This window comes from Chelon labrosus (genome assembly GCF_963514085.1).
Source record: "Chelon labrosus genome assembly, chromosome: 13".
Lineage (NCBI taxonomy): Eukaryota > Metazoa > Chordata > Actinopteri > Mugiliformes > Mugilidae > Chelon > Chelon labrosus.
This window is the reverse complement of record NC_140346.1, coordinates 3,776,483-3,920,661: the sequence shown is the minus strand read 5'-3', so window position 1 is coordinate 3,920,661 and position 144,179 is coordinate 3,776,483. Positions and strand designations below refer to the sequence as shown.

At 42.0% G+C, this 144,179-nt stretch overlaps 2 protein-coding genes across 2 annotated transcripts; both read right to left on the bottom strand.

Annotated features, from left to right (window-relative positions):
* Window positions 1–39,148: 39,148 nt before the first annotated feature.
* Window positions 39,149–100,718, bottom strand: si (sucrase-isomaltase). Its single transcript, XM_084558114.1, has 47 exons — window positions 99,825–100,718; window positions 98,445–98,536; window positions 98,133–98,253; window positions 96,771–96,880; window positions 96,371–96,522; window positions 92,947–93,118; window positions 92,601–92,700; window positions 91,847–91,959; window positions 91,582–91,707; window positions 89,267–89,398; window positions 88,898–89,017; window positions 84,592–84,705; window positions 84,036–84,120; window positions 83,249–83,366; window positions 81,203–81,374; window positions 79,809–79,925; window positions 77,301–77,455; window positions 75,825–75,909; window positions 72,445–72,501; window positions 70,250–70,374; window positions 69,873–70,066; window positions 69,627–69,676; window positions 69,027–69,209; window positions 67,171–67,320; window positions 66,870–67,076; window positions 66,548–66,702; window positions 65,140–65,308; window positions 62,863–62,959; window positions 62,283–62,395; window positions 61,889–62,014; window positions 59,643–59,771; window positions 59,357–59,473; window positions 59,186–59,248; window positions 58,903–59,019; window positions 58,697–58,787; window positions 58,440–58,578; window positions 57,620–57,753; window positions 57,455–57,489; window positions 56,710–56,826; window positions 49,556–49,704; window positions 48,676–48,760; window positions 48,460–48,516; window positions 47,501–47,625; window positions 47,016–47,104; window positions 45,241–45,290; window positions 42,146–42,313; window positions 39,149–39,567 (listed from the first exon to the last, which is right to left on the bottom strand). Exons 1-47 carry the CDS (start codon window positions 100,009–100,011, stop codon window positions 39,490–39,492), a joined length of 5,640 nt encoding a protein of 1,879 aa, XP_084414240.1. The 5' UTR covers window positions 100,012–100,718; the 3' UTR covers window positions 39,149–39,489.
* Window positions 100,719–126,591: 25,873 nt separating this feature from the next.
* On the bottom strand, window positions 126,592–129,366 carry slitrk3a (SLIT and NTRK-like family, member 3a; the record flags this gene model as incomplete). The annotated part of the gene is made up of 1 exon (XM_084558044.1): window positions 126,592–129,366. Exon 1 carries the CDS (start codon window positions 129,310–129,312, stop codon window positions 126,592–126,594), a length of 2,721 nt encoding a protein of 906 aa, XP_084414170.1. The 5' UTR covers window positions 129,313–129,366.
* Window positions 129,367–144,179: the final 14,813 nt, after the last annotated feature.

The window sequence follows — 144,179 nt, the reverse complement described above, 5'->3', positions numbered from 1 at the left end:
CGCCACAAACACACCATCCCCATCCCGAAGAACTGTGGTGGTATCATCGCGCTTTGCGTTTGCTTCTTGGCAGTAGGCCCTGGACAGCTTGAAAAGGTGGAGGGTAAAAATGAATGCAGCAAAATGTAAAGGATTCCTGGAGGACAATCTGATTGAGTCTGCAAAAAAAGAAAATATGACTTGGGAGAAGATTTATTCTCCTGCAAGACAATGACCCGAAGCATACAGCAAAATCTGCACACACATGGTTTAAAGACAATAATGCGATGTAATAATGTTCTGGAGTGGCTGAATCAAAGCCCAGAGCTCAATCCAACAGAGAATTTGGGCCTGGACCTGAAAAGGGCTGTTCATGCCCAATCCTTGTGCAATCTGACAGTTCTGCAAAGAAGAATGGAGTAAAATTGCAGTGTCCAGATGTCTGCACTTGACTGAGGCTTATCCATACAGACTCAGTGCTGTGACTGCGGCCGAAAGCGCATCTGCTAAATACTGACTAAATACTGATCACTATTTTACATTATATATTTTTAATAACTTGACTTTACTGTGTGTGTGTGTGTGTGTGTGTGTGTGCATCTGTAATACTAGCTGTAATGGCTGACATGGGAAGCACGCCTCAGTAAGCTCTGTTAGACTAAATAGAAACATGGGTGCTTAATAAGAAGTCACCTTGCTCTATACTCAGGCTCAAGGAACTGCTTGAGAGCACCATTTATAGCAACACTCCCCTCTCTCACCGTAATGCTGCATCAGTCTTGTCTGTCACACTTCTTTTTCGCTTTGCATTCTCACTCGTCCCCCTTTTAATTTTGGCACTTCCTCTCTCTCGGTCTATCGCTCAATTTCACTCCGTCCCTCTGTCTGACTCTCCCTCTCTGTCTCTCCACCTGATTTTTCCTCTTAAATATTTCAGTCCTTATCTGGCTGATTTTTTTTCCTGCCTACAGCCGAGTTTTCATTTCAGTCTAAAAAGACGCCACTGCTGCAGTTGTCGAATAATTTGTATCATTTCGCCGGTGGGTGCATGTAAAACTCATTGACTCTTTGGAAAAGAGCAGGGAACTCCAAAAGTATTGGAAAGAGTGTTATTTCCCCCCTCAGTGTAACCACAAACTACGAGCCAAAGAAAATCACGTCATTGCATCCGTCTGTTTTTCTGTTCTTTTTAACCAGTGTCACATTTTCCCTCAAACTGGACTTCCATTTCCAGTTTGTCGCAATTTTCGCTTGTGCCATATTTTGTCCGGTCAATTTATCCGACAAAGGTGAGGTGCATCCTGCTTGTGGCCACAGGATTAACGCATATATCGAGCATCCACAGCTGGTATTTATGTGTGTTCTGGGTCATCAAATCACAAGTGGGCCTCTCTGAGCATGTGCGTTCATACCTTTGTGCCTCTTGAGTGACCACTTGTGATGCTCTTTATGAAAATGTGACAGTATGTACTCATGGTAGCATCATAGAATATGTGGAACCTAATGAGCTGCGAGTTCTAACTGCTAGCCAAAAGCAAACACATGTAGTTGCCGTCCGACATCAGTTATTTGAGAGACCTCCGGAAAGCTCAGATTGTAATTTGAGTCCAAACATTGCCACGGCTTCACTGTTTGCCGCAGTAAATAAAGACACCAGTCGTTATTGAAAAAAATACACATGGACACATTGGATACATCAACATGAACACATCAGCTAATAAACCACAAGCTAATACGTCTTTTATGACTGGATTCCAAATGTTATTAACGCTTATTTAGTTTTATTCATTGGTTTAGTTAATTAAAATATTAAAAGGCTCCCACTACTAATGAAGAGTGCTGTTGCCTTTTACTGCCGATCATTCCAAGTAATGGTTGTGTGTTTTTTCTGAATGAGTGAGGCAAACCTCAACTCAATGCAAGAGGATGTCAGGTGAGTAGGCAGCCCGTCAGTGTGGCCAGGATGCAGTTTATGTTCACACCACTAAAGGAATGTGGTTAAAGTTACCCTCACTACCTCTGTGGTCTGTTTGATTGTCAAATGTGTCCTCAGTGTGTTGGAGCGTGTTCACACCGGTTCTTTGAATTGTAAACTCGAACCACTTAGGATGCATGTCAATACCAGGTCTGAAGAGGGACTTAGTTATTAGTCTTGCTTAAGCTACAGCTGCAGTTTCGTCATTTCCAGGCCTTCCATTTACTGGAAAACAAAGTCATGATGTAGCTATAGTTTATAGTCTACAGCCTCACAGACATAATGCTCTTAAGCACAATTAATGTCTGAGAGTCGAGATAAAAGACTACCTTCAATATAGGGCCTCTTTCTTGACCTACAGTATTAAAAATGGCACTTTATTCAACATCCATCTAGTGCTGCCTATTACAAAATGGAAATGACTGCATTACTGACGGCTCAGTAGTCTGAGGTGTGTGCAGGTTTGCTGTAAATAGTTGATGAGATCTCATTGTAATTGGTGTAAATATTTCATGGAGAGAAAAGACGCAGAGAAACAGGGACTGACAGCTAGGAAAGCGACCTGCTTTCTGTTCCTTCCAGGGTCGCACACACAAACAAACACACAAACCTGCTCCTGGACTGTTAAAAATATCATACGGAAATGACACTCTCGCTCTCACAGACCCTCGTATACACAGAGACGCACGTGTTTACCCCAAGGATGTGCTCTAAATACAGTTAATTAAGTAAGTTTTTGGGAGAGTGTCTGTAGTGAAGTGATGTGTCATGGGAGCTGAATGCTACTGCTATAAGTGTGGTTTAAGGAATACGTATAATAAGGTTAAGAACCCCTTTTCCACAGTCATGTCTTTAAAAAGATCACCAGTCAGGATCATCAGTCGTCTTTGTCAGATCAGATATATAAATAGGTTTAATCTGACACCGTTTTGACATGATTCCCTGGAAACCCATCGACTAGACTTTTGTATGTGAAACTCGTGGGCAAAGGTTGAACTATGAATGCATAAAAGAAAGGCAAAGTACGTCACCAAGTAACTTTGGCCCCCAGGGGCTTCGAGTCGAACAATTACAAGCAAAGGCTAGATGTCCATTGATTTCTTCCAGGTGTGTTTCAAATGCCAGTCAATAGAACATAAGTGTTTATGAAGTACAACTTCTTTTTGTTGATTTATTTAGGCTCACGTTTCCTCAAAGCAGACATTTCATAAAGTGCATCTGAGACATTAGACAGTATCAGGTGAGTCATGTGTGTGAGTCTTGTATATGCCCATCAAGGTATTCTGCTATTTTTGGAAAAACACAGTGGTGCTAAAGACCATTGGAGGTTGTCCCTTCTTTGTACAGTGATTGTGACAAGAACGGGAGAGAAAGCGAAGTGGTATAATTAGAACCACACATGGGTTTTGACATTGCCTTCACCTTTATGTGGCTATTAACATGTTCTGTGTCAATTTACACCAATGGTAGAAGTAATTCACCTCCATGCTAGTGGATGGGACTTGGGCTAAGTTAAAACAGTAAAGTACATGTCAAATAAAAATGTTCAAGGATGATTTCAGTCATTTTAGGCAATTAATATAGTATTAATGCATACACAAGTGTCCATTTTTTTTGTTTTAGTTAGGTATTTGACGCTATAGACACAGGATGTGACATCACTACAAGTTGCCATGCTAAAGCAGACCTGTGAAGCAGCCCCATAGGACCACTGGAAAAAGTTAAAAACAAATAAAATAAAAAAGTAAGTATGTGTATAATCCAACATTTCCTTGTAACTGGTGGAGGCAGAGCAGAGTGCAGTAATGATTAAATGAAAACGCGAGTGAGTCTGGAGGAAGTGTGGGCAGGTGATATCGCAAATCCACATTGCTCCTCTCTCTCTCCAAAGTCACAAGATGGCGAGACCCGTGTCCCTGGGAAGAAAGCGTGCGAGGAAGTTGGGACACATTGTCCATATTTATACAGTCTGTGGTATCAGCAGACATTCTTACAAGAATTTTCAAAGATATTTCATCTCAACTGGATAATTTTTGTGGTGTAAGTATCTAACATTAGCAAAAGAATATTTCAGTCTTTCACTCAACACAACACTTCTGCAGTGCCCTTTAGCACCACTTGTAATGCGTCCTCTTTGTGTTGGAGCATCTTTGCGCAGGTGGTCAGAAAATTCTTCAAACTGAAGATGAGTTTTTCTTTTGACTGCGGCTGTTGTATCATGGATCACATTCACAAAAGAAAAACACTGAAGACAACCTTGTACGTATTATAAGAAAACATCTTGAGCATTAGCTCTACCTACTTTGTTTTGGAGTTTTATGGTTATGTGTTTGTGCCTGTTGTGTCTCAAGGCCAATGTGCCAGTTTTGGCACATTGCGGCCAAGAAAAGTTCTCTGTGGTACTGTGGTATAGTGTGGTATAGTGTGGTATATAGAGCCACTATTAAGATTACCATTTATGGAGAGTTTGACCCTAATGTGGGGACAATGGCTTTACTGGGAAGCACCTAATGATTTCTGCTGAATTCTCTGTGACGTCCACATAACTGTAAAATGTCTGCGCACCTGAAACTGTTTTGGTTCTGTTGCAATAAAACACGCAAGATTTTTTCTCTCAGCAAGAAAAAGGAGGCGACGTGCCGGCTGACATTTGGACTCTGGCAACGCACACGTACAGCGGCCGCATATAAGAAGCTCTTTGCTTTAATATGCACTGTCTTTTGTACTCACCTCTTAATGCGGTGAGTACAAAATTCTCCACATTTAAAAAGAGTTTTAGAGCTGTTTTCAGTGTGTTTAATAGATAAACATTTGTGGGTCAGAATTTTGGCAGAAAACTGAGACACAGACAAGAGAAGGTGTTTTGTTTTAAAAGAAGCCCAGAGTCTGGAGCTTAGAGTATCAGAGTTTATGTGACATAGGTTACACAAGTGTGTCAAGGAAAAAGAGAGACTGATTGCTACTGGGTAATGAAACATGTATAACTTTGTGTTCTTGTAATTTTGTGCGTGGAGGTCACTATAGACAGTTCAAGATACTTTATCTGCAAGGACCTTCATTTAATTTCATGAGTGAGCCATATGCTTAGTCACCATTAGGTTATCTAATTTGGCGACAGACAGTGACATTCATTTAAATGAAAACCTTTAATACTGGCACTTTGTTATATGTCTACTTCATTTAGATAAAGACAGTAGTAACAGGGGGTCATGGAGGTGGACTTTCTACATGTACAAAACTAGGATTGTTCAATACTTTAGGCTGCATTTGTTTTCCAGTTCAAGTTATATTCAAGATCTGTTGGCTCTGACTCAGAAATTATACTTTGCCTTTTTCATTTATTGGGGTTAAGTCTCCTGTGGTCATTCCCCAGTTAACCATATTGATCTGTTGCAAAATGCAGCTTTTCCCTTCATTTCACAATTTGAAATCTTTTTTTTTTTCACATCCTCCAGAGATCTCTTATTTTCTGGTTTGTTTGTTATTTTAGTTAACTGTATTTTTAGCATTTGGAAACAGAATAGAGTGTGGAATTGGGCTTTTATTTTAGAATCAAGTCTTGCTCATCTTTGAAGGCTAAAAGGAGAATTGCCAGTACTACATGTATGACTCAGCTGGATCATAGTTATGGTATATACAGCATATGTATGCATGTGTTCTTGCAATGCTTACATTAGCTGGATGCTATCTATCATGGACCACTGAGGTTTGTGGGGCGGTTGTGGTTCAGTAGGTAGAGGGGGTTGTTCCAAAACCGGAGGGTTAGCAGTTCAATCCCTGAACGTGCCATACGGAGAAGTGTCCTTGAGCAAGACACTGGTGTGTGCTTGTGGCCGTTTACCATTTACTGACAGTTGCTTGGCATAAGCCCGGATCAGATGGTCTGCCTTGTTCACCTGTAGACTTTGCCACTGGTATATTTTTATTTAAATGGCCAGGCATGGAATACTTCCATCTTAACAAGGTACCTACTTCCTTTAGAAACTACTGACTAATTCTGACAGTTGTCATACTAAATATGGGGAAAAGACTTTTAAATATGCCACTCCCTCTGCCTGGAATCCATTGCAAAATCTCCTGACTTGCATGCATGCTAATCTGCTTGCATTCTTTTGACGCATTCACATTGTTCCGATTTGATCTTTCTTTTAATACATTTGGTGCATGTGCATGTGTGTTTGCAGCTCTGGTACTATATCTGTGCTGTGCCAGTCAGAGATTTTTAATCTCAGTGATATTAACCTCGGAAATTTTAAAGTAATAAAGCTCATCCAAGTGGAATACCACTTGTAGTACAGTGCTGACATCTCTCCCAAAGATGTTTCAACTTCATTCACACCTTGTATTTCCAGTAAATGGGTCATTAGAGAACATTAACCAGGCATAGACTGACATGAATAAGCTGTAGACCGACTGAACATTATGTTTCAGCTCTGTACAATGATGTGTGGCTCTTCCTACCTTCCTAGTCTCCAAGCTAACAGAGACTATTCGAGTTTCTGTTTCTGAATGCGGAATACAGATTACTGCCATCTGCTGGCATAAATCACTGGCTGGTTGTTGGCTGCAGTCTTTGTGGTACGTTCAAGTACAACTTTTTAGTCCAGACACAGGCGACTTGAGGCATTGTCATAGTCTAATATTTTTTTGCAAAACATATGTCTTGTAGCAAAAGGGGAAAAGTGTCCACTTTTTTTCCCGACTTTTTCATAGGCTTGAGGAAATAAAAACACGTTCCTGTTTCCTCACCAGACTCCAAATGAACTGTAGATTCTTCTGCATACCAGCAGCTTTAAAATTTTAACCAACCACTTGCAATTAAATTGACTGGACCGGGGCCAGATTTACATTTCTACTTTGCGTGAATGTTAAACATGCTTCTTCGGGAAAGTGGTCCATGGACGTATGGCATTCCTTAGTTTTGTTCTTAAACTCAGAATGACCCTTCTCCAGAGAAAAACTATGCAAAAAACAAAGCTTGACAGAGAAGACAGGAGAATATAAAAGAGAGAAGAAATGAACGAAGCAATGAGCGAGAGGGAGAAGAAAGGAGTCAAGAGGGACGGGAGGAAAAACAAACAAATGAAATGGTGCCACCTGCCACTAGATCTTTGAAATATACATGCAACCACTCACTCTTTACAACCACCCAGAACCCACACACACACACACATGCTCAGATTCCTGGAACACACACAACCCCAGACACATACACACCACCTGTCTGGGTGTTTGGGGAACTATTTAGGCAAGTAGAGCAACGATCTGTCTCATTCATCTCCAGCGTAAACAAGAGCAGTTGCCGACGCTTACAGGTCTGTTGGCATAGAGCTCTGGAGACTGTGTGTGTGTGTGTGATCTGTGTGTTTGCGTGTGTGTCTAATCATGCAATGAGGGACAAAGGGAGGACAGATGAGGGAGAGAGAGAAAGAAAGAAAGAGGGAAGCATAGCAGAGAATGAGCCTACTCATGACAGGTGGCTAATGAGACCAAGGGACACTCAAGCTCTCTCTCTCACACAAACATGCACCTAAAACACCTGACCACACATTCGGCACGGGGTATCTGGGTCCCTGCTATGGATTTGCAGACGCTCCTCACACAGAGGCATTTTAAACGCAGGCACACAAATCAATCCTCCGCATTCATACCGAAATCAATCCTCTGAATCAGTTTTCTCGCTGTCTCTTCCGCTCTCTCTCTCTCTCTCTCTCTCTCTCTCTCTCCCTCTCTCTCGCACACACACAAACACACAAAGGCTGACGAACACACGAACGCGTACACCTGTGCGGAGTCCCAAAAGGGATCGGGTACAGGAAACCATGAAGCCAAACTGCAGCCGAGCGTGAACAGTCAATATGGTGGAAGGTTTTCCTAAACAAAACTTGCCTTGCTGTACCAGCTGATAAATAGATTTATTTTCTTTTTTACACATTGTCTAAGGATAAGCCATCGATAAGAGCATTTGCGCAGCTAAAATATGATTTGTTTATCTGAGGTGAAAGTTAGAGTGAGGACAGTGGAGAAGCACATTTAAACCTGATGAATGGGATGCAATGTTCCATATTAAATTTCCTCTCTGGCTCCAATGACGTTTCAGTTTATCCCTTTAATCCTTACACCAGTTGACCTTTATTATTATTGATTAAAATTCAGATAGATTTTTTTATTTTTTTTTTTGCTTTCTAAAGCCTATACCAAATGTAGTGCACATTCTGTGGCACAGAAGATGAATAAGAGGCCTTCGCTGGAACTATAGAGCAGATAGAAACCGGGGGCGAGGTCATAGGAACAAATAAAGATAAATACAGAAGATAGATGAATGGACTTGCGAAAATATTCTTTGTATTGAATGTCCCAGGCTGCTAAAGGCGATGACTACCTCCCTGATTCATTCCAACACAGCCCTACTTTCACCTCTCCGTATCCTGCTTGTCATCTCCTCGCATTTATTCTTATCTGTTACCCCCATTGCCTCCAACCTACCCCGTCTTTATCGGTAACCTATCACTTCCCCTTTCTCACTTCCTCCATCCACAGCCCCATTAGTGTGATGCTGGCATCAGTTACACATAAATGCGGCCCACGGGGGTGGGGGTTGGGGTGGTTGGGGGGCGGGGGAGCAAAAGAATGAGTGAGAGGTGTTGGCAAAGTTTCTGAGATTTATTTGTGCTAAAGTTTCTATCTGCAGAGATTTGTCTTGTCGCTGTCTGAACTTTAAAGATTACTCACTCCCTTTTCAAAATAAAAGTTGGCCTGCAGAGGACACGTCGTGCAGAATATTGGATGTGCCCGTAGCTGTTTCCAGGAGCAGATAAAAGCAAAAGTACCTGTGTGTCACTTTTTGATAGCATTTGCTGTGTCATTGCGAGTGACTTACTGCATGTGTGTACTTGCTTTAGAAGAATGGAAGAGTGTTTGTGTGCATACTCGTGCGTGTTAGTGAAACTGTTCCGGTGATAAATGCTGTTTGGCCAGCGGGTCAGTACAGCATCCACATCCCTCATAACCCATCACAACTGTGACAAAACTACAAGATCAATAGATGTGTCCAATGTGTGGCTCTCTCTCATTCTGTTTCTGTGTGTCTTTGTTCACCCTGTTACTGCAGAGTGTGACAAAGCTTTGTTAGCTGTACTCAACAAAAGGAATCTGACAAAGGCTGTGTTTCCGTAGTCAATATTTCTTTAACAAAATTAAAATCATTCTGATTAGAGATTTGAGTGTAACACTGACACAGATGTTAAATAAAATGATACGATGAGATGCATGCCCTGAAAGATCAGTTACAATAGATGACTTCCACAAAGTGATTCTGCTTGCTGTAAAGGGTTGATTCTACTCAGATACAATAGAAGAAGAAGAAAATGTGAATCACTGCTGAAAATGTGAAACCCGCATTTTCAAGTGATGCTGACATATAATGGCTCCGATTATCTTTACAAACACTTGTATGAACAACTCATTGTTAGAGTTTTGCTACTGCAATTTCACAACTGCTATCTGTCCCTCCTGGAAACTCAAGGAATGTATTTAGCAGAACCAGAGAGAGACTGATCGGATCAAACTTTTACATGGTTGTTATTACCAATATTTTCCAACTGAACGGATTATCACAGGAATGCTTGTATCCATGTATATGTCCATAGTGCACTTCAGATCCTTTAGCATACTTAGTAGTAGTAGTAGTATACATACAGTCATATAGTATAGTCATTTACAATTAAATGTTCTTCAAATTTGAACTTAAGGAGAGAAGTATTATCACTTGTAGAAGTGGACACACCAATCAAAATAATCTTTGCTCTGTGTTTCTGAATGACCCTGATGAAGGCTACGAGCTGAAACGCATCGGTCTAATAAAGTAGCTTCACGCGCTACGTATGGCTCTGGAGTTTTGACTACTTTTTTTTATCATATGTCTTTCCCTTCTCCTCGCAGCCTTGGAAATAGGTGAGTTTACACCAGAAACACAACTCTGTTTTCACACGTATCTCTCACGGCACATCTATTCCCATTTTAATTTTCCTTTCAGCTTGTCTTCCTGTTCACACGGAGAATTTGCCTCCAATACAGAAAGTTCTTTTACACAACAACAACAACAAAAACTGTCTTTGCTGGCAGTTTTAACAAGGCATGCAACAAGGTTGCTTTCAGTCACCTTTCTTTTGAAGATGAGATGCTGTTAACAAGGGGACAGATTCCAAGTTAACAAGGTGCTGTTTGCCGTAAGCCCTGCCAAAATCTTTTCCTTCATCATCTACACTCACATACTCACACATACAGACCTCATCAGTCACTGTGGCCATCAAGATGTCTCTAACTGAAGCCACATGTAGCTTGCATTTAAATGTACAACTTTCATGAAAGAAAAGTTTAAAGAACAGAGCAACTTCTTTTACTATTTTGAATGCATATTACCCTACCTAAATCACTGAATGTCCCCACGTAGGTTTAACTAAATGAACACACTAATACAAACACACACACATCCCAGTATTTTCATAAGTGGCTTTCAAAGTGGCCACCATGGATTCAGCAACACTCACACATGTCCGTTCACTGAAACAAACTACACAACAATGACACAAATTCCAAAATACACATACAAACACTCAGAGCGCCCCCACCGGCCCCAGCGGATCTGGCGGTACAAACAGAGCCCGCTTTTAACAAACCACACACCAGTGGCTTTGTTCTGAGCGACTGCTTTAATCTTTAATGTGTTTTGGTTGCTGGTGGCGGCTGATGTTTGGGCCTTTAGATTGCCTCAGACTCTACTGTTGTCACACTACAGAGGTCAGTCCAATAACTTCCCTCCCCTGGGCTGAAATACACAAACCACGTCAGGCCAATTACACACACTGACACGCAAACACGCGGACGTGAACACGCAGATGGACACACAAACTGACAGAGTTCGCACGCCCGAGCACTCACCCAGAAAAATAACGCCGCCCCACTGACAAAAACACACGCACGCTCTTTTACTCATGCATAATCTCCACTCAGTTTAGTCTCTCTAATGCACTCCCTTTTCAGTTCACATCAATTAGCAATGCTTTGTGGAAGCGCTTGCCCTGACCTTTCATAGTGAAATTGAACGTCATAAAAAAAAAAAAAACACTGTGAGGCATGTCACTACGATCTGTCTCATAGGCTCAGCTGAAGATAATGCATTATTTTTTTTTTTTTTTTTAAACATTCAGATGCACTCCCAGCTCCTATAAAACACATATATTCTCCTCTCACGTCCCTCTCACACTAACTTTGATCTCGAGCGCACCAAGAGATTTCAGTTGTGAGGCAGCAAGTAGAATGTGAGCACAAAACTGAAGACAAAAGAGATGTAAGACCAAAGAACAAAAAGAGATAAAAGACCAGAAAACAGTGTGTACTCCTTTGAAAATAATAGTAAAAAAACAACAACTTAGAACATTGTTCTTTAATGTTCATGGTTTGCTATTTATTGGATGCACAATGCTGTCCCCATATTAGGCAGGTGGTCATAATGGTATGCCTGATCGATATATCTCTCAGTGTTGAAGAAAGTGATTATATAAAATAAACTGATACCTGTCTACCTCCTCTAATGAAAGGCCAAGCTTTACTTTTATGAAGAATTGCGCATACATTATGTCTACGTGTGTTTCAACAGCATTTGAGCGATGCAGTGATGATGTAAGGAGTGCACACTCTGCCTCAAGCACATTTTAATGGACATCTTTGCCTTGTTTTCATCCACAGTCATGAAGCCCCAAATCAATGTTAAACATGTTATTCAATTAATTCAATTCCAATAACTCACATCACAGCTCTGAATATATATATATTGTGAAATAGATCAGTCAGAGGCTGCACAGAGACCTCATTTTCATTGCATTAATGCGCATTTGTGATCAATATGTATGTGCAAGACTGTAGGAATGTGTCAGCTGCATGTGTAAGATTATGTGTTTCTGACTTCATCATCTTTAGCCTGGAAGCCTCGTCTACAAATCAAGTTCGGGTCTATGTTCAATGACATAGGACTATTAATGGTGACAGCGCCAGTACTTGTGTAATGTTTCATAAAGGATAACTTGGCTGATATGACTTAATGGTACAGTTCACACACAAGCACTTTAAGTAATACATGTTTTAAATTTATTTTTTAGAACCTTTCTGAGATCTGTTATTGACCACAAACCAATGCCTGAAATTTCTCACTGTAGTGTAGTAGTCTAGACAACTAGCTTCATCATGGATCACTTCAATTCAATTCAATTCAATTTTATTTATATGGCGTCAGTAACAATATAAATTGTCTCAAGCAACATCCGGTCTGAAAACCGGCCTGAAACTCCCAGAGCAGTGAGGGACACACAGCAGTTAACACGCTATACAGTAATAGCACAGAACTGCATGACTAGTAGCAGATGAGAAGTTAGGTAATGCCATCCAAAGAAACCAGGTGATTAGATAATGACTCTCTGAGCTGTTTAGGGCCAAATACAATGACTCCTGTTTTGTCTGAGTTTAAGAGTAAAAAAATACAGGTCATCCAAGCCTTTATTTCTTTAAGGCATGCTTGGAGTTTAACCAGCTGATTAGTTTCATCTGGTTTCATGGATAAATATAGCTGGGTGTCATCTGCATAGTAATGGAAGTTTATGAAGTGTTTTATTATAATATTGCCTAAGGGAAACATGTATAACGTGAAGAGTATTGGTCCTAGCACAGAACCCTGAGGAACTCCGTAACTTACTTTTGTATAAGTAGAAGAATCATTGTTGACATGGACAAACTGGAATCAGATAGGACACTTGTCCTATGTAGTATGTAGATTTGACACTGACTCATCATCAGGTTCCCAACATTTTCTGTCATGCATAGATGTTATGGTGTCTGACTCGTTTCCATTTACTTTTTCAGGTTACACATTGACTTTCTCCTGATCTCTCACTTGCTAGTTTGACAAGCACAGTTGTTGAACATTGTACAGATGCAGACAATTCAACTCTGCCCTCGTCATTCATATACATGTTTCATCTTGTATATACTGTGTGTAGCATTAATAATAATAATAATAATAAAAAACACGTGCTACCGATGCTCCAAACTGACCTAGGGCACGTGAGCTAGGGCATCATGAGCACGAAAGTACCTCCAGACAACTCTCTAAATATTTGTATGGGTCTGCTAACATGGCTAACATCTGAGGTTAAGACCACTTTATTGCCTAAACCAAGACTATTGACTGAGCCCAGCAGAAAGAGGATGTGTAGCTCCCTTGCCAGTCATTAGCCTGGCATGGATGTTACTGACTAATGGTTAGTAATGAATGAAAGCTCAGATTGGCTTTTAGTTTTAAAGGAATTGACACACTCACCAAACCGGGTTCAGAGCTAGGTTTTACTCCCCTGTAGGACTCTAAACACCGTTTACTATACTTTTTAGCAGCACTGAGTGGCTGGACCATGAAAGACTGCCTCCTCCCAGTCCTGCAGTGGGTAAAACATTAACTTTTGGGAACAAGCTTGTTTGGCGTTGTCACAAGGTTGTCAGAAAAAATCTTCATTTTGGCTTACACCAACTGTGGATCTGGGGACATAGTGAGTTAGGAATTTTAATGTGACAATCTGCCATCGCAGTCTAGAAAAGTAAGTAGTTGGGCTGATGCAGTGGCATGCACACAGCAATTTGAGAAGATTGCTGGAAAAAGGCCCATTACTTCCAACAAGTACAGTCTGGCTAGTCTTGAGAAGCCAGAATTTCTAAGCACTGAGGCACACAAAAGAACATCTACGCACACACTAGACAAGCCCATTTTCAGTTATATTGTCTTCTGCTGTTACCAAAGGAAAGTAAATGAGTTGAGCTGTGACATTCTGTATGTGTAGCTCCTATAGGGTAGGCTGCGATTGGCTGATCATATATACAATTCCACAACACTGATCCACAGATGTAAAGCTAACCTGTTTGAAAGGATCAGGCCCAGAGACTTTAGTCTATGGAACCTGATTTGAATGTGCCTGTATGTAAGTGTGTCTGTTGGGGAAAAGAAAAATAGAAGAATGCCTTTAATTCCTTTCAAATAAAATGAATGTGCAATCACTGCTGTTTATGTGTTGCACTTGTTGTCATATCTCCAGACTACAATTTGCTGTATGTATACGCAAATCAATTCAAACAAGTTCACGCACAATGAAATGTTGTTGCAGCACTGTGTCAAAGGCGCAGCAGTGCTCAAAACAAACACCTGCACTCTCATTGCATTCGTAAGCACCCTCATGGTAGCAGCAGTCAGATTATGATCAAAGACTTTGCCGAAAAATCGTCTTAAGTGCTGTGTATGTACAGAACCGTTTCATCATGCAACAGCCTGCATTCAGGTCACACAGGCACAGGAAGGACAAAAGCGTTTCACATCGCACACAGGCTTATCACAGACACAAGTCTGCTCCCTATCCCACATACACATGCATAAGAACTACAGAAGATAAGTGCACATCTGCCCAGGACAAACATTATGTATTCCTCTGATCGGGTCCCTCAGCCTATCATCGGCTGGCCTGCGGGGGGGGGGGGGGGGGGGTCTGAGTTGTCTGTTAAAGTGAAGATACATTTGACTAAAGCACATGCAAACACATACAGAAAGAAATACATACAAAGTAATATCATGAAAACCTGGATAAAATAAATAATCCCTAAACCCATCACCTAGAGCCTCAAGACTAGTGTGACCAGTGTGCACATATTGCTGTTGATTGACGTCAAACAATGTACTCCATTAATCTCTATTTCTAAGCTCCATGTAGACTACATCTACCTTACAAATCATAAAATCAAAAGATGTTTTTGCTTAAGTTGTGATAATTACTTAAGCTATTCTAATTTTAATCATTATAAATTCTTCTTATGTATTATTCTATAATCAATAACCAACTTGTGATATACACCGATCAGGCATAGCATTATGACCATCTTCCTCATATTGTGTAGGTCTCCAAAACAGTTGTGACTCATCAGAGAATGGACATGGGCCTTCTGAGGGTGTCCTGTGGTGTCTGGCAACAGAAGGTTGTTAGTGGGGGCCTTTGGGTCCTATGGGTTGAGGGGAGGGGCCTCTGTGGATCATCCTGCAGATACCTGATCAGTTTGGGATCTAGTGAATTTGGAGGCCAGGTCAACACCTTGTGCTCTTCCTCATGTTTTTTAAGTTGTTCCTAAAGCGTTTCTGTGTGTGTGTCTGTGTCAGGCTGCATCCTGCTGGGGATGGCTGCTGCCATCAAGGAGTGTCATTGCTATGGGGTGGAGGTGCCTGGTTTGTTATAGGTGGGTGGTACATGTCTCACAAACATCTACACAAATGCCAAAAGTCCAAACATTTCCCAGCAGAATATTGTCAGAAGATGGTCAGTAAACACTCCCCCCAGTTATCTCATTCTAAATGTTCAGTTTTGCAATGTTGTACAAATGCACTTTTTGTTTAACATGGATAATGACTGCTCCTTGAAGCTGAAGCATAGTTTACAGTGTAACATTTTACAAAGTTTGACTTAAATTAGTTTGACCATTTTGCCAAATTTCCATCATCCCAGATGAAACATTGGTGCAGGGGCACAGTAAAATACTGAAAGAGGAAATGTCAGCATCCCTTGCTGCGTTGCAAAGGAGAGGGGGCGAAGAGTAACAGTTTGGAGAGTGCTGCAGAGACTGTATAATCCTGAAAACACACTGAAGACAGTCCAGAGAACAAGATCACAACAGCTTAGTTTATTCGTAGCCCCTTCCCTCTGATTCCATGCCTTGTCAACTGCTTGTGGGGTTGCCCAGATCATTTCAAAATCTGTAGTTTTGTTTGTACTTGGTCTTCTTTCTACACTCCAAGTGGCACCCTGCCAGTTTATATAAACCCTCATCTTAAGGTTGTTTCCCTGCAAAGTATGCCACATCGTAAACAAATGATTAATATGTTGTAATTTGTACTATTACACTTGCATGCATCTACATGTAAGAACACAACTTGGTCCCTGGGTTAGCTTGGTGACTTTGACAGGACATACGTTGTCCAAAAATGAAATGTATAGAGTTTAGTCCCTTCAAAAATGTTTTATTTATGTCTGAAGCCGTTACCTTCTTCATTGTGTTTTGGGGTTATTTGTGAGTTGGACTTGAACTGAGTTTGGCAAAGTTTTAGGAAGGTCAGGACTCCAGACGGACTTGTAGTATATGAAACAACTTTATCAGATTGATGCGTCTCAGCTCGTGGCCTTCATCGGGCTCATCAATGAATGCAACTTTTACGACAGAAATAAACATTAATCATAGCAGTAATAAATAGCAACAGTAGAGATGATATTAGACAGACTTGTTGTTTAGCCGCATGCGTCTGAACCAGCTTTATCTGGGATTAGATTTGTTAGCTGATTTGAAAGCCTACGGCAGCAGGCGCAGGTTTCACCAAACAAAGGGAACAGACACTTGGAGCATACAAACAGACTAATTCTACTGATGCATGGCGAATAGCAAATGACATCCACCAATGTATTTTACAGAGCAGTGAACATTTACTTGGCACAGGCTCCCTCTCTCTGTCTATTTGGATTTTTCACAGATACGTATCCAGTACATGTATCCAAGATGAGTACACTGTAAAACACTACAGACCTTACTGAACTAAGTTTCTAAACTTAAAGTAATCCATTCTTGTGAGTTTTGTCTGTGTGGTCAGTGTTCATTTGTCTTGAAGTTTTGAGCTGAAAAACCAATGGGGGAAGAGGAGGAGGGGTGATGTGATATGAATACTGGAAAATATAGAGGCTGCCATCATTTTCACAGTTTTTAATTAGACAGAACTATTATTATAAAATGGTGATACCTTTGAAACAATGCTCTACAAAGAGGATTAAACCACGGTATTACAACATCAGCAATAATACTGACACCGTAAGTGTAGTGGATGGGTGGATTGTAGAACCTGTCTCCCTACCAGGAATATATTCCAAAGTGGCTGTTTTTGGTGGATCAAATCCATAAAAAAATCCTATGTATTCATACAGCGTTACATTTTGCATGATGGTATTAAGATTAACATTCAGACTGATGTCTACGCTGGTTATACAGAAGTAGAGTCCAGTATCATTTAACAGCATATGAGTAACAACTCATGTCACATGCTTCTTCACATGCATTTTATTGTTGTTTCACAGTGTAATGTCAATGACAGACCATATAGTTAGTTAGGGCCGGACTGGACCATCCCTTAGTTATGCTGCAATAAGCCTAGGCAGCTGGGGGACAATGCACTGAGCACATGTCCTCCACTCTCTGCTCTCTCCTGTCCTCTAATTTCTTATCTTATTCCTTCTCTATTACTACTCATGCAATTCTGTGGTACTACTGTATAGCTGGCCGGGTTTCTGAAAGGATTTTGTAAAGCATCTTAAGGCAATTTTTATTGTTATTGACGCTATACAAATACAGTTGAATTGAATTGAACTGAATATACCACATACTTAGCCCTAAACATCCCACATGTCATTTAATGCTATAAATAGATGCATGAAAAGATTACCATGTGAAATGTGCCCGAAGCAGCGTGCCATTTATGTGTAATTGCATGATATCACATCATTTAAGCCCGCACATCTCGGGATTTCTCATGAAATATGGAATACAATTGCCAGAGGCATTGTGTTTTCAGGCTGTCTGTCCGTTTGTGCCATTTTCGCGAACAATGGCAACAACTCGGGAATGCCTTGAGGGACTTCCTTCAAAGTTGGCGCACACTTTGGATGACCTGATTAGATGTGGGTTGTCAAAGGTCAAAGGTCACCGTGACACAATTTCTTTTCCGCTGGTTGTTTTCCATCACAAGTTCATTGATTTTGCTGACTTTGAGCTTCAGGTGATTGACGTTATACTGTGGAACAAATCAGTCATCCACACTATTATTATATATAAATTATATATAAAAAAAATCTTTAAGTGAAGACAGCATGCTTCTTACTAGAAATTATTCACCAGAGTTATACTTGGCTGATTGTCAGGGCTTACAAGCAAGAGGCTGTAATTCTAGTCTCAGCTCACAAGGAAGTAATGAAATTTATTCCAAAACATCCATGTGAGACTTGAGTAGAGGAACTGAATGTCTGAAGAATGAAGAAATATCTTGACCACAGCGGCTGATACTATCCATATTTATCATGACTTCTACAACTTGAGTTCTGACTTCCTACTTTTGTTCAGTCAGGTGAGTTTTTTCCATGTGAAATGAGAGTTAATGTTTTTGTTATGTCTTTCCTCCAAAACTTTATTCTGCTCTCTTTTTTTCCAAATGAAACCCGCCTATACAGGGAATTTCCATCTGTTTGATGTGAGTGCTTCTCCCTGTCTTCCCTCCCACCTCTTGCATCTCTTTTCCATATTAACAGACTTTCTCTCCTTCAGTCTACCTATCTACGTGGAGAGCAATTCCTGAGGGAAAGCTTGGCGTTTCAGCACCTTGCGCTTTCTAAGTTAAAAATAGTACTCTTCCTCAAACGAAAAGGTTATCCAATTAAAAGTAATTGCCTGAGAGGAGGGATGGATGCACAGTTCTTCCAGGAAAAATAAATAAATAAATAATGACAACAAGAAGCCTGTGGTGTCTGTTATTGCATTATTCAGTGTGATATCCCCTCAATCTGCATCCCCCCTGGTCATTTTCCATCTTTCTTTTCTCATAGTTTAGCATAAAAATCAACACATCAAAGGTCTTTAACTCTTCATTTAGGGAAAAAGGACGGACAGAAAGAATAATAAGATACAGACTGTCAAAGTTTTTGAAATGGCTCTTTGGAAGACAGGGACTGCAAGACAAAGCACAAACAAGAAAGATGACAGAAATGTTACAGGTAAGAGCGAAACACTTGGTCCAGGCTGGAGCAAAACACTTTGAGAAATACCGCATGCCTTGCAGAGGCAATCAGATAAATAACCAAGATGAGTAAGATCAATAACTAGATGGCGCTTGGCTCGTGAGGCCAAAACAATTCTTCCAGATATAATAACTAAGATAAGATAAGATAATCTTTTAATTTATCCCAGTGTTCAGTGTTACAGCAGCACGTAGTTAAGGACAGTATGCAAGACAAGGAAAACTGATTTACTAAATACAAAAATAGCAAATTAAATACAAGGTACATATGTGGCCTACTGGGAGCAGGCTTGGTTGTCACAGCAGCAGGAAGGAAGGCCTACGGTAACGTTCCTTCACACAGTCGGCCGCTGAAGGCGCTGCCCAGTGCTGTTATGGCGCCAAGGAGGGGGCGGGATCAGTTTACCACCAGGAAGGACAGCTTTGCTTCCATACTCGGATCACCCACCACCTCCACAGGCTCAAGAGGGCAGCCCAGAACAGAGCCGGCCCTCTTCACCAGTCTGTTCAGTCTCTTCTTGTCTGCCACTGAGATGCTGCTGCTGCAGCAGACCACTCCATGGTAGATGGCTGAAGCCACCACAGAGTCGTAAGGTCCTCAGGACTCCTTCCCGCACTCTGAAGAACCTATGTGATCTTAGCAGGTGGAGTTTGCTCTGGCCTTTCTTGTAAAGTGCCCTAGCTTGAGACCCAGATGAGGTGCATTTCACCAATGTAACTCATAACAAAGAAAAGGACTTACAAGACATAACAAAAGAAAATCATGCATTTTAGTGGCCTGAGGTCTGGGTCACAGCCCAGCCAATCACTCATCTCAATGTCTGTGTGCACGGTCTCCCTTTTATAGGCTGCTGCTAAATACATCTCAAGCCCTACCACTGAACAGGTGAGCTCCCTCCTCAGATCCACCATACAACATCCTGTTAAATAATAGAAATAAACAAATTCACATAGTCTAAATACCACTACTTTAATCAACCTCATTTTAAAAACCTTACATAGCTAACATTCACTCATAGCAATTACTTACCATCTTCAAACATTTGCTATCCCCCTCTCCAGTTACTCTAATGGTCTCTAACGGGACCTTTAAGAAGGTGTTCAAACTCTTTTAGGCTGAACACTTGAGGTGACAGCAAAGGTAAGAAACATTATTCAACACAAGATTTCAAAATATAGAGACAGATTGTCCCACTACAACATTACACGATCGTTACAACCAGTGTGTTTCTCTTCACAGGACAGGCCCTCATCAGTAGCAGCTGAGAGGCCCCACCAAGAGAAACACATAATAAAATACATTCAGTATTAAAGCTTTATGTGCCTGTGAGTTATTTATTTCATCTTGTATTGTTGAATTTGTAAAGCCCATTATCAATGTGATGTTATGGTAATCAGTCCAAGTGATGAAGAGGACCTTCACCACACCTAGGTACTTCAGTGAGTCCACTAGCTCTGTGTCCATTCCCTGGATGTTCACCGGTGTGCGTGGTTTCATGAAGGAACAATTTTATTTATGTAGCGACACTGCCAAATATATCACTACACAGTTCTGTTCCAAACATCTAATGCTACATTGAGTCCACAACTGGAGAAATACATTTTCAAGAGTACAATGCACATACCACAAAATGTGTAATGTACAACAAAATTATTTTCCAAAATCCTTTTTACAGGTCGTAACACCCTCTATTGCCATCCATCTGTCAGTTGGAATCCAGCTGCCTGCTTTGTTTAACAAAATGACTAAACTACCCAGGTTGTCTGAATAATTCTCCACTGGATAGCAATTTACACATGTTAAATAAATGCTCTTCCAAGCTCATGATGAAAAAGTATAAAACTAAACCACATGGAGTACATGGTTTGATTTACTTTAACTAAACATGTACCAGCTATTAATGATAATTGCATATGCAATTTTCTGTTGCTAAGCACTAAATGCTAACATTTAATTTAGCCCGTGAAGCCCTAATGCTAATCAATAGCACTAAATGGTAATGACAACACAAATTCATAGTGCTTACAGTGTTTAAGAAAATAAATACTTTATTTTATTACTGTAAGAGTCCCTTAACAATGTTCATTCTATTGCAACACCAGTTGTCATCATCAATTAGCTTTCACACACACATGTACGTGTTTTAGGTCTTATGACGCTCTCTGAACGTGGCTGAACATGTCCATTAAGTTTGAAATGAGTGGCTTTTAAAAAGTAACAAGCAATACCATCAAGAAGATGATATGATAGGACATGAATTACTTTTGTCATGCCAAGGCAATCCCAAACATACAGCCAGAGTCGACAGAGACAGCTTGAATCCTCAGAAGAAGTTCACCCGGGGAAATTTAAGTTGTTTGAAAGAGCGGTTTCACCAAATGTTTAATGTGGAGGAATTTTCTTTCTTCCTATCCTATCCTTGTCCTCATTAAGATGCAATTGCCTATTTGGAACAAAAGGTCCTCGAGTCAGAGTGCTCAAAACCCTATATCCTTCTAGCCAGGCTAGATAGAATGGACAAGTGTCAGTGTCACAACCCAAAGGACACAGAGCACCGGTCATAAGGGATGAATCCTTTCTCTGTAAATATTCTGGGCGACAAGCCGTCTCTACTGTGTGGGAATTTGCAGACAAGGACATGTGTAGAACTAAAGACGAGTGTGTGTTTACAGGCGCCATGCCGTGATGGACACTTTCAGAGTCGGGGCTGCAATACCTATCACGTCGCTTTCATTCTCTTCAATAGAGCTGTTCAAGAAATGTCTCTGCAAAAGACTTCCTGGCCTCCTGCGAGACCTTTGGCACGAGTTAACCTGGTCACAAGACTTCCATCAAACAGATGAATAAAAAAAATAAGTCCATGGCATCCTAAAGCACGCCCAGTTTAACCAAATGTGCGGACAGTTAATATGACCCTATTTTAGCAGCTCTCACATACATATAGCTACAATAATAAAGACATCATGTTGTCATGTTTTAGCAGTATGATTTACCATAAACTGAGAATGAAAAAAAACAACAACAAATGAATATTTTCCATCAGCAGTGCATGCATTCTTATATTTAGTACACTGTTGCAAAATGAACCAGATGTTTCATGGATGAAAGGGTTAAATACCAGTGTATATGTGTGAATGTTCTCCTACTGCTTGCTTTGTTTGTGTTTGGGTCCTGCAATATGACAGCAGAAGAGTTGAAGTCTCACAAACTCCGAGATGTGAAGAAATTTTCAATCACGGTTTGTTATCGTTATCTTTCCTTCTCTGGCAAACACAGACGTAATCAAAACGGTGCTTAAACGGTCAGCAGACACGCTAAATCAATAGGTGTGCCGCTTTGGGCGCCCCTCCGTCGCGGCTGCCAAGCAGAACGGTGCCTGTGAGGATAGGGAACGCAGCGCGGGATGAGAGGAGGCACTTAGGCGCGGGGGAGAAGCGTGGAGGCAGAAAGGGCCAGAGACGCTCCGCGAGATAAGAAATGCAAAAGAAGAGCAGGGTATTGGAAATGGTTTGATTGGAAAGCCACGAGTTAAGAAAGAAAGTGCAAAAGACACGTCGAGAATGAGAACAAGCTGTGATGAGGAAAGAAGGCAGGATGGCTGAGGAAGAAAATTGCAATGTTTTCCTCTGTTCATTTGCTGCTCTGGAGTCATGCTGCTGAAAGAGTTGTTGCCTCCTGGATTGTTTCCATCTACCTCTTTCTCTTTCCCTACACCAATTTCACGATTAGTATTGGTTTCTCGGCCTCCCTTTTATCCAGCCATGCTTTTTTATTCACCATTTTCAGCTCTGTGATCCTGCATTTTTGCTACCCCACCACCCCCCACCCTTTATTCACATTTCCTCTTATCTCTGTTTCTACCCTCCTCTCTTTTTCTGTTTGCTCTCCTCATCTCTCCCTCCATGTACGCCTGTTTCCAACTCTGTTGCTCTTCTTTCTTTTTTTGTTTTCATCTTTCTCCTCTGTCTGTCAATCACCTCTCCAACTGCCTCCTCCTTTCCACTCCCACCAGCCTGTTGCATTATTCAGATGTGCATCTTCTGCTCCCTTCCCTCCATCCACCAGCTTGAGATTTCTGTAGGATGCCGGCGGCAAGTGCACGGCCCGTCCAGGTCTGCCATTTATCCTGATTTGCTGTCAAAGATCGGAGTGATGCCTATTTAGGATGACGGAGTGGGGTTGATAGGATTGCGCAGGCTATGTGAAAGGAAAAAAAAATAAAAAATGCGTATGGTCACGGAGTCGGAGGACATCTTGTCTTTATCTCTCTCCACCAGATGTCTTTTTTTTGGCTTTTAAACAGGCAAAAGGTGAATTGCAGAGAACGGGGGGATGTGACTTTTGTATTGAGCGCAGGGCTGTCATTTAGTGGCTTTGTGGAAAAGGTTGGAAAACTCTTCCACTCAGAGAGATTATTCTCTTTCTAGTCTCAATATCTTTGAGGGAGAAACTGTTTAGGATTGGCAGGGCTGAATCCGAGAGCAGCTGTGACCTGAAATCACCACCTCAACTGGGATGGCACATACCTGTTACAAAAGCTGCAATGTACACACCACAACCCGCGCGCACACGCAAACACAAAACGCCTTGCCACTTCAGCACCACGGCCAGTGGCAGCCTCAGCGATAGAGCCAATGCCAAGAGAGGAGCTTAACTCTCAGCACCTTGGACAGCGCTCACTCAAAGGCTTACGGGGCATGATTGCATGTGTGTGTATGTGAGAGATCAGGCCATTTTTTTATAAGCCGCTGTGACAGGCATGTATCAGGAATAAGAGCTCCATTCAACAATACATGCTACACGACTAGTGCATTTCACATGGCCTCTATAAAGCTGCTGCCTGATGTAAAATTAGATACAATAAGGCATAAGCATATACCTCTATCTTTGCCAGATGTGTGTTACTGAAGAGCAGATCCACTGAGCCGTTCCTGCGTATGCTTAAATTTAGAATCCTAAAGATTTTTGTTCTAATTTTTATGGCTGACATTTTGTTCTCAATTTGCTATTTGATATGTTCGCATTTAGTCAAAACATTCTCACTATATAGCGCTCATTGCTGGTGACAGAGCCTATATTTCTCCCCAAGGATTCAAATGTCCAACCGAAGCATGGGCAATTCATAGTAAAACAAGGCATGCGTGTAATCCAGCATAATTGAATGCCACTGATATCAGCTTCACTGTTTCCAGTCTGCACTCATAGCCGAGTGTCAGGAAGTTTCTGCTAATTCAGACTGAACGTGTCCCACGTTAGCTGCATCTCATTTAAAGCATTATAAACAGTCAAGGCCACTGTGAAGCAGCCTCAGGAAATCTTTCGTCAATGCTGTCAGTGCTAGCCGCGTTGATCGTGAGGAATGCTTTTGCAAAAGAGGGCCAAAGAAAATACACTGATCAGGCATAACATTATGAAGCAAATATTGTGTAGGTCTCCAAAACAGTCGGGACTCATCAGAGAATGCCTGAGGGTGTCCTGCAACAGAATGTTGTTAGTGGGGGCCTTTGGGTCCTATGGGTTGAGGGGAGGGGCCTCTGTGGATCATCCCACAGATACTTGATCAGTTTGGGTTCTAGTGAATTTGGAGGCCAGGTCAACACCTTGTGCTGTTCTTCATGTTTTTTTGAGTTGTTCCTAAAGCGTTTTTGTGTGTGTGTCTGTGTCAGGCTGCATCCTGCTGGGGATGGCTGCTGCCATCAAGGAGTGTCATTGCTATGGGGTGGGGGTGCCTGGTCTGGTCTAGGTGGGTGCTACATGTCTAAGTAACATCCACATGAATGCCAGGTCCAAAAGTTTCCCAGGAGAACATTGAATTGACACAAGATGGTCAATGTTATTTATTTCTCCTGTCAGTGGTTTTAATGCTGAATAAATCGTTGATCGTTTCTCTGTGGTTGGAGTGATTACATCCTTTCAGCCTATGTTTTTCCTACACGGGGTAAAGTTCCGGGGCACAAACATGCCGGCAGCAAAAGTTGTTAAAACGAGGGTTTGAAAAGATGAACAAAGTCAGAAAATGTTGAGTAGTGCCACTGAAAACATGTTTTATTTGGTCTCCATGTAAACAATTATATTGGAAACCCTAATCAGAATGAGGGTTGAGAAATATTGTCCATGTAAACGAAGCCAGTGTGTGTTTGTTGCGCTGAAACGACACATTTGCTGTATTTGTGAATAAGCATGCTTACTGTAGTGTTGAATTACTACTGCTGTTAGTACAGGTATTTCAGAACAGCCAGGGCTGAAATCTTGAGGATTTACGCATCATTCATGCGTAATGTACACTGGCATTCACTTCAGCTGTTTACCTCCACTCCCACGCACAGTTACAGTCACACATTAGCTTTTCCGTCACATAAACCACAGCGCCCACATGGCCACGTTTCAAATGAGACTGAATGTGTTCCAGTAATTGTGATTCCTCGTATGTAATGCTCATGGTCATGTTCCCCACCAGTACACCATTGGGTTCAGTCCAAGCTAAACACATACACACACACACACAGACACACACACAAGCATCTCTAATTTAGAGTGTTAGTGCGTATGCTCACGATTCTCGTCACATCAGCACCAATAAACAACCCTTCACCACCACGCTTTCACCCTACAGCTAATTAATGCTCCATATAGCAAAGCACATTCAGTCAGTCTAAAACATTTGAACCGGGTTCAGTGGATTCTCACACTACAATTGCACGGGAAGATATCAAGGATGTTGGGCAGATGGTAAAAGCATGATGAGTAATAATGACACCAGACGTGTAAACAAAGGGGAATAGACTTTGTAAAGCGTGACAAATATGCCAACTGTGGCGTCAAAGTTACAAAATGCTACAAAATACACTTTAAACAACATTTTCATAGAGATTCACCTATAATAATGAAAATGGGTTATTCTGACAGCTCAATAAAATGCACCAAAAGAAGTGTGGTCTATCTATCTGTCTATCTATGTTAAAAAAACAAACAAACAAAAAAAGCTTTTTTCTTCTTAAGAAATGTGAAAGACATGCTAAAGCTTCATTGTTTAATTAGACAAGAGGCAGCTCATACAATTATCACCCAATTACTTTGCTCTACTTTTGTGAAATATTGTGATATGTAATCAGGTCTCCATATGAACAAGATTACATTTTAACACTACACACATTTCTTTTAGTTCACAGTGTTCTTTTCTGATATTCAATTGCTTTATCTTTTACTCTCACTCTATTTTTGTCCTCATTATTCCACTTCCCTTTTCTAAACACCCCTTAGCTTTGTCCAACACTTTGAAAAGCTGCCTCCCGCAGTGCAGGCTAATCCTCCACTGAACACGCACTCCATTAATGTGCTGCAGCCAAATGTTCCTGCCAAGCCAACATACACCTATCAGCCACAGCATTAAAACCACTGACTGGACAAGTAGATAACATTCACTATCTTGTGACAATGCAATGCTCTGCATCCGTGTGCATGTTACTTAGACTTGTACCACCCACCTAGACCAGACCAGGCACCCCCACCCCATAACAATGACACTCCTTGACGGCAGCAGCCATCCCCAGCAGGATGCAGCCTGACACAGGCACACACACAAAAACAGTTTAGGAACAACTAAAAAAAAAAACATGAAGAACAGCACAAGGTGTTGACCTGGCCTCCAAATTCACTAGATCCCAAACTGATGAAGTATCTGTGGGATGATCCACAGAGGCCCCTCCCCTCAACCCATAGGACCCAAAGGCCCCCACTGACACTGACATTCTGTTGCAAGACACCACAGGACACCCTCAGAAGGACCATGTCCATTCCCTGATGAGTCACAACTGTTTTGGAGGCACAAGGGAGACCTACACAATATTAGGAAGGTGGTCATAATGTTATACCTGATCAATGTATATTCAGGGTATGACATCTGCCTCCAACAGTAGGCAGAAAAGAGAAAATGTACTCAATAAGTGTAGTGTACTTAGAAATGTAACCTAAAACAAATTAAGGAAATGGATTTTTCTTTAGCTTTATCCTCACCCTTCTCGCTATCATTACTAGATTTGCGTTTTTATGATTATGATTGGCAAGCATTCTGATTCAGCTTCTGTAAGGAGGTTACAAATCACCACAGCCCATTGATTCACGTTTGTGCTGTAAATCCACAGCTTGTTACTCTTTATGGTCATGCGATGCCACAGTCTCTGGTAGACAGGCTTTTGCTGCCCTATCTTAGTTACCGTGGTTGCTACTATCGTCAGGACCGGAGACAGTGGTGGTTTATTTGACAGGGATGTTATTAGACAAGCTATTAGAAGGAGGAGAGGTGAAGGACAGCAGATCCAGCAAGAGTCCAATTCCAGGAATAGCACTGAAGGCAAAGTTGTTTTATGTAATGTACCCACACGGGCAATAAAGAGGGCAAGGGCCACTATTAGCTTGCTAGTATTGATGATTGGTGTGATGTGAGAGTGTTCTTGTCACTGTCAGCTTGGCTGGAGCCGCAGCTTAGAGCCACCTACTGCTCCCATGCAGCCTGGTATCATCTGAGGCCGTGATGAGTAACATGAAAAGCCATGTCACAGGCTATTACAATGTAGTCTGTGCTGCTGGCTCGTTGTGTCCAAACTAAGCAAACACATAAGTGCCACGACGTCCTCCACTGGCCACTTTAGGATGGCTCCAAATGAGTCAATTCTCATAGACCTCCTTATTAAAGTTGCAGAAATACCCTTCACAGGAACAAGCGGTTACAGAAGATGAATGAATGAATGTTCTCTGTATGCAGATGTCCATGTGGAGTCCCTCATCTGTGATTGGCTAAGGCTCACCACGCCTCTTCAACAGGTTCATCACATGTAATTGGTCCTGGCTCCTGTCCCTACCTCAGACTGATTGGAGAGGTTCCATCCAGTCTTCATCAGGCACACTATTTAAATGCAGCACTGACCTCATTCGGGGGTGACTGGGATTTGGTGCGATCAGTTCACCCTCATGCCCATACGTTTGAACATTTCGTAATCTGTGTTTGCTGCGGTTGTTTAAGCATTATCTAAACAGTATCAGAGTTCTAGACAGTCACTTCACAAACCCATTTCCTCACATTTACACATTATCCTCTCATGACAGTAGTTTTTGTGTAGACACATTTAGGTTTGTGTTGTTTATTGCTGTGTTTTGGATTCGGGTAAGGAGTAAGGTTGTTCTTTTGAGTTTTTTTGGTTTTTTTTGAGAAAAAGACTTGGACTATGTGTTTAGTTTTAGGAAGTTCATTGCTTTAACAGCACTCACTTGTCCAGCCTTAGTGCTAAAAACATTAACAGCTGCTTTAATGTTGCTTCCCTCTTCCCCTAGCACAGTCGGGTCCTAACAGCACAGGAGGTACAAGGGCATCTCTTCCCAATGTTTTACCCTCTAATGTACTGTATAACCTAAACAACCTGAGGTTTGACTGGTATATCTGTCTGATGGCCAAGTGTCATATGCATATTATAGTGCACCAAACTCAGGAAGCCCTGAGACATAATAATAAGACATGGGTTAATGTGTTCACATCACATGACTAGCTCCTCTTATGTCGTGTAAACTCTATTTCACATTTCTACCCTGAAGCTACGGCTAACATGTGTTCTCTTGCCCTCCTGGAGAAGGAGGGCTGTTCACTCGTTGGTAACCTGCAGTCTCACCACTAGAGATCATTAAACTCTACACACTGGTCCTTTAAGAGGCCTTTTCAGGACCACAGGTAGTAATCATCCTCTTCAGACCAAGGGAACTGTGACTCCAGCCCTGCTGTGGATGAGGGGAATGGCAAAAAGCTTTTCCATCAGTCCTCATTTGTTGACCAAGTTGAATATTTTAATTGGATTTAGAGAGATGCCGTTAATTTGAAACATCAAACATTTCATCAAGTTGGCCTTCTTCAGTGCAATTTTGACAGCCAAGGGGGAATACGCCTTAAAAATTAATCATTGCAGCTTTTGATGTTCAGTGAGGAAATTAGTCATTGGTTTCCAGTCACCCAGTGTTCCTGTAATGTAAATAAGTTATCTTTACAGGTGATGACTGTTGCTGTGAATGACATCGAATAAACGAGTTCTCCCCGAGCCCGAAGCTGGAGTTTGTGTTCCACGACTTTCGAGAACAGGATGTCCTTTCACAGAATCAAAACTCGTTCTGCTCTCATGAATCTCTATCTGCACACTCTCGTGTCCTGCTCAACAGCATTCAAATTTGAATGCGCTCTCGGTCCTTTTGTTGTTTTTTCATGAACACACGGTTTTTGTGTGGACATATGTGAGACCGAGCATATGTGCTCCCAGTGGCACTGCTCTTTTTGCTTGCTATGCCTCCTGTAAAAGCTCAGCGTGCAGCTTTAAATCAAAACTAAGCAGGTGTCACTCCAGACAGATGGGAAACCTCACACTGAAACCACAATCCTATCTACTCATCTACTACATTTCTCTGATCTCTCTTTGTTTGCCTCTCTCTCTCCCATTTTATTCATGCATCCGCAGAGGCTGGCTTTTCATCAATGGCGGTGACTCTATTGGGATGATTGGGCGATGCCCTGCCCAAGAGAGAAAGAAATTATTTGTTTTGTCTTTTGTTTTTTCCACCGCACTCAATCACCGTGTTTGGCTGGCTGTCAGAGACTGTCACTGTTGTAGACTGTCCATTTGCCAGGAAATAAGCAATCCAGTGAATGTTTTTAGCAAAGAGTTCCACATTCAGTAGACACGAAGCTGAGATTAATTTGAGGTTGAATGACTCTGGCCACTTTTAAAAGCATCTATCTGTTTATCTAGAGCAATTTGGGCGTAAAAATATAATGTTTTAGCTTAAAATATACCAGAGTGTTAAAGTAGTCTTAACTGCAACTTTCATTTAACACTTGTCCCAACAGTCTTGTTAAAAGTCCAAGTCTCTCACAGTACTCCTCCATGTCGGTCTCTCCTTTTCTTAATCTTAATCTTGCTTAAACAATATATATTGCTTTCTTTGTATTGCATTATTGTATTTCAGACTTTCTTTTTCATCCTCCCATCATTTGCAAACTTCCATCTCGTATGCCATTCTTTCTCTTCACTCTCCTTTCGTCTCATTGCGGTTCTTACTCTCTTATTCCGTATGTCGTGCTCACATTTTTGATGTGTCCCTCGATTCGTAATTTTTCCTCCTCTTGATGTGTCCCTCTCCCTCTTTCTTTCTGTCTTCCCTCTCTCTCTGATGAGGCCAGCCCCTAAATGGTGATGAGACCGACGGAGGGTGATTAAAGTGGTGTCGCATCTGGCGGGAAAACTGACCTCAATCAGAACCATTCTACCGGGAGGACGCTCCCCTCCTCTGTGTTTCCCTCCATCCTTCCCTCCTACTCAGTATAGTCCTGACTCTCATCCGCCACCCTTTATTCTTCCTGACCCGCTCCCTCACCATGTCAGTGCTCCCCGTCTCGTCATCGTCCCTCTCTTGTATTCCACTACACTTTTTTCATCTTCCCCTAACCACTCTCCGTGATCACTCTCAGTCTGTCATCATGCGCTGTATTGTTCTTTGATGGTAATCTGTCCTACTGAGGAACTGTGGAGTTTGCCATCCTTCAGCTGTGAGCATCAAACCTTGAATTTACAAAGGAAATCTGCTTTTTTTAGGAAGTTGAAAAGTTCTGAATTGTCTTCAAGTTTTTTTTTAGACACACACACATACACACAAACACACATACTCACTTGTGTTTCTGAGGACCTTCCCCAGCACCTAGTCCTAATGTGCGGCTTATGCTTCTGTGTCAATTTGACGCCGTAGCTCCGGCCATACCGTTAGGAGCTATGGCCTGATGTGCACCTCCCCACAAATGTAATTACGCGTTGCGGCGATGCAGACCGTAAGAGCTGTGATTGGTCCGCTTGGGAGTAGCGTATTTCCGCTTTATTTTTATTTCCGGCTGCTTCTCCAGCTCATCTTTGAATTGACTGTTTTGGATCAATGAAGATGGAACGCATTGAGGAAAGGTTGACTGAGGAGGTTCGGAGGTACATTTGTACGACTTGCCTTTGGCGAAGGTTCGGCGAAGGTTTCATTTGCTATTGCTGAAAGTGAAACGGGAAGTAGAAACAAAAATTAATCCAACTGGCACATAAATGGCTCACTCTATGTCCAGAGACAGGGGCATAAACTGCACTTAACCCTATGCTAATTTCCTAATTGCAAACAAACTACCCTAAAACCAAGCCAGGTTTTAACCCTCATAAAGTTGGCCATAAAACGTTGGTATTCCATGAAAAATTGACCACCACACACACACTCACCTGTCTTCTTAAGTTGCTAAGCTAAAATAAAAATATTTAGAGTGTAACTGCACTATAAACACACAGTTGGTATTATCCTGTGTATATGTGCATGCACACTGCATGTGTGGAGAGGAAAATGAGGAGAGCGATCCCGGCGTGTCCTTTGCAAATGTCAGTCAGGCAACGCGTGTTGTCATGGCAACATTTATACCCACAAACTAAATAAAACACTTTCCCATTTTAGCTTCGCAATTACTACCATGCATCATGACTGTCAGCCTTTGCTACATTCCTGTAGCTCGTGCCGAAAATGTAGCATGTCTTTCCCCGCAAACAGTCATTAGCCCGAGCCCACACAAGTGTGTGTAGCGTGTGAATGAATCATGCATGTGTCATTTTCTGGGGGTGATTGGAATCTACGGTGAAGCTAGAGGTGGATGCTTCAGCTCTCTTGTTTTTGTTGCTGTAACTAAAAGGGGAAAAAAGGGAAAGAAACCTAAAATAAATGGAGAGATTCCACCGCCCTCTCTGTGGATATAATGAGCAGGGATTATTCATTTGTTGTTGGTCGTCCCCGTTTTATCATCCGACAGCTACAGGGAGCAGTTGTCACATATGCTCATATCCAGATGATATATTCAGCTCGGTAACAAAATTATAATTCAGGAGTTAAGGGCAGTAAATCTGACCCTTTTGATTTTTCATATGCAATTAACCCGGTGTTTTCGTACAGCCTAAACACTCAAGGGTAGAATGTATTTAGCATAGCTGCATATATCCTTGACTACACTGCTGAGGGATTTTCAGGTTTCTGGTGATCACGCTCGCTGGGCGATTTGTGACATTATGCACACTATCCAGAGTATTGAATTACTCGGCCACCAGAGGCATTTGACTAGCTCTGCTGAACCGGAAGTGATGCAATCACACTGGCCCCATTTCCAGTGATATTTAAAATCCTTTTCTGCATGGATTGTCTGGCCAATAGGCGAATCGCTCTTCCTCCGTGCGTGTCCTGTTTTTGATTTAATTTGTAAGGAATGTTTGTGTGAGTGTGTAAGTGCGTGGGTTGTGCCATTTGATGTGATTTGCGAATTTCTGCGCGTCTGGCCATCCACTGGTGCTCGATCCACCATATGCAAAAAATATAAAATATATGCTTTTGCCCCTCTGTGCTCTAGCTAGAAGAAAAAAATAAAAAAATAAAAAAAATTGTACTGGCACTAAGTAACCTTGCTGCTTTACTTTACTTCACTTTGCTGCAAAGCCCAACATAGAAACATCAGATCCACTGTTATATCCATTTGACTTATAAGGCTTACAGTAATCTACACTGACAGTTCAGTTTGAGCCTCAGCAAGTTTCCCTAAATGTAAAAAAAAAAAAAAATACATTTAGGGCAATGGCATGAATTCTGATGCCCAAAAATTCAATGAAGCAGTACTCTTGATGGTGTCTGAGAGGGGTTTCACTATAGTGCATCTTAACATGAGCATAATAACATTAAACAAGTGGCATTCTGTCATGTTTAGCAAAAACTAAGTGGCGTATAATAACCACACTACTGATCAATAGCTATAATTGGAGAGCAATTTGGGCATAATATAACACGCGCCTTTAATTTGTCTGCTTGTACGTAGTATCCATCAGACTTGCATAGAGGCTAAAGCAATAGTGATTATTTTTCTGATCCTTCCCTCGACCAAAATGAGATACTCTAATATCCATGGCTTGAAATTGCATGTGGTGGAATGTGACGAAGAGCACTTCGTCACTGGACTTTGTAAATATGGCACCATGCACTTTTGGCTGCTAGAGTATGGGTACACATGCACTTTAATAATTGCACAAGCACTTATAGGAGCAACAGCACTTTATTGAAGGTTTGCACAGACATTTTATCACATTGCGTTTTGCACATTGTTATGGCTGTAGTTTGCACAATTGAGTGTTGGAGTATTTGTCTCCATATTGTCCTTTTGTGGCCTTGGATTGGCTGGCGGGTGCTGTGTGGGTCACGCAGCTCCACCTGGAAGAGAGGGACATGGGAGTAAAGTATGCAGCCATGTTTTTGATTGATAAAACAATGAGCAAGAGCTAAGCTAAACAAATGTGATGGTGGATGTAAAGTATATGTTTGTTCTGTAGGTGTATGTAGGTGCAATGTGCAATGAGGAGGTGTATTTTGTACTCACCAGTCTCTTTGTCTTCAGGGTGTTCGGGCAAAAGGCTTCCCCAGACAACGGACCCTGTGTTTTAAAGTTCCGGGGGTAACCAAGTGTAAATTGATGTGGGGGGTTTTTTGGATATGTGTGTTTTATTGTTCTAAATGTAATGTGGTTTAGTGTGGGTTTGTTTTCATTAATTATAGGAATTTGAATATGTATATAGGGTTGTGAGGAGGTGTGTTTATATAATTGAAGGAAAGGAAAGTGTGTTAAGATGTGAGCAGGCAGTGGATCCCTGTCGATGAAGTCACAGTATAAAAAGGCGCCATTTTAACAGCTTGAGTGTTGCTGGTCTGATGCTGGGAGATTTCACGTGCTCTGTAATATGGATGAATAAAAGCCTCATCTGTTCCACACGCCAAACCTGCCTGTTGGTCATTTTGTTGCTGTATCATCCGGCCGTAATTGTGGTCCATCTTACATGGAATTGTTAGCAAACAGCTGCACATTCGTCGCACGCAGAGTAGAGAGATTATTTCCATTATTTTTAGACACTTTGCGAGAAACTGTTCTTCTAGCTCAGTTTTGGTCTCCTGAACTTTGCTTACAAAAATTTGTATAATTGGTTGATAATTTCAGAGCAAATAGGAAAAGTGTATACAAAAAAAATACTAACAAATTATATTTCATTTAACACCAGTGTCAATCAAAATTTTGTGCATATTTTTTTAAGTAACATTAATTTTTAATTTCATTTATTTATTTATTTTTATGGCTTGTGACTCATTATAAGGAAGTTATGCTTCGGTTCCCCACTGAGATGTTTTAAGAATGATGACAATGGTAATCATGATGATGATGGTAATGGCGCCGTTATGATTGCTATGGCACCTGCAGGGGTAGCAGATGTGTTTTAATGGCGTTTATTAATTATAGTCGCTGACTCTAAAAGAAAATGGCTGCCCAGTGCCCTCTGCAGTGTTTTTTCATCTATCTATCTATCTATCTATCTATCTATCTATCTATCTATCTATCTATCTATCTATTTCACTTAAGGTCATGATCCTAACTAAGAAATAATAGGAGGGTTAGTGTTACTATATCTGATGCACATTTCCTCTGCTTGCTTTATCGTTGTTGTGCTGGATTTCTACGATCAATCACAGCGCAAGCACCGAATTGCTGATGTCAATAATTTATGTATAATGCCAACACAACCTGCTAGCAGGCTGCCCGTGTGAAATGTCATTAATCTCAATGGGACTTAACTAGACCGAAATTAAGCAGGGGAGTGGAAATAAAAGTGATGCCGGTGCTATGAGTCTGTCATCAACTTAACTTTTCCAAAACTTCCATCTGCAGAATGGAAAATTTTCATCAAAGGTGCAAAGTGCCATTCCAGACTGATATTTCTGTGTAATAACGAATAAAATAGACAAAGAATGTGTTTTCTTTAAGGGTACAAATAACAAATAAGCATAACAAAAAGGTGGCAAACATCACATTGAATATTTCACTTTTCCTGTCTCTCCCTTTTTGCCAGAGGCGTCTGTGGCTCCGCTAGCTGTTCAAGGAGGGGCAATTTCTAAGTGTATTACCTTTCTTGAGATTTATTTTCATTCCTTTTTATTTTTTCCTCCATAACCTCGAGGTGGATTTTTATTTTTGGCCAGGGTCAGGAACCGCGAGCGTTCCTTTAACGCCGTGCAAAAACACTAATTAGTGTAGTGGGCTCTCAGTGGGCAGATCATTCTCCAGCGTGCATGATTGCACGAAGCAAGAGGCGGATTAGCGAAGGTGAAATGGGAAACTGCACAGCGCCAGCGCGGTGTCAAACACGTGAAATGGCTTATGACAAACGGGTGAGATTTTTACACCCTGTGTCCGCGTACATGTGTTAGCAAGGGGGTGGGTGGATGGGTGTCAAACGGTGAAACTGGCTATGAGGATGTGGTCGGGCTGTTGTCACGATGGCACTTTTTATGAAATGGAAAGATGATAGGAAAATGTGTGTGTGTGTGTGTGTGTGTGTGTGTGTGTGTGTAGGCAGAGAAAGACAAGGCCACTTTTATATTTTATCTTTGCATGATATATTCCTTACCTGTGTGTTTATGACAGGGAAGGGAGCTGTTATGAATGCATAAGAGAGGACGTGCGTCTAATTTAAAATGTGTTTTTCTCTCTTTTGTGACTCATATTCTCAAGACGCAACTTGTCCTTTGAAACTAAGAATATGCATTATAGAATTTAGGGTGACAAGTGGCATCGCATTTTTCTTTCATTATTATGTGACTGTTAGATAAGCCGACACACAGTTGCACAGATCTGCGCTTTTATCCTCCCTGTCTGTGTTTGTAACCACTCAAAGGTGACTTTAATTTTGCAAAGCTCCTCAAAGTTGTAATTAACAGCAAGGACACGACTTAACTCGGCTCGCACAAGCACGCAAAAGGTAAACCAAGAACACATTAAGAACACGTGCGCGCTCCCCCGGAACACCTGCTACGCCTGGCGGTGTTTGAAGTCGTCAAGAGTGCTTTCACTCTGTCTTTCATGTTGTTTTATCTTTTTTGTTTCCCCCTTCATCTGTGGCACGCTTGTATCTGTCAGTCGTCCCGCTAACAAAGACGCATTGTTGCTGCGACTCATTTAAAAGGCGCGTTGTCTGGGAAGAAGGGCTCTCTTTGAGAAAGTCAGAGAGAGACAGAACAACACATTGATCCATGAATAATAAGAAATAAGCGAGGCTTTTCTGTGCAAAACGCCGGGCCTCGTTGTTTCACCGTGCAGACCGAACTGAACCTCGCATGGGAGAGTTTTCAAATCGCGTCGAAATGCTTGTAAAACTGAACTGTATTTGGACTTTTTGGACCCTGAGAATGTAAGTTACTGCAAAAAAAATATATGTTAACGTAGCACAGACCACAGGTGTAAGTGCCGTACTTCATTCTATGATTTTAAAGAACTGAATACTGAAGCATATCTGGTTGTTCATGTCATAGGAGCAATGTTGCTCAGGAACAGAGCTCAGAACTAGCCAAGCTACCTCTTTGCAGCATGTCTTCTGGGAAAAGGAAGAATTCCTGGCTTTGCCACTTGGACTCCTTGATACTTATAAGCTCTTCTTGAGTTGATAACACCACCACGAATCTAAGAGGTACATTTAGCTGAGCACACAATTCTGGCTCTGTGAGTTTTTTTTTTTGCAAAATATACATCATCAAACCTGTCCAATCAGGGTTGTGAGCTTATCCACATAGCTTTTGTTTTATGTTTTGGTTCACTGGTTAAAATGCCTGTGTGAACACAGTGAAAATGGATGTTATCTGCTTTGGGAACCAAATGCTCACACCTCTGCTTAGTTCCAGACCGAGACAACTGAGCAGTCAACGTGCCCTGAATGGTCTTAACACTTAAAGATATGCTTACACTTATTGTTGCCGTTATTCCCGAAAGGGTAGAAATTAGATATGGTCTATTTGGACATATATCAGAATCAGAATCAGCTTTATTGGCCAAGTATATGTGTGCACATACAGGGAATTTGACTCCGGTAACTTTGCTCTCTTGTACAGAAACACACGGAACTTAAATAAGTGGAAAAAAAAAAATTTAAATCTCAATCTGTAAACATAAAATATAGGATAAGGGCAGATATATACAACGATCCAGGAGTTTATACAGTGACTATATACAATAGTGCAGAGTTATTGTTTATTGTTCATGTGGATGGTCTCACACTCTGTGACTGCTTAGAGTTCATCTGAGCGACAGCCCGGGGGAAGAAACTGTCCTTGTGGCGGGTGGTTTTGGCGTACAGTGCTCTGTAACGCTGGCCTGAGGGGAGGAGTCTAAACAGATTGTGAGCAGGGTGTGAGGGGTCTGTGGAGATTTTACTAGCCCGCTTAGTGACCCTGGACCGGTACAGGTCCTGGATGGAGGGAAGGTCAGTACCAATGATCTTCTCTGCAGACTTGATTGTTCTCTGCAGTCTGTCCCTGTCGTGCCTGGTGGCGGATCCAAACCAGACCGTGATGGACGTGGTCAGGACAGACTGGACTATTGCAGTGTAAAAGATTTTCAGCAGCTCCTGAGGCAGGTTGAACTTCCTGAGCTGACGCAGAAAGTACAGCCTCTGCTGGGCCTTCTTCCTTACAGAGTCTGTGTGGGAGGTCCACTTCAGGTCCCGTGAAATTGTGGACCCTAGGAACCTGAATGAATATATATTATGTCCACTATAATATTTGTATATACTATAATGTCTGCTATATTTTTCACATTTGGTTTAGTTTGGTTGACACTATAGACTTCACACATATAATAAAGGTCATTACCCACACTGGATTAATATTTGATTACATAAAATTTACACGATTCATGCATCAATAAAACCAGCAAAACATCTCCAAGCATGAACAAAGTTATTTTCTTAATGTTTAAGAAGAAAAAAAAACACAGAACTAACGGTCTATTGACATGTATAACACCTATTCCCAAAAATGAATTCAACTGAGGATGATGTCAAGGGGCCTGAATTATAAAGTTTTGTTCTTTGGAAAGATTAGAAATAAAATATATTTTCAAACAACAGAACTCCCTGAATAGGAATGTGGAAGAAAAGATTAAATCCCTGGTTGTTTCAGAGTCTTCTTTCTTCCTCAAATTCCTCCACCCGCAGCATTGTGTCTTCAGTATGAATCCAGGCAGATGCCTTGTCAGATTGCCAGCTCAATTAGTCCCGCTGGCACCCATGGTCGGGGCTTTGTATTCAAAGTGAAAACTGATTTTTTTTTTTTTTCTTTTCAACTTCGCATATGAGTTAGGAATTGTAAACTTGTGGGCACAAGCACAGAAACACACAGAGACCCACATCTTCCATTCTGTAGTCATCCCTGTGTACATTCCTTCACTTGGAGTGGCGATTGGAGTGGAAATTAATCTATGGTGCCTATGGCTAAATTGATGTCATTACGTTTACTGCAGGCTGAATAATGAATGACTGTATTATTACATTGGGAAGTAATGGGATGAGACAAAGCACAGGTAGACAGCTTGCCGCAGGTGAGAGCTAATTGTTCAGTGGCACACCCACCCGCAGCCATATGCACCAACGCAGGCATGTACGGAAACACGCAGGTGCTAAAACTCACTGCTAAGTGGCAACGGCACCAAACAAAAGCCTGAAGTGCAATTAATAATAATTGACTTTAGTTATTGTTACTGTGTTAGTAGCTGCTGTGCTGCAGAGCATCAATTATGCATCTCAGACTTCTCGAGAGTTTGCACGTTTCCTTCCGCCGGTCGTTAGCTCTGACTCTTATTTTATTATAAACATCTGTTGGCTCATTGTGCACAGCTGTTGGTCACCTACTGCTGCTACTGCATTGCAAAGTAAATGACTTACTCTGCATGTGTTATGGACACAAATTCTGTTGATATTTTTTCCCTCCACTAATGAATTACATGACAACTCATGTTTCGTAAAATATGAAATATTTTTAAAAATGTTTTAGAACCTGAAGTTACATTTGACCAGATAAAAAAGTTTAGATGCAGAATCCAAAGAAACACTAATGGTACTATGGTATTGATGGTTTTCACTGACATCGGATTTATGGAGGACTGAAACTGCCATAATTAAAAAAAACAAAGGACTCAATGAAAAGAATTATATGCCATTAAAGGCACCAAAAACTGTTTAAAATAAATAAGAGCATTCATTTATGTGTACAATTGACCAATTGTAATTAACTGTTCTGTTTGCATTTTTAATTGGTTTGGCTTTCCCATTTAATTGTGTATTATTTTCCTCATTCCCTTTTAATTTACCTAAACTTATCTCATTTTATTTTATTTGAATATGGCAGTTTCTGTCTTCCATACATATTCAATGACACTCGTAACACAACAAGACAGCCATCTTTGTTTCTTAAGTATCATCATTTTTATTGGTACTTCTGCACATGATTATTAAGTTATTTGCAGTAAAGCTTAAAGCATTTTTTCTTTTTTTTTTCTCTTAAAATTTAAAGGCACAGTTCTGTAAAAGCTGGTTTAATTCGATTGGTAGGTTCTTCACTGAGGACAGATGTTAAGTCTCAGCTATCATGTCAAAAATAAAACAGAATTTTCTTCACTTCATAATTTACATCAACAGATACATTCATTGTTTGCCAGTAAAACATAAATAATCGCAATGGAACTCAGACGGCGGGTCCCCAGTTTATGGTGAAAGGCTTGTTCACAGGAATAGACTTTGAAGTAGCATCGATTTTCAGCTCCTATAGAAAGAAGAAAAGAGAGGGAGAGGTGTTAACATAAACACGTTTGTTTCCATTCAAAAGATCAATCATACATTTTCCCATAAGTTTTAACCCCTCCATCTTGCATGGCAGGAGCGAGTATTGATAATGGATGGATAATGCTTGAAACTTTCTCTACGTAACTCCCTTCAGAAGTCTAAAAATGACAATTGTACAGTAAGTCCCTACTGTTCTGCACTTTGTACCAGCTTCATAGGAAATTGATGTTTGTCTAACGTAAACAGCAGCTGTCTTAAAAAAGCCAAGGCTTATATACATGCTGAGATACTGTGAATGGCATTAGGTACAGACCTACAGTATATGTCTTCAGGATAAAACATTTCGTTCTGTACCAATCAGAAATAACTCTCCCACCTCACTGTATTTAAATAGCACAGCCAGCACCAGCTGCTTGCTGATTCCTTCAAGTTGTTACGCTATCAGGCAATACTTAAGAAGATGAATGGATTGACTCGAGCTGAGAAACCACTTATTACCATGCGCACACTGTCATATTCAATCCCTTTCTCTTGTTCCTCTCTAACCCCCCCCCACCACAGTTTGTCCGTGCGTCCCGAGGATGGACCGTCTCACTGTCCTTTCATTACTCTCCACCCATCCTCGCATCCTGACACACACTTGAAATCCCTCTGTCATTCTGACTTTCTTCATCTGCAGTTCTTGCCCCCTCGTCTTGCTTCTCCCTGTCTGTCTTCCCCGGGAACAGTATAAATCTAAAGCTTCTGGGCTTCCTCCTACCTATGATTATTTATGGGGCTGCTGTAGCTATCATTTTCATGCTCCTGATAAGTGCACTGAGTACAGTACACAACCTTGACAGGAATATTTTATCATAGGCCAAATGAGGAGAAGGAACACATGCTAGCCTGTTAAACTTTGCTTCGTCATTCCCTTTTCTTCACCCATCCTCCTAGTGTAATTACATTTTTAGAAATCTTGTTAATAGTGTATGTTCATTTTGCTGACCCCCTGGCCTCACTGCACATGACAACGGAGTGGCTTCATACACAACCACTGTGGGTTATTCCTTTGCAAACTGACAAGACGCACGGCAGTCTCTAAATATGAAACTATCTACACACCACTTTGGACACAGGCACAGAGATCTGCTTTGCATATACAACTCCCCATGATTGTCTATCACGTTCCTTTCCACTCGACCAGTGGAGCAGATGATGGAGATAGCAATGGGAAATGACAGTCATTTTACACGAGCCGCTTTAAAATCGTCTTCCACTGTGTGCTCGTTACAAAACAACAGTATCGGGGGGAACGCGGAGTTGATTACAGCTATTAGAAGACAAAAGGTGCCGCAGCAGGGGGTGGGCTGTGAACCTGAGGTATTTTTTTGTTTCAGTGACAGCTTCTGACAGGCAGGGAAATGCTCAATCAACTCGACAGCTGGGCCGTGTTTATGAAACGCGTGCAAGTAACGAAAAAAGCTCACTCAGCTGTGATATTAACACACAGAAGAACTTAACTGAGTGAAAGACAGTGATTAATATGTTTATTAGGAGGCGGAAATGTGTCCGAGTTCATGTGTGAGATGCGATGGAATATACACTGATCAGGCATAACATTATGACTAATATTGTGTAGGTCTCCCTTGTGCCTCCAAAACAGTTCTGACTGTGGGGGGAGGGCCTCTGTGGATCATCCCACATATACTTGATCAGTTTGTGATCTAGTGAATTTGGAGGCCAGGTCAACACCTTGTGCTGTTCTTCATATTTTTTGAGTTGTTTATTAACCATTTTTGTGTGTGTGTCTGTGTCAGGCTGCATCCTGCTGGGGATGGCTGCTGCCATCCAGGAGTGTCATTGCTATGGGGTGGGGGTGTCTGGTCTGGTCTAGGTGGGTGCTACATGTCTAAGTAACATCCACATGAATGCCAGGTCCAAAAGTTTCTCCTGTCAGTGGTTTTAATGTTGTGGCTAATCGGTGTATACGATTGCATATTAGTTAACATTATTCTATTAACATCAAAGTAACATCAAACCCTTTTTTTCCCTCAGATGCTTCAGTCTGTTATTGATCATCCTATAGATCAGTGAATAAGGCATTGTAGCAAAAGAAAAGTGCCTATGTTTGATTTTGCTCTGTGCTTGGACGCAATCAGCTGTAATTTACCAGCCTGAAACATTTTTTCCTATGACTTTAAAGCTGCAGTGTGATGTAGTTTGTCTAATTAATATAGATATACCACTCATTGTCTGCTTTTCACTGCAACTATGTGCACAGAAAGGACCATCATTTGCCAGAAACTGGCATTTCATTTATATTAAGAACTCTTGCGGCCATAGACCATGTCCCAAGCCAGCAGTGAATTGTGGTTAAAATATAAAGCCTGAGTACACTTGTGGAAACATAATACCATTTGGGAATGTAAACACTCTGAAGGAGTTGTGCAACTACCTTCAATAGATATTCATGATATTAGCTGGAGCATGTAATTCAATACTTGTATCCAACTGCATTAATTACCGTTACGGATACATTTGGATGGTAAACGAATAATGAACAAAAAGCATCTTACCTGTGTGACAGTGTTGTGGGTAGGAACAAGTTGTTGGGCAGCACCTGCGCTGGTTATGGTCACCCTTCCAATCGCAGTCGTTCCGGCGCCCCAAACTTTCACCACGCCCAGAATCAACCGATCACCAGGAGCCAGACCGTCGTGGACAACTTCACTGGTCAGAATTTTCTACGTAAGAAAGTTATGGAGACAAGGATACAATGAGGGTTAATAGAAACGGAATAAATACAACAGAAATGACTTTTATTGAGTGAGATTCAACAGTATCTGTTTTATATCAACTATAATATAAGTCAGTTCCTTGTGTATCGGTCATCCTGTTCGTCAGAATGGTTTTAAATCTCTCGTTGCATCGCGCTACACTTCTGTGAAAGACACGCCTTGGCAGAGATGTATACACGCACTTTTTTTTTGCTCCTTCATTTTCGGTTAAGCCATATACTCACATCCCTTGTAAACTGATAATTGTTAAATGGCCTTACTCTAAGCTCAAAAACCTATGGAGCAAAAGAACACTCTCTGTCTCTGTCTCTCTCTCTCTCACACACACACGCACACTGTTCAGATAACCATCCAAAATGGCATACGATCTGCTAATCTGCCAGGCAGTACTGGCCTCATTGCCCAACTTATCCTCATCTTCTCACATCTGTCTGTTCACACATACACCCACGAGCGCAGGCACATACAAACCCACACACACAAAATACACACGCTTACATTCTGTTCCTCCCTCTCTCCCCCTTTGGCTGTCAGACACTGCGCCTGTTTTATCGCCGTGTGAAATTGCTTTGGATTGAGCCTGATGGTAGGCAGAGGACAGCCACAGATGTTTGGCCACGGTATCTCTATGTGAGTACGGTAGATGCGTGCATGAACGCATGTGTGTGTGTTTGTGATTAAACGTGTGCTCATTAATGTGTGTGTGGGTCTTTGCCTGGCGACAGAGCAAATGGGGCTGGGTTAGTCCCATTAGTCCCAGTGATTAGGGCGTTTGTGACACGTCCGAGTCAAACAGGGGCCTGCTAAACGCTTGCTTCTTCCTGAACTTAGCCACAAGACTTATGCACAGACGGCACAGTCTTCTAGGTCTCCGAGCGTCTTCATGCACGAGGATAGAAGTGCAAACGCACGTACAACTTCAAGTTTGTTGCCGTAGCTATTTTTTTAATGACTGATATTGTTATTTCTCCACATAAAAGGGCAGGTATCAAGGTCGGCGGAATGACACAGCTGATGTTGTATTGATCAGTTTGCACAGTGCAATTTTTGCAGTCTTAAAGTGCACCCCTAATCTCTACGGCTCAGACCAACTCCTTTTACGAATGCAAGCACACGGGGCATGTGGCATGAAATGAAATGTTTGTGGCTTCATCTGGCAGGCCTTTTAAGCACTCTGGTGTATCTACAGATAGTAAATCTACTCTAAGACCGTGTCCATGCTAAGTCGGGTGGATTCATAAAAGCCTCCTTTTCACTCTGTGCAGACCTTTCGGACCCCCGAAAACAGAGCTTTTTCTAAACAAGCATCTGGGTTGTGTAGATCTCAAAATCCCAACTTGTCACTGAGAAAGTTTACGGACAGTGGCAGTAATGTAGTATGTCATTGTTTTCTTGAACTAAATCAGGAAGAAACATCAACCACAGTGCCTCGATGACTTCATTGGTATGTATTAAAATCACTTGGACTTCTGTTTGTTCTTTGTTAAAGCCGTAACTTTCTCTTTTCTTGCTCTTATGTTTTCCGTTCAAAATGAATGGAAGGCCCTGTTACTGGGAGGTAGAGCCTTCAGCTATCAGGCGCCTCCACTGTAGAACCAGCTCCCAGTTTGGGTTTGGGTGGCAGACACACTCTGCTTTTAAGGTCAGGCTTAAGACTTTCCTTTTTGATAAAGCTTATAGTTAGGGTTGGACTGAACCATCCCTTAGTTAGGGGGATGATGCACTGAGCACATGTCCTCTACTCTTTTCTTTCTCAAACCATGCTCCTATCCTCTAATTTATTTCATTTGACACAGAGCTCCTGTCCTCTAAGTTCTTCTCTATTACTAGCACTGGTGTGCTACTATTGCATGTTCGCTGCTGTTTGTCTCTACCTAGCTGGCCTTAGGCAGATGGGTCCCTCCATATGAGCTGGGTTCTGCTCAAGGTTTCCTCTTGTTAAAAGGGAGTTTTTCCTTGCCACCATCGCCTTCAGGCTTGCTCTCAGGGTTTCAGGCCAGGTTTCAGACTGGATTGTATTGTTATTTATGCTATATAAATAAAACTAGATTGAACTGAATGAAATTGAAACTAGTTAAAAGTCTATTGCTAGGTAAAGACTCCCTGCAATACACTGATATGTGTAGTCGATTCAGTCTGGGATTACATGGAGAAACAACTGTGGGACATCTGCTTGAAACAAACTACCAGCCTATTACTCTATTTTCCTGTTTGTGGCACTTTGTATGAAATGTATCGATAAATGGAAGCTATTTATTGCTTTATTTTTGAAAGCATTCTCACTTTACTTTTAGTGCCCAAAACTTTTGCGCGGCACCGCACATGAAAGGTTTGTTTTTGTCATTTTGGAATCGGTGTTTGTGCTTTTTGCCAACTGAAGCCCTAAAATGACTCTTTGTGCTCGTGTTTGTGATAAGAGGTTGTCTGAGCAGACAGAAGTGTGAGTGCAATTTTGGTGCTAAAACAAGTACCATAGACACGCTCTCATCTGCATTAGTGCGGCCACAGTTCCACTCCCGTCACTCATGAGTGAGCATGTTAGTTTCCAGCCAAAAAACATCTGAACAGAAGCCTTACGCCTGATCGGTACAATCTGGACCTCTCACTGCACTTAAACACTTGTGTGTAATTTTCTTCTTGAAAGTGAGAACTTTCTTTGAGCCAAAAGTGTCGAAAGCCTATATTCAAATAACCGGACAAGAATTAGACAATGATTCTTTGCTAATGGCTTCCAACTGTTAGCCTTTGACATCCGCCTCCCACGGCTCCGTTCGATGGTAAAGCATGGGCGTATTTGTCGGTCTTAGCGCTTTAATAATAATGATAAAGAAAAAAAGGGAATGAAACAATATGCGGTTGGCCCTTGAACTCACCGATGCTGCTGAAAAGTTGGTCAGAAGATATTCATTTCTCCCCACCGTGTCTAAAGAGAGACAATGACAGTGAATTACTCATAGAGCAGAGACATGAAGGCACAGGAAATAGGTGTGTGGATATAAGCATTGTGAGAAAAGGAAGAAATTAGAGATAAGGAAGGATTCCAATGGACCACGTTAATATTAAGCTGAGTGAATAAATAATGAGTAGATAAATATTCACCTGATTAGGTATAACAGTGAGGAAGTCATGTGACACAGTGTTGACTCATTACTAGACCTGTCCACATTTTGACACATGGGCGATTAAATGAGCAAACAATAGAATGAGGGTAGTATAACTAGTTATGCTGCTTAACTGTATAATGGGATGAATAACTAACTGGCTGCATGAATGAGTGAACACAGAATTGTTTGAATGAAGGAGGCAATAAGTGATGAATGAGTGAGTAACACACAGATGAGCCGGCCTGACTGACAGCAGAGCGAATAGCTAACCCTCTGAAGGGAAACTAAAACATGCACAGTTCAAAAAGCCGATAACGCAGCTAAGCAGGTGCTAGACCGAGAGGCAAAGCAAACAAGAAAGACAGAGGGAGTCTACATGGCAGACAGTCAGGGAGACGCAGAAGACGGGACAGAGATAAAAGAGGACTGATGAAGAGCATATCTCCAGGCAGCGACTTGGGGAATTACTGTAATAGTTTCTGTCACTCCCCTTCTCTGCATTCCTCAATCGCTCTCTCCATCTTCCTCTCTCTCCTTTGTCCCAACACAAACATGCCTTTCACAGAGGAGTGAATCTCCTCACAGAAGCACTTCAGAGACTGATCCCTGTGTCTAAGAATGAGTGAGGAAGTGGGGAAAGACTGTATTGTATCCAACTGTGACACTTCCAGCTGATGCCTGACGACATGTCCAACTGAAACTACTTGCTTCTTGCAGAACTCAGCCACAAGACTTATGCACATACACTTACGTCTCGTGTTGAACACGTCAAAAAGGTGAAAACACATGTGCAAATTAATTCTTGTTTTATGTTTTTCAGTGACTGGTATTGTCCTTGGTCCTCCATGTGCCAAGGTCCGGGGAGTGACACAGCTGATGCTGCATTGATCAGTTTGCACAGTGCAATTCTGCAGTTTTAAAGTGCACCTTCATATCTGCCGGTCAGGCCGGTGAACAAGTGAGAAAGTCTATGACGACTAACAACTACGTTGTAGATACATAAATGCAAAACTGGGCGAACTCAAACAGATGTCCTTTAAACACAACGTTTGGTATGTGCACATCAGTCTTTCTAGTTTACATTCTAACCTGGTAACAATCATCCATCAAAATGTGTCAGCAGTGTTAACTGAGCCTGCAGCTAATTAGGCCGTTCGCTAATAAGCACTGGGAAAAAAAGCAGATGATGCTGATGGGGAAACTAAAGCACTAGACACATTTGAGTTTTGTGTTGTTACAGATTTTTGCTAGTGGGACACGAAGGTTTGTACTAAGCCTGATGGCAATCCAGCCAGTAGTTGCAGAAAAACACAAAGGGAAATGACATGTGTCAACCTCATGGTAGGCAAGTGGAAAAGTCAGAAAATCTGCAGTTATTAGCTTCCAACTCCGGGGATCATGAAAGTACTATGTGTTTTCTATCTATTAATTGAAGCATAAATTATGTAAGCTTATACTATCTAAACTAAATTATTTGTATTAAACTGTGTAGTGAAATAACATTTGGCTGTTCTCTGGTTGTTCAAGAGTGACCTTTCACTTACCTATTCCCTCTCCATCATCCCAGAAGAATGATCCTTTAGCATTTCCAGTGTCATCCAGGGCAACGATCAGACCTAAAGGATTCCTCCGACTGAAACAAAAGGGACAGAGAGGGTTGCAGCAGATTGCTGAAGGACAGTGTCTATTTATAACTGCTGCTGAGAGCAAATACATTAACATTCTTGCTGGGGGGATCCACCTGATCTCACTGCTGCTGGAACAGTCGTCATGTCCTTGCCTGTCTGCCTCGCTCTTATTCTGACCGCCACTTTTCTAACACTGACAATCTTATTGGTCAGACAAGAGTTACAGTCGTTCGAATCTGGGAGCTACATGCCATCAGAATGGCCCTGTCTGAAAAGAAAAATGTCTACCATCCCACCCTCCAGAACCCTAGCTCTCTAGACAGATAGAAAACACACTTAACACTACACACCCAATGACTTGAAGCTGTGTGCTGTGTCGGCCATGATGTGCACGCACTTACCTGTAAAATGTCGTGTTCTCCGGTTTCTGGCAGGGTATGACATATCCTCCTCTGATGTGCAGGTTAATGTGGTTGATGGGTGTCGGCATGTTTAACACTTGGCCTCGCTTTTCAACTTGTTTGGCCTGATGAAAGCAGCAATAAGTACCTGATATTAAAATACTTGTAGTACTACAGATAATTAACTTTGATTCATTCCATTTTACAAGTCCTTTGTAAGAAACTGCCATTTCTATGCTGGTAAATCACGAAGTGCTCCGTAAAATATGTGACACCTATAAAGGCTACATCTGAAAGATTTCAGTAATTTATTACACGCCAAAAAAATCTAAATGTAGGCGCTGCTTCTTCTATCTTCCAGTGTTTTTCACTCTATCCTTAGGATTCTCTCTAACACAAGTCAAATGGAGGTAACCACTCCTCTTTGCCACCCTTCATTTCATGCCATAACATCATTTTAAATGTTGTTTCACTTTTTCTTTCGTTTATGCTGTCTAACGAACGGGGAATCTCCTGGCTAGATAGAGACAGAGCATGTTTGCGTTTGTCATTAAGGTGCATTTGTTGAGTTTCAACAGCTTATGGAAGTTACTGAATTTCACTTCATTTAGGATTTTCTTGTAGTGTTGTGCAGTATTCTTGGTTTACTTAGGCACATATAGGTACTTATTTATATTTGTCAAATACATTTTTAGACATAATCCTAGACGCAGGGCTTTAAATTGTGAAGCAAATGCAAAAACAAAAAACATTCATATGGTGCGTGAATTATTAGTCTCTCAAATGTGGTTACCTCTTTTAATAATAGATGTTGTAATAATTCTTGAGCGCTATCTGCTCTACTGTTGCACCAGAGTTTTGCTTGATTATGTACGTGCATTTCTTTTGTAGCATAATTTCAATGCATTAGACAAGACGTTTCTTATTGTGTTCTGGTTGTAACACTGACAAAGACTCACCGTATGGTAGTCGTACCAACGTGTATCAGGAATGTAGCCATTCACAACCGTCTGTCCCTGTCAGTCAGAAGAATCAGTTAAAAATAATGAGTTCAAGCAAAACGTTGACAAATATACGAGGAGCTTGGCCAAAAAAGTTCTTTTGTGATATTTTTATTACTGGATAAAAATAAAGAACAGCAAAACAAAATAATGCGTTTATATGTGTGCACGTACCTTCTCCATAGCAGGGCTGATAAGTAGGGCAGGTCCCCAGAGGAACTGTTTGTAGACTTCCCATGTTTTCTTGTCTTCCACAAACCTGTGGGGAAGGAAATCATTAAGCCTGACTGGGAAAAAAAAAAGGTTACCGATGCTCTCTTATGCGTCCTCAGAACCAGGCGACTGTTCAAGCACTCATTCAGAATTCAATGGTCTGAAGATGGAAGCCAAATAACCCTGCCAGAGTCACCCTGCCAGCTCCTTAAATACCATCTGTGACTTTATAAGAGTCTCTTAAAATGAATAAATATGTCTTTTTTTCCCAACAGACATACAATTTCACACCAGCTGGGATAGGCTCCAGCCCCCCCGCGACCCTTCACAGGACAAGCAGTTACAGAAGATGAATGAATGAATGAATACAATTTCACACATTCGAATCTGGGAGTTGTCAAGTGCATGTACAGTTAGCGTCTAGACAGTCTCGCTGGATTTACTGTGAAGTGCCTTGCTTAAGGGCTTTTTTGAACGGCAGCTGTTGTGGCAGGGAAGACGATCTTGAGATTTTTACCCTGTCAAGTTTTTCTAATGAGCAGATTTATCAACACAGCATATGGTAGCTCGTGGCAAAACTTGTGGATATGTAAGCAAAGGTGCTGTATCTCTCATTTAACTTGTAGCTGATAAAGGATCTTTAGTTGGAAACATGATCAAAGCTCCAAAGCTCTCCACAAATAGTTTTTTAGTCCTGCAATGACCACATGTCATATTCTGCACACTGATGAAAGGCAATGCAGTATAAAATCAGGTTGTACTGTCAGTCATCAGGATAAAGTGACTAAATTGTAATGACAGAGCGTAAGCAGAACCGTGTGTGTTGTGTGTCTGTGCTTACTCGTGAAGGACTGGTCTGACTACAGTGCTTCCTTTAGTATGTGCCTCAAACATCAGGGTGTAGAGGTAGGGCAGGAGGGTGTAGCGGATGTTCAGGACGTCCCGGGAAGCTTCGGCGAACGTGGCGTTCCAAGCAACAGGATCTTGTCTCTAACAGAAAAAAAAAAAAGAATTCGAAATAGTCTTTATGAGAAATGATCAGTTATAATAAAAAGTGTTAATTAGTTACTGTACTTATATGACAAGTGTCTCAATATGTTTTGTCTTTTTGGTCTTTTCTTAATTTTTTCTGATTGTAGATGTCAGACTCATTAGTACTAGTCAGTTTGGACTGATGCATTTCATATTTAATACCATCTTATAGTTCATACAGCCCACTGTAACTTCTCCTCACACACTAAAACAGCTTTCCAAGCAGCACTTGTACATCAAGCCTCACTTCTACTGTATGGTATGACTCGATTTGATTCAATCTCACTCGGTTTTAGTACTGGGTGGTTGTCCCTACTTTATTCATCGTAGGAATAATCCTTTCAGTTGACCATGGCGTGGTTTTATGGAGTGCCATTTAAGGTTTTTAATCTTGGATGGAGTGAATAAAATGAAATTGTGGTCTTTGTTGCGGTGGCTTGGTGTCCTAGTGGGTTTGATGTCACAGTCCTAGTGGTGCTTCTCATAGACCAGTCAGTGGTCTGCAGTGTTTTCCCATCCCCTTTTAGTAACGGCTAAGCTCACTTTGAACTTGACTGTGGCACTATCACAAAACGTGGAACGCACAATGGAAAGCCAAAAAAAAGACAGAGAGCAGATTTGAGCCAAGTCGTGCCATCCAGTGGAAATTAGGATTTAAGCTTTCTTTATCGGTCTGAGGTGGGAATTGGAAGAATTCTGAGCATCTGATGTGGCCTCTGAATGACTTTCTTATTTCCATGCTCCAGTTCTGCTTTTAAAGATTCACATTCATGGATGGCACACAATGCCCTGATCATTGTAAACTCTGGTACCTGACACACATTTACTCTGGAATGTCTCGACATTCCATGTCTCTACATCATGCTAAAAGGTTGGGAGCAAAGCTGCATGTCCCAAAAATCAACATTGCCCAGTGATGATCCATGCAGGTGACAGAGCTAAAGAAGAGCACTGTTCTTGCAGCGTAATGTAGAGTAAGAGACAGTCCTAGAGTCATGAGTAAGATACAATGCACAATCAAATTCACCAATATTTGACTTCCGTTTGACTTCATACAGGCTCCTATTTTCCATATGTTTCATTTTAATGTCACCAAATAAAAGGCTCTTAGGGTTAGCACTAACTGATATGTTCGGCAAATGTAACAATGTCTGGAGCTGCTAAAGTGTAAGCTTTCCCAAATCCAATAAAAAGCGTGATAGTATTACCTCCTCTACAGGAAGAGCTCTAGCACACTGAATAAGTACTGCACAATGGGCGTGCTAGTTATAAAGCGCCTTTTTAAAATAAGCTGTGACCCAAAAACTGATGTAGTTATTCACAGAAAAAAAATACTAAATGAATATTGGGTGAGAGCAGATCATTTCTTATACATTTTCTAATGGGACTATATTGTAAAAAGATGACCATCTAAATTCTTTGCTTGTTTTGCTAGAGCACCATGCACAATGTTTCTGCGTGTAAAGACATCTAAAGCCTCACCATCTTGCTATGCATAGTTACCATAAGCAATTAGTGAACAATTGTTCCGTGGGGAGGTCAATCAGCAGTCCAATCAGCACTTGATAATGAAAATCCTGTCTTTCTGTTTTTCTATTGTAAGTTTTATAAGTAGGACGATTTTTTGTAAAATTCCCCAAATCATTCCAATTATCTGATAATTCCTTTCTTCAAGAGAGACTGACAGCAGTACTAGCTAATTTGCAGCAAAACCAGAAATACACTTATGGCCTGCATGGATTCATACTGATAAATGATGCTGTCAGACACTGCTCTGACATTTACCTAATTTTAATTGGCAACGAGTGCAGCATCTCCTTAGGAGACAAGGACAGAAAAGGAGGACACAGTGTACCGTGATTTTTGAAGATATGGGCCAATCTAAAAGTGCTCATTTTCAGGAACTGTAGTGAGGACAATAATCGGTCTGGTCAAGTATACACACACACACACAGACACACACAGGATCATGAAGATTTCCAGCATATGCTTCTCCCTATGATGCTATGTGTGTGTACTGCATTTGTGATTGACTGTATGCGTGCTTGTGTTTGGGCTACTCCCCTCACTGTGTTATAGTTATGTATGAACCTGAGTCTGTGCCTCATGGCTTCCTGTCTTCTTACGAAGAAAAAAAAATAATACATACAACATATAATGATAAAAATAATCAGAGACTGAAGTTTTCTTCCCAGCAGCAGTTTAACATTGTCATATCTGATCATAATTATTAACTGCAGCGCAGTGGCTACTAAGTACAGACTGAACAGCACATGATTGAACAAGGAAAATTTTCATTATCTCATGACCCAAGGAGTTTACCAGATTATCATTTAATTTTCCGAGGAAATTTACAAGATCGTAATTATATGGAAACCCAGGACTTCTACCTACCCCCCCACCTTAACTAAACCTCGCTTTGCAGCTTCATGTCATGCAATCAGATGTGTTCACTGGAGGCAATTATCACACTAAGTTGTGAAAGTACGTGTGCGTGTGCGATAGGAGGCGCATCTGAACAGATGTGTATGAGCTTGTGTCGATTTAAAGCACTACTACTCCAGTCTAGATAAAGTGTCGGGTGTTAGGGTCATATTATTTGGGTAGATTTGTGTTTCGGGCTCAAATTGGGTGTAGTTATTTTCATTCATTTTTTTTTTGTTTGATTAAATTGTGTCCAAGGGTCTCATTTGTTACAAGCAGAAATAGGCAAATATGGAAGTAGGAAGAAACCCAACGTGCAGTGTTATCCTGTACATCACATTCACTGATGAATTAATGACAGTGCAGGGAGTGCATTATGGAAAGATTATGATAAATATATAATAAATACATATACAGTATATAATATTGTATGGTTAGCAGTCATGGATCAAATAGATGATCTAAATGTTGTGTATCTAAGGTCTACTGGAGCTGGAAAGCTGGTTAACTCAAACTCAATGAGTACACCCGGTGGTTGTTAGGTCAAATGAAGGTTGGAGCAACTTTCCACCAAAAACTAACTGCTCCAGATTCATTTGCTGGACTCACACCACCAAAAAAATAAAACCAAGGTGTCAGCCACTCTAGAAGTAGATTCAAGCTGACTTAAACTTAGTTTCTTAGTCGCCCATCAGTTCTACACTACAGGTGCAGTGTAGTAGACCCTAGTCTGTAGCCTGTGGCACAGCCTGACATGCACCTTCCCAGAAATGTAACTGTGGTGACGCAGACTGAAGCGTCAGCAATTGGTCCGAAAATGCATTACCTAGTTCAGTCCAAGCAACTGTCCCAGCCGCTTTACAAGCACAGACAATTCTCCCTTGTGGTAATATGGTAACTGAACGCAAGACATACATACGCGACAACAGTTTTAGACTGTTTCTTACCTAGCTAAAATTATTTGTTAACAGTTGTATGGAGACTAGAAGACTGAAGATGTTTTTCTCTCTGATGTTCTATAGACTACATGACTCATCAGTTTGGGAGTTCTAAATTAGAGGTACACAACTTGCACACAAGAGGTAGAATTGTCAACAGGAGAATCTCAAAAATGGCAGCACAGTGGCGTATTGTTCTCTTTGGGTACTCCAGCTTCCTCCCACCGTCCAAAGACATGCTGGTTAGGTTCACTGGTGATTCTAAATTGGCTGTAGGTGTGCATGTGAGTGTGAATGGTTGTCTGTCTCTGGACTGGAGACCTATTCGGGGTGTAGGCTCAAGCCCCCCCCCCGCGATCCTCCAAAGGACAAGCAGTTACAGAAAATGAATGAATGAATAATCTCCAAAACTTGGGGTGTACTTTTTAACATTCAGTCACACCAATCTTGTGTGACTTGACAGTTATACCACTGTCTGTTGGGCCCTCAAGGCAGTCGTTTCATCTGTGGAAAACCCAAGGGGGCATTGATGAAGAGATGCGAGGAGTGTGAGAAGCAGACAGAGAACCCATCTCATGCATTCGCCTAATTTATGGTCACATTTATAATGGCAAAAGGCCTTGTGACACACACTGCAGACAGATACGTGTATATGCGTGCGCACATACACGCACCGCTTCAAGAAAAAAAATGAGGTTATCTGGCTGTGTCAGCCCTTCTCATTTTTTTTTCACTCCTCTACTTCTCTTCAGTCATCTGTCTGGAACCTACTCCCTCGCTCCATCTAATAAACTTTTTGAGTTTCTGTTTTGTATTGCAGAGCTCACATCAGAAAAAGAAAATGTATTTAGATGAACAATAATATCTCCCTTTGGGTGAATAACAATATACAGTACATGATTCCAGTATGACTTCACTGCTGAAAGGAGGCTTGGTAGAGAAGATATCTTGTTTAATTAATTTTGTTCTGATAGGACTGTGAAAACTGCAGTATGCAGTGAAATTATCTCGAGGTCAACAACGAAAGTTGTCTGAGGGCAAAGAGACACTCGGTGTGACGGCACTCCAAGAATGACTCTGCAAAAACTCTCCTCTCTCTTTCTCTCTCCACTGTCTCTGACCTTGTGTGCTCCCTGGTTTGGTTTGTGGTGTTAATACTCCGTTGTCAAATGCTTTGTTAAGCAGCCTGTAGGTTACAGTCGCTAGCTGTCTGATGATGTGGGAATTTATGTGGCGGACTGCACATCTAGCTCACCTTGATTTTCTTTTCTCCCATCTCTCACTCCTGGCTTGTGTATTTTGTTCTACTCTCAGCGGGATTTCTGGCACAACTTCACCTACTTTGGAGGTGCAGGGAGGAGGGTAAGAGGTATGTAGTGGGCAAAACTCCAGGAACACTTGAACAACTTTATTAGACCAATGTGTTTTGGCTTAAACAGAGCCAGCCTATACCAGCTGACCAGTTCTCCTCTTGCCGAGCACTCTTCTGTCACGTATCATGTGGCTGTGGGTAAATTGTTTATTCAGCCTTGTCCCCCCTCTCATATCCTTATCGCCGCCTTGTGTCACAACCATTTAACTTGCAAAATTGCCATCTTGTTTTATTTCCAACCAATTTCAGCCCCCATATTTTTTCTTTCTTCTGTCTGCCTCATACCTTTTCAACATCCCTTACCCTACCTATTCCTTTATCTGTGTTTGCTTGTCAGTGTTGTTCCTCACAGTCATCTGTTCTTTTGCCTCCATTTGGTATAAACAGTCATACTGTTCTTTCATCAATTCTCACTATGTCCCTCTTGCTCTTTGTCTCTACCTCTCAATCTGTCATTTTGTGCCTCTCCTCCTCTCCTGCTGTGTATGTGCTTTTTTTCCCCCCTGTCAGTTATACCCATGTTTAAACACCCATTTGCAAGCCATTATTAAATGATTGGAATCATGGGGTGCATGGGTCTGTGGAGTAGAGGTTAGGTGCTGTGCAGTGGTGCCCAGATCACCTTGAGAATTCAATTATATCCCCACTCCATGTCGTTAAAAAGCACCGGGGCAGACGCACACGCAAACACACACACAAACACACAGCCACATACCCGCGCACACACACACACACACACACACACTAAATGTGTCCTGTCTAGTATTGCAGACTCCAGTGTAGAGAAATTTCGCCCGGTGGGATCGATCTCCGGACGGGCGTTATTGGATTTCTCAGATGTGTTCCAACGCTCTGAAAGGTCACCGCTAGAATGAATGCCACCGACACTACAGCGTCAAACAAGTCTGTCGTTTTGTGTGTTTGTGTGTGTATATATGTCAGACACAGATTAAGAGAGAGATGATAAAGGACATGGTAAGAAATGGAGTTTGCAATTTTTGCGTACAATAGGATTTGGTAGGTCACGTCTTCATAGACTAAGCGAGGACCAGGGCTTGGTGTCACTTAAGGCCAGGGAAATGAAAGCAATCATCTCTTTTTTAGTTTACTACTTAAAATAAAACTGATTATTAAAAACACTATTTTAGAAAATAGTAAGTGACTCACACCTGTGGCTTGGTATATGTTCTCTACACACTATGATAGTTTCTATCTTTCTGTGTTAGGGGAAGTAGTTTTTTGCTGAAGGACGCTCGCTAGGTTTGTTGTAACAGTTGTGTCTAGTGGGTGGAAGTAAAAGACAAACTATTTCTGACGAATAATAAAATTGGCTCTGTGATTATTATTATTATTATTATTTGCAATTTCTACACTATGTCAGCATTGACAGAAAAAAAATAAAAATCACCTGAAGCCATTTTTGTACATGTGGGATTTTGAGCTATTCCAAAAAGGGGAATTGCTCCTGGACTTGTGGGAGGAACATTATTTTATCACACAGTTGGAGAGTAAGAGGAAATTTCTCTGTGAAAAGTTAAAAGCGCTGCAGCTAAAAAGACATCGTCATCATGTGTTTATCATTCAGATAAATGTTGTAATGTTGTTATAAAAGATGTCTGATCATTAGTAATGAGAGACTTTTAAAATATTCTCTCCTTGTAGCTTTTAACTTTCTAAATAATAAATAAATCTAATTAAGAATTATCAAATTAAATTATTTAATTGATGTATAAGGAGCCGTACATGGTTTAGTTACATATTTCCTCAATCACCAATGCCTATATTTGCCATTATTACCAGAGATATTAGTGAGTATAGAAGCTTCCAGTATGGGAGTTATAATCTGAGTTTTGTGCAGGCCTAACTAACATCTGAGTGTTTGCTCTCAGCGTCCAATAAGGCAGCAGGTGGACAAACATTGGAGTCATGTCACTGACACTAAGGCAGTGTCCACACCTTGTATTAACATGCACCCTGGGAAATCTGATCACAAGTGACCAACTTGAGGTACGTGCATTCACAACTTCCATTAACATGCGTCTCCAACCAGCTTTTCAGATCCAGTCTCAGCTTTGCACTAAGTCAGGTTGGCTTTTGAGTCTAAAAGTAATAATGAGCGTGTTATGCATGAACCAACCAACCGCAACTAAGGAATGTAAAGCAGATTTAATAGATCACAGATCAGTGCATCTCTATGTGTGTGTGTTTTTTTTTTTTTAACTGACTCACCCGGTTACCCTTGCCATTGTGGTTGCGTGAGTACGGATAGAAGGCCCCCAGCTGCATCCAACGAAGACACAACTCATACTCAGAAGGATTGAAGAACCCACATATGTCTGCCCCAGTCTGAAAGAACGTGAAAAACAGAGAAGGTGAGTGCAGGTGTCTGCGTGAAGAGACAAAGACGGACAGAGAGAAGAAAAGCCGAGCAGGCGCAGCTACTAATAGTGCCTTCCAAGCACAAGGACTGGGGTCAAGCTACTTTCATTGCAAGCATCGTATTTCTGAAGTGTCCTTGTGTGTTATCTGCCTGACCCTGCAGCTGGGTTGGGGGGGGGGGGGAATGAATTTCCATATAGGGATCAATAAGGTGTTGGATTATAATTATTATTAGGAACACTGAGAAGATGAGAAATGACAGAAGGACAGTATGTCAGAGGAAGAGACAATAATAAACAGGAGCAAACAAGTAAAGACAGACAACGCCAGGACAGCAATGTAAAAATGTCACTTTCGTTTAGAACTACTCAGTAATAAGACATTTTTATCAATCACGATGGACCAGCACAAGGCCTCTCGGTTGGGGTGGGGCTTGTCATGACATGTTTCACATTGTGTTTCTAGATGTCCTTTGATCAGATTTTCAAGTAAACAAAATCACATCTCTCAAGCTGCTGTAATCTATTTAGCGAGGACAAGGTCACGCAAATAAGATTACGTCTTGTCAAAACCAGGATCAGATGATGATACTTACGTAAGAAATGCCAAACAGACTGAACTCCATCATACCTGCAGAAAAAAGGAAATTTGGAAATTATGGAAGTCAAAGATGCATTTGTTATTTATCTGATTCTCTATGTGTACAATATTCTAATATTCTCAGATTTCTACAGACTGCCATCAACAATTGTATACGTACCTATGATGGATTTATCGAGCTGGTCCCAGCTGGCATTGTTGTCTCCCAACCAATGTCCAGCCCATTTTCCACTGGAGGGGTAAGTGGACCTGGTCACCACTATGCCTCTTTTACCTGTCACACTTAACAGGGCACTGCATAGAGAAGAGAGACTCTGGATTTATCTCAAACATGGAAAATAACACACAGACACACACACATAGCCTAGGAGCTTGCATAAATGTATATATGTCGTCTTCCTCTTAAAGTACTTTCATTAAAAAACAAAATTAGCCAATTAATTGTACAGTTTAAAATCATGTCATGAATCATTCAAAGCCACAGTGAGTGATGAAGTGAAACTCTTCCTAAGGTAAAGCAACTGGGCTCGAGGCTTATCTGTAGCTTATGCCACATTCTGGCTTCCCTATGGTGAGAAGACAATTTTACCACAAGGACCAATGTACTTTCACATGAGCAATTATTATCAGGATTGATGAGATTGTATTTCTGGCTGGAAGATATCAGATATATATCTTCTGTGGCTGGGTTTTCCTTTAAATGCCTCCACAATTCTAACTTTCGGTCTTCTTCACATATACTGTGTGTGACTTGAACGTGTTGAGATTATGAAGGATTTCTCCTTGTCTTCTTTCAAACCTAGTCTAATCCACTGGCAAATGTAAACTCTCATAACCCAAACTCTTAGTATGGATTAGTTTTCACTAGTGTACCTAATGAACTATCAAGTGAGTGTATTTACTGTGTTTAACACTGCAGCAACAAAACAACAAAGATTGCAAATGCACACAAATTCAAACACACAGGCATATTCACTTACTCATAGGTGGGCTCGGCGTGGGACCAGCCGTAGAGATTGTGAACGTCGTAGTGTCTGACTCTCTTTCCATCACTGAGTATCTGCTCGCTGTTCATGCACAGAGTCTTATGTTTTAATCCTTCATGTTTGGACTCCAGGGCTTTGGGGTGCACAAAAACACATCGTCATTTGAAGGCACTCTCCTTACCTTGATTACGTTACAGCTTAATGACCTAATCACAATACAAGCAAAACAAATAGAATTGTGTGTTTCTTACGTGGCATATATGGAGGATACTCCAGAAGTTGATTTCCAAGACATTTCCCTCCGACTGTACCATGGACAAAACTGGCAGGCTCATTCATGTCCTTCAGATGAAGACAGTAGATGATGAAAGTTAAAAGAAAAATAAGTAGAAGTATTTCAGTGATTTAAGAATGGAATTAAGATTCTATTATTCAAATGTTCTCTTTCAGGACTTACGATCCAAAGTCCATCAAACTTTGTGGTTTTGTTATAGAAATCCATGATTTCTTGCTTCCACCATTCGGCTGTTGAAGAGCGGAAGAAGTCGGGGAATGCTGCGTACGACCTGTAGAGCTGAAAATGGGACAGTCAAGTGATCAGGAAATGAACTGGTGGAAATGGAAAGATTTCATGCACTGATTCGTGTCTACGACAGATGTAATGTTCAGGCGTATTGTCCTAAATGTTGCAAGCTAGAAAGTGCTATGTGTCTCGGGATGATTACGAAAAAATATTGTACCTCTACTTGGGTATCCCAGTCCAGAGATTCATCTACAGTGACATTGGGGTAATCGGGCCAGACCTGAAGAAAAAAAAGGTTAAAAAGGTAAAAAAATCATGTTTTTTACCTTTTTCCTCAGTACATTCTTGAGTTTAGTTGGACTTTGTATGGCCATCCATTCCTTCTTACCTTCCCCCACACAATGTCATCACTGAGGCTTTTTGGCCACTTGATGAAGACATCCGCTGCTTTACCTCTTTCAAAAGCAGGGTAATAACGTGTCTCATTGCCTGAGATGGCCGGATCCTGGAATTAAATACACATAATTGTTCAGTATTCAGTAGTGGAGAGTCACTAGTGTTTCACTAATTTAACATCTATCCTTATACATGGACACCTTTAATGCACCTACACCAGCTGCTATAAGTTTGTCCAAGCATGTAACTGTAATCAATATACAATATGATGCCATTACCAGAATGAAGATGAACCTCATGCCCTCGCTTCTCATGTTGTTGACCAAGGCAGGCAGCCCACTAAAATCTGGGTCCAGGACAAAGTCCAGCTGACGATCCAAATAGTCAATGTCTGCATACTGCACATCCTGCAGCAGATGCCAGAAAAAGCACAAATGAATGTATTGTACAGTGATTCAGTTTGCTGCGTATTCAGCTTCATGAACTTTACAGAGCGACATTTAATTAAAGAAGGCGTTTTTAATAGAATGTACAAATATAATTATTATTTAAATACAACTTTCTTGTCATTCGTTTCAGTTACATTTTGCTCAAGTGGAATTGTGTTCCACTAACAAATATGGAAATTTGGTAAATTCACCTCATCATATTGAATACTAACACTGCTTCGTTTGCCTGCTCTGTATGTGGAAAGTAAAGTTTGGCTAGTCTGTAAAACTAGTTATTGTGCAGCCTTTTTAAGTGGCTGCATATTCTGCCATCTTTCATTCCAGTTAATTGTGCAGGAGTCTTTTTGGCTGGCGTCAGCTCCTTACAGGTTAGGGCTTTGTGAAAGCATATTCCTGGGATCACTTGATTATCAACGGAAATTCTTATGTTCTGTTCTGCATGATGAAGAGGACTGGATTCTGGTCCGTTTCCTCATGGGACATTTTGCCACGGTTAGAAAGCTCACATTTTACATAAATTTAACTTCCCTTTTTTGTTACAATCTTCGTTTGCCCAAAATGTTTTCCAAATATGCACCCTAAATCTCACTGTTAGAAAGAAGTATCTGGTGTCTGATACAAACTGGAAATGTCTAGACACTGTGAAACTGACTATGGACAGGATTTCAAATGATATTATAGGTCACATTTGATTAGGTTAGACTGAATGCACCCAGTGAAATCCATGTCAGTCTCTCAATTGAGCTGCATCCCAAGAACTAATTTTATCTGATTTACTTTTTGTGTGCATACAGTAATTATATTATACAGTATGGGTAAATACTGTGTTGGGTTTAGCTCAGTCTATTCCACTGAGTGCATGTCTCTGTACTGAGCAACCTACAGTGGACAAGAAGAAGCTTTCAGATCACATTTGCTCAGATGAGGGCAATAGAATGATTCACTGTGGCGAGGCACTGACTAAATGAAATCTGAGTCTGTGCAAATGCTGGCAGAACTACTAGGGTGTAATCAGACCACATGTTTGTGGGCAGTACCAGCAATGTGCCCTGTAATATTGTGCTACAGGTACTATGTGCGATATACCTCCAGTTGTGTCCATATGTCTAAGAGCCCAAAGGATATCGCTCATGTAAAACTGGACAAAATCAGTCCTGAAGTTTGGTGATTTGAACCCAGAACAAATTATAGGCATCTAAACTGAAGACAGAACTGACAGTGTAAGATGTCAGATTGTTATTTTGAGTTGGGCTTGCTCAATGTCAAATCATGGTTAGACAAAATATTTCTAAGGGTGAAGTGTATGGCACTTAGAAAACACTCCCCACTTGTGGAAAATTGATTAGTTGTATTTAGAGCACAATTAGGAGGACCAAAAGTAAACCCACCTGCAGAAGATCAATACTTTAAACTTTGTCTACTGAGAGATAGAAATCTTCACATACAAAGAATACGTAAATATACAGAACAGTCAGTTGTGCCAACAGGAAGCTGTTTAATAATGTCTCAATAATTAGTAGAGTCTTTTAAGCATTTCTCAGGAGGGGAAACAAGACCAAAAACATATCTGCATTTGAAAGTAAAGGAGCCTATTTACCAATATATCCAGGTATGAGCTCTGTGGCACTAAGAGAAGAGTTTGTGTTTGGAAATGAAGGGGAGAGAGAATGATACTGCAGTGCATCTGTTCCACAATGAAACATGGAACCAGGTGACGGGAATATTCAAGTCTGAGGGAGTTTTACAACTCTGGAGTCAGACACCCCCTCTAAATCAGCTTCACCCCAGCCAAGGAGAAGTAGCGCTCCATTCTTCAGAGAGATGCTCTGATTTGCATCTTTGTGGAGAAGGATTTATACTGCAGCAGGATAATGACCCAAAGCACATCTCGAAGTTTTGCAGATCTACTTGAAGATCAAAAAAGGCCAAGGAGTGCTGACTCCCGTGAACTTTCTTCCATAGTCACCGGACCATGCTGACAACACTATCTTCTGCCACAGAAGTGTATTCAGTAGTCTTGTATGGTGCTGCTCTAATGCTGAATTTAGACATCTCAAAGTTGTCCGAGAACTTACATAGGGTATACCAGCTGCCCTCATATCTTGGTACAGAGTTTCTATTTCCCCGTCATTGGCGTAACCATAGCGACAGAGCTGGAACCCAAGGGACCAGTAGGCTGGCATAACAGGTCGTCCAACGAGCTGTTAAGAAGAAAACAAAAAAAGGAAGTCAAAACAGTTCACCACGGAAATAAAAGTTATTTTACAGAAAAACGTGACATCGTCCACAAAGTGTTTGTTTGATTGTTTGTGTGGCTGTGCGTGTGTGTCGGTGTATGTGTGTTTAGATTGGCTAAATGAGAGAGCCCAACGAAGCGAGGAACTCCCAGCTGCTGCAGTCCATCAACAGAGGCCCAGGGCCAGACACAAAACACACAGGCACACACATCAGAAGTCCAAGAAGACTTACCGCAGTGTACTCCTGCACCACCATCTCAGGTGTAGGTCCCAGGACCATGTAGAAATCCAGGATGCCTCCCAGAGTTCGGTAGGTCAGAGCTGGAGTAGGCTGGAAAGTCACATCTAGACACAAAGCAGGTAAGACATTTTGGTTCCGTAAAAAAACATACATTAAGAGTTATGTATGTGTGTGATCACTGTACATCTTAGCGTTTAAAGACTAAGCAAGTAGTGCAAGGATGCAATGAATCCTTGTATTAAATTGTTTTATATATTTTTATAATACCGTATGCGTGATGCATGTTTAGTTGCCTCTGTTTAGTGCTCATTATGCAAATATGAAAAGAAGAAGTAGAGCATTCTCATTCCGCTGCAGTGGTCTTATATGAGACATCCTGTCAAAGGACGTGTGCTCAAGACTTGGAAAATGGCTTTACTCATTAATTCATATGCATATGTAATTGTGTGTCACTGTGTGTGTACATGTGATTGTGGTTGGTTGCACTTGTGTGTGGCATAGGCTCTAGCAACATTTGTGTGGGTGCGTCATCTGTACGACTCATGCACATGTGTTTGTGTGTTTTTCTCACCCATTGCATTGCTGTTAAGCAGCAGCACGCCGTGAGCATCGGCGGTGTCCTCAAGGCCCATGTAGAAGGGATGAACTCCGTAGCAGTTCATCTTATACTGCAGCAGAGAGACACAGAAAGTGAGCATTAAAGGGAACAAGTGAAATGGGTAATTGTTGGTTAAAGGAATTCTGATATGTGTGTGGTTTGTGCTAATGCTGGCTTGAGTACCACTTTGTGCACTTTTCTTTGCACCTGACTCTACAATTCTTATTTTATTTATGTGTGACACCAACACTTCTACGACAGGTGGTGCAGAGCAATTTCCCCCAAAGTAAGGAAAAGTGTTCCAACAGCTGTCTTTTATGCAAATGAGTGTGAACTACATAAAATGTGTTTTAAAGATAGCCTTCCTGTGTTTGTTAGAGGACTCAACTGGGGTTCCAAATAACATTTAAACAATGCCGACTGGCCTGAGCTTGACGACATGAACAGAAAACTGGGAGGTCATTTGGGGATTTAAGTTGCTGTCAGGTGCTTTAACAAAATCCAGAGGACCTAAACATAGCACAGGCAGCATTAAAATTAATGACTGTAGCTTGGTAGCTACCATACTCGATGCCAAAGAGCTTCAAAAACAGTTTGCATGTACATATAGTATTGTGCTGCAGTAAGTATGCATATGTAACAATATATTGTGGTGGGAATAAGTGTGGACTTTGTAAGGGTTCCTCTTGTCACTACTTAGATGGTGGGAACTAGACAGACTGAAGGAAGAGGAGCAGATAGAAAGGTGGCGGGGGACAGGAAATCTGCTACTTTCAGATGTCACCATCCTGCAACGAGCACTCATGGGCATGGCACACTCCATCAGCCTCCTGCCCGTCTGCTACATAAGAAGTTGTTAAATGGCAATGTGGCTCCTACGACTAGCCAGGTTTCTCTGTCATTCAGGAAGTCTGCTTTTCTTGCTAAGCGTGTGAGTGTCCATGTCGCCCCGCTACACGGTGTGATGGCCCTGGCTCAAGAAGGACAACGGTCATGGGAGTAGGCTTTAATTCACAACCCATTTAGAATAAAATGGAACTATGTAACTATAACTGAGGATGTTTTTCAAAATAAAACAACTCTTAAAATACCCTCTCAGCAGTACATAGGAAAGTCAGTACTCTTGCCTCTTACAAGTGTTATCACTTTTACTGGTCTTTTCCAGTATGTGTTATTAAATCAGACTGGGTCAATACAGAGCCCATGTCGTCCTGTCTCCTCTACCTTCTCTCTTATTTTTATCTGCTTTTTCTTTTCCTTCTATTTCCTCCCCTCTAACTTCAGTTCCCCCGCTCACCGAGGGACCCCGTAACATTTGTCTGAACCCCGCGGAGCTGTCGTGACAGCTCAGCAATTATGCCTGATAATGCTGATACAGGTAGAAAACCTCACCCTGTCTGGCCTTGGCACGTTAGGGTAAACACGATGACACTCCACAACCGCCTTCATGTCAACGGAACAACGGAACCACATCAAAGTGACACGAGTGAGAGAAGGACGAGTTTGCAAGGTTGTTTTCAAGTGACCTCTGTAGTTTCCGGAGGGCGAGGTGATAAAAGACAGTCAGCGCAGGGTGTTCTGCCTCATGTGCAATCTGAAGGTATTTACATCTGAATTAGGTAATCACTGCCTAAATCTGGAAGTCATGGACATCACCAAAGAATGCTGGTCCTGAACTGCTTGGCCTTTTTAGAAGGCTTTTTGGTAAATCTAAACTGGAGTTTCTATTCTTGTGAATGGTTTGCACCTTGTGGTGAATGTTTGCATATTTGCTCATGTTAAGTCTTTTCTTTAAAGTGGACACAGATGATGATGTGTGCTTCCTGAACAGCCTTCTTTGCTTGTCTGGATGATGTGCTTTGGACTGGATGGATCATTCAATCCAACCATACATAACCATCCATGGATGCTCACCAGTGCACTCCTGTGTTTCTGTGTGCCGAACTGTTTGAACTGGTTTGAACACTCCTAATGTTCCTGCTGTTTGGCCTGCTTCAGTTGCACTGAGAGCACCTCTGAACGTATGTTGTGGGTTGCCAAATGCAAATAGCACTCTTGAAAATAACTCCACAGCTTTTACCTGCTTAAGTGATGAAGAAATAATCAAGGGAAATCTCACATCTATGCATGAAATAGCTTTTGAGTCAAATGTCCAATCACCTTTGAGCCCCTGAAAACTGGTGTCTGTGTATAAAAAATGGCTGTATGGTATTTGTGATAACAGAGGATGTGCCCGTGTGTGATCCTTACACCAGGAGGCTGGTCCTTGGAGAACATTCCCCAGGTGTGGTAGTTGAGATCGTGCTTAAAGGTTTTGTGCTCTGTCTCCCCGAAGCCGTACACAAACTCAGACGACAGTCGAGTCGACACTTGGATGAACATGTCTGAGAAGGTAAAACCTGGCAAAGAGGAGTCCCAGCTGAGAGAAGTGACAGAGGATTAAATCGACGAGAGACAGAGAGGGAGAGAGGGAATTATTGTCAAAGGGAGTTATTCACAATATGTTTGACACCAATAAGCATAATCACACATAGGAGCTGCAGGCATCCCTTCAACACACTTCATAAATTTTAATTAGTCGAAATTCAGCTGACACTTCTAAAAAAACAGTGAAGGCTTAGCTACAAAATAATGTCACCCTCGCTTTGAGATACGCTTTGAATAGACTCCAATGCTCCGCTGCTTGCGGCAGAGGCGCTCAACTATCCTGAGCACATCTGATTGGCTAACAACACCAGAGGAGCTGACTCAGCATTGTTAGTTTAATCTCAGGGAGGGGGGATAGTTGCGAAGGATTTTTTTTTTTATTTTTATTTTTTTTTTATCCCATGTCTCACTTTATTGCTTGCTAACAGGAGCATCTATATTACCCTGAAATTGCCTGGCGACTCATTGCCCAGAGGGGACCAGTTTAAGGAAATTTAAGTTAGATTAGCTGTGAAAACAAAATATAGGACATAATGCATATTCATTTATCAAATTAATATAACATAGCATAATATTTATTTATTTATTAAAATTTCCCTTAAGGCAAAATACAGACACAGGCAAAACCTTTTTCCCCCCTTGTTGGGCTGCTTCTATAAAATGTCCTCATCACACTAGTGGAAAGAAATGTGCAAAATACCCATTTAGTTGTTTATCAGAATCAGTCCGAATCAGAATCAGCTTTATTGGCCAAGTATGTGAAGTATGTGTGCACATACAAGGAAGCTGACTCCAGTAACCTTTGCTCCCTTGTACAAAAACACGCAGGACTTTTTGCAAACTAGGACCTTTTTGCAAACTACTGCATATTTGATGTGTTAATTTGCATATTCACTATAAAGTTTAAAAATGTTTCTTATACACTGAGCTACAAATCTACACTTTGGTAGAGCTTAAATACACCACACCTTAAAGTTTTATTCCCATCTATATTTGACTGATTGATTATAGGTTTGTTCATTTATCATTCATAGTCTCAATTATATAACATTGTATTTGTAAAGGCAATAAATAAATACAACAATAAATAAATTTTTATGGCTTTCATAGCTTTTTTGGTTTTCTAATTGTAAGTACTGTGATAGATGCCAGTTTGTCTTAGAATATGTTAAGCAGTATCAGATACAATACAACAATACAACCCCATAGAACAGCCATGACAAACACTCACATCTTGGTTCCTGTGCTCTTCCTTACGACCTGGATGCCGAATGGGTTTTTGGAAACAGTGACCTTGTAAAGTCTCTTGTTCTCATCAGTCTCGGGAACAGCAGGAACTGACAGAGGCACTGGTACCTCGTAGCGAGGTGTGGCCGGGTCCCAGATCTGAACATGAAGGAATTGTTAGTGAGTGTGTGACTTTACATGGAGCAGCCATGCAGGACATGTGCTTTGGGAAAATAGCCAGGGGAGGGACACAGGGAATAACACCGACACTGAAGAGACATGAATAAATAAATGCACCTCTAGCAGCACAAAAACCACACACACACCTTGAACTGCAGCATGTCACCGGTGTGGTAGCGAATCTCGACACGGAGTGAGTCGATGTCCGGAGACCCATTGTAGGGGCTCCCACTGTACTTCGTGTTCCGAGTGATATCAACTGTAATGCCTGAGTCGGTTTCTCTGGATGATGTAATAGAGTAGCCATAGTCTTTTGGGTAGAAGCACCATGGAACATTGGCTTGGCTACTTGGCTGTTTTTTTGGACAGAAAGAGAAGCATTTTCAAAAATACAGAAATAATGTGTACATGTGCATACGAAGATCATCCGAGCGAGCCACTCCTTACACTCCAGGTGCAGCCTCTGGCCTTGCACTTAGCCTCATCAGCATTGTCCTGTGGATAGCAGTTTAAGCGCTGGAGGTCTTCCTCCACTTCTTCCCACCGGATCACGTAGGACTCCCCCAGCATTAAGGAGAGGCCATGCAGGAACAGAACCTGTGAATACGATGAAGAATGGGAGAGGAAAAAACATTTTAATAATGTAGCTGTTATTAACACAAGGAAGCCCAAGTGAGAACACCCTCCGAGTACCAATCTCCTCATGCAAGCGAGCACAGAGATGCTTCCTCGAGACAGAATGCGGGCTTGATGTTGTATGTACTATCAATTAAGAGGCAGCTGTTAATTTCCCTAATGAGTCATTCCCACAGTAAATCTTGGGGAGCGCCTTTCGCTCTACTCACTACAGTCACCATCTGATGCATCCTCAACTCATGAGTAGACTTTTGTGATGTTCATCAGTCATTTCAGTGGATCCCTTCATTTTGCAATTATGCTTCACTAATTCTATTGTGTAAAATGTATCGCACGGGGACCCACAACCAACCAACAAGCTATATTTAGAAAGAAAAAAAAAAGAAAAGAGAATGGCAGGATTGTGCGTGAGGGGGGTAAGAAAGAAAATAAGATCAGTGGAAACTATAAGAAGTGCTCATGGACTGTGAAGGAGGCAGTTTCTATATGTATTTGGAACAGTATAGATCAGAGTAAAGCGAGATGGTGACTTCCTGTCACTCATGTATTATAGTTCTGTTTGAGTGTACATGGAACTAATGGCGTTTGGCAGCTGTGAGCTATATTCAAGGCCCAGACTACGAATACAAAGACTGATGGACATGACAAGCCGGAGTTTAGGTTTAACGGCACATTTACCCTTCACCCCCAGGAAATGGTTACCACCCAGAGTCATTTGATAAATGCACTCTTGTGCGTGTGTGTGTGTGATCAGAGAGACCTTGAGGATCGGCACAAGCACACACGCACAAACACACGTGTGCGCACGCAAACATACACAGGCACAGAGCGCAAATCTCTGTGGTCCTACATAGCTGAGTCTCTTGACACTTTAGAGACTCTCGCCTTTTGCTCACAATCCTGGGCGCTTACTGTCACACGGACATACACCTCGCACACACACACACCTGCAGGGAACTTTTATGATCTGTACCTAATGTAAATTGTTATCATTTCTTACACTTAGAGGCTAACCTTGAAATGTACAGTAATGGTTTCAGTCCCGGTCTTATTGAAATAAATGGCAGTAAGTGAAGCTGCTGCAGAATTTAATCCTCCTTTCACCTGTCCTGCATTAGTACAGCAAGGTACTGACAAAATACATGAACAATATGTGTTTTGACTGTATTAGTGTGTTATTATTCATTGCTTCTAAACTATGAATATAACCCATAAATGAGCTGGTTTTGCTTACACAATTGCACACAAAGCAATCGCCTATTTAAACATGCCGCAGACTCCAATGCAACATGAAACAGTAGCGTTTACTCTGAGTCGTGTCCCTGATCAACTGAAGAATGTCTACATCAAGCCCTGAAGACTACATCCGAAGCTGCTTAAGGTTTCTCTGTATTCACCAGCTAGTAACTAACTTTTCATGCTGTTTGGTTCTAGTGAGTGCACACTGGGTTTGATCCAGATTTTTCCCTGGGAAAGAGGTCAGACTCAACCAAAACAACAAGTTGAAAGATTACAAAATGCTTTGTTCAGAAGTAAGAATTCTTCCCGGATTTATCACAACACACATCATAAAGAGCGTAAGAGGAAATTCAACATTGTTTCACTGTGTTTTTTGTGCATTCATACTTGATACTTGATAATGAGTGCTTTAGCATGTGTGTGTTTACCTCCTTGGCTCCGTCGTGATCTATGTTGGCGTCCGTCAAGTTGACGACATGTTTAGTATGTCCAACATGAGTAAGAATGACAGACTTGGGAGGATAAGGCACCCCGAGGATGGTAATGTTCTCAAACTTGAGGTTGTTTGGGTCCTTGTAGTCAGTACGGACTGGCTGCATTGTCAGAACTCTCTACAAGGACACATATGTACAGACACATTTACATTAAAGCAATTTCAAGCCTGAAAACCCTAAAGAGAAAAATGTTCTTTACTGAATTGACATTTTACAACATATAAAACGTATTTCCATCCCCCACAATGGTTGTTACAATAGCTCTCCTGTCTGTAAACACCAGAGCACAGGAAGGCCATCACTAGCATGGAATAAACATGCAAGGCGATCCTCAGTGCAGAGTGAAGCAGGAACATGGGGCACTTGATCCTACAAGGCTTTAGCCGGCCAGCATGGATCAAACATGCTTGGTAATCTGGACGGGGAAAGTCAAATGTCTCGAGTGGTTTTGAACTTTGAACTAGAGCTGAGATCAGAAGGAATATGTGGGCAGGATTTGAAAAGACAGTGCAGATGTACGTGAGGAAAACTTACGTCGTAAACAGAGAACGTGTAGTGGGTGTATTTGTTGTTTTCCACCGGAGCTGTAAAAAGAAGAAGAAGAAGAAGAAGAAGAAGAAGAAGAAGAAGAAGAAGTAGAAGAAGTAGAAGCAGGTGTTACGGTTTGTGACAGCAGTTTAACACAACAGATGCTTGGACTGACCTCTGCTTGTTAATATGTGTGAGATTACTGACAGTGTTTGAACACACTGACTCATGCGATTCAAAAAAGATAAGCGCGTCTATTAGACGGTAGGAAAAGAATCCCTGTAATCAGTGGTAATGACAAGACGCCAACACATTTGCCTGCACTGAAAAAGGCAGAAATGAGAAAAGCTACAATACCTCGGGAATCTCCATCATCCCAGAATAGCTCCCCAGCTGCTTGGTTTTTTTCATCAAGAGCAATGATCAAACCCATGGGGTTGCGTCGACTGGAGAAATATAAAGAAACACACACGGAAGTACAAACAACATATGTGAGTGTGATTACAATTCAATGAATCAAACAACTTTGCAGTCAAAGAGGAAATACAGTACGATTCACTTTTCAACATGCGCTGCTGCGGAAATTTGCTTGTTCAGATATCACATGTACAGCACGTGTATGTGTTTACCTGTAAACGGTGGTGACTTCAGGCCTCTGTGTGGGGAGGATTGCTCCTCCTCTGATGTGTAAACCAAGCTTGTCACCTGGTAGATACATGTCAACATACTCTCCGCGTTCTGGAATGCGCTCCATCTGCTCGGCGGGACAACAGAATATATTAGCTCACCTAAATTCCCCCTTGTGGGCAAGACAGTCTCTATGATGTCCCTCATGATTTGCAGAGGTGGCCATCATTTTGTATGAGCCTGAGGTAGAAAATCCCGCCTTTGGGCATGCGTGAAAGTGCAGTACACAGTCACTGAGGCCTCTTGTGTTTGCCGTTGGTGAAAATGACTCAGCCTTTTGTCTGGCTCTGCCACTCGCAATTAAACGCAGACAAAACAGAGTTGAAACAGAAATTAATGATTCCTTTTAGCCTTGATTTTTATGAGGCCAAGTTTTGACTTAATTCTTCACTCCCGATTTTATTTTACTTTATTTTTAAACAGAAAACACTCAATAGATATCAGTCAGCGTTAATTAACATTAGTGATTGTTGAAAAAAGTATAAAATAAAATGAATCCGCAGTCTTCTAGTTTTGCTGAAATAAATCAAATTTCAATGTTAAAGCTTTTTAAAACAGACACTGAGCCACTTGAGATGGGTATTAACCTTGATATTAAGCTGCAATGCATGACTGCTCGGGTCTTTTAGGTGTTTATTTAAGAGGAACAGACATATTTCTCCACATCTCTCTCTTTCCCTCTCTGCCTCTGCTATCCTAAATTCAGTTCTCTGAGGGTCCAGATGGAGCACAGTTAATTTCTGATCCCCCCAGGACCAAATCCTCAGACCAGCCTAAAACAATTTAAAAGTCTCTTCTCTCCATCTCCTCTCATTCTCCTTCCACCTACTTCCTTCTCTACGTCCTGTTATTCTCTCTTGTGGTGCTCTAATTCATTTTTTTTTTATCCCATTTGTCTCTATTCCCACTGAGTCTGTGTGTGTGTGTGTGTGTCATTTTATGCAGTACAGTATGAATGTGTGTGTGTGTGGGCTGGAGTTAGTGAAGCGTCTATAAGCAATTTCAGATCTTATCTCCCCCTCATTGTCTGCCTTAAGGAGGTCTTCTCTAGCCTTGTCTTCTCTTCCTTGCTGGCCATTTCTCCCGTCTCCCTCTCTACATACTATGATTTCCATCCCCTTCTTTTCCTCATCTTCTCTTTTGTCACTGGTTTTTCTCTTGTCATGCACTGCCATTCATTTCCCTCCTTTTGTTCATCCTGTCACCTTTCTCTCGTTCCTCTGTTTTTTGATTTTTTTTGTTTTTCCCCAGTAGTTCTTTTCTCTGCAACTTGTTTTTTTATGGTCATTTTCACCGCATCAATACTCCTCCACCCTTCCATCCTCCTACCCAGATAATCACAGGGGACCAACCAGGACAAGGGGCCGGCGGCAAGACAGCCAATCTAATCGCTCATCTGATCAGTGGGCGCTTTACATTGCCACTCCGACGCCCAAATAAGGTCCCAGAGGAACTCAACACCTCTTTTATCTCTCTGTCAGTGAGATAGTCTACCTCCTCTCTTCCTTGTCCCCTCTTTCACTCTATCTTTGTCCTCACTCTCGCTCCGTCTTATCGCTCCTGTCCCCCTTTCTCAAACAAAGAGCTGGAGGCCAGGACTTTCATGTGGTACATGTTCTTTGTGTAAGTGTTATTGGGACTAATGTGACGCGATAAGCCACTTTGCAATGATTTGCCATACAATTATGTTAGCAATTAATTAGTGTCACTTGTATGATCTAATGCAACACACGACAACCCTGTTATGAATCCTGTTAAGCCCATTTGTGATTCTTTTTTCTCATCTATCATATTTATGAAGCGCAGCGTGTATGTATAGGTTTTTGCTGTCTAATTAATGTAAAAATCCACTTTTCTTGCATCACCTATCAGACAGTTTTATGGCCATCATAAGAACAGAATAAAATGTATATTCTCTCTGTGCACTATCACCTTATGAAGAATAATTTGGCAACAAGACTTGTGCAATGGTGTATGAACTCATCTATAAGAACAGCAATTTCCCCAGATCCAGTTATTTCACATCGATTAATCACACTATTGATTATTTCATTAGTAGTAAATGGGGGTGGGGGGAGGTTTTGGGGGTGACTGTTCTTTACAGGGAAGCAATTAAATAAACAGGAAATAAGCTTACCGTCTCGTAGTCATACCACACAGCGTTTGGTATGTATGCCCGCACTGTATTCACACCCTGCAGGAAACAAGAAGAAATATTTTTTTTCACCCATGTGCATATGTGAGCTATGATCTACATGTTGGTTTGTACCATTAAACCCAAGATCATGTGCCTCTGATTTGCGGAGATGCACATCAACGGCTTCCCAGCCCGTGTGAAAGCAGGCCCGTGTTTGGTTTGTGTTTGCAGTCAGTAACACTGGCTTCGGCTCACCGCTCCAATCCTGACACTTTAATCTTATGAGGCTAAAAATGAGGAGAGGCACTACAATACCACCACAAAGGAAGTGAGGGCATTCCTTGCTCCAGCCGCAATGGTAAAGATAGAATGTTCCTTTTAAGGAAAGTTATTTTAAAACTGCCTATCGTCTAATATCAAGTTCCCAACAAAGCCCTTGTGACATTTTAGTCTGCAGCGCTATGATGCAACAGATGATGGAAAAGACAGCATCCAGTGACGACTGATAGGTGACAGCCTTTGATGGCTTAAGGTGGCGGACGGACAGGGGCAATCAATAGACGAGCGGTGAGCTTTTGATAGCGTTGTCACTTCTCCGCTCTTTCTGACAGTGCAGAACAGAGGGAGAGAGAGAGAGATAAACACAGAGGCCACGGCAAAGGAAAGAGCAAGTCTTTCTCAAAAAATACCAAATCGTGAAATAGACTATGTCAACTGCGTAGGCCAAGGCCGTCTGTCAAAGGCACTGATGGCACCAGCGCCTAATTCCTCTCTCTCTCCCTCTCTCTATGTCCTAGTTTGCTGCCCTCCGAGGCCCATCATTAGGAACAAGAAAGAGGGGTGGCAGGGAGAGACGAAAACAATAAACAGGTAAGGGACTGGGGCTTGAAACATAATTAAACAGAGAGCAAATCTGAAAAGAAAAACTCCAAAGGAGCACATGCTGAACACTAAAAAGTGTAAAATATGATGAAGACATGTGTGCATAATGGCCTGCTAACCAAATTAAATGACTTAATGTCCCCTTTAGGACCACATTCGCAGTTTGACTCAAATCACCTGTCACAAACGCTGCACAGCCGGCGGGACGGCTGCCTGGGGAAATGGATGCTCCCCCCCATACCTCGTTTTCTGGTGTCTGATTTGCTAGCGGCAGCCATCACTCACCCCGCTGACTAATGGGAAGAGACTGCAGGACTTAGCTGGGCTGCTAACTGTGATTGAGTGGGACAAGGCATGCAGCCTGCACCCTCATTTAGAGTACTGAAGCTGAGTTAGCCATAAGGTAAGAGTTGATCAGGTGGGCCAAAGATTCATACTGGCAGAATGATCAGATGACGGCTGAGAGAGATGAGAGGGGCAGAGAGCGCCACAGAGAAAGTGCGCGTGAGAGATGGGATGAAATGAAATGGGATCACAAGGGGTGAGTTGACAGCGGCTGATTAAGAGAATGCAGATGAGATAAGGGAGCCAACGTTTGATGAAAGGGTGAACTAAAAAGAAATGGGAGTAATGGGCATGCGGGGGGGAAGAGTGGAAGTATGGATGAAGACCAGAGGGGATGGCAGAGTGCAGGAGATCTCCTTAGTTTATCACAGAGATCAAGGTTAAAGCATCGACTGATCTGACTGACAGAGAGATACAGAGAGAGAGAGAGAGAGAGAGAGAGAGAGAGAGAGAGCCATTAGAGAGAGGGAGAAGCAGGCAGACGGGGTTATTAATAGGGAAAGACAGAGAGAGATGGGAATAATGAAAAAGGAAAATGAAGGTAGGACGTAAAGGGCTGTTGAAGATCGGCGCGTGATCCTGCTCGAGTAACTGACACCATCTCTTTATGCGGCGCTTCGGGGCCCGACACATCTGTAACATATAGTGGGCGCTCTGTTCTCCGCACCTCCCCTCCCCTCCCCTCCCCTCGGCTAAAACCACAGCACAGAGGATCTGCAGCTCCCTGCCATCACAAAAGGTGAATACTGAGCCACAACATATGAAAACATTAGTTTTGAAGAGGTAAAGCAGGTGGTGAGAAATTATTTGAATACTTCCATTCACAGTATGCTCAATAGATGCTCACATGGGTGTAAATATCATAGTTCATAGTGGAAGGGGAGGTTCATTATGACGGATTGGTCGTGGTTAACTCTGAAATCATAAACAAATGGTTGGATCTAGAATAATATGTTGGCCAAACTGGTTCTCTAAAGCAGAGAGAAACAAAATACTTGTTCTTTCATTCCAGCTGTTCATCTGATTGTGCTGTGAATGACTAGTTTTGAGAATAGAGCTGTCTCCGTGTGGTCCTGTCTGTCCTCTGGTGGATGCAATTCTCTGCTCAGACTACCCCTGCAGTTGCTAACAGTGTCACTCACACACAAGGGCAGCCTGCCAAGCAAACGGTTGCTCTAATGTACAAGAGATTCATACATTCATTTCCTCACCAACGCAAGCGAGGTCCTAATTTTCCTCCTTGGAGATGAACTTCTATTTCACTCTACTCAATTATCGGTGGACTTTGATGGAGAGCACACTGCTTTTAAAGAGAGGGAAAATGAGCGGTTGGTCATAATTGTCGCCAGTTCCTCACACGCCCACTGATAATGGATTTCTTTTTATCCTATCCTGTTTCCAATTTCACAACTACAATTGAAATGCGTTTGTCTCGATTCACAACATCCTGCACAGTCACCTTACGGCTCATCTTTTCCCTGAGTCCAGTTATGAAAACTCTGCAAAACTGCGAGCAAAAACCCTCCACTTCTTGTATTAAAAACTTTTTCCACAATCGCACTGATTGAAGTTACTTTATCCCCGGCCCCACAATGAATCCAATTCGCTTTCCACCATTCTGTAATTCACAAGAGGCCATGCTAAATTGCTTATTATTCAGGCCACTTTGACATGACCGCGATCGCTGCATATGCACACGTGCTGTACATATGCACGCACGGGGCACGCACAAGTTTCGAACGCACACATCTGCATGAGCACACACACTGAACAAACATGCGCAAACACAAGCGTACGCGCTTCTATCTACAGTTCTAATCTGCAAGTAATGAGGTCAGTGCTCTCATTAGAGCTGTGAGAAAAGGGGGAGGTTATGAAAGAGAGAAGAAAGAGGGATGAGAGAAGGGGAGGGCAACAAAGAAAATCCCATGTCATGTTTTCCCAGTGGAGGTCAGAGTGTGTGTGTGAGCGTGTGTGAGTGAGTCGCTGATCATCTCATCTGCAGGGCACACTTCTCTATGTACTGCATGCACCTTTTTAGATCTACTGTATATGATAGATTCTCCATGCGATACGGACTATTTAAGTATATTTTGTGAGAGCATGTCCAAATGACCAAAACATCATGATGTGTGTGTATCTTATTAACTTACCGGCTCCAGTACAGGTGTGATGAGTAGGTGTTTTCCCCAAAGGAACTGGCGATCCACAGTCCAGGAAGCTTCATCAGTGAAGAACCTTGGGAGAAAGGGGAAGAGAAGTTTAGAATCAGTTACATATATTTGTCATGAGGCTCTGGTTAACAAAAAATAAAATATATTTTAGAATATTTACAGAATAAAACCACCATGCTCTACTGTGCTCAGCGAGCAAATGTGTTTGCATATTGCCATTGTTCTCTATTAGTATGATTAAAATTGTATTAGGACTGTTTCATCATGTGTTCATGAATAATTTTTTTTTTAAATTAGTTTAAATAAAATTTAATTCTTCTTCACTTCATAATATTTTTGTCAGAAAAGATGTCTAATATAACCCTCCATCATTAGTTTAGGCATATGCTAATATTGGCGGCGATATTCTTCAATGCGACTGGCTCATTCAAGGGGTGTGGCCAGTAATGTCCAATCATATTCTCCCAGGTGGGTTCCAGCCTGTAGGTCCATGGTTCTGCTCATTAAGCTGATGTCAAACCTGATTGGTTTGACATCTCCATTTTGGATTAACTTGCAGCAAGGGGTATTGCAGCATCTTGTTGCATCACACTGGTTACCTTTAATACTGAATGGACCACAATGCTGTTAATACTCTGCTTTCATACTGTTAAATCTCTGAAGAGGGACTCTAATGCACTACTCGCCAATACTTATTAAGCAGGGACCAATCATTTAGATTTAGGGGATTAGCCCTCTCAGCAGAACCATCATCACTGCTTCTTTGATATTCTTTGTGAGTGCCCTTTGGAGAGCCTTAACCTCCAAATCTAAGCGCATGTCTCAGGCTGATATGAACCATAGCGCCAGGGAGAGATCTGTGCTTGTACTGGCTGATGGGCATCTGTGCAAGTGTGGAGTGCCGGCATTATGACCTCATATGTTTGGTGGTTCTGCCACAGCTCCCTCTATCAACACCACTTCTTAGTATGTGCTATTTGGTGTTATTGATTTTAATTAAGTCCGTTAATGGGTTTATTAAGGACGGATTTGCTCCCTCAGCAGAATCCTTGTTGCTGCTTAGATTGTTTTCCAACACAACACCTGTGTATTGAGCCTAGAGTAAAACTGCAACTTTCCTGTTCTTTTCCTGAAGTAAGACACCTGCACCACCAAAAATATCTCAAAAATCATGATTAATTCAATATCTGTGTTTTAGTAGCCTTTACAAGCATCTACAGTGTAATATAATTACATAATTCCCATAAGCACTTGGCATATTGTACTCCTGTAAATGACCTTGTCATGTAGTTATTTCTATTTGTTTTTTTCATGGTAGCTGTAGTTTTTGTCTGTGCTTACTAACAGCATTTGTTAAATCACTGTGTTTAATTTCCTGTTACACATCTTATAACATGAAAGGAAAAATGGAAGTTGGCACCATGCGTTCTTAACACAGCATTATGAATGACTTACTCGTGCATGACGGGACGCACAACAGTTTCCCCTGTGATGTGGGCCTTGTAGAAGAGTGTGTAGAGGTAGGGCAGGAGTGTGTAACGTATCCTCAGGTAATGTTTCGAGGTCTCCACCAGCGCTGAGTTAGCGCCATATGCAGCAGGGTCCTGAGGCTGGAGACAGAAAGACAGATTAAAGGGATTGGGTTGATGAACGACACAGAATGGAGGGAGGGAAATAGAGATTGGTCTTTTATCAGCTCAGAGGCAAAATGGAACAAGATGGAAGCAGAACACTGAACTAGGGGAGAAAGAAACTGGAGGGAAGATGATGGACAGGAGACAGGTGAAGAGCTAAGACAAATAACTATTTTCTTTAGCATCACTAGTTTATTGCTTAAAGTGGATATTAACCTAGATCATAATGAATAAAATACAAGAGAACTTCATGTAGGGCAAACTTAGAAGTAGAGTTTGCAAAGATAATGAGCAAAAGAGAGTGAAAGAATTTGAAAAGAGAGTGAAAGAAACTGAGGTATGATTTAATTTCTCCGATAGTGGTGAGTGAGAGGGTGATTAGCAGCTAACGGGCCGTGCTCCTCTCATCTGGCTAATCATTTATGCCCTCGGCACCTCTGAGAGTCTGATGAGAACTTGTGTGTTTGTGTGTGTGTGTTAGGCCTGGCCTGCATGGGCGTGTGATGAGTGCCATGATTAGGGCAAAGCAAAGGTCACACGTTAGCTGTCTCATTTAGTGGAAATCGTACATCAAATTCATCATCATCATGTCCCTGTCCCCCAGCAAATACTTATCCTCTCCTCCCTCCCTCCCTGCCACACACACACACACACTCTCTTTATTACCCCCCACCTAACTCAACAGTGCTATTTTTGCAGCAGTATGGAAATGTCACATGAAGACTGTTGTGAGAGCATCAATTTTCACCCTATTCAATGCTGAAAACTGACTTTTCTCCCATGTTATTTGTTTTCATCTATACAAAAATAGCTCAATGGCAATACAAATGCACTTCTTTGTTCATAAGGCACTTGTATTTCTCAGTGACATTAAGCTCCTCATCTAACATGTGACATTTGAATCTATAGTATGCTTGTTAAAGATAAACATAAACATCTCTCTATCTTCATTATAAACCAAGTTAATATGATTAAACATGTCAGAGTGGTTGACATTGTGAACCGGGTCAATTTTGGACAAGAAAATGTCTAACCTTACTGACCTTTTCTTACAAAGTCATTGCACAGTCATAGCTTTGCAACTGTTACTAAGCCCGGCATGGCTATTTGGTTTCCTTTGCATTATAAAGCTGCACACAAAGGGCATCTGTTTCCCATCTCCCAGGTCCTTTTCTGAAAAATGGTTACCTATAAATGGGCTAGCACTCCAATTGTGTGTCTGCAAAGGAGGAGTTCAAGTACAGTGTTGAATGTAGGGCTGGTTTCTAGTGGTTGCGGCGGCTAGATGCTTATAAATGTCAACAGCATAGAGAGCTGCAGAGGGCCTTTTGTTCCATCAGAAATGCATGGGACGGACAACCCAACAGCCTCCGGAATGCATAGTAGCGTAGCATGACATGCTAGTCTCCTTGTTTCCATGAGCAAGTTTTTAGTTGGTTTGAGGTAAGGATATACCTACGCAAAATTGCCAAATTGCCAAATTGCCTTTACTTCAACAAAACTGAATGAAATCTGTCCTTGTGATATCAATGGTAAAAAGTCAAAAAGCGTTTGACCACACGTAACAGGGGATGTTTATCAGAACCAAGTATGCAAACTTTGGGCTTGCCATACTTGGTAGTTCTGACTTGACAAATTTGACTATGTAGTTCAAACTCAGGACACGAAGACAGAAGGAGGGCTATTTGGTCATTTGGAACTAGACCATATGTTATGACCCCCTCCACCCACCCTCCTCTCAAATTTCATTCTGGGAAACTTGGCTTTTGGAAGGCCACAACTGACATCTGAGGAGGTGTCTAGGTAGAAAGGGACACCCACTCACTGAAAGCAACAGAATGGGCCTGATGTGAAAAAGTCTTGATATTTTACAACACACTGGCCTTCCATCCACCATCTGTCACATAATGTTATAGTATTTTAACGCATTTTAGCATTAACCTCAACTTTTTCTAAAGGGTAAAATCACAACCTCTCCTTTGAGTATCAGTGTGGCACTGAGCTCCTGGGCTAAGTTTTACTTGCTACAGTACCCATGGCAGCTATAAGGATTTTCAACTGCTTACATTCCCAGTGTTAAACTTGAAACCAGGGGCCCCACTGCTCCCATTTTATAACAAAGTTGCATTAGTGCTGGTAAGATGACAGTCTCCATGGATACTGTTAAAGTTTATAATTTTAACTGCTTGGAGTCTATAGTATCTATACAGTGTTATGAAATGAAGGCTATACCCTGCAGCACTTTAGACCAAACGGTGGGAGTGTGATACATAAATCTAAAAGTGACAGTCTAATATAAGAATGGTAGGACAAAATGCCTTTACAATACCTTGTAGCCTTCAGCGTTGTGGTTCCGACTGAAGGGGTAGAAAGCCCCCACCTGCATCCAGCGACGACATAACTCTTCACTGGAGTCATCGAAAAATCCACAGATGTCAGCTCCGATCTGAAATGTAAGAGAGGACGACGGGTTGACATTTAGCCAGAATCCAGAGAATATTTCTAACACTGTTCTGTTGTTGTACTGGGAACATAAAGCTGGAATGGCATTTGACAAACGTGGAGAACAGGTGGCAATCAGTTGGAGATATTGAAAATAAAATACTGTATCTTTAGATTATAAATGTCAAGACAGTAAGAAAAGAAAATGCCTGAATCTACGGTCAACAAATTGGAAGTGGGAAAAAGTATCACTAATGTGATAACTGACCACATATGACATATGACATTGTTCACTTCAGTCAAGATTTGCCGGCACACAGTAGATGTGGGCAGAAATCTTTATTTACATTAATTGCACAGTGGAGTCGAAGAAAGAGACTTCTGTCAAAGGCCAGTCCACAGAGACCGCTTGCATTCTATTGTTTACTACTGGCCACATATTACAACACACTCAGTGGGAGGGAATCGATCCAAATCCCATTTCTCCTGCTTTCCGTCTCTCTCTTTCTCCCTTTCTCTCTGTGTTTGCGTGTGTGTGTGTTCTGAAGAACCTGAAATCTGCTTGACACAGTCCCACCAGGGGTAGCTGGCATCTATAAGACCACCTGAGGCGCACAGCTGGAAGAGGATGCGCGTGCTTTTCCGCGTGCGCTCGACTCCCTGTTGTTTTCTCACTGCTGTTTGCTCTCCGCGCGCTGCAGATGCACGCACGCAAGCACTCGGAGTGCACTTGGGTACTGACTGGCGGCATTTTTTCTCGAGTCAGTTTTTGAAAAGCGGTGCTATTCCTGTGTTCCTGAGTTCTTCTAGACGTCTTTTGACGGATCTCATGCCAGGCACACTTTTTCTTGCCTGCCCCTTTGTCTTAACGCTTATGTCTGAACATAGATCTCAATTAGCAGACCAATCCTTCTTAAAAGCGACAAAAGAGAGAACCACCCAAAATGCCAGAAACACATTCCAATTAAAGTGAAACACAGATTAAGAGCCAAGACTGGCTCTTGCTAACTTCCTCAAATGTTTTGCAAGGGTTTTGGTATGATAGAAATGTTCTACGTATCTAACAGCATTCCTATGTCATCTGAGAATCTGAACCTTAAACTAAATGTCAGTGAACCACACTCGTACCTGAATCTGTATCTAAAGCTGATAAAAATTCTCCCTTGTAGTTCTGTTAAGCCCTGTCATGGCAGTCTCTTAGAGAGTCGTTTTTCTTGTCACGGTCTTACTTTTAGTGTGATGTGAACAATATTTGCCCTTCTGCTAAGGTTTGCTACTCACATAGGGAATTCCAAAGAGGCTGAACTCCAGCATGCCGGGGATGGCCCATTTTATGTCATTCCAGTTGGCAGCATTGTCCCCCAGCCAGTGACCTGAATATTTTCCCACACCTGGAAATGAGGAGCGGGTCAGTATCATGGAACGGTTTCCTCCAAACACGTGCTGCACAGCTCTGCGGGATGGAGAGGAGACAGCAAGGCACCAAATGAGGACGGTGTCATTAAGATAAAAAAATAAAAATAAATAGGACATGGAGAAGGGAAAGGAGAGTGGCACAAAGGAGAAACATATATCAAACACACAAACACTAGAGTGGAAGAAGATACAGAGAGATTACATGAAGACACGGCCACGCCAACAGTACTTTTCCTTCCCCTCACATTATGATTTATTTAAGGGAAATCAAAGCAGCATCGATTTCCATGACAATACAAAGCCCTGATGATGTTTACAGAATGCATCTCCTGCCAATAATACATCTTAATTACTGGATGGAGAGAGTAAAAAAAAAAAGACAAAAGAAAGATAAGCTATAATAAATAACGAAGGAGTGAGTCAACAAGTCAACTACAGAAGGCCTTGTATTTCATAGTCTTGAGTGTGTGTGTAAGATATTTTGCATTTGTGTGGTCGTTGGGTACGCCCAGAGAAGTGTTCACAAATGCCAAAAAGTAAGTGGAAACATTGGGCCGTAATCTAATTTTGAAAGATATACTTCTTTATATGCAGGCATAATATTAAGGAACACGAAGCTACAGCCACGGAAAAAAAAAAGTTCCTCCTAAAAGTTTACAGTGGCCCTAAGCATTGATTTTTATTGGCATCTGAGGTATATTGGAAAGCAGTGATGAATCAGGACACGACGGCTGCAGAATATTACAATATGCAGGACTGAACTGATAGTTTAGTAGAAAAAGGCCGAAGCCAGAAACCTTTGTTATACCCACGAAACTAGAGTGTTTTTGATAATTCAGTTGTCTGGCTCAGACAGCATTTTTACTTTTTTACTCTCAACATCAGCATACATTACAGTATATCTCTGCATCAGGGAATTTATTGCATCTGTTTAGTTTTACAGGCGGCTATTTTCCATTGGCCGAAAACCCATTTGCGCAGGTGTGTGCCGCTTTCTAATTGATGCAATTTCCCATACCATCACCATTAGTGCGTAATAGAATTCGGGCAACTCATACCGCTTTAGCCTCATATGAAATGACTGGCCAAGGGCTTGGAGACTTCAGAAATTCCTGCACTGCAAGATAAATATGACTGCAGCCTTTGTACCTCTGTGACATTTAAGTGGTATGTGTTTTGTGAGGGAATTTACTCTTGTGCCAGGCTTCCGCAAATGTAGTTATCTGCCAGCATGGACTGTGCTATTTGATAGTCTTTGAAGACAAATTGGATGTGATCTGGTGAATTTCCATTGCCGCTGTCAAATGCATTAGCATAACTCAAATGTAGGATATGCAAAAACTGGTGTGCCACCTGCATGCAAGACGCAAATGGCAATATACAAACTGAAATGATTTGTATTAATCCTGCATGCGTGATTTCACCAAACAGAATTAATTAATCTCTATATCTCAGTGATTATACATTGGTCACCCTTTTTAGGTTTGTACAAAATGGGCCCTTAAACTGTCCAGTGCCAGACCCAGCTGAGAAATTCCTTCAAGCACCCTGAGAGCTGGGCTCATTAAAACATATTTCTTGTACTTATCGCATGGGATCCAACTAGCAATTGGTCTGCCAGAGTCACAAGCTATGATTTATTGGAGGACATAAGTCACTTCACCGCACTGAGCTGGTAGATTTCTCTGTTGCACTTTTGCATGTCAGCTCCATAATTCCTGTTCCAGGGCCAGCGCTCAACAACCTCTTATTCTACAACATTTGCTTTTGAAGATTGTTACAGTGTTTTCACATTGTGCCGTGCATATTCTGTTTGCCAATCCCTCATTGGTCAGGACAAAATGCAGCAAGCTGTCCTCTGTAGCATAAACTGGCCAAACTGCTCCTGTCACGGATTATGGATGCACTCACTTTTCCGTAGCCAGGACCATAGAGTAGCCATATAGACTGTGGACATCATAGTGGTTCCCCCAGGCCTGCTTGGCATCCATACACAGAGTCTTACTGTACATCACCTCGTCGATAATCTCTGGGGGAGAGAAAATAATGGTGTTGGTGAAGAGATGGTTCAAGGTGAGAGGATGTCTGGGGTTGAATACAAAATATCAGGTGCAGCGAAAGAAGGAGAGGATTGGGGGAGGAAGAGGAAGAACAGGACAAAAAAGAATGAAAGAGACATTGATATATATATTGCAATTGGAAGTGGGGGCAATGAGGAAATGAGAGATGGAAGAGCAATGGAGGAAGAGGATGACTAAGGAGGAGTGCAATAAAAAAAAAAAAAAAAAAAAGGAGGCGTCAGGGGAGCATGCCTTCTCCAGTTATGATCGTCGTGTCTGGGGCACAGTCTGAATAAAAGACATGGCAGAGTCATTTTAGAAATTCTCCACCAGGGACCCACTACTTTAGATGAGTTTTCCTCTAGACTGGAACTTACTTTATGAGCTATTGTGGCTAATTTGTCAACTCGTGCACAGCATTTGGTCTATGCTGTACGCCTATGAAAAAGAAATCCTTTTATTAGGGTAACCTTAGAGGGCCTCGTTCAGACTAGATTTGTTTTATAAGCAAGGGCAAACTAATAGTGTGGTTTGAGACTTAACCACACCCTCAAAGGAATACACACATAGTGGGTATTAAAACAGCACAAGAACAGATCAGGAAACCGAAAATGTAAATCTTAGAAAATGTATCTTACTTGGAGTGTAGGGAGGGTAGTTGAGATTGTTGTCAGCGCAGCCCTTATTTGATCCTTTAACGAAACTAGCCACCTCATTCATGTCCTGCAAATGCATATGTTTGAGTATTAGGATACATATGTAATTTCACGTATTTTCAATGTCTGAAATGTTATAGCTGTGGACCCAGGATTCCTCTACAAAAGTTAAAAGGATTTTTACTCATTAGTAAAGTGACCTGGATTGAACAAAGGTTTTGAGAAGAAGCTAAGATGGCAAATTGTGTGTAGTGAAGCAAACAGACTAAGTAACGAGTAAATCAAAACCAAATTGTCATCTGGGGAATCATTAACAGGATAATATAAATTTGAGTGTGTTTGTTTGTTACCCTGTGTTTGGTGCTCTTTATTGGCCTCAATTTCTAACCCACAGTGAAGTAATTGCCACGGAAAATTACAAAAATCTAAGCTCACTGGCCCTGCGTGTATGTAATTGGCTGCTGAATACTGCTGGTTATTGAACAACCAATCAGTAAACACACACACTCTCATTTTAGGTATCATAAAACCAACTTACAATCCAGAGAGCGTCGTGTTTGATCTCCTGGTGGAATCGCGCGTACTCATCAACCCACCAGTCGATGCAGCTTTGGCTGGTGTAGTCTGGAAATACAGTCTGCCCTGGCCACACCTGTAAAAGACAGAGGGTGAGATTCCGTTTTGTTTACAAGAACTTGTTTGATTTAATAAAGCCCTGAGAACATTAGTTTGGCATCACTGAGTGAGCTGTTGGCAGAATTCACTTTTCAGATTTAGTTTAGTCGAAGTGTAATGTAGTACTTTTCGGTTTTCTTTTATTTCACTTCCATAAGCATCTGAAACATGTCTTTAACAAAGCAAGACGCAAGCCTACAAACTATTCCACAAGCACACATCCCCTGTGTAGTGAGTTTTGTGAAAGTAAAACATGTCTGAAGTAAAGTAAAGTAAAACAACAGCAGTTACTTTTGTAGCCCACCCACTCGGTTCTATTACTTTAAAGGGAGATAGGTAAACCGCCTCAAAAACTAGTAGAATATGGGGCGCAGTAGAATATTGGATCTCTACCGCAGCTCTAGAACCAAGAACAGCGCTGTTTTATGTGCGTCGTGACTTAGGACACAGGACGCATGAGCACCCCTGTTATATAGTATAGTATAGGCCGACTTTAGCAGGAATGTGGACACATGTGACCCAGACTACTTCCAAATGTGATCAGAGATCAGATCTCTCAAATGCGTGCTGGGGGTGTTCACACCTGTCTTTTACGTGATCAGATCGCCCAGATCGGATCTTAATGCAAGGTCTGAACAGGTCCATAGTTAACTACTTATTACCAGTTAAGACTTGGAAGAAAATCCATTAAATACAGTTGTATAAAAGTCTTCCTCCAATGTGCTAGAAGATCGAATTAGAATCAAAAATCTAACGGTGTACAATCTGGATTTGCCAAAAAAAAACAAAAAAAAACAAAAAAACAGACTTGGACTGGCAGTCTGAACAAGGCTTTAAGATGTGGAAATGACACAGACAAAAGAACAGAAGGGAGCTGAAGTAAAGGAGGGGGTGGGATTGATGAGAGAGAAATGGAAATGGAGAAAGGGGATAAAGAGACACACAAGTTGAGGAAGAGAACAGAGGAGAGGAGAAATCGATAATGCAATAGAAATCTCTAGACGTGACTGTGTGTTAAAGTCGTCCTTAATGACATGTATTGAGAAAAATGATTAATCCACAGAGAAAGGCGGGGATTTTGTGGATGTGTGTTTTATGTGTGTGTGTGTGTGCGTTATTCCGCGTGTGAACGCTTCTGTAGAGCATAGTAGACATTAAATCCCAAGGTTGCTCCCCGCTATCTTTTCCCTTTACTTCCACCGGCAATAACTTTACACCCCAGTTTGTAGGAAAGACATGAATCATGCTTACGCTCACTCACGTGCTTGCTTCTCTCACACACACACACACAGATTTATAGGCAGATGTTTTAGGCAGGTGGTCAGAACTCCAAGGTCAGAGCGTATTGATAGTCGCTCACTGGTGCCATCTTTCTTTTTTTGACTCGTTCCTTTTTTTAAGTCCAGATTCCGTCATCTCCAGCATGCGTAGTAACACTGACAACGGGGTAAACACTTTCAACAAATATGCCGGCATTTTATAGCTGCACCGTTGTCGGTTCTTGTGCTCTTTTGTCTGACAGTCTGCCTGTCTATGTCATTACCCGTCCGTCTCGCCTCTCCTCTACCTGTCTCTATCTGTCCCTTTGCCTACCTGTTCCCCCTAGTGTCTCTCTAGCTTCCATCTTGTGTGTACCTGATAATCTGTCTTTTTGTCTCTTGTCTCTCACTATAGCTGGCTTCCTGTGTATGTCTCTGTCACTGTGCCACTCAGTAAGACAGCCAGTCAGTCTCCCTATGCATTCCCCTCTAATCTATTATTTGTGTCGGCCTGCGCCTGCCTTTTTTTTTTTTTTTCCTGCCTATGTTTCAGTCTGACATCCCTGCCTTTAAACCCACATAGACTCCGTTTTCTCTCCCCGCTGCTTTGTTTACTCCCATCTGTGTTTACCTCTGCGCTCGGAACAGAAATACTCGTCCACGTGAGTGAGGTCCTGCCACGATTTTACTCACACGAAACATATGAGCCACCGTGGAAAGCTTTTATCCTTATCTTTGCGAGCAATTAGCCGTCTTAAAAGCAGGAATAAATACCAGCTTGTCTCTGTATCTCCTTTACTACTGACACAGCAACGGCAAAGGTCGTTTTACAGAGCCCCCACTGTTTTCATAACCAGGGCACATACATTCAAATGGAAATAAACTAGAATCAATTATAATCACACACACACACACACGCGTGCACAGACATAAGGCACAAACAACCAAGAATAGTTTTTCGTTTAGGGAAATGGATACACACAGATGAATACGCAGACTGTTTCGTTTTGTCGCCCCCCCTTCTTTGTCTTTCTCTCTGTCTCTCGCACATAAACACACACACATGCGCACCTAATGTGCAATGCGGTCATGCAGAACATTTTAAGATTAAACACTAATGTAGAATCAATGCATGTATTTGACCTGTTATAAGCAGCATGAAAAAGCGACTAGCAGAGGGACAGGGCCTAATGACATGCATAATCAAAAGCAACGCCATAAAAGCAACATACTTTTAGCCCCACCACCACCTCCACCCTCTCTGCGTGGGAGAGCTTTTTAAACATGTGCTCTCTGGGGGGAAAAGGATCAAAAATAACTGACCGGAGGTTTGCACTTAGGGAATATTAGATGGTTTGATGGAGACTGCAAAGAACCAGTCACAAATAGTACATGCGCATACACACAACAAATGAAGATGTTTAAATTGCATAATATACTCTCACTTGCCAAAAAATTAGGTACACTGGTGAAAAATTTTATTCACATTGTAACAATAAATACCTTCAGACCTTCAGTATTTGGAGCAAGTAGCCTTTGTATGTACTTAACATTTAAATCCTCATGGCCTCATCTAATTGTATGTCATTGTCATAAGATCTCTCACGCATCTCATTTGTACGTTGTAGCCACAGGTTATGGAGATTAACTAGGATATTACTAAAGCCGATTGTCTTTTTATTTGTAGGTTGGATCAATTAGATTTTTTTTTGTTTTTGTTATTCATAATTTTTTAACAACTTTAAAAAGTTGAACAGTAAACATGAATAAGATCAGTAAAAGGATTTAAAGCGTTTGGAATAAATAAATAAATTCCATGAAGGATTTAGGTAGGATAAAATGCAAAAAGTCTATCCCTAATTTCAAAAGACTAAGAAGAATAATTAGACTTTCTGCTGGCTGAAAAGGAATGCATTAATCAAGCACAATGCATTCCTGTCCTTTTTTGGGTCTCAAGAACAATTTAATTTTCAAAGTTTTCAAACTAATTTAGTCAGTTTGCCTTATGTAACCTACATGATGCATAAACAAGAGTATCTGAATGTATTATATCACCTGAAAAGAGGCCTCCACATGGAAATAAACTAGCAACAATGTGGAGACATGACACCATGTTTTTCACCAAGTTGTAGGGATGAAAGATAAAAAAACTAAGTTGAACTAATTTCTACTTTTACTGACTGAGATGACAGCCAATGGGATTGACTGATAGTTGGCTGAAATATGTGTGTGCCCCACACATTGGGTCCTACCACCAAATTCACCATGCAGATAGTGTCCCAAGCAGATAGTAGGGGTTACTTTTACAATAACCTACGGCCAATTCAGAACTGGCCGTAGAATTGGCCACAATTAACGTATCCATGTTAACACCCGAGAAGTGCCCGGAGAGAACCCACGCAGACAGAGGGAGAACATGCAAACTCCGCTGCCCTGTTGTTGATGTTGTGCATGGCTGTGGATGTATGCCACTGAACTGAGGGCATGTTGTAATAAAAAGTAAAAAAAAAAATTTAAAAAAAAGAAGACGAAAGTTTGTCTTGCTGTTCGTTCTGGAGGTGCAACAGATAGATGATGGACTAACATTTAAAACATTTTTTCAATGACACGCGATCTACCGGCGCCACCTTTGCGATCTACCGGTTGAGCGCAATCTTACTTAGAGCACTGGGTGAACGCTGACAGTATTTTCTTTCAAATAGAGAGTGATGACAGCAAGAACAGCAATTTTTTGCATTAGTCTGTGAACTAAAAGAAAAGTAACTGTATCATTAATTTTGAAGTGTTTTGCTTGATTATGGTGGGAACTGCACAAGAGGATATGTGCGTATGCAGATTAAGCTTAAGGTTGAGCTGTGTAGAACGGAACCTAACTCACAATTAACTCTTCTGCGCCCACATGCAACTCACCTCTCCTAACAAAGGAGTTTTCCCGTCTGATTCAGTGACCCAAGCATTCTTCTGAGTTCCTCGGTCATAGGATTCATAGGCAGTATTCCCGACCCTCTTACTGGTGGCAATTGCAGGATCCTGGGGACAACGAACGAGAAGTTACAACCAGCAAGTGGATCTTCACTGAAATCATACACTGAGTATCAATCTGAAATCACTGCACCAACATGTGGCCTGTAATACAAGACTAGGAAATTTACCAAACCCAGGAATGGAAAGTAAATCATGAGTAACCATTTTGCAGTATCACTCTGGTATTTTAAGGTTTAATCATTCTTTTGTGTCAAATACAGAAATTGCTTTATTTCACAATGATTTACTTCTTACCAGGATGAGGATGTATTTCTGTCCTTTCTCATGGAGATATTCAGCAAACTGAGGCAGCTCACTGAACTTCACTTTGTCATAGGTGAAATCTTTCTTGTCCTCCATATAGTCTATGTCAGTGTATTGAATTTCCTGCATGGGGAGAAGAAAAATGGTTGTCTGTATAGGCAACTTGTGTACATTCAATACCTGTTAATATTTTGCAGTTCCGGAAAGAAAAAAAAAGAAGCTTCCAGGTTTTGTTTCGAGATGTGTTCATTGTATGAATAACTTGATGAGTTTACTTCAGATAGGTTAGATGTCATTAGATATTCATAACTTAATTGGAAATGCTAAAATGCTGGCATAGCTTCCTTCTATTAAAAAAAAATCCCATTTGCATCTTGCATTAATGTAATAAATTCAAAATCACTCTTAATGCCCCTTAAATGGACCCACTCGTTTCTGCTTCTGTGCATAACTTAAACAGATTCACTAAAAATTCATCATCTTCAATATGACTTGAATGTGTCCTTCTCACACAGTATATTCCCATCTCAACATAGCTAATAAAAGCGCTATTAAACATTTGCACTTGCTGGAAAAAATTGTAATTGCTAACTTGTCTGTTGACCTGCCTTTGCTGGACTTTTGGAAACCTGATATGGGTGCAAACAGCTTTGCTAATGTGCTGCTAAACCTTGGGAGGACAATGGGAATGTTAACACATTCTTCTTTTCTTTTTTTTTTCGCCCGGGTGTGACTTTGCGCTTGCTCTCTGTCTGTCTGTTGCCTGCCAAAATCTACTTCATATCGATGGAGCAGATGGTTTGGAAGCCTCTGCCAGATCCTTCCTCTAATGGTAATCAGCTCCAGACATATTAGGGAGAATGTGATAATACCCTCTGTGGTCTATCTAATGGTTATCAAACATGTCCCTGAGTACAGCAGGAGAGGAAACAGCTGCATCCTAATGTCTTTGGAAATGAAAGAGAGATTGGAGATTATGAAATATTGAGATGGGTTGGAAATTTGTTTGTGCTTGATCTTTAGATAAGGTAGAGTTCATATCCCTTCTTTGATTAGTGCCATAACTGCCGAATTGTCATGCAGTTGTGTTTTATGGGGCCATATTAAGATAAGAAATCTCCCTTAGTCATTTAAGGGGGTAAAAAAAGTTCATCAAACATCAGAGCTCCGTTTAGAAAGGACTTTATACAGAAACTGTTCACAAGCCTCACAAAGATAAGCAGTAACTCTCATTCCAAGAAAATGTCAACCAGAGATGGTTTTTATCAAATGTCTAAGAAGGCAAAAGGTGTTGAAGTGGTTTTAACATTCAGATCAGGATGAATGAGATAATGAAAGGAACTCAGTCGATTGATCTTTGATCAGCGTTAACATTTGGTGGCGCTTGAAAAATAGTGGTCCCGGGATTGAACCTATAGAGCCCGGCAGACTCTCCATTATTTGACAGAAAGCTGGATTACCCTGTCTAAGCTAAAGGGCATCCCTATCACTCTGACTGTCTTTTAAACTCCTGCTTCAACCTTCATATCACGTCTGCACAGATAGTGTAGTGGTTAAGGCGCTAGCCTCTGGAAACCACACAGTGGTGCATGAGTGGTTCAAATTTAACAAGGGGTGCACAAGGTGAAGTATCGACCGCCTTCCTCTTCCCCCTTCTAAAAGCTCTCCAGCTGTGGCGGCTAAAGAAACGCCCCTCGGTACACACCACGCATTGTCACTACGTTATTTTGGACAGTTGGCCTTTAAAATGCATATTTTCTCTTAAGAGAATGTCTCGCAGCATCTGACATGTAAGGTCAAATTCACCAGAAGAACTGTCTCTGGTTGGTCCCTGCTTTGCAAAAGAAGATAAATAATTAAAATCACCTGAAAAGCCTATATCAATAAAATCTGGCCGCATGTCTTCAGATCTCAGAATGTGGCTGACTGATTATGATCACATGCCTCTCATGTAGACCCATAAAATGCCTTACATCTTGTGGGATATGAGTTTATTGTGCACTTTTGTTGAGTTTATGTGGTTGAGATTTACAGTATCGAGTGGAGATACTGTGTGTGAAAGTGCCAATAACGTGAGGTAAATTCCTGCATCTGAAATTCATAACCTATAAAGGATAATATTGTGAGATAATACAGGAGAAAAAATTACAAAGAAACTATATAATAAAATAAGGACAAAACCATATGTGCGGTTGGGGGCAGCAGTAGCTTCGATAGCAATTTCAGATAGGCTTGAAGAAAACACTGCATAATGTGTATAGAGAGATTAAAAACTAAACAGGAAAAGAATGAAAACGAGATCTTACATATGGGAGCCCCACGGCGCGGTTCCTTTCCACGGTTTGCTTGACTTCACTCAGGCTGCCGTAATTCCACCGAGAAAGCTGGAAACCCAGTGACCAGTAGGGAGGAATGACTGGCCTGCCAATGAGCTGGACAACATAATTGGACACATTTTTAACGCAATTACTGTGCCAAGGCAACTCTCAAACCACTTTTACCCAACAGACTTAATCAGAAAACCTGCCCAAAAAATATATATATATTTTTTTTTTGAATTAAGAAAATCACCTCAAGGAACTCCTGCACCACTTGCTCTGGTGTATCTCCAAAGAGAATGTAGAAGTCAAGGACTCCTCCAATTGTCCTGTAGGTTATAGCAGGGGCAGGCTGCAGAACAACATCTGAAAGAAAAACAGGAGACGGCAAACTTAATCCTTTTATACCTAAATATAAATCAGAATCCCTGAATGCACTCTCAACCTACCCTAAACCGGCAATACCTCTATTCTGGTACTTAGCCCCATTGTTCTTTTGTTCATCAAGGGATATTTTGTTTGCACATGAACACACTCTTACACAGATGATTTATGTATCAGTCAAGACAGTCAATGCAAAATAAAGCTTTTATATGAGAAGAACCATAGACATGAACAAGAGAAACATGTCAGCGAGAATTCCTTTCGCTTTCAGTCACCCCCTTCATAGAATAGAACACTCGTTCAATATTCTCTTTGATTTGTCAGCACAATTCTCTGATTGAAGGAACCGTAAATCCATTTGTGTTAGGAGGACGAGGCGCAACGGATAGTTCATATGCCCTTGAAGCATTTAAAAGTGATTTTCTTCTAATGGTTTAGAGCCCTCTTGTGTGTTTTGTATTGTATTGTTTCTCTATATATTTATTTGGCAGCATGTCATTGCAAGAGTTTACAAAGCGTGTATAGATTTCACTTATTTAAACACACTGCTGCACATCCCCGAGGACAAGTACATTCATGGATTTGTGTGTCTCAACCATGTTTTTGTGTGGTTTTATCTTTACCCATAGCGTTGCTGTTCATGAGGAAGACCCCAAATGACTTTCCGGAGTTGTCTTCCAGGCAGAGGAAGAAGGGATAGTGCCCGTAAAGGTTATGCGTTCCCTGCAGGGAAGCAAGAGTGGGATGAAGGGATAAGAGAAATGCACATCAGTGATGTGGGAGACTTACTGAAACTGCCTAATCAGCTTACAAGACATCCAATTAAAAGCCATTTGGGGAAACATATGTAAAACATGTTACTTGCACACACACACTTCCCAGGTAGACTTGAGCAGGCATGATTTGGAGCCCATAACCCAGGTCATCAAGTCAGCAGTGTTTGTGTTTGTGTGTGCACGGACTCCTTACCCCATTTGGAAAAGCATCTCTGGTAAAAATGGGCCAGGTTCTCCAGTTTGTGTCATGCCGAAACTGCCGATGGACGTGCTCTCCCAGCCCATAGATATTATGGGATGGAAGCTTAGCAGACAGCTGTAGGTACTGGTCTGCAAACACCAGTGGAGCCATTGTAGTGTCGAACCTGAAAGGCATAAAAGAAAAAGGAACAAATCACAACTGGGAAGTGAGAATATAGACTGATGTGACAAAGAATGCTGGGATGTGGGAAAAAGAGGGAATAGATGAAAGAGAGAGAGAGAACATGAGAGACAAAGAGGTGAAAAAGAAAATGAGAGTGACAAACAACAAGGGTGAGAGGGGGGCAGGACTGGCGAGATGAGGAAATATGGAATACTTGAGTTGTAGAAAGAAAAACCAGGGAGAAGACAGACCATCAAGCTCTAATAAGCTCTCTGGATAGCATTTCTCTCTTCTTCAAAACAAGACGTACACTTGTTGAAATACTCAGCCAGCTGAAACCAAACAGCTCAGGAGATTCGATGTAAAGGTTGTAAATGCAGTAAATAAACTTTGGTATTAACTAGCCATGCTAACAAATGGCTGAAACAAGTATTTCAAATTAGTCATGAAACTGTCGGAGTACACAGATTGTCTTTCATCAGCTTTCTTTCATCACGAGAAGAGTTCGCCCATGTAGGTCAAAAACAAGAATGATAATGCGTGTCTTTGCCCCCTGTGAACACTCATTGGCGGACTTAGATTCCCCAATAAATACATTATGATGCCCTCATTCAAAAATCCTTGTTATCTCTCTGTAGATATTTTACCAGTGATGGGCTTCTCATGCCATGTCAAATGGATTGTAATGAAACAATAAAAGCAGTATTGCCTGATAACGATTCAGGATAACAACTATCAAAACAGGAAGTCCCCACTCCTGCAATATTACTCCAATAAATTATTTTCCTATCAAGTCTGACTTGAATGAGTCAAAAAAAAAGCTTGAACAAATGAATTAGCACGTTGTTTAAAATGTTGAGAAACTGTACACATTTAGACGGACGTTTTCCCACCTTGTTAATGATCTCTGCAAGCGACACTTTCTGCCCGCCTTCAACAGACCATTGCTTACTTATAAAAAAAAGCATTGGTAGGTGCCAACTTGCTTTTGAACGTTTTACAAATGCCCTGTTAAATATTACATATTTTAATGGTTTACCATATTGTAATATTATACTGTCCTCCGCAGAAAATTGGGTTCATTGGTTCATCCGTATGGCTATTCTATCAGACAAAGTTATGATGGTTTCATGTAGAAAAGGAGTTTTGATGGTTGGAATTATTAAACTACTTTAAACAGTTAGGGCTCTCGAAAAACCAAAGTCTGATCCAATACTTGAGCACAATACACTGATAGCGGTCTCATAAAGACGGGGTGGATCGCTTATTAGCCGCTTATCTTCACTAACTAATCTTAGGAGCAGTCTCACGGCTTCTGGTTGGAGGTCATGTACAGGTGATGAACCTTTATGCAAGTGAGGCAAACCAAAGGTTGTCAGGAGATATCACAATGACCAACTGCAGTTGTGTGGCTGTAGGTTTACAGTATGAAAAACAATAATTAAGAGGAGAACTTTCCAGTTAGGAAAACAATTATTTAAGTAATATGTGGTTCTCCATTGTCTACTATAAATGTGCAGAAATACTGCCACTAAATGTCTGGCCAAATCTTAACAGTATGTAAGGGTGTATTACACTAGGCATGGTTACCTGTTATCTTGCCCGAGTACCTTTCACGCACACATACACTCTAGGTGCGTGAGGTGCTGCTGCCTTTATTTGAATGCCATTCATTTGTTGGTTTAACGTTCAGTGGTTTTGTTTGTCTACAGATAACATCACCTTTTCGCCGCATCTAGTTGTCCACTAATGTGTTCTTTAGTGTTGCACGATTACGTTATCATCACCATGTTTGTACTCTCTGGTCTGTAGTTCAACTGGACAGGTTGAATTGCCAAACTGTGAGATCAAAAATAAATCCCCGCGGCTAGACGAACTGCTTGGAGGAGCGGTGGAAAGGATGCCAAACTAATGTGGCTATATATATATAGCAGCTCTGTAGTACTAAAGTCAAGGTATCTCTTGTTATCAGATAAAGCGACAAAACAACTATGTATTTATTAACTAGAATTGCAAAAGTATTGGCATTACTTTATTGTATCTCGTATACTTGTGTACTCTGAGCCATTGTACCGAAATTCCATTTTGATGGTAATCAAAATGACAAATAAAGTCTGTCTAAGTCTAAGTCTAAGTCTAAGTCATTACTGGGTGTTGCTTTCATTGTGCCAAGACAGACAGTTGGCTGCAGATCTTGCACACTAAATAAATAACTTGCAATCTCATGTAAGTCAACTTTCAAATATGTCTTTCTCCCAATGACTAACCATTAACAGAAACCATGATCACCTTGTAGATTTTAACAGTAAAATTGGCCAACACCATAATGATAGCTAGTTGGTGTGCTCAGTTATACATTTCAGATAACTGATGCAGATGAGCAATGCCTTTTCTTTCAAAAAGAGACATTATTCTATCAATCAAAATTTTCAAGAAGAGGTACCGGCTTGTAAATTGGTATAAGCAAGGGTTTTCTTGCCCCGTAATGTTACTAATGTTTTAATGCCTTATGGTGGTGTGTGTGAGGGCACATAGTACTGATGGGTAGTTGATGACTGGAAAGTCACCCAAGGTCCCCAAAGTGTGCCCTGGATCGACATCAGCATAATTACTTGCTGCTGTGGGAAACTAACTTGTAACATGGGACGGTGTCACGTGCCATGATGGGGCAAAACCGCATGACAACGAGATGATGCCGCGCACGGGGCACCTTAGAGGATTTCTGAAAGAATTGCATCAAATGAGACACGGCGAATCGATGTTAATCTATTTGCAACTGTCAGTTCTCAATTCTCCGAGGTGTAGGCGAGGATTCTGAGATGAAGGAATTGACACGCCAAATCAAATATTCAACAACTCAGCTTGTCTCCTATTATATTTTAGGTGCAGTGACACTAACTTTGCCTCCAGAGTTACATCCATATAATCTACTTTGCACAGAGATTGCGGTGTCATCTTAATAGTCATCAACAATTCCCTGCAATACATGTTTGAACTAAGGAATGACCTAGTCTGTCTCTGCAGTTGCATCCATAGTATATACTCTACATGAGCTGTATATGTGATATACAGCAAAATATAACAAACATGCCTGAATGCATGGGCTACTTTTTTGAATACATCCAATATGCATGGTCTGTCTTTTGTATTTCCTTGCTTCCTTGTCCATATGGAAAACAGTGCAGTTCTATTAGCCACCCAATCTACCATCCAACACAAATACACAATGAAGACACACACACAGAGCACTCACAGGACTCTGTTGTTCTCCTTCCTGCGCACAGTAAGCCCAAAGGGATTATGTGAGATCTCCAACGTGTCCCTGATAGGGCTGGATGGGGAACTCGTGAGGTTGTTGACATGCTCATGGGGGACCTCGAACCTCTGTTTATGGGCATCAGTGATCTGAGAAAAAGGAAGCAAGCATTCAGTCAGTGTGAGCGTGGCCTCCTATCTCGTGTTCATGTTTCTACTATTTTTGTCCCCTCTCTCTTGTGTTATATTGTCATTTGATTAAAAACTGCTTTTGAAATTAACTAAATTCATCTTGCGGCTCAAAATTGTCAAAATGCGGATGCGTGGAGTTGTGTGCAATGAAAAAAAGCAGCATTTTACAGAAAGAGAAAGAAAGGTTGGTATCTGTCAGTGTGCACCTTAAAGTGGAGGCGTTTGCTTGTCTGCATTTCTGCGAGAAGTGACAGCTCTGGTATGTCCGCCCCGAATAAGGATGGAGAGGCCATTCTCTTCAGTTTGGCTTTCAGTACTGCAAAATTAAACACATGGCAGCAGAATGGTAAAAGTTGTAATACAGTAAAACATTTGAAGAAATCTATCAAATTTAGCACCGAGATGTACAAAATACTGTTAAAATGATTCAAATGTATACATTGTGGAATAATACCAGTGCTATTTCTGTTAGTTTAGTAAGTTCCTGGAGTCTCCACAAGAATTCTCACAAGAATATGCAATAATCCAACTTGCCATGCTTCAAGCAATGTGATTTAAGCTCAAACTGAGTGGTTCAGACCAATTGGTTTCCAATGAGGGAGACGTTTAATCAATAACAGCAATATCAGAATAGCGAATGAGTGCCTTTAATATGTCCATAGGACCTTTCCCTACTACATCCTATGGTTTATTGATCTAGATGATAGGTTCCTAGGCCAATTTCTCTGATGGTTCTGTTGCACAAACCATATGGCGTCAGGTTTCTAGTCACCTACCAACCACTTGAATCATATAATACTTGCTATGTGCTAATTTTTTTAAGAAATTCTGACCCATCAGTTGTTGAATGAGAGGTGCACAACTGTGTTGGTAAACCAAAGTGCATCACATAACAAAAATATTGTGTTTCCTTTGTTACATTGACTAACTCAACAGTCCTCGGAACACTAAATTCACTAGGTGAACTGAGAGAGGCATCATTTGCATAGTAGCTTGGAGTAATACCATGGCTGAATACAAGTAAAAACATTTAAAGACAATTTAACTTATGAGATGCAATGCTTTTCTTTTTAAGAAACGGTTCAAGTCTCTTTTCTTATCAAATAATTGTTTTTGGCCGTCTAAGCATAAGCAAACATCAGTATTGTTCAGTTTAACCACCTTAGTCAGGCAAACATATTTTTTCCTCAAAGATGTCTTTCACATTTTCCCAAGAATGCAACTGAAAATGTTGCCCTTATATAAAATATCCAATGTTTCTTCTTGCTTTTACACAATAACTGAGTCTACATAAGGCAGTGAGATCAAGCAGAAAATAGAAAAACCTGCATGCTGCAAAGTCAATCATGTTTTCTGATATGCCATCCATGTCATATTTCACACCATGCCTTAGGCAAAGTGAGTGAAAACGGAAATAAACGGGTGATGTGAGGAGGACCAGCAGATTGAAGGAATGTGGAGCAGTTCGAATTAGAAAGTAAGCTAAACAGAAAGCTGAATATTCTCTATCAGCAGGTGAGTGCACGCATGGGAAAGAGGGGTACGGAGAAGGGAAAAGGGGGGTTTACCATAAGGATCTGTGTCATCCACTGATTCCACCGTGTATCCATGGTTGGTTGAGAAATAACACCAGGGCACATTCCTTTCATCCAGCGGGCTCCAGCAACAACCACGTTGCTCACATTGCATCTATTCAAGTAGGAAGATTCATGTTATCATTACCAAGTTGCAACTGTTGTAATATAATAACAACAATATAATAATAAAAGATTCAGCTGATGCATTACTAAGAGTAAAAAGAACAATTTATCAATCAGTGTCAATCAGATCTTTCTCCTCAAACATTACTTTGAATTTCTAGAAATGCTGATGACTGATACCTTTGAGGCTCCAGCATCAGGGAAGCAGTCTACTCTCTCAGCATGAGGAATGTTGGGACACTGAGGAACGAAGGGTGGGATGGTTGGGATGGCTGTTGTGGTGGTTGGAGTGGTTGGAGTGGTTGTGGTGGTTGTGGTGGATCGGGTGGTTGTGGTGGTTGTGGTGGATGGGGTGGTTTCTGCTGAAACATAGAATGGAACATTTCCACGCATGCTCTGATACAGTATAGCAAAGGAAGGCACGTTTTTATCTTAGAACACCCTAATCTCAGTGCATGATGGATGGATGGATGGGGAACGACTCCTCACTTCCCACTAGCACCTGGTTATGGTTGTAACCATGTTAACCAAACACCTCTGAAATAAAGTTAGACCTTCTTACATAAAAAACATTGTTTATTTTCTGTCTCGACTCATAAAACAGATTTATGATTCAGCAGTGATTTGATATAATTTCAAAAGGCACTGATAGTGATGTTGTTCTGCCAGTCATAAAACATTTATAGGTGCTATGTAAGATTAAGCTCCGTTTGGATGACTTGGACCAAATACAATTATACACAGTGCATCTTTTTGAAGTATGACTGTGGTCTGTGAATGATGAACCTAAAATATGTAGCAAGATCTGGTGGTTTTATAGCTTTTCTTAATGATTTTTTTTACAGCTACAGCTCTGTAACAATTAACATGGAGAAGTTAAAGGAACAGTATGTAAGAAATGTATTTCAATTAATCATAAAATGGCCCTGATATGTCACTAGACATGAAGAAATCATGTTCATTTCAAATACTTATATCACTGACAACAGTGGTCCGGCCAGGATATTGTCATTTAAAAGTGAGAGTTGCAGCCCTCAACTGATGTTATTGTTGTCATGTTGAGTTTTGGCCTGAGCCGCCACCCTCCACCTATCTACCAATCACGAAGTCAGTAGAGAACTTACTTGTACATAATGTAAATGGACATTTCAAATATTCACGACAGTCGAACAAAGTTATGCATGTTAGTGCAAAGTAACGTTACGTTAGCGCATACAGAGGAGGTGGGTCATCGAATTGAAAAGGTAAGGAATTGTTTGGGAAATAAAAACGGCGAGTCGTCATTGCTAACATTAGCAATGCATTATGAGCCCGTTTCTCTGTCATTATGCTGAAACGCCGAGGAAAACAACATTAGCACGTCGATTATGGCAATGTGAAACGTAATTGCTGGATCCTGCAGCGTAACTGGCAACGCCGAGTCGGGGGGGGGGGGATACACCGTTCTACAGTATTTTGAAAGTGATTGCAGTACCAGTTTTGGCCATTTTTGGCCACAATCCTACATACTGTTCCTTTAAGTTGCTATTTAAAAGTTGTGTCTCTGTGTACTTCACATACCATCCTTAGCGGCTTCAGGTTGTCCGATGGCAAAAAGAACTATAAGAACGATGGCGGCCACGGACATCAATGTAAACAGGACCATTAGGGTTATCTCCAAACCCGAGAATCGCCTTTTCCCCATCTGACACACACACAGACACACATGGACACACACATAAAGAGTTATTACAAAGGCCAACATCATTAACACACATACATTAATGACACAAGTTTACTGAGGCAAGGTCTCAAAGGTCCAACAACTTCCCTGCTTAATGAGACCCATCGGCAAGACACAAATATATTAATACATGTTGTTAACTCATACCCTGCACACACGTATTACCTTTGGAATCTGCAAAAGCTTAACAAAGTTGAGAAAAGGCAAAAGAGTTGACTAAAACTGTCCGACAGGGCGAGTCTAGTCTTTGCAAAGGCACCCGTCATATCACTCAAGCAATTAGGTTTCACTCCAGTATACTCTGGGAGATAAAAACAAGGTGAATGTCTGTGTGTGTGTGTGTGTGTGTGTGTGAGAAAGAGGCTCATAGCCATCCTGCTTAATGTGCTGTGAAGAGCAGGCGAGGGCACAGAGAGAGACAGAGAGCCAAACGTGTGCACGCCCCTGTGTGTTCGCAGTCAGCTGCACATCATAGGAAGCACTGAAAAGCGCCCGCAAACATGCAATGCAGTGTACAGACGCTGGAAAAAATACACAAACACTTCATCGAGTACAAACCCTTTAGGCTCACTGCTCTTCCTTTTAGCTTGCAATACGCACCTAAAAATAGCTTTCACACAGCATATCGTTTTACGATGGCAACATGCAGACATTCTGATGCATGTAGATCCACACACGCTCAACAACAAACACTATTTCACTGCTGCGCTGTTGAGGTTTCCTTGAGTACAGGCGGTACTGAATTTTATTCAAACTTCTACTGACTACTTTTTATTGGTACTTATTCATATGTAGTTGGAAGTTAATGTCAAATCAAGAGACAATCTGTTACCTGTAATTATGTTTATAGGTGTGTGTTATAATGTGTGAATCTGTGTAGTAGTGCGCAAAACAAAAAATAATAATAAAATCAGTAAGCTAAGCCCTCCATAGACATCTGTTCCTCTGAGCAGCACTGCAATTTACAGTAATTTTTTTTTTTTTTTTGTAACTCTCCTGCCAAAAAGCTACACATAACCAGCATTATCATTAGCATGGTCGCAGTCTGTCCACTGTTTATAAAACTGCATAATTTAAACATGTGGAAGCTGCAAAATTTTGAAAAAAAAAAAGAAAAGGGAAATGAACGTCCACTTCTTGCAAGTCCGCATGTACAACAAGCAGGATTTTTAAATGCAGCATTACGATATGTTGATGTTGCAGTTATCAAAAGTGAATCCTACTAGAGTCACAGTAATAATCATTATTCACAGTCGTGTTGTTAATCAAGCTGTGTCATCAATAGTTTCTATAAGTGACATTGCACGGAATGTTTACTTGCCTTAGAGTATAATAAGATAAAGATTATTTGTTTTTGGGTTGAACAGCCAGACAGCCTGCAGCTGAAGTCTTACCTTGGCTCTCTCCAGTGTTCAGGGCAGAGTGCTTCTGAGTTCGACCGAGATAGCAACTTATAATCCACAGGATGTATTGTGGTCACAGGGTCTCGCCACTCCTCCTCTGCCTTGTGTGTGTGTCTGCACACGTGTGTGTTTTACAGTCTCAGCATGCAGACCCCATAAACTATCTGATAACCATCGACAGCGTGAGAAACAACAGCAGCCTAAAATCCCCGTATCAGCTCGTTCGATCAGCACTGCTATCACGTCCGATGCCACACTTCTAACCAGTGTGTATTTGGTTGTGCCTGTGTGTGGGTATTATTTATTGACAGATTAGTGTGTGTTGTTATGTTTATGAGAGCTGTAACTCAGTCTGACTATTTTTTTACCACACTGTGACCATGTCACCCCAGCAATTATTACACATAAACAATTTGGTTCATAAGTAAATAGAAAATACTTTATCACAATAAAAGTTTTTGTTCAGAAACAACACAAAATGATCACTTTAGGACAAATAAAAACAAATTATTTTTCAGCCAGAGTGTTCAGAAACTACAATAAAAACTTCATCTCTCTCTTCATTGAACTTCTTTCTGGATTTTTTTTTTCTAAGCGTAGAAAATTATCACTCCACAACAAATAATATAAATAATGTAAGGACGTGTTTAGGAAGTACAATACAATACAAAAATAAGACAACATTTCTCCCCTTTAGTGCACTTTTTTTCTTCTTATCAGCGATCTGTAGGGGCCAAGTGGGCGGGGATTTTAAAAATTTCTATATGCTTTTACAAGTTTGTTGTGTTACCACTGTATCTTACCACCTTTTTACAAATAGCACAACTTGCTATCGTTTCATTTTCGGCCCGAAAATATAACCAAACAGCCCTGGCCGAGCCTGGCTGGTACCGGTGGGCGGTGTTCGGTCACCTGGCGCCGCGGAGTCACGTGATGGTACAACAAACACACGCGAGGTGGAGGAGGAGCAAAATGAGCCTGATCTGCTCTGTGACAGCAGCGGCATCTAGACAAACAGAGTCAGGTCGCTTCTTTAATGAAACGAGAAAAACTGAAACTTAAGTATCAATCTCATTACATTGGTATCGATCAATCTCGATACCAACGTTGGTATCGATATTATCGATATTCGTATCGATCCGCCCACTTCTAGGTGACAGTCGAGTCGACGTCGATGGCGTCACTAATATAAAGAGAGTAGAAAGTAATGCTTTGCAACAATGAAATATATATTCTTGACCGAATGCCATATTGTAGCGTCTCACACAAAGGAAGCTATGAAGGCTTTTCTGAAAGTTTACTGAAGCTTAACACGGCTGTTGACCGTAGCCCACGTCAACCCGAAGTCTTTTCCGTATACTACAGCAGCTAAAGGTCTAATAAATTTGACAATGAAATTCACCAGCAAACTGTTCATTTGTCAGCCTCGTTTTCTCCGTTACCGTGGGACGTTTAGTGAAGTTGTTAACTGACTGCCGTTGAGAGGATTTTAGACCGTTCCTCCGCTAGCGTTAGCGGATTTTCAGGTGAGTGTGCATTACAGTAGTACATTTGTTGTATTTCAGGACTGACTTACATATTTTACATGTCACGGTAGAATGGGCTTTATCTTACGTGAAGTATTTCCACACACTTGATGAACCGCTGCTAGTTAGCAGCAATGACCCACTGGGTCCTCACCTGTCTTCTCCGAGGCGTCCATGTTGTTATTGTCACGTGATCAGTGACTAGTCGACATGGGGCTCAAAGAGTCATGGCACAGCACTGAAGTCGACTAATCTTGACTAGTGTGCATGGGCGTGGTAGTGGAGGGAAAAGGGGACCTGACTACCCAGGGCCCGAGTAGGGAGAGGGCCCATGAAAATCCTGATTTTTTTATTTTTTTATTTTTTGAATTAACTGTGCCCTCCAATCAATTGGTGTCATAATATATTTCAAATATACTGATAACATCAACTGAGAGAATGAACTTTGTGTCAAAGCCCTCCCAACATATTGGACATTCTGGGGGCCCCCTCTTGGAGACGCAAAATGGTTTAGTCCGCCCACAGACAGCGGCCGGTGACAAGTACGTCAGTGAGCGCAGATTGAATGACCTAGAGGCTAACTGTCACCATGCTGCCCAAAAAACACAAATCGGGGTACCAGAAAAAGAAAGAGCAGAAAGAAAAAGAATGGGGGGGGAAGATTTATGCTTGTTTATTTATTTATTTTCTTTCCTCGCGCGCTTCATGCACTGGCATGGATAGGGGCCCAGTGACATTACGAGTGTACAGGGCCCAGAATTTGGTGCTACGCCCATGCTAGTGTGTACAACCCTTAGTAATTCCACCAGTTTGCACCAGTTTGCTTTCTTTGTATGAGTTAAATGAGAATACAACTATCATGTTTTTATGTAAATTTTGGTGGGTCAAGGAGGGGGTTAGCTTATTTTATGTAAAAAAACAAACAAACAAAAAAAAAACACTTTAGAGGTAATCCAAAATGAATGGAGCCATTTTTCCTTGTTTGCTGTCTTTATACTTAGATACAATACCCTAGCTAACACCTTGTTGTTATCATGAGGTAAGCAGTAATGACTAACAATCCTCGCCTCTCTTCTTGTCATTGGGAGCCAAAGAAAGCGGACGGAGCCAACGTTTGGCTTTATGCCTCAAAGCAAATGGTTCCACTGTTGGCGTTGTCAAACAGTGAAGACAGACTATGTGTATTTGACCAAGGTCTGTTTTTGAATGTGAAATTTTTCCAGTTCCTTGTTCAAAGCACCCAGAGGGAGCTCTTCTGAGGTCCAGTGCCACTTGCTGTGGAGCCTTCAAATACAGAGCTAAACAAAGTCCATAATGTATGCTGCTTTAGCATGTCAGATTAGAATGAGCCTGTGATGCTAAATTATAATTTAAACTGTGTCGTCCATTCATTCCAATGCATCTTTTTAGTTGGGTGATGGCTTCAGTCCATGCTATCTCAATTCACAGAATCTAACGAACCAACTGTGTGAGCTATTCATTAACTAGACACACAATCATCTGCTATTCCGGTGTAGAATTTGAACTAAACAATCTAAGAAGCCAAGGTTAACCTTGAACTTTGTGTGTATGTGTGTGGGTGAGACGTTGAAAGATAGGGGGTATAAAATAATGTTTCAATTCTCCATTATCTGTCTTATTGTGTGTAACAATTACATAAGCATATTTCTGAAGTTTGTGTATGCATGCGGAGATGTAGGCGTTCAAGTTCTGTGATCATTCAGTTCACTCCTCGGTCTTTCTCTCCTTACAAACCCAATTCCACTCTGCCACTGCCAATTTCAGGTGCTCTCCCTCTAGAATGCAGTGCAAGCCAATTTCAATAGAACAAACTGAAATTGGCAATTCACTCCTGTGTATTGATCCAGTCACTTTAAAACTAGGCATTCAACGTTGAGAGGTGCCAACCAGTCAAATGCACATGTGCTTCTGTTTGTGTGCACGTGGGAACCTCTCAAAGTTTCTGCTAAGGCGTTTCCTTTGTTCTTGACATTTGATACATATTTTGTTCACATGAGACACAATAAAACACCGTCAAGGTCTCAATAAAATTAATGTGTTTGGAATATATAAGTTATTGTCTCCAGTGATAAATGTCAGATCTATTAATAATTGACAACATGACAATCAACATTTATCTCTGTACAAGGGTATGATTTCATCTCATCTGTGTGCCCAAATGAGCAATTTTTACCCTTGAACTGCTCAATAGGCGTACATGAATCATTGCATTCTTTTCCTCAACTTAATACTATCAGCTTGTTTTAGCTGTAGCTATGCTTTCGTGCAAAATTCCCCCAAAATATTAATTTCCTGTCCTGAAACTAATATTGTGAATTTATTGCTTTCGACTCATCTGTCCTTGTCCCCTGTGCACTCTCGTAGTTAAAATTTCTTAATTGGATGTTTTTTCACCATTCTTTGTTTGCTCTTTGCCTGCTAACTGTGGCTTCTAGTTGCCATCTGTGTAACACAATTAAACTACTGAAATTGGGAGAAGTGCACATGATTAAACCATATGGGTTGCGTACGTTAATTTTACTGCGTGCACTTCGTTTTTCTTTTGAGTTTCCAACACTGATTTTAAACCACATTAACTGCAGGTGTCTGTGGTTTTAAGATGCTGTCCAGCACCACCTGTGATGACAGCTAGATACCCACCCGTTGATATCGCTTGATAATGTCCCTCTGTTGAGTTCTATACACAAGGAAATGTTCTAAACAATCATAGCAGACTTTGTCGTTACTGTTTCATATATATAATTTCAAAGAAACTGTTGCATAAAGTGGGGTCATTCCTCAGATACCTTATGGCAGTGTTGATACCAGGTATAAAAACAGCAATTTGATTAAACCACGTTTCTGTTTTCAGTGACTGCCCTTGTGGTACAGTACCTCTGCTTCTGTCTTACCCCCACTACCAAAGAGGTTTGCATGGAATTTGCACTTTAATAAGATGTTTCCTTCAATGCAAGTCTGCCTCTATAACAAGCATCCATGTTCTGTTGGTAGCCTAATGGGGGGATGTAATTATAGTCCATGCAAACATGCTACTCAACGCTCCTACAACACCACCACTAATTAACCTGGTGTCCTCGAGATTCTGCATGTGAAAATGAAAGCCTGTTAGTGTTTCGTAAGGGAGTGTGGATGAAATCTAGTGGAAACCTTTCTTAGACTAAGTCTAAGTCTAAGGGAGTGTGTGTTTCACCCTGTTTTGTAGCCATTTTTTAGCGTGCTTGCTACCTCAATGTTTAGTATCACTATACAATAAATTGTAATCTTATCTATATGTCTTTATATAGTTTGTTCATTATTTCAGTTTATTTAGTTTGATATCATTTTAGATTTTAAACGTTTTCAGAGTGGAAACAGCAAGTCCTGGAAACAGCAACATAGTCTTATACATCATCGGAGTGCCATGGAGAGGGAATGGTTCTGGTTGTTTGTAGGACTATCCAGCTATGTGCAGTACTTTATCTCTGTATCAGCTGTAACACACTCCATAACAAAATCCAACTGGCATGTAACTGGACTCATATTCTGATAAGAATTGAGTCTGGCTACACCAGGCTGGAGTGATTGTCATGACTGAGTCAGAATAAGAAGCAGTTCACACACGCAGTTAATTAAAGGGATGCAGCAGATGATGGTCTTACTGCAGAAACAGTTTCTTTTGCTATTTCCATGATGGGGGAATTCCACTGTTGCATCTGCGTGTCTCAAATGGTTTGAAGTCAGCTGTGGAAAAGCAAGTAATAAACTTCCAGTCAATACAAAACTTTTTCTTTTTTAAAAAAAAAATAATGGTACAACATATCGGGGCGGCACAGTGGCGAGGTGGTTAGCACTGATGCCTCACAGCGAGAAGGTCCCGGGTTCGAATCCATGGGCCGACTGGGCCTTTCCGTGTGGAGTTTGCATGTTCTCCCTGTGTCTGCGTGGGTTCTCTCCGGGTACTCCGGCTTCCTCCCACCATCTAAAGACATGCTGGTTAGGTTAATTGGTGAGTCTAAATTGGCCGTAGTTGTGCGTGTGAGTGTGAATGGTTGTCTGTCTCTCTATGGCCCTGTGATGGACTGGCGACCTGTCCAGGGTATACCCCGCCTCTCGCCCGATGACAGCTGGGATAGGCTCCAGCAGACCCCCGCGACCCTTAACAGGACTAAACGGGTACAGAAACTGTAATGAATGACTGTGTTTGATTTCCCACTGCGTCACCATTGTCCAGTAGTACATTGAATTGTGGTCTGTGATGGAAAATTGATAATCCCTCCCTGGCAAAGCTGTTCTGTTGCCAAAGGATAGAGTTTAATGGTTGAAAAAGGAGATATCTTTGCTTTCTGCTTTCTGGCTCACAGAAATCAGGCCCTGGCAATGCTGGCACTCCATCTCCACAACACTCCACAACACTCCACTGCCTATGTTGATATAGTTATTCACCCTCCTAGGAGACAAAGTCATCAAGCAGTTACACTGTGATGTCGCAATTGTTTTTTTTATCTGAGGGATGGCTATTATATTGCCAGTGGCTGCACAAGCCATAATATGCAGGTGGCCTGTCTGTGTTCCCATTATGCAGTTTCCCCCATAAGCAGATGTTACACCCCTATGGGGGAGAAACAGCATAGTGAATGAAGAGGAAAATGCATATGCACAACTTTGACCACATACGCACACCAGACTTCTGCTGAACCATCCCTGCTGTTCCTGCTTTGACAGAAGACACTTCCACTCGCGCTCGTGCACACATACGCTCATAAAATAATGAGCACACTAACAACTGTCAGTGTCAAGCCTTGATAAGTCGCTTTAAATGCACTGAGCGTTAGATACAGGATAATGATTAACCGCTATTTAATTGTGCATGTTCGTGCTGTTATTCACGCCAGGTACAAAGCTCACCGGTTGCTTTTTTGTTGTTTTCCATTCTGTTTTTACTTCAGTCATGTTGTAAAATATGGCATGTGACGTCTTGGATTTCAGTGGAAATGTACAACGCTACACAGGGATAGGGGCAGTACAAAATAGAAAAAAAAACAATCAGTATTTTATTATTTCATAGCTGGGTATTGAGCAGAAGAGGAAAGTCTGCTGCGTGTGTATGTGTGTCTCCCGTGTAAGTGCACATAAAAGATTCTTTAGTTCCTGGACTACTCCCTCCTTTACCCTGCTGTTGCTGCATATCAGATTTAAGAGCTAATGCAATTTGACAGCTAATTATCCTAAATGGAAAATTGCTAACGGAAGCAAAATTGTCATGCCATTAAAAAATAAACATAACGCAAACTCACAGTCTTTCAGGGATAATTACTGCATTATTTGTGCATTTGGATTTTCATCCTCACTTATATGGCTATTCGGACATTACAATCATTGACAAAGATGTTTACTAGAAGCGCTAGTGGTGAAACAGTTCAAATGAAAATAATCTGACCCTTTTGGGCTACTTTTTAGGATGTGGGGACATATGCATTGTTTGGTTCATTTATGAAATCGACTGGCAGTTCTTCAAGTAACGTTACTTGGGGGAAAAAAAGCCTTGCATCAATAACCCAGTGAATCCTCTTAACTGGCACAGATTAGATGTTGAATGCATCTCACAGAGAGTCTTTGAAAAGTGGATATCGCAAAGTACGCCACATTTCCACAGCAGCGCCAGTCCAACACTCTAGCCCTGTAGGTAGCATAATTTTGGCTAGATTAAACTTTTCAGCAAGCTGCAAATACAGTTCGCTGTTCTGAGCAGTGATGGGAATAACGGCGTTAAAATAAACGGTGTTACTAACGGCGTTATTTTTTTAAGTAACGAGTAATCTAATTACTATTTCCTCCGTTACAACGCTGTTACCGTTACCGACAGTTAAATGTGGTGCGTTACTTGCGCTGTCAGCCAGCCACAAGAGCTGCATAGGTCGGGGGGCGGTAGCCGCATAAGTGATGATGATTGGCTAAGGTAGGGTAAGATGGTAAGCCAATCAGCGGCAGGGTTTTCAGTTGGGCGGGTGTTGTTTGCACACAAATGCGTGCATAGCAGTATCACACAAGCAATCAGAGGTAAAAGGCAAGAACGTACACATGAAGAGTACATTACGCTCAGAAAAAAAATCTAATTCTTAGACATATTTAAACATATTTATTTTTTAAAGTAACGCAATAGTTACTTTCCATGGTAACTAGTTACTTTTATAGTGGAGTAATTCAGTTACTAACTCAGTTACTTTTTGGGAGAAGTAACTAATTACTATAATTAATTACTTTTTAAAAGTAACGTGCCCAACACTGGTTCTGAGTAGCTTCCTTTAAGGAGTGAAAGGAAGGCAACACCGTAAATTCTATGAACTGTTTCCCTAGATAATCACTTCATGCAGAATAAGACAGAGCAAAAACCATAACGAAACCACTGGGGGTGTTTATAGAGAAAGATTTGCAGTTGTGGAGAACACAGGATTTCAGCATATTACATTATCATTATTATTATAAATACTTGAGCTGCATCATGATATCCATTCTCCCTGACACTTAAGCAACACAGTGATTCCCGAACGTTATGAACAGGGACGACAAGAGTTTGTCAAAAAATTGTCCAACACATCCCGTGGGACTCTTAGTCGCTAATGTGGTAATTGTACTAAAAAATAACACTTTGTTTGCAACTCAATATAACACATTCTTTTAAATAAGATTTCACAATGAGGAAATGATTATTGTGGTTCCTTATATAGTAACGACGGATGTCAGTGGATTAAAATATTTAATCGTGATCAAGGTAAGATTAGATAACATGCCATTAATCAAAACTTGATTCACTTCTATCTGTTCTAAATCTACCTTGAGTTTTTATTACTGCTGTTTTTATTACTGTACGTTATTATTACTGCAACAATCAAAAAGGAGGACAATTACTGTCTAGAATATTCTCCTGAATTGGCCAGCCACCAGTTTTGCTATCGCTGTTGATAGTTGTTGCTTGTAGAGTCGTCCAGGTTTCTCTGTTGCAGTTAGTCCAGCGGGATTCTCATTCTCTGTTCTCAGCTGTGTGCTAGAAGCTGAACTTGTCGTTCAAAAGACTTGGTCCTTTATTAATTTCTGCTTGTTTCTTTCTATTTGCTTTCAGCTTCTTTTTGGGATTTCCGGCTGTTTTGACACTGTAAGGCGTATTAATGAATGAATTCTACAAACCGTTCCAATCCTAAGAGGCACGAATCATCTCCCCGTCAAATGTCAGGATCTTGAGTTTTGAGAGATGGAGATTTTTAGATAATGTGATGTTAACTTATGTTTTATGCATAAATGCATCAAATCAGGCATCCTGTTCAGAAAGACCATGAGTCACAGGACGAACCATCATTTAGTTTCTGCAGTGACCAATGCAATGGCAATTCATCTGCCCTCAAGGGTTGATTCCTGTTGTAGTATTCATCCTGACCTTCATGCATTCATTCATTCATTGTCTGTAACCGCTTGTTCTTTGGAGGGTTGCGAGGGGTACACCCTGGACAGGTCTCCAGGGTGTACAACCATTCACACTCACATACACACCTACGGCCAATTTAGAATCACCAGTGAACCTACCCAGCATGTCTTTGGACAGTGGGAGGAAGCTGGAGTACTCCTGACCTTCAGCAAGCTGGAAAATGCAAGAAATGCAAAGTTCTTCCCTTGGCGATCATCAAAGCCAGTTAGGATTTTTTTTTTTTTTTACACATTTGCATGTAACAGAACATCACGCCTTCTTGCATGTGGTTTTTCTTTTATGTTGCAATCTATTAATTACATTTTTTTATGCGCGTGTGATCTTTTTTAGTAAAGACAATCTTGTAGAACAGTTTCGTTTGGCAGTTCCTGCCTTGTAAAACGCCCACAAACACCTCACTCTCTCTTGTCATCCCCGCCTGCCAAGCAAACTCACAGAAGAAAAGATAAAAGAAAATCCAAACATCAAGAAATGAGCTGACAAGTTGCTGAGACGCAATGTTTCTAGGTGTGAACGTGTTTGCACCTGTTTGTTTTTTTCGACTGCAATCCACGCATCCATGGAAAGACGAGAATACCACCTTGACGTTCTGGATTGTTTATCAGGTTTAACGTGGGTAACGGCACTTGGTGGGTATCTAGCTGTCATTTGCTTATCTTACTGAAAAAAGACAATTTTGACAGATGTCTGATTGCAAGTTGCTCTCATTAAGCCTGAGCTGTTATTTCACAATGTTTGCCACGCAAGAAATGTGTGTTTATGAATTTCATACGCACAAACAGAGAGCTATAACTTTGTATGCATAGTATGCGTAATATTTTTAAGATATTACTGACATTACTGACAAGTTTTGAAAACATATTTTTATCTGAGGTTGGTTTGCAACAGTGATCTTGGAATAAACAACAGAGTCAAATAAATAAACCCTTCTGACAAAAAACTAAACAAAATAACAACTACAGTATGTACTTGACAAAAACAACATGTTGGTTAAACATGAATTAAAAACCACTTAACAGAAAAATATGGAATTTTTGTTGAGATTGAAATTTGCACACTTTTCTAATCTAACATCATCATTTAAAGTTCAATTAGTTGCGTTACCCTCCCTCCCCACCACCCCTCTTCCCTCATCAGGCTGGGAGTCAGGCACCCACTCGGAATTTCCCTGTTGCCGTGGCAACATGCGCTTTCTGAACTTTTGTCAGGTGCCGGGAGCTTTGCCGCAAAAGAGAAATGGTTTCATGCGTGCGCGCGTGGTGAACGTGTCCTGCACTTGTGTGTGGTTCTCGGGACACAAATGAAAGAGCGTGCTTAGCCGTCAGGGAGATGGCAAACCCCCTCTTCGGTCTGTCACTCTCGCTCCTCCTGCAGAGTGACTCCTCTTTCTCTCCCAGCTCCTCTTTCTGTATCCTCCATTATCTCTCATTCAGGGACGCTCCCTCGCTGCATGCTTTCTCCCAAGACGCCTCGAAGGGACTCATCTTTGTCATCACCCCTCCCACTTTCCTCCTTCCCGTTTCCCTCCTGAACAAAGAGTGAAAACAAACTGTTCTTTTCTGTTTTCCTACACCTACTCTCCTCCCTCTCCCTGTTCCACGATATGCAGATTCCCTGCTCTCAGAGTACAGACTCTATTGATCTTTCCGATCCTCCTTCTCACTCGCTCCCTGTCTCTCTCTGCTTCCTCTACCCATTATCCCCTCTTCATTCTCCTCTTTTTCCCCCTCCTTCCTTTTCCAATGACCTCTGTGCTGATTCAGAAACCATGAAGAGTTATGTCACATCGGTATTGCTATAGGACTGTAACAGTAATTAGAAACAGTTTAACAGCGTAAAGTACAGCACAAAATGAAAATGTTCTTTTCATCTCATCTTGTAGCACAGGTTCTACACACGGCGTGATCAAAAAGATTCTGGAGTGAAACACTGTGTGCGTGTGTGTGCGTTTGTGTGTGTCTCGAATTAGGTGAATGACTTGTTGTTACCGAGGGCTCTGCCTGCCAACACAGAGGCCCTCTCTTCGACTTCGCCTAATCTGTATGCAGCTCCTCTCCGCATCACTGTCCTTGCGTTATAAAAAAAAACATACACGCATACACGCAAGGAAATAAACACACACACTCTTTCATCGAAATTCTGTTCCCGACTTCATCGCTGTCCTTGTGGTATAAATATCATATGAAAAAAAAAAAAAGAGAGAACACAAGAACTTGGACGGAGTCCCAAACACGATTGCATGTATGTGGTATTCGTAGTCACACAGAGTTGCCCCCACTGCCTTGCCAGACCCTCTCTCTTTTACAAGCTCTTGCTAGTGCCCCAAATGTGTGGATGCACACACACACACGCACCGAAACACACTCACTTTGGGGTGATAAATAACACAGTGCGAGCTCAGCAGTAGCCCTTTGCCATGTCAGGCTTTACTGACGTCTAGTTCAATCCAGGGGAGTGGTTCAGTCAGGACTCACAAGACCAATCTAATCTTAGACCCCCGATACACACATACACCACACACACGCACGCGCACACGAAAGAGTGTGTCTTACATACAGTCACTTTCTGTTCTTGAGATCCGTTTTGATTTGAAATATCCAATATTGATTCATTCATTCAAACTACAAAAAACTACATGCCATTTCCTGCATCCTCTCATTACAAATGTCTTTGACAGTGCTGAGAACAATTATTTAACAACTATTTAATATTGAGTCATTTAAGTCTCAATCTGATCAAAATTTACTCCCTTGGAGATTCATAAAGGCTTATCTTATCTTACTTGTATTCTCCTACATCACATGTGCATCGTGTCACTGCATTAAATTAGTTAAGCTGATGTACTGTTGAGATGGCAGCTCGTACCTTGGCTCCAGAAGCTCCACCCTGTGTTCTCTACTACACAAGTGTTCTGGTCAACACCATAAACTCCGTAACCCTCTCTTCCTTCAAGGAAACTTTTTTTTTTAAATGCACCCTTCAGCAGCATGTCTGTTCTTGTTGTTTCGGTGCAGCCTTTGCCCGAGTGGACTTTTTCATAGGTGGCAAATCAAGTTGGTAGTATTCAATGACAATACAACAATTTAATACTACCACAAACATCCACCTTGAACGGTTTACAAATTGCTGTCTGACTGACTTCATAGTGAAGTACTTCCACACAGCAAACGTATTTAGTCATTTTGATCCTTTTTGTTATTATGGGATTTTTGGCAGCTTTGACACTAGCCAGCTGCCATTAAAACAGAAGAGAAAGAAGACGTTATGGTGCTTTTGGTTTATGACACACCTAAAATAAATAACCACAAAGGATCAGGTTTGTCTGAAGATCTGATGTGGTCTTTTTAAAAATGCATGGATTAACAATCCCAATACTGATTGGGACATACCATACCTGTGTACTACGGCCTTAGCTTGAACCTTGGAAACCATTACAACAAGGTACACTGAGCTGAATCTGATTAAGAGACCAAAGTGCGCCCAGTCGTGCTGCTTTATCGGGCTCCAACAATATTCTTTTCTTGTCATAAATATAGAAATTACAAACACAAGACAAGGCTTTCTCAAGAAGCTATTGCCCACCCTGTGACCCACTGCAGCACGGTTGGAATGATTCTCTCTGCCTGCTACAGATAGCCCACAGCTTCTGGCAACAGCCTCAGTGTCAGTGCACTCCAACCTCTCAAAGACCCCGGCTCTGTTTACTCATGGGTTCTTGAGCATTTATTCATGCAGTTAAAGTCCAGAATGCAGTCTTTTGACTTCTGCCCTCTCCGCTCTCACAAAGAAGCACAATATATAAAATCTTTTTGACCGCTGAGTTATAGCACAGGCACAGATATGATACAGTAAAGTGAACAGGGCTATTTATTAAGTTGAAGAGCTATTTTATCTTTCAGGCCCAATATTTACACAGTTTAAGTTTAGTTTTCTTCTCTGACACCAAAGATCATCGCAGCTGAAAGGCTCCATCAGAAGCTCTTCAGTATTTCACGTAAACTTGTACATGACTGAGAACACTGCCCTTCCGTCTCATGCATGAGATTACACGTGTCAAGGGGTTAATTGTGTAAAGAAAGGAGCTCTAGGATTAAATTAAAGGTGGAATACATTTCTTTAAGGTAAAGCACTATAATGAGATTAGCAAAGTAGCATTTAAATGAAGGTCGAGGGGGATCAGGTGGCTATGGTAGGAAAAAGGCCCTGCATATTGTAAATGGGTAATATATAATGATGATACAGTACCTTCCAGCTACACATTATAAGAGGAAATGGGATTTATTCTGCTTCCAGCCGGATTAGTCAATAGAGAGCTAGTTGTAAATGCAGTATTTTAATACCAAAAGTATAGCTGCCTGTGCGTAATTCTTGAGCAAATCTAAGGTTTCTTACTGACTGTATCCAAAAAGAGTGGACTTGTAAAGTTTCTTGAATATGCTCTAAAAGACTGGTGGAATTATTTAAACCTCAGCCTTTAGAACTGAAGAAGCTACTTGGATGAGTGGTGAAACATCTTCAAGAAACTTTACAAGTCCAGTTGCCTGTCTTTAGCGAATTTCTTTTTGGATATACCGTGACATGTATATCTGAGAACCTTCACTGACTCACTGACTGTACACCCACCAGGTCTGAAATTTGTATTTCCTGGTTACAGTTCTTCTTCAGCCTAAAGCTCTGTCCACATATAAAGCAATTTGCTTGTTACTCATTGCTTTGCAGCTGGACGTTCAAAGCTCTGTTTGATTCATTTTGTATATTTCCCACTCCAAACCTTTTTGAGTGAAACAACAAACACATCGTATGTATAAAGCTAGCTTCAACGCTTCAACAGCAATAATTTACCCAGGTTTCCTTTGGTCAGCATTCCTTTTTTCATTTTTGGTATCACCTGCCATAAACAATGCAGCAGCTCAATCCGGGCTCACCCAACGCTCCGAGCCCGCTTTCAGCATGGTGAATTCGGTGGTAGGAACCAAAGTCGTGGACGGTGTTTCCTTGCGGTAAACAACTGGGGCACTCTGTGTTGGTGTCATATGTCAACTGTATCAGGTGCTCCTGCTGGATGTTGCCTCAATCGTTTCGGCAAAACGGGAAATTAGTCCAACTTGGTATCACCCACCTTGTGTCGCCAAAGGTATGTTTGTTGTGCCTATCATTACTACAGCTTGCTGACTTTCATTAAAATTCCATTGTTTCCTGTTGCCACATTCCTGCTAGTCTCTTTCCTTGGACTACTGCTGCTCCCAACATGCCTGTAAAACCATGATATAATACAAAAAGAGAAGAGAGAAGGATGGGGGAGGACTTGTTGGGGTCAAAGTAGCAGCAGATGATTTTAGAGGTCTAAAGGAAGAGGGCATGAAAGAAATAAAGAGAAAATGAGGGGTGGGTGTAGCCACCTCTTTCTTTTTTTTACCTCTTTCAGATAGACACACATGCACTCCATGGCTCTCCTTCCCTCTGTCTCTTGCATCAACCTGCCTGTCAACCCCACTGACCTGAACGATCCATCAGTTGCTGCTACCGCTGCTCCAAGAGTTGGAGGGAAGGAAAGGGATGTGAGGTGAAGGAGGTAAAGTAGAGAGTGAATAAGACACTTGGGTCAGAAAGAGGGATGTCACCTTCTGTGTTGCCTCTAAGATACAACAAAACAATGGACCGGCTGAGGGAAAGATGGCGCTTTGCCTCTTGAACCTTTGAGAAGCTGACAGTCTCCAGCTGCTTCGCTTGCATCTCTGATTTCCATCGTTCCCCTCCCCTCTGCCCAGCTATTTGCCTCCATTTCGTTTCACACCCAGAATTGATGCCAGCAAAAGAAAAATCTTCAATTAAATGAAGGAGCAATCTCTCTGTGCAAAGAACAACTTGATGTAATGACGACCAAACGCTACGATGAATTGCCCCAACGTTTGCTGATAAAAGTCCAACTGATAAAAGGTGCACCATTACATTTTACAGTTCATCCTGCCCATTCACCTGTCCATCACTCCTCTCACCCCTCCGTCATCCTTGAAGCCAAATTATTCACAGAGCGCCGAAACCGGCTTAAGTGTGGTTAAAGCACACTCGTACATCAGGCAATTAAAAACGCTTCCTACCCTTAACAGAACCTCACTGTCTCCTCTACGTCCCCCTCTCCCCTTTCATTCCTTAGTCTATGATTTAACTCGTCTGCAGTGTCCACACTGTTTATCTCCCATCCTCCCTTCTCCTCTCCTCGCCTTTCCATCTTATCAGCCTCCCCTCTTCTCCCCCTGGCTTTCTTATCACACCACGGCCTCTCCTCTCCAGGCGAGATGGAGAGAAGGAGGGGAATAAAAAGTGACCAGGGTGGAGGAGGAGATAGTGGGAAGGAGAGTGACAGCAGCTTACAGGGAAGTGGGTGGGGGCTTTTTTTTCTGTCTGTTTTTCTATCTCACCATCCAACTTTCTCTCTCACTCCCCTACGCACACGCTCGCTCAATCTCTCTCTCACACACACGCACACTGCAAGGGTCTATGTTCTTCTCTGTCTAGTTGTGTTTCCCTAAGGGTTCTCAGCTTCGCTAATACACAGCTGAGATCTGGCCTCGCCGCCTGACAATAGCTCCACGTGCACACCCACTCACACACTTATGGAATTCACGTGAACCTGCTAAGGGAACGCAGGGATACGCGCTGGCAGGAAATTTCTGCAAAAATGCAGAATGCATCCGCAAGCAAAGCAGGCGTGTAACACGCACACAGGCCTGATTTGCAAAACCAGCGCCCATGCAAGCACGCTCCTTTTGTCCTGCCTGTGACCGTGAATCAGCATTCTGCCTGAATTATAGGGCTGCATTATGGATTCTCTCCACAGCCCACATACTCTCGAGACATTTTTCAAAGAAGCAAGCACACACACGGCAACTGCAGCTGCTAGTAGACCAACAGGCGTCGGTGAAAACCTGTAAATAACCCAAACAACTGCTTGCCTTCAATTGCCCCCTGTTGGTGAGGCTATTCTTACACCACCATAGAAATTATACAATTACTCATGACAAGAAGGAACACAAGCTTCTCCTACATTTGTGCACGCTGCTCTGTTAATTCCATGATGATCATATTTTCTTTAGCAAAATCATCAATCACAGTCCTGGTTTCACCTCTGCTTGAGTTCTAATCACCTGTCCTGTGTGGTATCAGTGTAGAGTATGTGTCATAGTCTTATCAGTTGTTTTGAGACTTTAGGGCACTGAGCACAGAGGAGATAATTCATACATATCCATAGCCATGACTTCCTTGTATCAGATTATTCCAAACAGCAGGCATCTAAAACTCTGCTCCTTTATTTGTTTACAGCATTTGACCACTTAGACCATTTTAAAAAAGGATGACTGTCACAGTTTAGATCACATTAATAACATCACAGTCTTGACACGCCGGCCACGCGGCCAATTAAAGAATTGTTCTGTGCTCTGCCCGTTACAATACCTTCTAAAATTAATTTGTCACTCAATAAATGCCGCAGTATGCTAAGAAACCCCCTCTAATGGCGGCGAATCTCACCATCAGGACACTTCTGACCTATAGAAACGCGTGGGCGCAAGCTCGCAAGAGTGTGCGGGAGAGCTGTGGCCCTTTAAAAGCCGTCAGGCCTTAATTAAGCTGACTCCCGTATTGTTGAGCTAACGCTAACAATGCAAGTGATCCCCGGCCATTAGGCAGAACTCTCCACAAACCTCTCCCTCTCTGCTGTAGTAGCTTTTTTTTTTTTTTTACTGAGCACTTTCGCTAGCACAACAGCAGATCCACATCATTACACACACAAACACACACACCCACAGTTATGGCCACACACACACGCAATATATGAGCATAATTATACTCACTAACCAAGCAGAAATGTTTGCCTAAAATTAGATCAGCGGGCAAGAACAAGCCAGCGGTCTGTCCTGGAAGCAGCCACCATCTACAGCACGTGTACAAACATCCATGAAGCCATGTTCAATAAAACCACACATTATGAAACTGCTGTCTTTAAAAATATGAACATCTAAACCACGGTAACATCTGCCGCCTAATATCTGAGCTGCTAGTATTTTCTGATGTTTTTAAAGGCTTTCTAGCCACAGTTGTAAATTAAAAAAAAAAAATCACTGTTTTTATATCAAACCACCCGAACGTATCTGTAATTGATGTGAAAAAAAATGGACTTGGGAATTGGGCTTAAAAAGCAAAGTAATCAAACACAAAAGACCTGTCCTTTAATTCTAAAGATGATGTCCCACCTGGAAACAAGTTGACTGAAAATAAACTTAAATGGAAACGCTTGCTGAAACCACTTGGGGAAAAACACAAGACGTATTCCAACGGAAAACCAAAAGACATAGTGTTTAATCCTCTGTGTTAAGTTTCTCCTCTGCCCTCTCTGTCTGTTGCCATGTGGCCTAAATCACTCTTCCTGCCTTACTTGCCCTCTTCTCGTGCTATTACCATCATCACAGACCAACGGATGCGAGCTGGCTGATCGGACAGCCGAGGCAAGCAGCACACGCAAACAGAGATGACGAGCATTTCAACACATAAAAAGAGAAAGGAATGAATCCTTCCCATTCTTCCTCATACGTGTGAGCGTGCACAGGTTTTTCTGTGCAAGCAAATAGAAGTATATTGTATTCACATGCATAACAACGTGTAAAAGCAAAATCAAATAGGCAGGTTGTATGACATGACATTACACCTCACTTGACCTCATAAATACAGCTTTTCATCCCAGTGACCCCACTAAAGACACTGAATCATTTATATCACATGCAAATGTACTTTGCTTTACTCTGTAGTACGTTTTTAAAGCATTACAGAGCCATCCACCGCCACACAAACTGTGTCTGTGTGCACCACTAACTGTACCGACAAAGAGCGTAATCAGCGAGGCCCAGATTCCTCCCCATCATCTCTGTTTCCCCTGTCTTTCTGTTTTTCAGTCATCACCTCCACTTCACCCTTATGTCTTCAAATCTTCATTCACAATTCCGACGTCCCTCAAATCAGTATGGAGTCGGCAGCAGCCTGCACTGCACTGCACTACTCAGGGCCGTTTTATTTAACTGGCGTAAATTTGACACACGCTCCGATGCCTTTTTATTTTTAAATTGGCTGCTACATCTTGCTCCCACTGAGTCTGTCTGAATACCGAACATTCCTAAATCTGCAGCAGCGCCGAACCTCTTCCCCCACCGAAGGCTGCTTTTACACGAGAAGCATTATGCACTTTGAGGATGGAGGCCAACCGAAACCATTCACGATGTGAGTGGAGCAGCTGAATGTCAAATCACTGGACACAGGCAGATAAGAAGAAAAAACAGAAAGAAACAAGTCTCCTTGATCGTCAAGTTAATTTTCTCCAGAAAAGCCAAAGAGCATTTTATTAAACGTTTTTTACCCTAAGGGGAAATAAAAGGAGGAAATGCACAAGAGTTTAAAAAAAATGAATGTTAATAAAACTGTGTAACCACCATCAGATGCTAATCTCATTCTGTTCTGACTTGTTTTTTCGCCATCAACACAATGAATGCCTTCAAAACAAACAGCAGCCTCTTAACAGCACGGACGCTCAGTAGTTGATGTGCAAAACAAACACTTGCCTGATTCTGTCTACTCAGTTATTAGACTCTTATTTCAACCAGTTCGGTCCATTCTCTAGGGTCACTTCTACGTGTGATGGAGGACTCTCTGAAAGGCACAAACACATGAACACGCACATACGGCCTCAACTCTGGCGGCTACCCTGCAAAAGCAATCGTTCCACGGCGGCTAAAGGAAAGCCTAGAGTGACGGAAACTCGTGTCGGTGGAATATTACACAGCCTCGCAGCAAGGCCAGCCGGTCAACATGTCCATGTGCATATACACGGATGGGTAGATGTACAGAGTTGGAGAATAGTAAATGGAAAGGAGACAGTGTTAGCTGAAGACAAAGAAAAATTAGAAACCACACGAAATGAAGAGCAACGCGAGGATACAAATGAGTGACTTTGTGGAAATGTCACCTCATTAGAAGAAGGAGGAAGAGAAGAAGCGGGGAGAACGAGGAGAGGACGACTGCAGCAGTCCGCAGGAAATTCACTACAGGCCGTAGTGAAGCACAAAGTAGGCCCCACACTGCGGAACAACGAGAGAGATGGGCTGTTCGGAGCACCAGCCAGGGACACCATGCTCCATATTTCATTTTGTGAAATCATGCCTCCTGCTCACCCCCCCCCCCCCTTCCTCTAAAATAAGCGATAACGACACAGATTTGGTAATATTTCTTACATACAAAAGCTGAGACTCTAGCACACTGCTGAGCAGCACAAACGGCTGCAACTTTCCCCCCGAACTTGCAGTATTTTCAGACAGGAGAGAGAGGGCCACGCTCTCAGGGGACCCGAAAATTCACTAGGCAAACAATACCAACGCAGGGCTTTACAGCACAGACGGCAGCAGAAGTAGCGGGGAGTTGAGAATCACCCTCTCTCCCTCGTGCTCACTCTAGCGCTTTCTGCAACCCTTTCTTCTTTCTCTTCCTCCACCCCTCTCTCTCTCTCTCTTGCACTCTCTCTCTCTTTCAACATACTGGGTCAGTCCAGCTTCTGCACTGCAGCACAGTTGAGTGATGTGTTAAAGGGATTTTCATGATCTCAGGACTAATAAAACTGTACCAATCTGAGTGGTTCTTTTCTCACCTTTTGCTCATGCCGTCTCTAACTTCTCTGCTGATTAACGCTGTAGCTTAAATTCAGTTTTAACGCAAATCTAGCGATTCGTCCTCTGCAGAATATTCCAATCAACATGGCGGAAGTTCTCAGACTGGGGCATTATACAGTGTAGCACGAACAGCGAATGAAATACATCAACAGTATATAGTTGAAAAACTACAGCAGAGCTCACTGCACGGATTTGAACGTAGCATTTTATGACACGGCGGAGACAGTTAGTTGAGTCATCAGCATAATCACAGAAACTCAGATAAGCTCCCAGACACGGGTGAGAGAGCGCCTCCCACGTCTCCCACCGCACACAAACACACACGCACGCACCAAAAAAGAAAAAAAAGAAAAAAGAAAAGTGGAACGCGCCTTTTTGTATGCAGCACCTGCAATATACTGCAACTTCAGCACCACGGTCAGAAACAGATTGGCTTTTTCAGCAAACTTGAGATAATTCCCTGTTTCCCAAATGGAGAAAGCATATCACACACCGCGCACACTTACATATAAGCACAAGCACAAAATGCAAAACATAAGTGGTCACAATCCTCTCTCAGTCCCTTCCTAACCGTCTTCTTTGGGCTCTCCGTTGGTTAATTGGACACAATACAGCTTCTTTCAGAGACAAAAGAGCAAAGAAAGAGTCCTGCTTTCGCTAAGTGGCACATCCTTCACAGTGCTCTACTGATGACTCCATGTTCTCTCACCCTTCTCTAAGCCGCTTGTCTGTGCTCTCCCCGCCGTCAATAGTGCTCTCAAACTGATCCCTTCCTCCCATTTGTTTTTTTTTCTTTCTCGTATCACTGTTCATTCTGTGCCGCCGCTCCAAATCTAGAGCCGGGCTAATTAAGACTCTCAAATACCCATCAACAATCACCAGAGCAGAAGAAAAAAAAAAGCACAAATCTGTCTGTCTATCTACCCCTCTATCTGTCTGTCTAGCTCTGATGTGCATAGGTGGACTGACAGCTGACTCCAGCCTTCTTCCTCCCTCGTGCAGAGCAGCTAAACAACAACCAGGAGCCGAAAGAAATCCGGAGCAGAAATGCCAGCAGAGAGGAGGAAAATATAACACCACCACGTGAAACCACCACCCCCGTGGGACCACCCAACAGCAGCACACCTGCAATCCACGCGACCACATTCTGGTTATTGACTCCACTCAGCACAGATTTCCACTTGTATTTACCGACAGCAAACGGCCACAGTGTATCAGTGAATCCAGAGCCGCTGCGCGAGAGCCCGAAGAGGGCTCTCTAACAGCCTCGCGGTATCTCACATCTCTTAAACGAGTTAATTTGAAACAGCAATGTCACGGTAAACCCATCGGCTTAGAATTATGTGTCATTACTTGTGTGTTAATAAGCTGGCAATTGCTGCATTACGGTCTGCATTATAACTCAATAGCAAATGCTGGGAGGGAGAGCTTGCCAGGCATTACAATTTAACTACAACAACAAAACCAGCTCCAGAAACAAAAGCCTTGCAGAGAATTCCCAGCATAGCAGCTTACTGTCCTTCGTATTGCAGTTAACAACACTTGATCAGTGTGACTGTGCCAGTAAATTAGCCATTAGGTGCCATCAGTCCAACACCAAATATATATAGCATCTTAATACAGTTCCACAGTTAATTGGGGTTTGTGGTTTCCATCCATATAATGGAACAATTAAAGGGTGAGGACAGAAGTGCAAGAGAGCCAAGGTGTACCTTTTATACACTTTTTGTCTGAGTCTGAACAGCCAGCAGGAATTAAAGTAGAAGCAAAGAAAACCTTTGGCAACACCTACAGCAAATTTATCCTTCAACATACTAGGGGACTGAGGCTTGTTAAAAATAGCCAAGACTTAAGTAGTTGAAGTGTAAAAAGGAGTCAAGGCTCGGTGCCAGAATACAGGACCACAATACAAACTTGGTAGGAGGTCAGAAAGAAAGACTTAAGCAGACAACAGGGACAGGATTAAAAAAAATAAATTTAAAAAAAAGCAAGTTGAAGGGACGGAAACACAGAGAAAGCAAAGGACACAAAGAAAGACACTGAATTTACCGTGCCGAAGTCTTGCCAACGTGCAAACCTCAAGAGACGTCGCGTGAAAGGTTACCTCTGCTGCCAGATTTACATATCACTGACATGACACGGAAAGATTTAGAGAGGCACGGCGTGTTTACATTTGGCACACACAAAGAGAAACATTTTAACCCAACCCGCATCGAGTTGCTTTTATCTTGCCATTCCACCAGTAAAGTATGAAATCACTTGGAGATATTAGTGCAGGATAACAAGAGGATTTATTGGGATAAAACCACTCAGCATGGGATAACGGGACAAAGCCCAGCACTCATTTGTGAAATAGTGTGGCGGGCGGGCGGGCGGGCGGGCGGGTGGGTGACGGAGGTGGAGGATAACATAAAAGGTTGCCAAGATGAGGGAGTGATGCAAAGTTATCAGTGATCCCAAAACTTTATTTATTTATTCATTTATTTGGGTTTGGGTGTGATGGAGAGGGCTGAGGGGTTAACAGAGTGATGCATTATATTTTTAATCAAACCGAGTGCACGCTAAAAGTGCTGACCATGTAGTCTAACCTCATGGTCAGAGAGGAACAAAAGGAAAGGAGGGTGTGTCTGTGCACGTGTCTGTGTGTGCAAAGTAATAAAAATAAAAAAAAAATAAAAAAGCAGCGGACAAATGAGGTGAGGCAGCAAAACACGCAGGTACAACATTGTGACACTTTCCGGGAATAGAAAACAAACAGCCTAGGGCGAGACGTAATGCGACCATGCTTTCAAAGGCTTTATAATGAAGGTGACCTCCACTCATTTGCGCAACAGAAATTGGTCGAAAGGTGAAGAAACAGTTGATAGAACACAGGGTAAAAATGTTGCAAATTATTCAAGCTGTACTAGAGATAACTGTTCTAAACTAGCTACGGGCGTTCCCATCGAACAGGAGAGTTAGGTGGTCCGCTACATATCTTCCACTTAGTGTTAAGTTGACACATATGAGAAACTAGAACATCCAATTGCATGTATCACCACTCCTAGTAAATCTATTGAAATCAAAGCAAATTGCATACCATTTCAGAACAAAACAAAAATGCACCTTCCTTCCACAGATATTCACAGATTTATAGACATCGAGATCGCGTCACGTTTCCCCAAACTATACTTTTACCTTAGGAAAGAGACAAAGGAAATAGGGCTATAATGGTGAGCATATTTACCCAATGCTTGTTAATCTTTGCTTTTTTTTTTTTTTTTTGTTCTTTTTCCTCCTCTTGGCCCCCAAAATGAATCATTCTACTAAGGGGGAGGCTTGTGAATTATGACCAAAAAGCTAAATGAATCAAATAATGATGGCTGTGGAGGAGAATATTGAGGATTATTAATATGCCCCAAGAGGTTCATTGAAAATAAGGTCAGCCAACAGTCCTGAGCAAAAAATAAAAATGCCAGCTTTTCAGGATTGCTCTCTTTTGGAAAAAAAAGAAAAAAAGAAATTAAATAAAATACAATTTTAGTAACATTTTATTACTGGCTGGAAAGAAAATAGTGTGAACCGCTGTAATTAATGACAAAATATATGACACTAATAAGTTTTATATATAGATATTTTTTTAAAAATATTTCATAAAGTTATTCATCTGATTGTTATGACCTTTTAATAATAAACATTTTGTGCATTGCCTTTCAGACATGCTCACTGTGAATCTGAACACCTGCTTATCGCCCCCCGGTGGACTGAATCCACACTGCTACTCTTGGAGGCACCCAGAGAAATTAGATGTGCAAATCCAGAGAGCGTCTTCCAATCACGTTTTCACTCACCCTCCCAATTACTGTTTATTAGCCTACATCTGCAGCACCCGTTTAGATAATGACAATCGCAGCATGCCTCACTGATTTGGCGTCGCCTCAGCCTTATGTCACCCGCTTCAAAACCGGCAGCTTTCACTTGTCTTGCTCTGTCTTTATGTTTTCTTCAGCTAGGACCAGCTAGAACGCAGTGGCAAATAATAGCTGTAAACTGCAATATCAAGCAGGAGAGGGTGAAGGGACAAGCTACCAATAGACAGAAAGAGTGATTATACTTTCCATTGTCCATTTCATCAACCTTTTCCCCTGTAACTTAAATAAATTTGGTGCTAGTGTGAAAATACTAAGACGCGAGAAGACGTGGGTTTAAATATAACTGACCTGCACTACATTCCCATCTAGCACTCCACCTCCTGCAGCATTATCTCACGATGGCTGACCACAGCTTCCTTTAACATGCCTCGTTAAAAAGACGCCACAATGCACAGCCTGCAGTCGGCAGCGCTCCACACACAGGTTCCCGTGGCACCAACCCTTTCATCATTTGATTGAAGAGTTTGTTTTTATTAAGAAGGCTATACCAGACGCATAATCACTATACATTGATTTAACATTACCTTTACAATTAAATTCTTCACTGAAATTACAGAATAAATATATGCACATTTTTCTTCAAATCTTTGTGAGAGAGAAAACATTAAAAGTGCCTCCTAGAAAGCCGTTAGTGGGTGGCGATGGGGAATCCAGAAGCAATGGAGGGGGAAGGGGGGGCGGGTTGGGTCTTAACAAAGTGTGTGGAAATATCCAGAAAACCTTCAGCATTGTCTTATAATAATATTCACAAATGTTTTACCATCCGTGCGTGGGTGCATCTTTTTTTTTCTTTCTTTTTTTTTTTTTTTTTTTACGAGAAGCACCCTGATATAGACAGAAGTCCTCATTAATAGTAATAACCATATTAATAAGATATAAAAATTAAATAGAACACTGAACTGTAAATGTGTTGCAGTATCTCTGTTCGTGATGTGATGTGATAGTTCTGAGTAAATCCTCTCACTTCCTGCACTGAAGCGAGTGCATGCAGCAAACTGCAGTTCATTTTAATATATGTATCTTTTTTTTTTTTTTTCTCTTTTTCTTCCTCACTTTCCATCATTTCCTACAAACTTTATGTGCACGGCCTCCGGGTGTTTGTACATCCTAGTCAAAAGAGACAGAAAGGAAAAAAAAAAAAAAACCCAAGTCAGGGAGACGTCCGGCTCCCGTGCGTCTTCGTGGTGACTGGTAGCGCGTCATGGTAACTCCATAAAAACGGATTTTAGTGACAGATGTGGGATGGTTTGTATGTTTTCTTCCCCAGTGCCCCTCTTGTTTCTGTTTTGCTCTCTCGTGGGCATATAGAGATATTTATATATTATAAAAATAACGGCTGTTGACATTGCTGGCTACTCTGAAAAAAAGGCACTTAATTGAAACATCTGAGAATGGCCTCACCTCCAAAGTGACTTGGGGGGAAACGTTGTGACTGTAATATACTATTTTATTTTATATCATGCTGCTTTTTCAAGTTGATCTTTTTGAATATTGGTTTTGGGTGACTTTTGTTTCGAGGGTGGCAAAGTGAATATGTCGACTCTGTTTTGTTTTGTTTTTTTTCTCCATGGGCTAGAGACGTTAAAACCGATACGATTTTTCCATGTAAGATTTTTCCAAGACCTCGAGGTAATCCGGCTTGGTTTGAAGTTTGGCGAGGTAATCGCTTTGGGACGGGTCGGGGTAGCAGCCTTTCCCCGCCGTGTAAAGCAATGTCTCCTTCAGCCGTGCATCCTGCTGCAAATCCGGGTACTGCATGCCTGGTGGGTGCGCATGCGCCACGTGCATGTCCTTAGGTTTGGGCACTGTCCCATACAAACAGTCTACAAAGCCCACTGTTGGTGTGGGCCTCTGACTGTCAATCACTGTTGGGCAGAGCCCTCCGTTCTCATGAAATCCCGCCATGTCAGCTGTCGTGTGGTTGACTGTGACGATGGTGTTGAGTTGAGAGTTGGAGACAGCCAGGGTCCACTCCCTCTCTTTTTCTAACAAGGTTCTGTAGTTACTGTTGCTACCGCTGCCACTGTCTTTCTTCTCTGAAAACTGTGCTCTGTCCTCCTCTGCTATCTCCCCCTCTCTAGGCTTGTAGATGGGGTTGTTACACATCTGAGTCACAGGGTGGGGGATGTAATCATAAACGTGGCCATGGGCATGTGTGTGACTCGTGTGAGAGTGTGTGTGCAAACTGGGCGTCGGTTTCTCGGGTGTGCCGGGGTTCCCGGCACTGCTTTGCCTCGGCGGGTCCTCAAAAATCCTGCACTGCATTTGGATCCCTGTCAGGTCTACCTCGGAACGTTTCCGGAAGGGCAGTTTCTTCCTGCGGCGAAGAACAAAGGCAAAAAGGCCAGCAGCCACAAACACAGCAGAGATGAAGAGGATGAGGAGGCTGAGGATGAGGACAGACAGCGGGACAGCCCCTCTCCCTCCTGCCTCCTCCATGTCAGAGCTCCCTGTGGTGAGGTCGTCCCCACCAGGCAGAGCTGGGGAGGGGCCTGAAGAATACTTAAGCTCAGGACAGATGACCTCGACCTCAAGTGAACGCAGGTCCTTCCCAAAAGCGAACTCTGGTGTCTTGCACATGACATCTCCAACTACAATGACAGAGGAGAGCTTTTCTAGCCACTGTTTGAGGGGGATAATATCACAGGAGCAGTCCCAGGGGTTCTGGTGGAGGTCAATCTGAACAATGGAGGTCAGATGCTCCAGGACGCCGCGCACAGGCAAGGAAAGGAAGTAGTTGTTGCGGAGGTTGAGACGTGCAAGGTTGGTGCCCGCAAAGGCATCAGTGGGGAGGGAGCGTAACAGGTTGTCGTTAAGGAAAACCAGCTGGAGGTTTGGCATTAGGGAGAAGGAGTTGGGCTGGATCTCACGAATGACATTATACTCAAAGTAAAGGTAGCTCAACATCTGAAGGCCCCGAAACATCCCAGGGGTGAGTCTCTCAATGTCGTTTCCGTTCAGATACAAACTTTTCAGGTTCGGCAGATTAATAAAGGCGCCTTCTTGAACGTAGGATATCCGATTGTTCCCTAAATGCAATAAATCCAAACTTGAGAAGTTCCAGAAATCTGAACGGTAGATCTTCTGTATTAGGTTCCCGCTGAGATACAATTTCTTGGCATTGAGCGGCCGCGGCAGGAGCTCAGAGATGTTGTGAAAGCTTTTCTCTTTACAGTTCACCGTTAGCCCCAGGTCACTGATGTGAAGGTTGCAAATACATCCAGCTGGACAGATTATTGGGATGGGAGGCCTTGTTTGGTAACCAGCAACGGGAGGCTGGTTGATGCCTGGGTAGATGCTACGAGGGGTTGGGGGGTTCTTTGTGGGCCGGGGCCGTTTGGTAGGCTTGACACCTTTTCCGTTGTGTTCCACAGAAGAGGCTGTGTTGTGAACGGAGGAGAGCATGGAGGAGGGTTTAGTAGGCCATGTGTTCTCATTGCTGAACGGAACCCGGGGAATTCCCAGCTTGGCCTCAATCTCTGCATCGGAGAGCAGAGGACAGAGCTCACTGCGCTTGATTTCCCGTAAGTCTTTCCCGTGTAAGTGGAACGGGTACTCACACGTGATCTCGCCCACCAACGCTGTGTAAGGTATTCTCTCCAGCCATGTTTTTAACTGGACAATCTCACACACACAGTTCCAGGGGTTCTCCTCCAGCTGGATTTCCATTAAGCTCCTCCCGACGTACTCCAGCGTGCCCTTATACGGCAGTGTCTTTAATCTGTTTCCTCTCAAGTCCAGATGTGTGAGTGACACAGAGCGGAAAAGATAATTTGGGAGCAGAGGGATCAGATTGTCATTTAGTATGAGCACTCTCAATTTGTGAAGGTGCCTGAACGCACCGCTTTCAATCCTTTTGATAACGTTGTAGTCTGCCTGGAGATACTCTAAACTCTCCAGCCCCAGAAAAGTGTCATTGCGGAAAACCTCTAGTTTGTTTTCATGAAGGAACAGCCGTTTGAGTATTCCTAAGCCGTTGAATGCTCCGGCGTGGATATCTTGCAAGGCGTTATTACCCAGATTAATGGATATGGCATTGTTGAGATGGAGGAAGCTGTTAAAGTACAGCTTCCTCATGGAGTTTCTCTGCAGGTTGAGTTTGAAGGGCCGGCTCCATATCTGGGAGATCTGGCTGACATTTGTAAATCCTTTACTGTCACAGTGGACGTGGAAAATGCCCTCTTTGACCTCGCAGTAGCAGGGCTCGAAGCAGGGCTCGTCGATCTCCTCGGAGTCCTCCAGCAGTGGGATCGGGGTGGTCCATCCTAAGGCTATGGTGCTCAGCAAGGTAACCCACAGCATCCTCACTGACACCAAGGGGATGAAGTATTGGCTCCAGGGACAGAGCCACTTCACAGCACTGCAAGAGAGGAGAGAGAGAGAGAGAGAGAGAGAGAATGGAAGGGAGGGTGGGAGAGAACACGCACGCACACAAACACCCTCACAAAGTTTGAGGTGAAAGGGGGAGGCAGAGAGGAAAGAGAGAGGAGACGAAGGGTGCATTAGTTTCAGTAGAACGGAAGGAAACTTTGAAATGAACACCAATGAATAATAGAGTGACGTTGGAGACTACTTTAGATTCTGCAATATCGCTGGGTGTTTCAAACTAAACGCACGCCGGGAACTCTTGGACGGATGGCATGATACCCAGCAGCACAAACAAAGCTCCGCACTCAGACAGTTAACTTCACTACATAGGCAGGAATGCCATTTATTATGGGGCAGATATGCCGGTAAGGTCGCAATAAATCACCTCAGAGATGCTTATCCCGTGAATAAATGAAGGCAACAGTAGGCGGGTGAGGTTAGCGGAGAGGAGACACCATCCCCCTGCTGTATTTATTACATAACAGGGACCTCAATCTCTCTTTCGTTAAATGAGAGCCCAGAGAAGATCGGTGGATATTAGAATAGGTGCACGGGAGGGCTAATGCAGGGAAAGGACTGGAGTGGCCCGGATATGTGCATTGTCTGAGCAGCTTTGTCGTTGAAATGAATCTTAACCTGTGTTTAAATTCCCATCTGTGACTCATGTAAATATAACAACAAATGCGTAGGCCTAAAAGCAACGTAAACAGTGTCGTTAAGGCTGCAGACAATGCAGGGCCAGAACCGATCAGCGTAAGGAAGTCAATTATATTCCAAAAAAAAAAACAAGCGAGGAAGGAAAAAAGTCCCTTGGGTCCAGTGATTCCGATGTGCAGAGAAACGCAGGGTTTCTTTCTTGGGTTAAAAGCCCCACGTGCAAACCCACTGAACAGTGGAGCTGTCGACTTATTCACTGGAATCGAAACCATCGTTTCACCCACCCCGAAGAATTAAATCATCGCAACTTCTCCTGGCTCTCCCAACCCGCGATGCCATCTGAGGATTGGAGGCGCAAGGGCGCAAGTGGAAAGCGCAGTGGGCGAATAAGCTGCTGGTGCTGCTGCTGCTGCTGCTGCTACTCCGAGAAGCGCATGTGAGGCAGTGTTTGCATAAATCAGACTAGAAACAAATGATATCAACGTTTAAAGAAATTACCCATGTTCAGAAAGTAAGAGCAATGCTAATGGTGAAAAATAAAAAAGGACAGGCTGATCGGAGTCCGTTCAGCATCTCCATGGTGTAATGTGCAAAATCTCTCCCTCCCTCACTCTCTCTTTCTCTCTCTGTCTTTCTCTTTCTCTCTCTCTCTCTCTCACACACACGCACACACACAAACTAATTCATATATAGCCTTTTCCCTAGGCTGTGAGTTTTTATGCAAACACATCGCCGTCCGTTCGAAAGAAGGTGTTGGAAAATCCATCGCAGATGCGCTGGGAGAGTCTGCCGGAGCAGAGCCGCTGTCCGTGGTGCTGAAATCAAAAGCCCAGCGCCAGGAAAAGAAAAGAAGTAAAAAAAATAAATGAAAATACATTGTAATTCCCAAAAAGGCGTACGAGAAAAATTAAAAAAAATATCAAAAATCCCTGCGCACGTATCTCACTGCTGAAAAATTCAGTGTTTTAATTTCCCCTGTCCGTGCGTAATCCTCCAGGATATATCGATTCCGCTTCCATGTTCAAAAAAGCGCAGATGCAATTTCATAAAAGCAATAACGATATTTAAAGAAACTGTAAACGCTGCGTGCCAGGTTACATTCCCTCGGGGGTGTATCAAACCGGCTGGTATACGTACTTAGTTTAGTGGGATTCCAACTTCACATATCCTCCTGCGATGTGTCCTGTCGTCGCCCGGTGCGTCCCGCTCGCCGTCCGATGCCGGGCTGCGAGGGAGAGAACGAGACATGAGGAGGATGACCGAGCCGTTAGAGACAAACAGAGGGAGGGAAACAGAGCGGTGGGGATGGAAAGAGAGAGCAGGGCACTGAGGAGGGGACGAGGAAGAGATGCGCATGTGAATGAGCCACGGATGAATTAAAAGTGCTGCTCATCCTGCGTGGCGATTGGAAATCGATCTGTTAAAAGATGTAAACCTTCAGCGTGCATCAAAGTAAGCTGAACTAAGAGAGGTTGTGATATTTAACAAGTTCCAGCCTAGCAAGAAGCAGTCGAGAATCCCCATCTGGTTTGGTGAATTTTACCCCAAAATAACCTTGCTGTTGATGCAGAGCACAGAGCGCTTACTGAGATTCTTGCCAAGCATAATGCAGGAGCCTTCCGTCGTGACATTGGCAGGAAAATGGTGTATAAAGAACAAACGGCTATTGATCAGTCGACTGGATCCTCAAGATCCGTTATCCTCGATCTATGGGTGCTCGCTGTCCCCCTTTTGAAGTCCATGACTATGCAGACACCAGTAAGGACAGAAAAACGCGCACATCCATGCACACATCTGCATACGGCTTCCCCGTATGATATCAGAGTGAAACAGCCTATAACCACTCACCTTAGTTTCGGTCTGCAATTGGAAAGCATCGGGAAAAAAAAGACCACTAGTTTGAATCTTGTTAGATATCTCTCTCTCTCGCTCTCTCTCTCTCTCTCTCTCTCTCTCTCTCCCTCCTTCTTCTCTCACCCTCTCTCAGTGGCTGAGGCTAAAGAGAGGAGAAATGAAGACGTGATAGGAATGCAATCTCTCTCCCACTCTCACTCTTCGTTGACTCTGACTCTCTCCCCTTCTTTCTCGTCTACCACCCCCCCCTTTTTTTTCTCCAAAGCAGTTTGCTTAAAATGCAAGTCCTCGACTTGTGCCCGTCCACTTCCTCTTCCACCCCTTTCCTCCTCCTCCTTCTTCTTCTCCTCCGCCGCCTCCCGGGCGTGCGCTCAAACAGCACCGTAGACCGGGTGAGTGTTTTCTTCCTCCGGGCTTCAGAACCTCGCTTCTGTCCGGCGCTGCAACGGCAAGAGTCTGTGGATCATATCGACGGCGGCTGGGTCAGCTGCTGCTTTTTTTTTCCTCTTTTTTTTTTTCTTCTTCTTTCCTTCCTCGGGTCTGTTTCCCCGTCGTGCGTCAGAGGAGTGAGGGACCGAGCTGTGGGGGAGTGGAGGGTGGAGGGGAGGGCGGCGAAGGGATGAGAGACGCAGAGAGAGAGAGAGAGAGAGAGAGAGAGAGAGAGAGAGAGGGGAGATCTGGCGGTGAGAGAAAGAGGAGGAGGGTAGAAAAACGAGCGATGGGGACGGTTGCGCTATAGTTCTGGATGCCTGGATGCTGTCGAGAGGAGGAGAGGAAGCGAAGTGAGGAGAGGAAAGAGTGAGGAGCGCTCTGGCTTTCGCAGCGGGGGCGCGCTTTGATAAAAATAAAAAAATAAATAAGAGTTAGGGAGCGCGCCGTGCGGGGAGGGTGAGACAAGCAGACCTGTGGATGACAGTCTGGACGAAAGACGCATCTTCCCCCCTCTCTCTCTCTCTCCTCTTTATTGAGCTTCATCTAATAATAATCATAATGATACCCGATCCTTTTGGTGTAATTTACTGGGGCTGTAGTTGAGGCGCAAAAATGTGGAGTTGGCACTCCTCACCCTGCCAATGCCTCCTCTCGCCGCCGCTGTGGAGGCGAAGAGGGTGGCCGCGACTATCTCCAGCAAGCAGGGAGGGGAGAGAGACAGGGGGATACGGAACGCTTCATCTCCCCTCTCCCGTTTGCGTTGTCTTCCCCCGCCTCGCCTCCAGCGGGCAACACAAGCCCGTGTTGTGAGCGCAACCAGCTGAGGCGAGCCAGAGCCTCACAAGCACGACTCTGACGCCACCACCACCACCACCACCACCACCTCCAGCTCTTCCAGCTCTGCAAGGAGAGCAGCGGAAAGTTGAAACCTCGTCTCTTATCCTTCTAAATCTTGCAGTGCTTACGAGGCACAGCCTGATCGTGGCACAATCCACGGTGAGACATCATTAAGTGACGCCCCGGTGTCCGTGATTTTAACACAGGTTCTTTTTCCTCAACTTTCCACCCATGGTAGCAGCACTTTTAAATGTGCATTCCTCAGGAGATCCTTCACAATAAGCAGCGTCCTCTGACGGCAGTTAGCTCGTTTTCTTTTCTCCAAATTTTATAAAAATGGCTTTTACTGACTTTTATGTCTCCGGATTATGTTTGTGTTGGTGTTAGCCATGAGAACCTTTAACCCCTGCTAAAACTGACCTCTTCACATGTCATGGTGGATTAATATAGGATGTGGTGGATTAATACAGGCTGTGGTGGGTTAATATATTCTGTGTGATTGAGCCCTGGGGATCATATAGAAAATAAATGAATGAGGACTGGTGTCATCTCCCTAAATGTCGCATTGTGGAGCTCAGGACACCCTCCTGTTATAAATGTAGACTGCCAAAACAATAGGTACAGAAGTGAAACCGAATTCAATCTAATACAACAGTCCTGCACTAAGTCCGCCTTTAAGGACTGTTATAAGGTTCACTTTATGTGGTAATTCAACTGTCTGATCCTTTCGGAGGATGGAAAGGTTTTTGGAAAGCTGTTTCTGTTATTTAGGCCTAGCCCACTGACTAAAATAGGGTTGTCAACAACAACACAATACAATTCATTTGTACCAGAAACCGCAGCCTCCTTCATCAAGATTTTGCGCAGGGCCGTTCTATTAGCATGCATTCGTTTTCACTTGAAGACCTAATAAACTGGCACGTCATTGTATTCACCAGCAGAATCTCAGATCATATCCTGCGTCCAGATAACTTGTCATTACAAACCAAAGGTTAAAATTAATATCTGAATGTATCTGGAGTCTTCGGAACGTCTCAATTACAGATAAGCGTCTGCGTGATACGGTGCATTTGCTTCGTCTGTTTATCTGAACTCTTCCTTCACTGGTGACGCACATGCACGTACAGTAAGCCTTTGTCAGTACACGCAAGGGTATTGTGTGCACACACGCACGCACACTCACACAGAGCGGATGGTGGTTATAGAAGAGTGTCTGGAAGCAGCTGGTGGTCTATAAAGCTGCCATTCTTCTTCATGAAAAGCCATCATTCACTCCTTCAGCCTGTCAGCCACTGTCAGACAGACTGACATAAGGCCACTACAAACCCTTCATCCGGCTCACAGGACATGGGCTGGCCGGAGTTTGTCACCGTGAAGAAGACGTAACTTTTACAGATCAGGGCTAATGAGATCACTCGACAGAATTGGCACTTTGGCTGACACAGCAAAAAAAAATAAAGAAAAAGAAAGAAAAAAAAGTAATAAATTATCAGTTTAGGTTTGACAAGTATCATGCCAAATGAAATTGCATTTCTCTGAAGTGAAAAGAATGGAAGAGGCTAAAAAAAAGGAGGGAGAGCTACCATTTAGAGAAAGGATGCTGAGATTTTGCTTTTGTTTTGTGCTCATCTGTAACGTCATTAAAACTGTCTGAGCTTTGCCTCGGTAGGGTTAGGTGAAAGGTGGCATATAGCGGGCACACCAGACAGTGATGTTTGTAAAGGTTATTTGGATTGGTTTTGGAGGCCGCTGCCAAAGAACGCCATCCTGCAGACAGAGGCACTGGATCAGAAAGCACAAGAATGGGTCGACCTGAGGGTCTAATCAAAATTAGCGGGACTAGAAAACCAGAAAAGCTGTGCCGCTGTAACTCTGATTTAAAAAGGGAACGGAAAAGCACAGACTGGGTTGTCTGGACATGGCAACAGGCGTTAAACTCAACTTGGTCGTCGGTGACATTTTAAGGTCATCACTGCGTGATAAAGGGACATCAGTGACAACTCTGTTACAGACGGGTCGCACATAGCACACTGGGAAATGGCTGCTCAACCACAGCTGCAACTTGAAGAAAAAGAGACTGACAGATGTACGGTGCGGTCCATCCAGCAGAGGCACGTACGCTTTTTATTTAAAGCTGGAATGTGGGACATTCACACAAACGTCTGATAAATTCAAACCCTTGCCACATGCGTTCACGAGATGCTAATCATGGTAATCAGTACAAGATTTTTAATTTTTTTTTGCAGTAGACAAAGATTTAAATCTGTTTTCAGTGGAGACATTCCTGTAGAAGGGTGGCATTGAAGCTCAAAATGTTCATTTTAGCGTGCAAGCTATAAGCCTAACATCCCAAGCACTATTTCTCTGTACTCAATGTATCAAGGTTAAACAAAAGTTTGGTCTCCATGACAAACTTTCCCTCCAATTCATGCGTCACCTTTTTAAACTTTCCTGCCGCCTCTCTGCTTGTCGGGGTGGGTTTCAGTGACTCACCTCGTGCCACCTGGCTAAGTCCTTTGTGGACGACAAGGGGTGGGAGAAGGCACAGTCAAATAATTCCCAATCTATCGGTCTGTCCATCTATCCGTCTCCCCTCCTGTCAGTCTGCCTGACTGCTCCGGAGTCGGTGGGACCAATATGTCACTGGCCTGACTTTCTTGATGTCCACTTACATCCTCACCTGGCTGCCAGCCCACCAGACCACCTGCCTGCCAGTCTCTCTCTACGTGATGGCCTGCCACCCTTTTTTTTGCTTGCTTTTATGTCTGTCGCTCTCTGCCCATGAGCCTGTCAGAATGACTGCCCGTCTGACGGAGTTAGGCTTATACTGATACAGACCAACAAAAACTGATTCAGTCACACAAAGATTTAAAATACTCAGCTTTTGTGAATTGAGAACATGTCCTACATTTCTCAACAGGAACAGGAATATTTTGTCCTCTTATAAACATTACTTACTTGACAGAAAGCACCAACTGGAGATTCTCTATTAGTCTGACAGATAACTGTATCATGGATCTGTCCACATGCCCAACAGCAACACAAATGTGCCATCATGTATGCATGATACACAGGGCTTTAATCAAAGCACCTACCCCGAAAAGAAATATGACAAACTGTCTAATGTGAGATTTCTTTCATAATATTCAACGGATTGTACGTTCACTGAATATATTAGGAGGAATGTATAAGGTCGCTGACTGACAGCCTATAGCATGAAGCTCTAGATAAGGAGATTGTGTCAAGAGAAAAAAAAAAAAAGAAATCAGTGGCTCCACTCTTAAAGTTTTCTTTGTAGTTCAGAGCCTGGCCTTGTTTGAAATTTCAGTGTGTTTCCAGTGTGAGAATCTACCCTGGCCCAGGCTTTAAGAGCAGTGGCTGGGGAGAACTTTGACTTGGAACAATCAGCGGCACAGAAACACATTCTATGAGAAGATCAATTTGGGTTTGCATTCATTTTGAGCAACGCTCATTTTCAGCACTGCTGAAGACTTTTTTCTTCTTTTTTTTCCATCCCCATGGAACCCTACAGATTTTTTTTTTTTTTTTTTTTTTTTGTGGAAATTGAGCTGAACCCCATGTGCTTCTTTTGATATCAAGCATTATAAGTTTCCTTTGTGTGAGCATAATCTCACAGGATTAGTCACTGCAAATGTACTGGGCCACAAAATAAGGTAAATGTCACACTGGGGTTTGCTCTGTTGAATTCTTCCTAAGTTTATGAACTCGGCATGTGTGTGTGTCTGTTGGCCGCTGAGCAGCACTTTAATGTGGTCACGTCTGGGTGATCGGCCCAACAGTGCGAATGAACTTCAGAACAAAAGAGCATCCAAATATAAAACAGACACCGCCTGGACAGCCTACTCCATCCTCAACCTAACACTAACCCTGACCCTAGATCAGGTCTTAACTTTTAAATGGTTCTGTGAAAGGGTGGGAGGAAAAAAAAAATGCCTCAATTTTCCATAAAAAGAGTTTCATAACAAGTCCTCATAAAAATGGTAGAAGTGCATACACAAACACACTATCTGACATTGAAAGAGAGGAAGTCGGCGTAGCAGCCGTTGTCTCATGAGAACATTGCATTGTGAGGACAGGCTATAGTGTCTTTGCTATGAAATGAGATACCATCGGAGCTTGTAGTCATAAAACTCAGTGCTCATTACACCACACAGCAAGAGACCACAGGAATGGTACCTTTTATAATACAATGTTTATTGTTAGCTGCTTGTATAATTAGAAAATTAAATATAGCAATTTAATGGGAACACTGTCCTGTCTGCCTCATCACTGAATTTCATCAGTCCCATGTCCCTAGATACAGTGAATGTGAAGCATGTCCCTCCACACGGACAATTGCACACTTGCACGGTGGTATATACCGATCAGCCACAACATTAAAACCACTGACAGGAAAAGTAAATAACATCGACCATCTTGTGACAATCCGATATTCTGGGATCCAATGGGAAACATAGCAATGACACTCCTTGATGGCAGCAGCCATCCCCAGCAGGATGCAGCCTGACACAGACACACACACACAAAACAGTTCAGGAACAACTCAAAAGACATGAAGAACAGCACAAGGTGTTGACCTGGCCTCCAAATTCACTAGGTCCCAAACTGATCAAGTATCTGTGGGATGATCCACAGAGGCCCCTCCCCTCAACTCATAGCACCCAAAGGCCCCCACTAACAACATTCTGTTACCAGACACCACAGGACACCCTCAGAAGGCCCATGTCCATTCTCTGATGAGTCACAACTGTTTTGGAGGCACAAGGGAGACCTACACAATATTAGGAAGGTGGTCATAATGTCCAAGGTACATACATTTGCATGGTTTTGTCACCGCTAACCCTAAATGAGTCATGGTTTAGGTATCGGCTGTTGTTAATCCAAGAATCTGATTCCTTGCAGACTAGATTAATGTAACTAATATTAGGAAAGGTTAAACTGAAACAGTCAATGTCCTGTCACCTCACAACAAGAAGGGGCAGTGTCTGAAGGTGCCGACCAGCTGGAGCATTTTTATGTGGAGTTTGCATGTTGTCCCTGTGCTTGTGTGTTTTTTCTCCTGGTCCTCCAAATGTCCAAAGACATGCATGTCAGGTTATTTGGCGATTTCTAAACTGGCCTTTGGTTGAAATGTGAGTCGTAATGGTTGTTTGTCACAATGGACTTGCGACCTGCCTGTCTAGGGCTTACCCAGTGCCAGCTCGGACTGGTTCCAGCTTCCTGCAGTCCTCCTTAGAATGAACGATTATGGGTAATGGATGGATGGATGGATGGATGGATGGATGCTTAGGTGACAAAAAAATCAAAAAAATACCCCTGTCTGTAGAAAACAAGACCGGTATACTTGATAATTCTGCAACACCCAAAATTACATTCAAAGTGTTTTATGCTTATTACTGGCATTGTGATCATGCTTACCGGAACTAAACTATGGCTGAGGTAAGAGAAAAACAATATTTGATTAGGGGTAGGGAAAGATTCGCTAGGATTGACGTATTTACCAAAGCTTATTCACAACCTTGACATCCAAGTCCTGATTCTTTGTACTTTATTACGTAAACAAACAAAATCATTGATACAGAGTTTAATTGTATTGTATTTCCCTGGGATACTTTGCTGTGGTACCAGACATCTATCACCAACTTACCTCTGCCACAAGATCAGTGACCTATACCACTGTCTATCCACCAACGTATTCTGAATTTGTTACTGCAGAAACTTCAATCAGAAACTATTTTGCCGTCTGACAATGCGACACTACAACTACTGTAAGTACAACAGTACTGAAAGTTTCCTGATTTATATCTCAGTAAAGCCCTCATAAGCAGGTCCATCCCTCTGGAACATCCTGCACAGATCTGACCTCAAACAGATCAGTGACCTTTAGAGACAATTACCCCCGATTATTTTGCATGTGTATGTGTGTGAGCATTCATGCATGTGTGATCCTGTATACTCCTTTCATGCGTGATCTGTTTGTCTTCTAGCAGTCATGCTGGGTGACTTTTTGAGCCTATGGCCAGATGGCGTCCTCTCCAGAAGCATTCTCTCTCTCTCTCTCTCTCTTTCTCTCTCTCTTGCTCCCTCTCAGACACAGACACACAAGCGTACAATTTACTAGCCTACCACCTCTTCCGCTATCTCTCTCTGCTTGCTGTAGCCTCAAACTGTCGGAGCAAAAATACCCACAACACGTCTGCTGAGAGACCTAATTCTCACACACTGCTCTCCCTGGAGATCTAGAGAGAGGGCCAGAGACAGAGAGAGAGAGAACATTAGTTGCTGCCTCAACTTGTTTTTTGGGGTAAATTACAATGGCAAAGGGAGAAAGAGAATGTTGGGGAAAGGTCTACGACGGTGGGCTGAAATCGGAAAAGAAATCCTCTTCCATGCATACATACAGAGCATGGGAGGATACATAATTTTGCCTAGTAAGCGTAAGCAGCAGCTAGCTCCAACTCAACTTTGGAAAAGAACGCAGAGGGATGTGAAACAATCAAGGAGAAAATGTGGAGAGAGGGAAAAAAGTTGCCGGAGCCTCATGGGAGATGACATTGGAATTCATAACGGCTACTATATGGACTTTATCTTTCCTCCTGCCTTTCTTCTTTCATCCATTTTCATTAGCCTTGAATGTCTCCCCTAAGAGTTTGGCATCGTACATGGAAGGCACGGCAGGGATGAGCCGGAAACACTAACGCGAATATTCAAAACTGTGAGCGATAATTATTCAGTTACAGTTATCTTGTGTGGATGGCCCAGCTGCCTGTAGAGTCTGGCTTATTACCAAAGTGTGGCAGGTTTGATACTCGAGCAATGTGTGTTCCTGAACAAGTGTCAGTGCCATTAACTTGCATGTAAATTACATAAATAAAATTGCTTAAGAGCAGTGTCCTTTTGTGCTCTCAGGAGAAAGGACATTGTGGGCTGGTAGAGAGATAGTGTGCTCCGGTGGTCCCTGTATAAATATGGATTACACTGGTTTTAATCCAGATGGATCAGTGCTGCAGCAGGCATTTTGTGGCTCCCATGAAATCAAAGAGTGAGACGGTAACTCTCTCTTGTACTTTATTTGGTGACACTTTCACTGTACACACAGTGATCAGAGTCTTGGTGTCAAAGAAAGATGTAAGGCGGTGACATTGCTCATTGTTGTTTATCACCATGAGCGTCTCTTTGACAAGTTTTTCCCTGCATCCCAGTTTCTGACAGAGGGAATGAACCCAGAAACTCGCAGAACTGGGTCATCTCTCTGACATCTCTGTGACAAGATTAGTTCTGGTCTTGGGCCAGTTTTTGTCAGCTTGACCGAGATAGAAAGTCACCACTGATAGAGATGTAAGCTTTGACGGCTATGGTAATAAAAAAAGGTCTGGGGAAACTCTTGACGGGTAACAGGTGAAACTTTCAACTGAGCTGGAAACTCGCACCACAAGGAGCTCCATCAATTACATTGCTTCAGTCAATTACGTTTAGAATGAATGCCACATGATTGTATAGTGTTCAAATAGACGCAATATAACCACTGGATTTCTCTCAAGACCGAATAGCTGATATATAGCCTATCCCATACTTTTACTGTTTTATTATGCCTCCACTTCAGCAACACCTACGACTGGAGACATTACATTTTCGTATTGCAAACATCCGTCTCTCCATCTGACGATCGGAGCCATTCCCGTCAATGCCATTTCTCAGGAACACCTTGATGTAATTTCTTCAGATTATTAACAAAGGTAAGGATTTGGTGGTTAAAAGTTCAGGTCACTGTGGCTTATTAAGACACATTTATGGGTATAAACTGTGACTTCAGAAAGCCTTTAAAGAAGTTTTTCAAATTTGGCACAAACATCCAGTTGGACTTACAGATAATGTAAACAGACAAACATCTGAGGTCAATGCCACCTCACAGAACACAATTTTGTCTTAAACTCAACAAATCATGCTCCGATTATGACAACATTTCACACGGTGGTCTCCTACTGGGATAAAACGATAAAATGACAACACTTTATATCCAAAGACTGAAAGGTCATGTTCACAGTGGCATCACAGTGTTTCTCAAAAACACTTTATTTAATCAAAATAGACATACAGTCAATGTAAGTTGCAACTTTGCCGTTTCCATATATATTACATAAGGCATTGACATACTTATATGAGATGTTAATTCTGGTTTTGTACTGTTAGGAGCATAAACAGTTTTGTGCATCATCCTACATGACTAAGTCACTGTGGATCAGTCATAAACTCTGCCATTACATAAGTCACACGCCGATGAGGTGAGTCATTTCTTATTTTTAACTTAGTAATTTCTTGATCATGGGAACGATAAGTAAAAAATAATCTGAATAGTGAATGTCTCAAGATTTCCAAATTAATATAGACAGTGTAACATATCTAACTACCTACCTTCAAGAGCAGCGATTGCCTTTTTAAAGTTGCATGTGTCATGAATTTGGAATGAGATGTAACAGCGTGGGTAGGAGGATATTAAATATAAGGTGACAAACTTAATAAAAGGGCACAGTTTGTGGTGCTTTATAAACATTGTGTCCTATGAACCTCTACTTCCACATTGTCCACTGTTAACTCACTTAAGCACTGAAGTTGAAACATTATGACCACTGGCAGGCGAAGTGAATAACACTGATTATGTCTTCATCGTGGCACCTGTTAGTAGGCAGGATATAATAGGCACTAAAATGGATGTATTAGAAGCAGGAAAAATGGGCAAGCGTAAGGATTTGAGCGAGTCAAGGGCCAAACTGTGATGGCTAGATGACTGGGTCAGAGCGTCTCCAAAACTGCAGCTCTTGTGGGGGGTTCTCGGTCTGCATTGGTCAATATCCATCAAAAGTGGTCCAAGGAAGGAACAGTGGTGAACCAGGGACAGGGCCATGGGGGGCCAAGGCTCACTGATGCATGTAGGGAGCGAATTGCTGACCCTTGTGGTCCGGTCACACAGATGAGTTACTGTTGCTCAAATTGCTGAAGAAGTCAATGCTGGTTCTGATAGAAAGGTGTCAGAACACAGTGTATTGTAGTTCATCACACATGGGGCTGCATAGCACCAGACCAGTCTCAGTGCTCATACTGACCCCTGTCTATCCCCAAAAGGTGCAACTTTGAGCACGTGAGCATCAGAACTGGACCATGGAGCAATGGAAGAAGGTAGCCTAGTCTGATGAGTCACGTTTTCTTGTACATCATGAGGATGGCTGGGTGCATGTGCGTCGCTTACCTTGGGAACACACAAGGCAAGCCGGCGGAGGCAGCGTGATGCTTTGGACAATGTGCTCCCTAAAACCTTGGGTCCTGCCATTTATGTGGATGTTACGTTGACACGTACCACCTACCATAGCATTGCTGCAGACCATGCTCTTACATGGAAACATTATTCCCTGATGGGCCTCTTTCTGCAGGAGTGTGCACCCTGCCACAAAGCAAAAATGGTTCAGGAATGGTTTGAGGAACACACGAGTTTGAGGTGTTGGCTTGGCCTCCACATTCCCAGTCCAATTGAGCATCAGTGGGATGTGCTGGACAAACAAGTCCGACCTATGGAGGTCCAACTTACATGACTTAAATGAGCTGCTACATCTTGGCGCCAGATACAACAACACACCTTCAGGGGCCTAGTGGAGTCCATGCCTCGACGGGTCAGGACTGTTTTGGCAGCAAAAGGGGTACCAACCCCATAGGGAAAGGTGGTCATAATGTTATGTCTGTACATTTGTCACAATGTCATAGAACAAGATCCCCATATTGTGTGCACAAAGCAAGATTGACATTAATCTTGCTTTGTATTTACCTAATACATACGGCAGCTTATAACAACAGCAGTGGACTTATAGCGACAGACCTATTTTTACTTTTTTTGGGGACACATTTATCCCTGTGTCAGAAATGTAAGACGTAAGAAAGAGATGTAAGGTCTTGGCATTGTTTTCTTTGTTTGTTATGCCCTGCGTACCAGTTTTTGAGGGAATGAACCCAGATACAGGGAGAACTGGGTCAACTCTGTGACCTCTATGTGGCAAGAGTAGCTCTGGGCTTTGGCCAGTCTTCTGCATGTGTGACTACAATAACTAGGATATACTAAAAGAGGAAAAACTCTGTTTTAGTATTACCAGCAAAGGGCACACTATACACAGCAGAACTCAGACTTCAGATCATTTAAGCAGTTTCTCCTAAAGGTCTCATAAGATGACTTTGACATTAATGGATGATTTAGGATCAGAGTCCCTGAAGAGAAATACCTCTATAACACATGCTCAAGACTGTGGAACTTATAGATAATACAAAGAATTTTGTATTATACATTGAAGGGAACAGTCTTTTCCAGTTTCAAATGACTCCCCAGTCAACTCCCTAAAGTTTAAAAAGAAAGAACTTGGGTGCACATTCTGTCCCACAGTAACAGATTGGATGGCATCACATGGGTTAACAACCAAGATGGCATGCGAAAACACCCATGGAGCATGGACCCACTGCTAACAGTTCAACATCTGCGCAGCAGAAACATTCCATCGCAGTAATCTGACCAGGGCCGACACCATTTGTTGTGAATAAACACGGCAAGCCCTCCGCCTCTTCCTTGCCACGCTGGGATTTATTCCTGTCCTCCAGAACCATGTGAAAAATGCTGATGGTAATAATGGGCTCCAGAGTGTTTTCATTGTAAAATGTCTCTGTGACACACACAAAAGAGTCGTGATGGTTCTCTTGATTGTGGTCTAGGGGCAGGTTAGCGCATCCATCTCATTGTCCAGTGATCACATGTTGCCCACATGATAACTCATATCTGCCATTCTCCATCAGTCTGTCCTCACTGCTTCTTTTCTCATCTGCAAAAGTAAATAGCATGGTGAGACAAAGAAATACGAAGAAAAACTCACAGGCAAAGCTCAGACAAGTCTCTTTAAAAAAGATCTTTAAAAAACCTTACGATTGAAAAGGCTGTCCACATTACAGAACAACCTAATCAAGCAGCAATT

Coding starts and splice junctions, on each gene's coding strand:
- si (XM_084558114.1), bottom strand. CDS start 100,011: ATGATGTTGGCCTTTGTAATAACTCTTTATGTGTGTGTCCATGTGTGT. Junction 66,703..66,869: donor GTGACATGCTGCAGTTCAAG/GTGTGTGTGTGG, acceptor CTTCATGTTCAG/ATCTGGGACCCGGCCACACC. Junction 65,309..66,547: donor AAGAGCACAGGAACCAAGAT/GTGAGTGTTTGT, acceptor CACTTCTCTCAG/CTGGGACTCCTCTTTGCCAG.